Source organism: Carcharodon carcharias, chromosome 22 (genome assembly GCF_017639515.1).
Source record: "Carcharodon carcharias isolate sCarCar2 chromosome 22, sCarCar2.pri, whole genome shotgun sequence".
Taxonomy (NCBI): domain Eukaryota; kingdom Metazoa; phylum Chordata; class Chondrichthyes; order Lamniformes; family Lamnidae; genus Carcharodon; species Carcharodon carcharias.
In genome coordinates, this window is record NC_054488.1 from 45,168,194 (window position 1) to 45,312,372 (window position 144,179).

At 40.8% G+C, this 144,179-nt stretch overlaps 3 protein-coding genes across 13 annotated transcripts; 1 reads left to right on the plus strand and 2 right to left on the minus strand.

Annotated features, from left to right (window-relative positions):
- Positions 1 to 5,934: 5,934 nt before the first annotated feature.
- Positions 5,935 to 56,403, minus strand: LOC121293570 (cAMP-dependent protein kinase type I-alpha regulatory subunit). 2 transcript variants are annotated; one of them, XM_041216618.1, is made up of 10 exons: positions 56,316 to 56,403; positions 24,113 to 24,286; positions 23,172 to 23,263; positions 21,889 to 21,950; positions 19,350 to 19,396; positions 18,065 to 18,223; positions 14,838 to 14,898; positions 12,967 to 13,088; positions 10,690 to 10,771; positions 5,935 to 10,282 (listed from the first exon to the last, which is right to left on the minus strand). In XM_041216618.1, the coding sequence occupies exons 1-10, from the start codon at positions 56,328 to 56,330 to the stop codon at positions 10,110 to 10,112; spliced, it is 987 nt and encodes a 328-aa protein (XP_041072552.1). In that variant the 5' UTR covers positions 56,331 to 56,403; the 3' UTR covers positions 5,935 to 10,109. The 2 variants fall into 2 exon arrangements, with proteins under 2 accessions (XP_041072552.1, XP_041072551.1); XM_041216617.1 differs by lacking the exon at positions 56,316 to 56,403 and adding an exon at positions 43,254 to 43,820.
- Positions 56,404 to 65,194: 8,791 nt separating this feature from the next.
- On the plus strand, positions 65,195 to 105,161 carry cbx2 (chromobox homolog 2 (Drosophila Pc class)). 3 transcript variants are annotated; one of them, XM_041216616.1, is made up of 6 exons: positions 65,195 to 65,285; positions 65,387 to 65,430; positions 72,825 to 72,890; positions 73,239 to 73,308; positions 85,699 to 86,950; positions 104,241 to 105,161. In XM_041216616.1, the coding sequence occupies exons 1-6, from the start codon at positions 65,214 to 65,216 to the stop codon at positions 104,252 to 104,254; spliced, it is 1,518 nt and encodes a 505-aa protein (XP_041072550.1). In that variant the 5' UTR covers positions 65,195 to 65,213; the 3' UTR covers positions 104,255 to 105,161. The 3 variants fall into 3 exon arrangements, with proteins under 3 accessions (XP_041072550.1, XP_041072548.1, XP_041072549.1); XM_041216614.1 differs by lacking the exon at positions 104,241 to 105,161 and having other exon boundaries at positions 85,699 to 90,042; XM_041216615.1 differs by lacking the exons at positions 72,825 to 72,890; positions 104,241 to 105,161 and having other exon boundaries at positions 85,699 to 90,042.
- A 30,177-nt stretch (positions 105,162 to 135,338) lies between these two features.
- LOC121293587 (chromobox protein homolog 8-like) lies at positions 135,339 to 140,258 on the minus strand. Of its 8 annotated transcripts, none has more exons than XM_041216653.1 (5): positions 140,063 to 140,258; positions 139,853 to 139,896; positions 139,697 to 139,762; positions 139,514 to 139,580; positions 135,339 to 139,404 (listed from the first exon to the last, which is right to left on the minus strand). In XM_041216653.1, exons 1-5 carry the CDS (start codon positions 140,129 to 140,131, stop codon positions 138,502 to 138,504), a joined length of 1,149 nt encoding a protein of 382 aa, XP_041072587.1. In that variant the 5' UTR covers positions 140,132 to 140,258; the 3' UTR covers positions 135,339 to 138,501. The 8 variants fall into 8 exon arrangements, with proteins under 8 accessions (XP_041072587.1, XP_041072588.1, XP_041072589.1 ...); XM_041216654.1 differs by having other exon boundaries at positions 135,339 to 139,383; positions 140,063 to 140,257; XM_041216655.1 differs by lacking the exon at positions 139,697 to 139,762.
- Positions 140,259 to 144,179: the final 3,921 nt, after the last annotated feature.

Below are 144,179 nucleotides of genomic sequence, written 5' to 3' on the forward strand. Positions count from 1 at the left end.
TGTGGCCTTGCAAGTGTTGCGAACACCCAAAAACAAATTATTTCTTACCTTACAAATTCGAGTTCAAAATAAAATATCTTCAAACTCACATAATTCTCATTTGGGACACACAAATGAGGAATAAAATTGTACATGAAATCAGATAGGTGTTTCAATCAGCTCCACTGAAACAGTCAGATAATCACTGAAAGAGCCTTGATATAAGATTTCCAATTAGACCCTTTGATGGCTTTGAAAGCCAAATTATGAAACAGTGATCAGAAATGCTTTCAAAGCTGTTGATCAACAAAAGGCTTGATGACAACAATCAGCCTCACCAGGTTTCCTGGTACAATGTTTAAATCCATGAAAACAATCTACCGTCGAGAGCGAGGTTGAATTTTTCCACCCTTATGGGCTGGTGATCCAAATAATCAGCTGTCTCCACACAGCTATATCACAATTAATATACTCCTGCTATCTTTATGGACTTAGCAATTAACACTCAGACAGTCCACCCAGACAGCAACTACACACCATCACAATTCAGGATTCTGTGGACACTTTTTCACAGAGAGAACTTGGAAATGAGTTACGTTGTAGGTGTTTTTTTCAGCAAGACTTGTCCAAAAGGACCCAGCTTGCCCAAAGCATCTTACATCGAGTTGTAAATCTGTAAGCAAACAAAAGATAATTATAATGTGAGATGGAAGTTGATTCAGAGGCCTCATGGACAACTTGTTTGTCATGGCTGATTATTCAGAAAAATACATTGCAACTTGGTGTTGGAGGAGTATTTTCAAATCTCCATGGGTCCGAATCAAAGGCTTAGTTGAGCGGCAAAGGGATGTGTAGGGAGTAAACTGCTGTCACAGGGAATAGGACAGAGAGATTATGCTTTTAAATTGACTTTAGACAGCACACCATTTTTGTAGAAAAATGTAAATAAAAACTGTTCCAATTCTATGGAACAACTCTTGCTTGAGTGAGGTTTTAAATGCCCATCAACAAGAGTGACTCGGTAGCACCGCTAATGACCAAGCTGGCCAAGTCCTGAAAGGCAGACTGTGGCAGGTGGTGGAGGAACCAACAAGAGTGAAAGGCTTATTTGTACTTGACCTGTTGCAGAAGCATCTGTCCATGGCATTATCAGTAGGAGTGTCCACACACAGTCCTTGTGGAGGCAAAGTCCCATCTTCACATTGAGCATACCATCCATCATGTTGTGTGGCATTACCACCGTGCTAAATGGGATAGATGAGAACAGATTGAGCAACTCAAAATTGGGCATCCATGAGGTGCTGAGGGCTATCAGCAACAGCAGAATTGTACTCAATCTGTAACCTCAAGGCCTGGTATATCCCCCACTCTACTATTACCTTCAAGGTGGTGGATTAACCATGGTTCAATGAGTAGTTCAGGAAAGCATGCCAGAAACAGCAACAGACATACCTAAGGGTGAGGTGCCAATCTGGTGAGGCTACAACACAGGATTATATGCATGCCAAACAGCATAAACATCATGCAATAGACAGAGCTAAGCAATCCACAACCATTCGAACAGATCAAAGCTCTACAGTGCTGCCACATCCAGTCATAACTGGTGATGAACAATTAAACAGCTAACCAGCGGAGGCTCAACAAATATCTCCATCCTCAATGATGAAGGAGCGTCGTACATCAGTGCAAAATGCAAGGCTGTAGCATTTACAGCCATCTTCAATCAAGAAGTGCCAAGTAGATGATCCATCTCAGCCTCCTCCTGAGGTCCCCTCAGTCTTCAGCCGACATGATGCACCCCCTGTGACATCAAGAAATAGCTGAAGGAACTGGATACAGCAAAGGCTATACACATTATGGGTCCTGAAAACACCCCGGTAGTACTGATGACTTATGCTACAGAACTAGCCATGCCCCAACCAAAATGTTCCAATACAGCTACAACATGAGAACCTACTGACAAGTAGAAAATTGTCCCAGTATGTCATCCACAAAAAGCAGGACAAATCCAATCCAGCCAATCAATCCACCCCATCAATCTATTCTTGATCATCAGCAAAGTGATGGGAGATGTCATCAACCGTGCTATTAACTGGCATTTACACAGTAATAACCTGCTCACTGACAGTTAGTTTGGGCACCTCCAGAGTGACACAGTTCCTGACCTCATAACAGCCTTGGTCCAAACATGGACAAAAGATCTGAATTTCAGAGATGAGGCAAGTGACTGCCCTTGACATCAAGGTAGCATTTCACCAAATATGGCAACAAGGAGCCCTGGCAAAATTGTAATCAATGGAAATTGGGTGAATCTCTCCACTGGTTGGAGCCATACCAAGCTGTTTGGAGAAGTGCCTTTGTGCAATGTGGCCGTAGGCTTGCCATAATTATGTGATGTCTGATGTCATCCTTGGCGTATAAAAGCTTGAGAGCAGAAGCCATTTCATCCACCACTTGGAACATTGTGTCAGGAGTCTGCAGCTGAAATTGAGTGGATTTTGATAGCTATAAGAAACAGCAGAAAATAAATAAAACTTCAGTCTGCAACTTTGTACAGACATTGGCCACTGGCTTTGAATATTCCAGTACATTGTCCTATGGAGATGAAGGCAGATTTGAAAAGAAATTGGAAATTCTTCTAGTCGCAATGGCAAAGTTATGCGACCTCTGACATAATCCTTGGTGCATGAAGGCTTGAGAGCAGAAGCCATTTCATCCACCACTTGGGGGAACACTAGCACAAGGAAGATGGTTGTGGTTATTGGACGTCAATCATCTCAGCCTCAGGACACCGGTTGGGAGTTCCTCAGGGTAGTGGCCGAGGCCCAACCATCTCTAGCTGCTTGATCAACAACTTTTCCTCCATCATAAGGTCAGAAGTGGGGATATTCACTGATGATTTCAGTGCTGAGCATCATTTGCACTCCTCAGTTACTGAAGCAGTCCATTCCCACATGCAGCAAGACCTGGACAACATTCAGTCTTAAGTTTATAAGTAGCAAGTAACATTTGTACTACACAAGTGCCATCTCCAAGAAGATCTAACCATCTCCATTTGGCATTCTATGGCATTACCATCACAGAATTCTCCCACCATCAACATCCTGGAGGCTACCATTGACCAGAAACTTAATCGGACTAGCCATATAAATGCTGTGGCTACAATAGCAGGCCAGAGGCTGAGAATTCTGCAATAAGTAACTGCCCTCTTGATTTGCCAAAGCCTGTCCACCATCCACAAGGCACAATTCAGGAGTGTGATGGAATACTCTCCACCTGCCTGTACGAGTGCAACAACACACAAGGTCGACACCATCCAGGACAAAGCACTTGTTTGGCACCTCATCCACCATGCTAAATGTTCATTCCCTCCACCATTGATGCAGTGTGTACCATATACAATTTACACTGCAACAACACGCCAAGACCCTTTGATATCACCTTCCAAACCTGTGACATCTACCACCTAGGAGAAGGGCAGCAGACACATGGGGCAGAATTTCACCCCATGTCGGGCAGGCTCAGCAGGGGCAGTCGGGAAGCCAACTGCTGCCCGCGATCAGGGCCGGAAGACGATTTCACGCTGGCGGGCCAATTAAGGACCGTCCAGCATGAAACGCGAGCAGCAGCGCTTGGCGCCACATGTGCGGGTGGAGAGGGGGGGGGTGAGTACGAACGGTATCACGTGAGCAGGGACGTGTTATTAATTAAGTTTTTAAATTTTTACTTCAGTTTTATTTGCTTTAGGAAACCTCATCCCACCCATGGATGAGGTTTCCTAAAAAGTACAAAGGCAGCATGGTCTTTTCGCCTACCCGCCAACTGCTAGGCTCCCCAAACCACACACATTCCTGACTTGGAACTATATCATCATTCCTTCACTGTCATGTGTCAAAATCCTGGAACTCATTCTTAACACAGTAAGCATACCTACACCAGATGGGCTGCAGTGGTTAAAGGTGGCAGTTCACCACCATCTTCTCAAGGACAATTAGTGATCAGCAACAAACGCTGGCTTTGCCAGCAATACTCGCATCCCATGAAATACTTTTAAAAACTTGCATTACTTTATATTTTACCTATTGTAGAATAAAGAGCTTATGATTATGGTACATATATTTAGTGGGGATGGAGAAAAATAGTGACCTGGTGATCAATCTTAAGGTTGTTTTAAACAAAAGGATTCAGGATTCTTGGCTTTAACAAATAGAGGCGCATAATACAAAAGCAAGAACATTATGTAAACCTTTATTAATGCTTTTATTTCAGATTTCAAGCAAAATGCTCTTAGGAACTCAACTTGTGTCACCAAGCAGTAAATAAATGTAAAATGGCCAACCTATACTGTATGAAGTTTAAAAAGTAACTTAGCTGCTCTGTCACAAACACTATCACTATAATGAAACATAACCAATGTTCCACTCTGTCACACTCCGAAAAGTCAAAGTCATTTATAATCTTCAGGTGAAGTGGTGTCAGAGGACAGCAGATAACTTGGACCAGGTTCTGAAGAAATAGTTCAGTACCTATTTTAACACACTGCATTTCTATATATTTCTTTGAATTTATATTGTAGCTAAATAGAAAATATGACATTATTGAGTTGGTTGGAGCAAAAGAGCTTCACAGTACATAATTAATTAGGGGATTTACAGCACCAGCATTAGTGGGAGGGTAGCCATTACAATTATAACGCAACAGGTTTTACAAGTTTTCATTATTAAGTTAAAGAAAAATATAATGGAAATAAAGACAAAAGTGGGATAAAAACAAAAATACATATTATTGAATGTACACAGATCAAATACATTGGTGTTTTTGACTCTGCTCAATTTTCTACAATATAGCTAGCCCAAAGAATGAAATTTGCAAAAATCCAGGCTGGGTCATCTTGGTGTGTGCACACTATGTGAATGTATTGGGGCACTGGCTGAGAAACCGTTCTTTTCTTGGGATGTCCATTGCTGTGAAAATGTCGGGCATGACTTCCTTGAAGAGCATGATCGCTGGTCATTTGCCAGCTTTGATATTAAACCCAAGAATGGAGTGATGAGTCTGCAAGTCAAAGGCAGCAAAACTGTTTAAGGGAACAAATCCCACCTGATTTTATTCTCAGTACCACAGAATGCCCTTTAGCACTGTCACTATCAAGGTTTTATAGCTATCCAGGAAGCTCACTGCAATAATACAAAAAACGTCTAGCTAAATAGGGCTGTGCCAAAAATGGGTAGCATAAATCGATCCCTAAAGTGTAATGTCGACAGCAATGTGCAGATAAGGAATATTAGATATCAACTATCCAATTTTGTCCAGAATTTTGAAACATGGATTATCCCTGTGCAAGGATAATGCTCACCAAACAGCAGACAAATTAACTCCTCCCATTAGTTTCAACTTACAGTACATTAAATCCAAAGAAATCCTGTTGTAGCCTTGTGAGACAGGACTAAGGGTTACTCCAAACTTCCTGATTTTCTGACGTTAAACCATCTAGTATTGTGACCATGTAGGATCAACTCTGTTTGCAGCACTCAAGAAAAAAATACAATAGATTGGGCATGGCTCCATATCAGGTTTTGGCAAAATACATAAGAAATGCACATTAAGAGCCAAGTTAAAACAATGGTTGAAACCAGGTCACAGGATAGTTACAAACAAAAAAAAACCCACAAGTTAACACAAAGTCAAGTTAGCTAACAGGAAAAAGCAACAATGCCATCCAGGAGGGGAGTTTTATATTTGGCAAAACTAGATAGGTTTCTTATTCTATTATAGTAAGTTCATACAATACTCAACATTTACCTTGGGTAGGGCATGTTTTATGAAGACTTTTTAAGCATTAGCTTATCCAAGTAAAATGCAGAGATCTTACTGTAAAAATTTTATAACTAGCATGATTAGTGATTTAGTTATGCACCTGCTTCATCAGTTCAAAATGAATAAATAAGAAAACAGTTTTCTTTTTAAGAATTAACTTTTATTGCTTGACCTGTCATTAGGACACTCTATAACAAAAGGATTATTTTAGCACATACAGTAAATCCGATCTTATACAGTCATTGGGAACAATACAAAAAATGGTCCTTGGATAATCTACATATTATCACGCTGTATTCTCACTTTGCAAATTTTTTTGTAGGTAAGCTAGCTGAGGATGTCTAATCCCCATATAAGATAGCTAAGGCAAACTACATCAAACCGTGGTCGTTTGTACGTACAGTTCTGATTGCACACAATAGTTAAAGCTTCAACTGCATCAGATTATTCAATAAACTTATTATCAGCTGCTTTATAATAAAATCATTTAGGTAAATAAAAACCTTAAGAATGTGCAGCAAGCCAAAAACCAATCTGCTAGGTGCCAGGGTTGTCACAGTTGGGAGGTTTTTTTTAAATTTGAGAAAGGTTTCAAAATTACTGGAATACTGCGTTAATTTCGCCCTTACTGGTAATCTACGGTATTGGTAAACTCTATTCTGGAATGACCTTCACCTAATTTGACAGATTATCAAGATAACAGAAAAATTAAATATAAACAACCAGCTTTCACCTGTGCAAAATACTGGCATATCTAGAGAGGACACCTCCCATAAGCAGCTGCTGACTTAATTGTGTCCATGCCAGGAATATCAAATAAATTAAGCCAATACATCTCAACCTCACTCTCAACTCTTAATTTCCAAGGGAGTTTAAATTGATGAAACAGGAATAAGCTCTCATAGGGAGTAAATTCCAATTCAACATCAGGCATTAAAAGCTACTCAAGTCTAATTTAAGAAAAAGCTCAACAGATGCAATTCATTGCCACACCAGAAGAGTTGGGCATGACATTCTAAAATTGCCATACCATGATTACTCGAAGCATTACTCAGGTCTCAAACAGAAATCAAACTTTTAGTAATGCCTCAGCTGCTCAATAAAATGGAATATTGGCCAATGTCAACTTCTACTCAAGTGAAAGTCATCATGCCCTCAACACACAACTGGTCTTTCTCCATAGATTTTTGTGAAATCATTTTCTTCACCCTACACAGCATCTTAAGGGAAGTGCACTGCAAAACTGATAGTAACATGCAAGTTACATCTAATCATTCGCACTGTACACATCATACAGAGATAGCTGAAGTGATTTTGCAACTTTCCATCAGGTATCTCACTTATAGCAATATTAGCGCAGAATAAAACTGGTTTAATTCTCTATGGAAATACAATACTGGCAGGACAAAATCTACAATTAGCCCATGGCCAACCCAACTCTTCAAGCAATTTAGTTTTAGCTTGCTGTACAATCCAAGCAATTATTCTAGTCTAAGTCATTCTATATAGAATAATGGATATAATTTCATCTAATTACAGCTGTGTGGAATTTGTAAAATGTGTGTGAAATGAGTGCACATGTAATACAAAGCTGTGAAATACTGAAATGTCATTAAGACTCAGCAATGAGTTTGTTGCTTTCTTGAAAGCCTCAAAATAAAATTGAATGTCATGCCTTACTAAAAAGCTGCTGTGGTACATTTCAGAATGCCGATGCATCGGCTACTTCGGGACCAAACATCCAGTTTTTGGTTTCTGCCTTTTACTAGTGTGTCTGGGTGTACATTTGTGCAATATCAGCTGAGCTCTGGTGTATGCCAATAATGGAACAACAGCGCCAGCTACTGTGAGCTGCAAGGAAATGCAACTATGATTAAACACAAAATAACATGGGTACTAAAGCACTGCACCAACTTAAATGTCAGCCATTAATCTTCATTTAAATAGATACCACATTGCACCACCCCAGTCTAGCACAGGACAGTTATGAAATACCTAAACATGTCCAGTGCTATTAATAAAGAACCAGGAAGCAGTGGATAGTTTATAAACTGGGTCAGGACTGGAGAGGAATTAGGGATGCCATCGCCCAACCTTGTGCTGCCAGTGCTGGTCAAGTACAAGTGCACACAGTACCTGTACCAGTACCTGTGAGGATGGTACTGGTTTGTTGCTAAAAGGAATGTTTACATTCTTTGCCCTTGGAATGAAATTACATCTGGTTAATACATAAAGTTTCATTTTGCAACCCTTTCACTGGCTCTGTCTCAGCAACAAATTGAAAGTCAATGGTATAAATTAGGGAGGAAATCGACAGATTATCTAGTCTGTACTAACTAGTTCTCATGGTCACTAGCAGGGTTACTTTGCCACAACAGCTGTATAAAAGTCATTTGTTAAAATCAGGTAGCGGTGGCAATATATTACCCAAATCTAGAAAAGAATGTTCATATTTCTAACTTTTTCATGATGTGATTGCGACTGACTGAAGTTAATAATTCAAATTACATCTGCGTAGCAAATAGGAACAATTGAAATGAACAGTGTTTGCTGTCCTACTTCAAGAAAGGACAAAAACTTTCATAATATCACAAAAAAGGTCTGATCTGTAAAATCTATACTTTATTTCAGCAAAGTTAAAATAAGCCTTTCAAATTAATGTGTTATATTTCTTGCCTGGCAAAGAGCAGATCAATATATCTAGCTCTGTTAATCTGCCCTTACAGAATTCAACACTGTATATCCACTCATTTTAGGTTGCAGAAGTTTCTACAGCTTATTCCAGTATAACTCCACCACTGTCCAGCAGGAAGCACAGTTCAAGTGTAGCAAGATTATTTTAATTTCCCTGTTGCTGCAGATGGAATGACATACTACACCTTCGTGCAGTGCTCCATCACAACTGACAAAACACACCCAAGAAAATCAAACTCAAGCGACACACAGCTCAGAGATTGAGAGTGGTGACCTTCTGGCTACAAGTCAAATACACCCAAGGCTTTTGGCATTTAGCTTCTGTTATATTAGGAAAAGAGGCTAATGAAAAAGGGCTTCATTAATTCGCAGTTCACAAAAGTATGCTCTGATACAGGCTTAGAACCTGATATTGCAGAAATCTTACAATAACAGGCAAATGTACAAAATCTCTACCATTACCAAAGCCTGTGCCCATCAAAATAAAGTCTGAACATCAAAAGCATTTCTGGTTGCCAAAATATCAAGCTGACCTTTAAGCTAAACCCCATTAACCAAAGCATCACTGACTGAGTCATAATGATGCTGTAATTTTTTTGTGTTATTTGTATCCAAACAAACCAATTTGTATTGTACATAAATCGAAGGGTACACTAACCTTTCTCAAGCAAAGATTTGGCTGCCACAAGCACTACAATTATAAGCAGGTACGCTTTGATAACTGGGAGACTAAATACAAGTCAGAAATTGCTGACAAAAATTAAAATGGGATTTTATTTTATGGATTTTTTTTAAAATACTTCTGAATGTTAACTTCATGTGCAAATGGAGTGATATGAATAAATTTGGCAAAACCACACAGGCCAATAGGGTCCTCATTAAGCAATACCTAAAACTACATACAAGAAAACTCAACTTTAAATACTTTTCAAATTGCTTCCAAAAAAAGTTAAAATGTAACATTTATCTCAAAACTAAAATGTATGTGATGAAAAGTCCAACATCTCAATTTGGATGCTTTCCCCTCAATCTCTACAGAAATGATGTTTTTAGAGCGTGTTCGTATTTAAGCGTTTTCTGTCCTAGCCACATTAAAATAAACATATTCTGTAGTAATCCACATGTCGGTTTGAGGAGTCCCAAAAATAATTTTTAAGCTGTCCAGACTAAAACCCAAGATTTTCCATTAGTACACATCCATGGGATTCATGACTCACAAATGCACTACAACATAGCTTGAAACAGAGCAAGCTAAAGGGTTCAAAAATCCTCTGCTCATATAACCAAATTAAAGCTTAATTATCTGGGTATTAATCACACTATTTATTTAAAACAGCAAAGTTTTAATCTTTATAAACAAGAACCAATGGGATAAGTTCTACACACAAGCATCAAAGCAAAAAGAAAAAAATCTTAACTGAAGCTGCATTGACTGTGTAGAAAGCTGGTGCAGTGTGAGAAAGACGCAAAGCAAATGTGGCATTGAATGCTACAAAGGGAATGCTTTCTCTGATGGATAGGAAGCTGTGGGACTGGTGGTGGTCTTGCCACAGGAAGCGGCATTTTAGACAGAAATGAGGCAGTTCGCTCTGGCAGATGCTGCAGCGGAGAAGAGGATTTCAGACAGACAGCGATACAAAGCTGTTGTACTGCTGGATATTTCGTTTAAGTATGTCAGAACAGGGACCCAAGACACGTTCAAACCGAGGTCTGTCCAGTTTCACACACTTCAACGGACCACGTGCCACCACAGTCGCAGCACGTGGACGGTTCATCAGAAGAGCAATTTCACCTGAGAGAAGAAAAAAATTAATATTTCAAATCCATCTACAGTCCTGAAAAATTAAAACCTATGAAATACAAAATCAAGTCCCTGTGCTCAATGACCTAGTAGGTGCATTTACCATGTTTTAATATGACAGTAAGCTTAAGAGACAAATTACCAAGTTTGATTCAGATTGTTAGTCATCAGCCAATCTTAAACTGTAGTGAAATTACATCACTTCTGCACCCTACTGTTAATGACAGTAATCATATTTAGCAGCCAATATTCTCTCTTCTGAAGTCAATGCAATTGAGGGGCTTTTTTGTTAAAACAATCCATCAAATTACTTCCTAGGAACCTTTGTTTTTAACAACTTGATACATTAAACAATCACAGTATTAAACCAAAAGATTTCTAAAGTATGACAAACTCACCAAAATAATCTGATGGCCCCAATCTTCCAACTTCTACAAACTCTTCATTTTCTGACCTGCGCTGTAACACAGCTGCTGTACCCTATAACACAAATTTCAATATAAAGTACATTTGAAGCACTGTTACTAATGGTCCTGCATATTCCTATATTCCCAAATACTCAGCTTTGATTTTGTGAACTGGAAGGCAACAACCACTAGAAATATTGTTCAAAATATCTCTAGCAATATACTGTTGGTAATGGGAGTTACTTATGACAAGTGAAAATAATCAGATTCATGGATATATTTAGTTCTTAATAATACCAAGAGCAGTAAAGATTTCTATGCAGTGTAATCTTTTTATCAAAAAAAAAACACTGGCAGAAGGAATTTGGCAACTACAGAATCTAAAATTGGAAACTTGAGTGTTTTAAATTAGAAGTTCCGATCTTGTCTTGGGTACTGCTCCCCTCCACCAAATCTGCAGTCATCAGTGCCCTACTCAAAAAAACAACCCTTGAAAGCTCCATCCTTGTGAACTACCACCCCATCTCCAACCTCCCTTTCCTCTGCGAAGTCCTTGGGCATGTTGTTGTCTCCCAAATCTCTGCCAATTTCTTTTTCTGGAGCTCCATGTTTAAATCTCTCCAATCAGGTTTCTGCCCTGCCAGTGTCGAAATGGCTCTCATCAAAATAAGAAATGACATCCCATCTGTCTGTGACAAAAGTAAACTATTCATCATTTTTGACCTGTCTGTGGTTGTTGGCACAGTTGACTGCACTATTCACCTCCAATGCCTCTCCACCATCTAGCTGGGTGAACCTGCAACTAACCTGGTTCCATTTTTATCTATCCAGTATTATTCACCTACAATGGCTTCTCTTCATGCTCCTGCACTGTTAACTTTGGTATCCTCCAAAGATACATCCTTTGCCCCCTCCTTTTTCTCATGTACACACTGCCCCTCAGTGACATCATCTCAAAACACAATGCCAATTTTCCTACGTGGGCTTACTACATCCAGCTCTACCTCACCACCATCCCTCTCGATCTGACCCCATCTTTAAATTGCCAGATGACATGTCCCGACATCCAGAGAAACTTCCTCTAAATATCAGGAAGAAGCAACCCATGGGTCTTCAGTCCACACCACAAACTCCATTCCTAGCCATTGACTCCATCCCTCTCCTTGTCAGCTGTCTGAAGCTGAACCAACCTTGGTGGCATATCTGATCCTGAAATGAGGTTCTGAACACATATCTGCAATCATTAAAGCCGACCTCTAACATTACCTGAGGTAGGCTCATCACTTTCTGAAATCCTCATTCACAACTTACTACCTCTAGACTTGACTATTTCACTGCCTTCCTGGCCTGCTCCCATGTTCTATCCTATGTAAACTGGAGGTCATCCAAACTGCCCATGTCCCAATTTGCACTAAATCCTGTTTGCCCATCACCATGTAGTTCCATTATAAAATTATCAGTGTTTTCAAATCCATCCATGCCCACAACCTTCCTCGTCTCTGTAACCTCCTCCAGTATTGCAACCGTCAGGTATCTATGTTCCTCCAATTCTTTGAATCATGAAATTTTAATTATTTCAACTTCCTCTAGGTTTACTGACAGAATTTAGACAATCTGCACCAAAAACAAAATCAGCCGCAGGGAGGAAAATTTTTTTAAAACTCAGTCTTTGTAAAAGGAAGCAGAAATTGAGATGAGCAAAACTTACTATATTGAAGCTGAAAATTCACATGTTCAATATCAAAATTAAACAGTCATAGATGATCAAAAGAAAAAGAGCTCTGAAAAACTTGTATATGTCTGCTGAATTCTTAAAGGGACAGGTCTCTTCTAGATTTTTAATCAATTATTTTACTGAAGAATTACTTCCTGCCTTGTCAAAAATGCAAATAGCTACAAGAAACTACACCCCATGGTTGTTATGCAGCTACACCATTCCAAGTCTCACATCATCCTGACTTGGAAATACATCACTGTACCTTCATTATACCGGGTCAAAATCCTGGAACTTCTTACCTATTGGCACTGCAGTATACCTACACCACACAGACTTCAGTAATTCAAGGCGGTAGCTCACCCTTCTCAGGAGTAATTAGGGATGCACATTGCTGGCCCTGCCATTGATGCCCACATTCCATTAATGAATATAAAAACTTATAATTGTGTAGACATTTATGATGTACAGAAATAATCTAGCACAATAAATAGCTTGCTCATTCAATATTCCATCCTCAAATGGGTTATTTTCTATATCGTAAATATACTTACCTCTAAAATAATGAAAAATTCATCGCCTGGTTCCTCTTGCACCACAATCTTCTGTCCATCTTCAAACTGTACTGGCTCCAATGCATCAGCCACAGTCAAACGCTCCCATTTATCCAGAGATTCTAAAAGGAAGAACTTTCCTTTACATTTTGAACAGCATGAATTCAAAAGCTCTTTTCCCTCATAATAAACACACATATTTTACATTTTATATAATATGTAGGTCAATCATCTCAGTTCCCAGGGCATCACTGCAGGAGCTCTTCAGGGAAGGGCCCTAGGCCCAATCATCTACAGCTGTTCCATTAATGATGGAGGGAAGGTCATAAGGTCAGAAGTGGGGGTGTTCGCTGATCATTGCACAATGTTCAGCACCATTTGCGACTCCTCAGATGCTGAAACAGTCCATATCCAAATGCAGCAAGACCTGGACAATATCCAGGCTTGGTCTGACAAGTGGCAAGTAACATTCGGGCCTCACAAGTGCCAGACAATGACTATCTCCAACAAGGGAGAATCTAACCATCTCCCCTTGACATTCAATGGCATCATCTTCACTGAATCCCGCACTAACAACATCCTGGGGGTTAACAGAAACTGAACTGGACTAGCTATATAAATACCGTGCCTACAAGAGCAAGTCAGGGACTAGGAATCTTGCAGCAAATAACTCACGTCCTGACTCCCCAAAGCCTGTCCACCATCTACAAGGCACACATCAAGAGTGTGATGGAATACTCTCCGCTTGCCTGGATATGTGCAGCTCCAACAACACTCAAGAATCTTGACATCATCCAGGACAAAGCAGCCAACTTAATTGACACGCCTTGCACAAATATTCACTCCTCCACCACTGACAAACAGTGGCAGCAATGTGGGCCATCTACAAGATGCACTGCAGAAACTCACCAAGGCTCCTTAGACAGCACCTTCCAAACCCACAACCACTACCATCTACAAGGACAGCAGATAGATGGGAACACCACCTGGGAGTTCCCCTCCAACGCACTCACCGCCCTGACTTGGAAATGTATCACCAATTCCTCACTGTCACTCGGTCAAAAACCTGAAACTCCCTCCCTAACAACACTGTTGGTCTACTTACACCACAGGGGCTGCAGTGGTTCAAGATGGCAGCTCACCACCACCTTCTCAAGGGAAATTAGGGATGGGCTATAAATGCTGGCCTAGCCAGCAATGCCCACATCCCGTAAATGAATAAAAAAGATAAACTTTTTATAAAATTTGCATACAAAACTATTGGGCTGACATTACAGTCTCCACAATACAGCATAAATCCCAGTCTTGCTCAAGTTATTGCTCTGCCTGATTATTAGAATGTGGCTATACACCCTGGTATAGTTTACTAGTTCTCTGTCAGGGCTGTATGTAGTAATGCAGTATGCTCCATTTAGAGACAGAATGGTCTACAGTGTGGATAAAATAAAATTCAGTTGAGTGTCATGATAGAAGTAGCAGGACAAGTAATCTAGCAAGATGACATATTAAACCGAGTCCCTGGTTGTCTGTTAAGGTGGTTGGAAAATATCTTGGCACTTTTTTCAAACAGGAGTACTTAAGGGTATGCAAGCCAAGAATTCAATCGAAACAAATTAACTAATCATACGTCTCAGTCCTGTTTGTACGACACTGCTGTGTACAAATTGGTTGCCATATTTTGCCAGAATGCAAAAGTGGCTACACTTTAAAAGGCAATTTATTAGCTGTGAAGCACTTTGGGACTTCTTGACTATTTCAAAGGCACTGTGTAAATGCACCATCTTTCTTCAATCTGCTTTAAAATTCTGTGTGATGGTCAAGATTTTGTACATAAGAGGAAAAGATGACCAAAGAATACATTTTCTGCTTACCTAAAATGGAGACCTTACTGAGGAACTCTTCATACATCTTCCTCTTTCTCAATGTACTCCCCTAATAAAAGTAAACATTTTAATAATCCAACATTTTAACAGGGCTCTAAACTTTTCAGTGAGAATATTTAAAATTGCAATTCTTTAACAGAACTGGTATATGGGAAAGATACTTAGAGTATCTGCAGTTTAAAAGGCAGACACTTGCGTTTTACATGTACTAGGCAATCTTCCGTTGTGGTGTACACATGTAGCCAAGATCAAAGATAGTTTTCAGCTGAAGCAAGTTGACATGGCAGGTTGGGAGGTGGGGCCAGGGTGGGGGTGGCGCAGAGGGAAGAGTGATAATTTCACCACATTTTTATGCTATTTCATTCAAAATAATAAGTTGCAGCAATTTAGAAAGCTGAGAAAGTGTGTTAGTTGGGACAACAATCTTCTCTGCAGTCCAGGCTAAGCAGCTGAGAGATGCAAAATGGAGGCAGTGAGATGCCACCAATGGTGGAAAGGTAAAATCCTATTATAACAAGTTTACATTGGCATGTTTCATTATAAATGTGGCCACAAGAGTTTAATATATAAGTTGACATAAGTGTGAAATATGTCAAAGTTTTTAGACAGTAATTGCAAACACGTGCAAGTATACAATTCGGTCTTCAGCATTGAGAACAAAGAGAAGTAGCAAACAGATTAAAAAGATAAAAGGAGTCACATCCTGCTTTGCAGGGAGTGCAAGTGGAAACTACAGTTATGAACAAGTATTCTCTCCACTACAAGTGAGAACACAGATAATTTACAAGTGTACAGCATAGAAACTGGCTATTTGGCCCAAATGGTGTATGTTAGCATCTACGTTCTACACAAACCTCCTCCAAGCCTACCAACATATCTTTTTATTCCTTTGCCCCTCATGTATTCATCCAATTTCCCCTTAAATGCCTGTTATTTTCCTCAACTACTTCATGTGGCAGCACAGTCCATAATCTTACCTTTCTGGGTAAAGAAGCTTCTCCTGTACGCGCTATTGGATTTTTTTTTAGTGACTATCTTATAGTTATGACCTCTAGTTTTGGGCTATCCCACAAGTAAAAATATTTTCTCTACATCCACCCCATTAAAACCTTTCATTACCTTAAAAGGTCATTCCTCAGCTTTCACTTTTCTAGTGAAAAGAGCCCCAGTTTATTTAGTCTTTCCTGTTAAGCATATCCTCTCAGTTCTAGTATTACTACTGTGAATCACTTTTGCACCAATGCCTCTTTTCTTTTTATAATATGAACACTAGAACTGCGCACACTGCTCCAAGTGTGGCTTAGCCAAGGTTCAACACAAGTTCAACAAACTTTTCTGCTTTTCCGATCTATCCCCTTAAAATAAAACTCAAGGCTTGTTTTTTTTTTAAAACTTTTTTCAATGGCCATATTAACCCTCATTGTCACTTTTAATGATTTGTGCATCTGAATCCCTAGATTCTTTTGCTCATCTATTCCATCCATTAAATAACCAAGAACTATGTGGCTGTCATATTCTTGCTACCAAAATGCATTATCTAGTCAGTCAATTTCGATTGATTATTTTGTATTACACTTTATAAATCCTTAATTTCCTTGAAATAAAAGCAATAATTTCAGTTTGTTAGGACAGTTATTTAAAATCTTTTAGATCTGAAATAGCTTCAAAGAAATTAATTAGTAAATACTAACAATTGTATAATCATGGAAATTTATGGTACAGGAATCCATTCGGTCCCCTTGTGTCTGTGCAAGCTGAAAAACAGATATCCAGCCTAGTCCCATTTTCTAGCTCTTAGTCCATAGCCTTGTAGGTTATATTGTTTCAAGTGCATATCCAGGTACTTTTTAAAATGCGATGAGTGTTTCTGCCTCCACCATCTTTCAGGCAGAGTTCCAAACCCTCCCAATCCTCTGATTAGTTTGTAAAATAATTTAACCATTATAGTTAATCCTCTCCTTCAATATTTATCACAGTAAAAAGTTACTTTTTAAATCTTGAGGTGAATGTTATCCCGAATGTCAGTGGTTTGATTTTCCCTCCAACTCAGCCAAAGGAAGCCTTTATGTTCTTATTGACCAACCAGCTTAATACAGCTCTGCCTTCCCTATTTCGTGGCAGACAAGAATTTCTCTCCCTTCTCTTGCATGAAATCCAAAGGATAACAAACAACACCTATCTGAGGAGCAACTGGCCTGCTGGGAGATCTAATGGGCACAATCAATAGTGATTTGATATCAGTTAAATAAATCATCTGAAAATTGGTGTGAACTTAAAATCTTTTAAAGGGAAGATACATACAAGAAATACTTGCAAGGAAATGCGATGGTGGGTGAAGAGGAGGAGGTCAAGAGATGCAAGAGAGCACGAGAGACAGACGGCAGACATTACCGCTTGACAGAAACAACCATTTGAAACCTGAAAATTATAACTATTTCATAATGATTGTTCAGAATTTTAGAATAATGAAGCTTTTTGATAATGTGAATAGGAAATTACTATTTCCTCCAATTGGACTGTCATAAGATAAGGTATCAAGAAAGTAAAGAGTGCGAAGGGTTAGGAGACATATTTACACTGTCTGCCACAGGGAACAAGTTAATCAAAAACCACTGCATCTTTAAAGGGGAAGGTAGATTAGCATTTGAAGCAGAGGAAGATACAGGACTATGGAGAGACAGCAAATCATATGATTAATTTTGGATTGCTCTAGCCAAGAGCTAACACAGACACCATGCTGGATCAAAAACAATTACCTGGAAAAACTCAGCAGGTCTGGCAGCATCGGCGGAGAAGAAAAGAGTTGACATTTCGAGTCCTCATGACCCTTCGACAGTTCTGTCGAAGGGTCATGAGGACTCGAAACGTCAACTCTTTTCTTCTCTGCCGATGCTGCCAGACCTGCTGAGTTTTTCCAGGTAATTCTGTTTTTGTTTTGGATTTCCAGCATCCCCAGTTTTTTTGTTTTTATACCATGCTGGATCAAATGGTCTCTTTCTGTGCTGTAAACTTCGATGATTTTTCTTTTGGGATGAATGCATGCAAAGAGACTGCAGAAATATCTACAAATGCAGTATTTGTTTCAGTTTTGTTGCAATCAAACTCCAAGCATATGTTGACTAGAAAAGACAATGAAAAGGTAAAAGCAATTAAATTTAAAAATGTTAATTTACAGTAAGCCAGGTAGTATAATTTTATGTACTAATCAGTCTTACCATTAAGATTCTCCTATAGCTGTCTCGGTCAATACCCCACAATTTCACATTGGTCTTCGCTCGGACAGTTGCTGCTCTTGGGGTTCCATAAATCAGTGCAAGTTCTCCAAAGCTGCCACCCTCCCCAATGCTGGTCACCCATTCATTGTTAACGTAAACCTAAAACAAAAGGATTCAGCAAAAAAATAATCCGAATCAAAACAAGCTTCAAATGTCACTATCCACATAAGTTATGAAGTATGATGCAAACACCAAAAAACAAATGAAAGTTAGCCTGTTAAATTCTATCGGGCATACAGAAACATTTCAAAGCACTATCTGGCAATACCACCATTATTAATAATTCAGTTCATTTCATAATTTCTCTCACTAGTGGCAGAATTTATCATTTTGTTTAAATCTGAACATACAACTAGCTTGCTAAAAACTGAGCATGCATTTCTAAAAGCTGGAGTGGGAGGAAATAGCTTTTTTTTTTAAAGAAGCTGGAACTGGACTCTCTTAGATATCAGCATAGTACCAAGTCTATGACTAATACTGTAATCTCAGAAGCAAAACAGTTACCAAAGCAATGAAGATGCTACGTGTAATTAAAAAAAATTCCATAATGGCAACATACACAGCCTTACCACTTATACCATACTTGCAATCAACTGACAAGATTGACTAAGTACTTCTGGCAACTTCCCAGAGAATGGAGTCCTCACTTCTTCTGTAACTTGGGGGAGTCACTGTGCACATATCATGCTTCATTCTTCTCACACATTTCACTCAGCCAGAAACACAATGTCTATTTACCAACAGGAGTTTACGCACCGGTCTTTAAGGAAGGGAAAATGCGCTTTCAATCTTTCATGTTTATCTGACAGAATAACAGTTGATGCTTTTTCAGCAGTGCATTGGTGCTGGGATTGTACAGGATTTGTACATGGAGAGCACCAGCTCACAAATGCAGTGGAATTTTGACACAATGTAAGCAAACAGTCTACAGATTTCTGCACTTATACACCACCAGTCTGATATGGATTTACAGCTGGTGAGAAATTTGACACCAGATTTACTGCTATAAGAACATTCATTTTCCTTGTATATCACTATAAAGTCCATCTCCAAAATGAAGAAATCCACCTTGCACCAAATTTCATAAATAAGCAGAAAGCAAAATGACCCAATAAAGAAATGCAATTGATGTACCTCTGTATGCCCATTTTGAAACAGTACAATGCTAGATTTTTAAAAAAGCCCTACTGTATTATGCTAGTCACTGGGTAGCCTGCAAACTTACATCCATTTCTCCTTGATCAATGACATAGAAGTTGTCCCCTTCATCACCTATAGGGACAAAAATATACCATCAAAACCACTGCACAATATAACATCCCAAGTGGCAATTCAGAGCTATTCAAGTATTTTTAAAAAAATACTTCCTTTCCTCTCCCAAAGCAAGTTATCTATCCTCAACAATGCCCCCATCTCACTCCCCCTCCCCCCAACAACTAATCAAGTTTAAAGTACCCTAACTATTCCCCTCACGCAACAAAAGTTTGGGTTGCAGACTCCAGAGCTCCCCCAACAGCTCAAAGTAGACTTCTGGCTCTCAATCCACTTCATCCACTGAACAAGAAATTAGATCTCTTCTTTCTCTCCTCCACGGATACATTTTCCCTTTCAAGGCACCCACTGGCTTCCAACAGTATCAGTGAGATACAATACAGGAGACTATTCAGCCCATCATGCCCGTGCCAGCTCTTTGAAAGAAATTATCTAGTAGAGCTCCACCCCACCTCAGCTTGAAAATTTTCCCTCTGCAAGTACTTACCTGATTTCCTTTCGAAAATTATCATTGCATCTGCTTCCTCCACCCTTTCAGGCAGTGTATTCCAGAGTTTAACTCCTCATTGTGTAATTATTTTTTTTTTGGCAATTACCTTAAATCTGCATCCACTGATTACTGATGCTCCTGTCACTAGACACAGTTTCTTATTTACTTTACCAAGACTCTTCAAGATTTTGAACACCTCTATCAAACTTCCCTTTTACCTTCCCTGCTCGACAACCCCAGTTTCTCCAGTCTCTACACTTAACTGATGTCTTTCACCCCGGTACCATTCTAATATCTTCTACACCCTTTTTAAGCCTTTGTATCACTTCTGGCTATAGTTGCCCCTCACAAGCTACCTTACCTCAACTCATTACAGTAACCAATCTCCTCCCCAAGTGATTTCAATTCTCCTCCCCATAGCTGGCTGCTGCACACCTCAATTCCCCCTACTCCCAGGGGATCCAAGGCAAGTTGGATCCAAAATTGGCTCAGAGGAGGGAGTAAAGGGTAATGGACGATGGATGTTTAGTGGCTGGATGGCTGCTTCCAATGATATTCCACATGGCCCATTACTAGGCCCTTTTCTGTTTGTGGCATTTATCAATAATTTTGACTTAATTATGAAGTTTATCAATGATACAAAAACTGGCCATATGGTTGATAAAGAAGAAGAAAGCTGTGGATTGCAGGAAAATATCAATGGATTGGTCTGATGGGTGGAATAGTGGCAAATGGTGTTCAATCTGGAGAAGTGAGAGATGACACTTTTGGGGAAGACTCAAGACGAGGGAATATACAATAAGTTGCTGGATACTGAGAAGTGTAGAGGAACAGAGGGACCTTGGAGTGCACGGGCAGATTTCTGAAGGTGGCTGGACAGGTAGATAAGATGGTCAAGAATACATACAGGATATTTGCCTTCATTAGCCGAGGCACAGAATGTAAAAGAGCTGGGAGATTATGCTGGAACTGTATAAAACACTAGTTAGGCCACAGCTAGAATATTGCGTGCACTTCTGGTTACCACATAACAGGAAAGATGTGATTGTATTAGAGAGCGTACAGAGGAGATTTACAAGGATGCTGCCTGAACTGGTGAATGTTAGTTATGAGGAAAGCTTGTACAAGCTAGGGTTATCATCTTTGGAGCACAAGACTGAGGAGGGGGGGTCTAATTGAAGTGCATAAAATTAAAAGGGGTGTAGAAAAGAGTAGACAGGAAAGTCCTATAATCCTTGGGGTCCAAACCCTAAATCTATATCCCCTGGTTAACAGAAAGGAGGTTTGGGGGGATTTGAGGGGAAAATTCTTTCACCCAGAGAGTGGTGAGGATCTGGAACTTTCTACCTGAAAGGGTAGAAGCTCTCATGAAAGTTTAGTGGTTGGATATGCACTTGAAGTGCCATAACCTTTAAGGCTGTAGACCAAGAGCTGGAAAGTGGGATTAGGCTAGATGGCTACTTGTCAGCCAGCGTGGACACAAAAGGCCAAATGCCCTACTTACATCCTGTAAATTCCCATGTTTACATCTAGTTCATCCTTCCTGTTTATGACTATCAAGTGTATCAATGTAATTTTCCTTCAAACGCATCCCTGTATCTTTCCTCTTTCCCAATTTAATACTATTTCCATCCTACTTTCCTAGCTATACCTGAATGTTATTTTGAGCAAACATTCCAAGATAAACAGAGCAAACATAATTATGACGGAACCCAGTTAGACACAGAACTGGGAGCAAAACTGAGCTATTGTATCATTCTATATAACTTGGGAGAGACAAAAGCTTGGGATAAAGCTCGATAAATAGAATCCCTTGAACACAATGGATGACTTGGACAGAAATCTAAAAGTCATAACTGTCTTCATTTTGACTCTCTCCATATTTACATTTAGAACTACATGAAGTAGAGGAACAGACATAAAAGAGGAACTCTACTGTTAACAACCAATCTTAAATCTAGATATAATCTACTTTCCAGTTGTAAAGAGATAGGTTTTTTACCTTGCTGAATGACTCTTTCACCGGCAATGTAAGTGACTGGAAACATAGCATCAAAAATATCACTAAAAGAAATAAAAATTGAATAATGTCAAAAATTGCTCAACAATTATTTTAATAAACATAACTAAGGTAGAAGTAGATAGCAAGCAAAGATCCTTATATGAGTTGAAGATTAAGCTCTCTGTCAATATAAAACTCACCATGCTTTCATCCCAATGGTATCCATTCCCATCAGAACAATACAGCATACTAAGCTTTGGAGCAATGTTCACTCTAAGCTGCACAGCTGCATGGCTAGCAGCAGCCCAGAAAAGTGTGCAGGTCGCTCAATAGCCATCCCCTTAAGAGACTGTGTTTGTGCAGCCATGGAAAAATATTTAAAAGCAGCATGCACTTAAAAGAACAGTCTATGCAAAACAGAAAAAAATGGAACAACGCTTAGGAGTATCCAGAGAAACCAAATATCAGTACCTTCACATAACTTCTGTCCTAGAAACTAATTAATGGGATAGGAGAGGGAGAAGAAAATTTGTGAATTTCAAATCTGAAATTCTTGTCAACAAAAAAAATGTAGAAAATGAGAAACCTCGCCAAATATTCCATGCACAAAATGACTCAATATTGTGGCTCTTCAAAGGTCAAGGTAAACACAAATTGCTGGAGTAGCCTCAAGAAGAATCAACTTTTCCCTGATAGGTTTGGTGTAGGCTAGGGTATCAAAAGAATGAACACACATTCTGTGTCTCAAACTGTTTCTCTCATTGTTAAACTCAAAATTCTCTCACCACCCAAAGACTACCCTGAATTTAATAGAATCTTCTGTCATCGTCCCATGAACATCTCAAAACATTTTACAATTCAAGATTGCTTCTGAAGTTTTATGTAGGTGGACATGGAAATGATTTTATGTGCAGAAAAGTCCTATTAAACATCAATTAGATGAATGGCCAGCCAATCCGTGTTGTGATTTGGTTGAAAGAAGAATGTTGGCCAGACTGCCCATCCCTCTACAAACAGGGTTGTGAGATCTTGTACATCCATCCGAACAGAAAAAAGGGTGTTCAGTTTAACACCTCAGACATTACAACAGTCTGTACTACACTGAAGGGATAATTATGCATTGAGAACTAAATATGGAACTTGAACCCACAAATTTCTGATTCAGAAGTAAGTTTCACCAATCAAGTGAAGGTGACATGAATAAAAATGAATTCTCTAGCAAAGAAAACAGATTCAATCATCTTTGCAAACATTCAGAATCTCTTAAATCAGAAATGCCTCACCTTCTTTCATTGTCATCCAAATGTGAGAACAGCACATTCTTTTCAATGGCCTTAGCCAAGGCAGCCATAGTCTTGTAATCCTTAGGAATTACCTAAGTAGTTATAAAATAAATACATGCTGCTTTTAACAGGTAACGGATTAAAGGTGATAGCACTATTGGGTTGTTTCTGCTTTGGACACTTCGGGGAAATTGTGCTGGTTAGGTGATAGTTCAAGTTTCCAATAAAATGCATTGGCATAATCACAAATATAAAATCTTCAATCAACCTTGTGCAATCAGACAACAAAAGAGAACAATTGTTTGCTTATCTCTTTCCATTAAAAAGTGCTCTTGTTGTACTTAAGAGTGTTAAGCATTTTAAATTAGCACCAATCTCCTATTTGAGTGACCCGATTTAAAAAGCACTGAAAATGACATCAGAAAACTATAATGAACCATTCAATAGCGTCATTGGTTATACACTAGTTTGTTTCTTAGCAATTAAACACTTTTTGATACAATAAACTCAAAATATACATACCAGTGCCTGCATACCTAAAGAAAATGATCGTAATTTGAAAAGTCTTCTCCAGTCAGTGGAAGAAATCTCACAATTTTGACAGTGTGTGTGGGCAGTTTTGGTGTGCCTGATCAGGCAAGTTATATGTTAAACCAATGTAAAAATTTACAGGAAACACAAGTATTTTTTAGGCACAATTCGCTTACCATTAACGTCCTCCAATCTTTTATACCAATTGGCAGTGATATTACTAGTTGACACTCTACCCTTCGTCATACAATCAAATGTTACAGTTCAGAAGTAGCTTCACTGCATGACCAGTGTTGAACTAATAATTAGTAACAATGTACTGAAGAGGTGTCTACACGATACCACTGAATTATCTGTCAAAGAATTAATTATTCTGAACATCCTGTAGTCTTTATTGGATATGTTTCTACCTTTCTCACGTACGATGCAGCATCCTCCTCAGTGTAAACCTCAGCACTGATTGCCCCACGCCGTCGTCGCCCCTTCACTACCGGATTCATGGGTGGAGGTGGAGAGATTTCATCCTCACGCGAGTCAGATCGAGAACCTGATTTCTGCTGATTGTGCATCTGTTTGGCCTCCTCCTTTATTGAAAAAAAATAAAAAGAAACAAACGTTACTCTCACTTTCGGCTCAAGCATAATAGGTTGTATGGCCTCTCCCTGTGCTGTACTAATCTATGATTCTATAAGCAAGAGTATTCTTAACAAAACCATGGATTGTACTAAATTGTTGGCCAATCCTTTTTCGAATACAGCATGACAACCATAAACTCAATGAAAAGAAATCAGTTCCAAGGTATAGAGCCAAATATGAATAAGAATAACATGTACACCCTCAGTTATTCGAAGGAACTGTGAACTATGGCAGTTGTGCATATGAAAATACTGCAATATTTTCAGGATGTGCAATTCAGGATTCTTCCCAATATTTTGACTTATGTACTGTGCAAAAAAGTTCAATTCAATAGGCAGACCAATGTTTCCTGCAAATTAAGACTGGGTGCTATATGCAAAGGTACTTGGATAGCACATCACTCTGACCACACCCCTTGACCGCTCAACTGATAGTAAACACACAAACTACATAACTTGAGTTAAAGACTATAAATTAGGTTCAGTAAGTAGTAATATGGAGTTCAAGCTTATGCTTGTGCAGTTGAGCTTGCTAAGCCATGCGACTAAAGCATTGGCAGGCATTTCTGTCCAAGTTTAGGTAATTCCTGATTACAGAGCTGTCAATTTAAATCAGAACAAAGACACAATGCACAATACCAATCAATGAGTAGTGACACCTGGTGCCTGTTTCACTGACATGAAATACTAATGTTGATAAAAGATGCGTCTGATCCACTATACAATTACAGAACCTCATTATTATTATTTAAAACAGAACATGCTGGAAAAACTCAGCAGGTCTGACAGCATCTGTGGATAGAGAAAGAGTTCTGAAGAAGGGTCATACAGACTGAAAACATTAACTCTGTTTCTGCATTTTCTGTTTTTATTTCAGATTTCCAGCATCCGCAGTATTTTGCTTTCATCTACAGAAAACTCCTATGCAGGTTAATCTTATTCCCTAAATCAAAATCTTACAACCAGGCATCACAAGTTAACATTTGTGTTTGTTAATCCATAATTCAAAATTATACTTTCATACATCTTCTTAAGTAATATCTCAGTTTTTACAATCAGTGGCAAAGGAACAGTGCTTACTGCTGACCTCAAAGAGAATTGCCCACGAAGATTTAGTAGGCTTTAAAGCATAGGTTTCCCCTATTCCACGTGTTCCCAAACTGTGGGTCATGACTCCACTGGACAAGAAAGTAGGGACGCAAGCTCCCACTCCTCCAAGACAGTAATGATTAATGTGGAGACAAGTCTAAGCCCTAAAAGAACCACAACTTCCCCGCACGTCACGTGGCAAGAGTCTGGCTGATTATCATGAGATCTGAAGCCAGCTCCCAATTTGTGCCTTAACTTGGATCCAGCAGTATTCACTACATTGGGCCAGTGCTGCCTTTCCTGCAGCCCGCTCACCACCTCCATCCCACCCCCGTGCTCACTTCGTCTCATCCGGCACCCCTCTCCTGAGCCCTTGCTCACAGCGAGGATTTGGGGGAGGGGAGCGGCAAGTTGAGAGGGATGCTTGGCGAGCAGGACAGAAACAGCAAGTGACAGAGTCAAAGAGCAAAAGGGAGGTAGTGAGTTACGGGGTTGGCAAGAGGAATGCGGTGAGCAGCAGATTTGAGGAGCGAAAGGGAGGCAACAAGCAGCAGGGAGACGACGATTGGAAAGGTCAGCAAGCAGGAGGGAGGTGGCAAACTTTGATATCACGGAGAGAGCAGGGGAATTCTCTCTTGGTTACTGGGAATCAAACCAGGCAAAATTCAGAGCCCTCAAAACAGCATTTCAACTCCCCACCACCCACCCACCCAAATTTAAAAGCATTAAAATGGGGTCACAGTGGGACAAGGTTTAGGAAGCACTGCCTTATTCCAATGTAACTTTCAACCTGGTGCTATCAATAGGGGATCTGTGACTTCCAGCAACAGCCACATCATCAAACAGACCAAGTAGCCAGATTGAAGAATTCTCAGAGCACAAATGAGTAAATTAAAAGCGCACGTTACAAGCTGAGTATCCTTTTTCTGAAACCCATTTCATATTTCAGCTAATTTCGGTTTTCAGATACCGCATATAAAATTACATTACAATAGCCTAAGCCTAGACCAGCTATGGTTGAAAGTAAATAAAATGGCTAGAAAAGATGTATCACTGAATAATAAACACAGGGTGCCTGTAAGGAGTTTCTTTTTGACATGTTCACCACAAAATTTGCATGGTAAACAGTGCAGGGGCAAACAACTAGACCTCCAGCATTAAAGGTCAATGAGGTTCAAAAAAAGTGTGGTTTTTGGATGTGTTTAGTTTTTGGATTTACAGATAAAAAATATTTGACCTGTATAATTCTTTTATTAATCATTTTACAGAAAATAAAATAAAGACTGGGACACACACATGGGATTAAGATAGAAGCTGAAATATTAAACTTTTAAGACAAAATGATTTTACAAATCATGAAAACTTTAATCATGCACTGGAGGGAATGATAAAATTATTTTTTCCAGGGCTACAGAAATTGTTCTGTAGTAATTATAGTTTAGTACAATGTTAAAAAGTTATACCTTACTCAACAAGGTTTTAACATGTTCAATGGTTTTTACAGCTACAGTAGAGCTTAAAATGTTGAAGTGCAAATAGTCAAATAACTGCCTCTGTGTTGACTGCATCACAATGACTGCATCAGTAGACCATGCGGAAGAGCAACTTCCGGATTTCCACATAAGCAGATGCCAGAAGTTGCTGTCAGTTTTACACAGTAATGAGGGTGAGCACCAACTGTTTCACTGCAAATTCTGGGTCATTATATCTCGACTAGATAGGTGAAACCAATCAAATCACCGAAAACGCAGCAAAACAAATTTTTTCACTCCCCCCCTCACCTCACCAACTGAAAACTGCAATATTCAAAATAAGGTTTTTAATAAATAAAAAAAAATAAATTCACCCATTGAATGGTCTTTTTTGAATTTCATATCTACACTAAGTTTTCACCTGAAGGCTACAGCTTCTTCAGAAACCTTGGGCTTGAATATGACAACTCCATGAGCTGATCTTTAAAATTATTGGATTTTACAACACAGAAGTAGGCCACTCAGTCTGTCATGCATGTACTGGCTCTTTCAAAGAGTTGTCTAATTTAATCCAACACTTCAGCTTTTTCCCCATAACCCTGCAAATTAAAGTTCTTCAAGTTCATCTTCAATTGCTTTTGAAATATCCTATGGAACCTGCTTCCAACAACAGAAGTACTGTAGTGCATTCCAGATCTTAACAAGCATCTAAAAAAGATTCTCACTTTCCATCTGGTTCTTTTGCAGATTATTTTAATTCTGAGATCTCTGGTTACAGGCCCACTTGATAGAGGGAACAATTTCTCTCTCCTTTCTATACCAAAACCTTTCACTTTTGAATACCTCTATTAGATCTCCAATTAACTTCATCTGCTTGAAGGAGAACAATCTCAACTTCTCCAATCTCTCCACATAACTGAAGTCTCTCATCCTTAGCAAACATCTTCTATATCCTTTTCAAGTTGACATCCTTCCTAAAATGTAGTGCCCAAAATTGGATACAAAAATCCCACTGAAGCCTAGCCAGCGATTTTTACTGGTTTAACATGACTTATTTGTTTTTGTATTCAATGCCCCTATTTACAAAGCCCAAGTATCCTATCTTATCAACTTGTCCTGTCATCTTCAAAGATTTTTATCTGTACACAGTCAGGTCCCTCCAGTCTTGTAACCTTCAAAGTAGTACTATAGTACTATTTAAATTATTCTGCCCCTCCATGTTGTCCCTCCCAAAGTGCATCACTTCACACTTATCCACATTAAATTGCAACTGCCATGTGTCTTCCCATTTCCCCTGTGTCCTCCTGAAGTCTGCTACTATGCTGTTCACTATTTACCATGTTGTCCAATTTTGCATCGTCCATGAACTTTGAAATTGTACTCTTGCGTTATTTTTTTAGGAAAAGTTATGATTCTAATAACCCCTGGGATAATCCGCTTCATACTTCTCTCTATTCAGAAGAACATTCATTTACTGCTACCCTCTGGCTCCTATCCCTCAGCCCACTATGTACCCAAGTTACCACTGTCCTTTTAATACCATATGCTTGTTTCCCGAAGCAGGCTACTATGTAGCAGTTACCAGGCTTATCCTTCTTCCTAATAAACAGAGAACTAACATTTGCAATCCTCATGTCCTCTAGCAGCACTCCCATATTTAAGAAGGTTGGTCTAGTTAATTAAAGAAAAGCTAGAGAACAAATTTCAAATATTTCAAGTAGATAAAGTTAATGGGCATTAAGAGAGAAACAATCGTGCAAGTGAGAAAGGGATATAAGAATGAAGAAAATAATCTCATTCACTGTTTGAAATACTAACTATATGGTTTCTGAAGCTAATAGAAAGGCGAAACCTTTTCTCATTTAAAAGATAGACATTTGCTCACAATTAGAAAATGAAATCAAGGAAACGGAGAATTTTTGGAGAAAAATTAATATTCATAGAAACCTAAGAGCACGGAGTGGAGGGGGGAGAGAGGGGTGGGTGTGTGTGTGCGTGTGTGTGTGGTGGTGGTGACAGCCAACTGGCCCATTGTGTCTGTGTATCCTTTTTGGAAAATCCATTAGTTCCACTCCCCAGCTCTTTGCCGATATACCTGCAAAATTCTCCCTTTCAAATCAAATTGCTTAAAAAAATGACTGGATCCTGTTGCACCTAAAATTTTAGCCACAAATTCATAGCCTGCTCAGAACTGGTGTATAAATTCAGGAAATTCTTGAGACCTGGGACTTTTGAATGGGGCTGAGTGCTATGCTAATGAGTGGCAGATGGTTTCAGCAGAGATTGTACAGAATCAAGGTAAAAGATTGAGGGAATTCTGGTGTAACAATCTTTACTCCAAAAGTTGACAACACATTGTTTCAGTGCAAATTTTCAGGAAATTCCAGGCCAACATTCCCTTCAATTACAGATATCAAACAAACATTAAATGGTTTGGAATTCCCTATCATATGACAAAATGGACTTCTGTGAAAATGAATGCCAATCATTTTAATTAAGATTTGGATGGTATTTTCCCCAGATTTGAGATTGTTACATTGCACCAGTGCTTCCCAAACTTTCCCCCCCAACTGTGACACCATTCTGAGGCTTGAAAATTGCTGTGACCCCAGAGTGGCTTTGAGGGGTGGTGGTGGTGATGGTTGGGGGGTACAGAATGCAGCCAGCACAGCAGGGTGCTGGTGATGGGGGAGAAGAGAGGTGAAGTTGATATGACAGTAGGTGAGATTAGCTGAGAGAGAGCAAGTGTGAGAGGGAGGCTGAGAATTGGAGGCTGTTTGAACTATGGGGTTTTTAAATAACAAGCAGCTACCTTTTCACTGGATTTTTGGAACCGAAATCAGGTCTCAAAGATCAGTCAAATAAGCCACCTCCACTATTAAAATAATGCAAGGATTTAAAAGGACACTGGCAGCTTAGTCGGAGCTCCACGGCAACCATTGTTGCCTCGAGCTCACGACCCCAAAATTCCATGACGTAACCCCGTTGAGAAGCCCTGCATTACCCATATAGGAAAGAGCAAAAAAAGCTCTCAAACTTTGATGCAGGCTTCTCTATTGTTGAAACAGACATATCGTGACATATCACCTTTGTACAAGCCAAGCACACAAGAACACAAACTTCAGGTTACAGGATATTGTGAGACTTGTTTCTCCATTAGATAAAAGGCTGATTTCCCAATTAGGCTCAACATCATGGGTTAGTACAATGCAAACAAACATTCATAATGCTTTATGAAATCAATACTACTTGCGATTCTGTCTATTGCCAGATGGGAAATTCCAAAAAAAAAATGAAACAACTGTATAGTTTCTTCAAAATGTCTCAAAAACCCCAAAGTAAAGTCTTCCAAGAAGTTTGGAAGCTCACCAGTTCTAGTAGCCCAGTTAAAAGCCACCAACTATTTGTAACACTGAATTGCTGGAACTCTGTTGTCAGAAATGCAAAGTAATTTTTCCACTCTACTCTAAATACCCAACTCTTCAACTAAGCTTTTGGTCACCCCATCTAATCTCTTTTAGGCTGTTCTCCTGCCACCAATACTATAACACAGGCTCCAAACCAGTGATATATCCAAACATTCAGAAAGTGAACCCTGTGAAATAAGTTTTCATATTCTAAGCCAACAAAATGTATAGTGGATTATTATAAACAGTTGAAACATAGGAACATCAGGAGTACTTTTAACCCCTTGAGCTGTTCCACATTCAATGAGATCATGGCTGGTCTGTGGTCTCCCTTTGTCCCTTATTCCTTAGTCCCTTTCAGTAACAAAAATCAAGTCTCAGCTTTAAAATTAATTGATCTGGCATCAATTGCCTTTTGCGGAACAGAGTGCCACACCTTTGTGTAGCGAAGTGTTTCCTAATTTCACTCCTGAAAGGTCTGGCTCTAATTTTTTAGACAATGCCCCCTAGTCCCAGACTCCACAACCAGCAGAAATGATTTTTCTCTATCTACCCTCTGTTGCCCTTAATGTCTTGAAAGCTTTGATAAATCACCCTACAATTCCAGTTTTATAAGTTTGCATTCCCTGGTATTGTATAATCTCTCCTCTAAATTTATTGAGCGCTCAGTTTTACCTTCTAAAAATTGAGACATTTAATGTCAAGAATGCAATAATAATTCCAGAGGATTATCTATTGATTCAGTGCTGTCATACAAACTGAATTAGCTCACGCAAATTGCATGTTAAAAATAGAGGAACAGGAAAGTAATACATGCATGTTATAGAGGTAACCAATTTTTGGAAAGCAATTTACAGCCAAGCGACAAGTTATTAATTTAGTGCATATTTTAGCTTCAAAATATGCAACATTTTTTCAAATTTAAAATATTTCTCTGAACTATGAAAAGCAACACTTTTAAAAAAAACCCTTGTACCCAAGAGCAGAAATGTTAAATCTTTGTAATAAGAAAGAAGTCAGTTGGGGGATCGCCCTATCATTTTTCCCCACTGCTAGCCATCACTTCATGAGGTGTAGAACAGATCATCTTTGACTGCCTCTAACTGTACTGGTCAGGAAGAATGCTAGTCCTGATCACAGTGTGCAACTAAATTCATACTTAATACATACATTTATAAAGCACTTTACAAATCACAGTACAAAATAATTTACTTTTAATGGCAAGGAGTGTTACACGGAGCTCCTGTGCCTGTACTGGCTCTCAGTCATGAGATGAACCAACACTCAATTTGGTGAACTCTGCTTTCTTCAAATAGCATCATGGGATCTTTTACGTATGGACAGACTCTATTTGATAGCTCATCCTAATTCAACATCAGACTGGCTTGATGTGTATCAGTTCAGTAACCCAATATGCAGGTTATAAGCAGGCTTTCTGCAATTTACACCAGGCGAGCTGTCACAGAGGGGAAACTTTGGCCTGAGTGAGACAGTGAGTATATTTGGGAATTTGGTTCAAAGTGGGAATTTGGTGCATAAGGGGAAAGAGGTGCTTTACTTCTTGCAGTAAACCTTATCTAAAGTGTGCTGCGTGGGGAGTTCGGTGAAGGGTGGAGAGGAGATGCTTTTTTTTCCTTCTGCTCTTTTTCAGCCTCCAGTATTTGAATTCCACTTTGGTGCAGCAGGTGAACCAGTAACTGGTATTATTAGTTTTATCAGTATTGTAAGTAATCTATTTTATCAGTATTGCAAAGTTTACTGGCAGTGCCAAAACCTATTGGGAAGTGTAAGCTTTATTAATTATAATTAATTAATTAGCAATTAAGTAAAACATATTGGAGATGGCAGTGCAGGTGATGTGCTGTGATTGCAGGATGTAGAAGCTTCTGGATACCAATATGATCCAGGCCAAACACATCAGCAGCGTTTGAGGCTGCAGGAACTTCGGCTCAGATTTATTAAGCTGGAGGCCGAGCAGCAGACATTGCAGCATATCAGGGAGGGGAAAAGTTACCCGGATGGTTTATTCCAGGAGGCAGTCACACCCCTTAGGATGGAGCCTTTTGATTTGGTCAATGGTCAGGGACAGAAGGGTGTGACGGCGTGCAGCAGGCAAGGGGACCCAGAGGACAGGAGTGCAGAAGGCTTGAAACGGTCCAACAAGTTTGAGGATTTTTCAGCTTGTTTGGATGAGCTAACTGGCCATGGCACTGTGATACAGGAAATCATTCAAGCGAGCGGAGTTACAAGGAATGTAGTGGTAATAGGGGACAGTATAATTAGAGGGATTGACACCGTTCTCTGCAACAAAGGTTAAAGATAGTATCAAAATTTAAAAAGTATATAATTATGCAAAGATAGGCAGAAGGCCAGAAGGTTGGGCAGAATATAAAGAACAAAGGGTGGCTAAAAGATTAATAAGGAGGGAAAAATATGAAAGCAGATAGCAAGAGTTTTTATAATTTTTGTTTTAAATGAGTTAACAAAGTTAGTGTTTGTCTTACAGCAAGTGGGTCTGGAGAATTGATAATGGAAAACAAGGAAATGGCAGTTTTCACTATACAGCATACAAGTAACATCCCAGTAGCAGCTATAAAGCAGGAAATGAAAGGGATGGAGAAACTCAGGAAAATTAAAATCACCAGATAATTGTGGTACTGAGTAAATTGTTGGAGCTGAGGGCTGACAAGTGCCTAGGTCCTGATGGACTTCATCCTAGGATCTTAAAAAAGTGGTTAGTGAGATAGTTGATGCATTGGTTTTAATTCTCCGAAACTCCCTAGAGTCAGGAAAGGTTCCATTAGATTAGAAGATAGCAAATGTAACTCCATTATTCAAAAAGGGAGCTAGATGAAATAAGGAAACTGCAGGCCAGTTAACTTAACACCTGTTAAAAGGAAAATGTTAGAAGCTGTTATTAAAGTAGCTATACCAGGGTACGTTCAAGATAATCAGGCAAAGTCAACATGGTTTTGTGAAAGGGAAATCATGTTTAAATCAACTTTTTGGAGTTCTTTGAGGTAATAACGTATGTGTGGATAAAGGGGAACTAACTGGTGGATGTACTGTACTTAGATTTCCAGAAGCATTTGATAAAGTGCTATATCAAAGGTTATTGCGGAAAATAAAAGCTCATGGTTTGGGGATTACATATTGACAGGGATAGAAGATTGGCTGGTTAACAGGAAGCAGAGTAAGCATAAATGGGTCTTTTTCAGATTGACAAGATGTAACAAGTAGTATGCCACAGTGATCAGTGCTGGGACCTCAACCATCACAATTTATATAAATGACTTGGATGAAGGGATGGATGGGATGGTTGCCAAATTTGCTGATGACACAAAGATAAATAGGAAAGTAATTTATGGAGAGCACATAAGGAGGCTACAAAAAGATATAGATAGGTTAAGTGAGTGGACAAAGGTCTGGAAAATAAAGCATAATGTGGGAAAACGTGTTGGAAGCAGTTCTGAGAAGGTTTACCAGACTAATACCTGGAACGGGTGGGTTGTCTTATGAGGAAAAGTTCAACAGGGTAGCTTGTATCCGCTGAAGTTTAGAAGAGTAACAGATGACTTGACTGAAACATAACATCCTGAGAGGATTTTACAAGGTGGATGTTGAGAGGATGCTTCCTCTTGTGGGAGAATCTAGATCTAGGGGGTCACTGTTTAAAAATAAGAGGTTGCCCATCTAAAACAGAGGTGTGGTGAAATTTTTTGTCTCAGAGGATTGTGAGTCTTTAGGACTCTCGAAAAGGCAGTGGAAACAGAATCTTTGAATATTTTTAAGGCAGGCGTGGATGGATTCTTGTTAAGCAAGGGGGGATTGGTTATCGGGGGTAGGCAGGATGTAGATCTGAGGTTACTACCAGATCAGCCAAGATCTTATTAAATGGCAGAGCAGGTTCAAGGGGCCGAATGACATGGTCCTGCTTGTTGTTCATATGTACAGTATGAACTACAGGTATGGTAGCATAATGGTTAAGTTACTGGACTCATAATCCAAAGACTGACAAATGATCCAGAGACACAGGTTTAAATCCAACACGGCAGCTGGGGAATTTAATTCAGTTAATTAAATCAAGCTGGAATAAGAAGCTAGTATCAGTAAGGGTGACCATGTAACTGGCAGGCAGTTATAAAAAAAACACATCCAGTTCACTAATGCCCTTTAGGGAAGAAATCTGCCATTTCTTATCCAATCTGGCCTGTGACTCCAGACTAACAGCAATGTGGCTGATTCTTAACTGCCCTTTGTAATGGACTAGCAAGCTACTCAGTGGTACTAAACCACCAGAACAAAATACAAGAATAAAAATCAGAATGGCCAACCAGCATTAACCCAGGCACCAGAATCTGTCAAAATGAAGGCGCACTCAGTTGACCCTGCAATGTTCTCCTCACCAACAGCTGGGTACTTGTGCCAAAATTGGGAGAGCACTACCTACTGACCAAGATCTGAAGAATGCAGCTGCCAGATCGGGCAGGTTTGCAGCAAGTGGATAGAGTACCAATGATGGAAAGATTGACTTGCTTTCATCCGCACCAACCTGCTTGTCACAGACACAGCTGTCCATTACAGTATTCACAGGAGTGACCACCACACAGTCTTTGTGGAGACAGTCATTTCTTCATTGTGATGGCACCCTCCATCGTGCTGTGTGGCACTACCTAAATAGGATAGATTTAGAACAGATCTTGCAGCACAAAACTGGGTATCCATTAGGTACTATGGTCCAGCTGCAGCAACAACTTACATTTACACCACCTTCCACCACTGGCAAAACATGGTTGCAGCAACTTGCCAAGAGCTCTTCGACATCACCTCCTATACATGCGACCTCTACCACGTTGAAGGACAATGACAGCAGGCAGATAGGAACACCCCAAGTCAAAGACCAACAATTTGGAAACATAGTTTTTCTTCATTGTCGCTGAATGAAACTCCTGGAATTCCCTTCCTAAGCACATCATGGGAGTATCACCACCACACAGACTGCAAAAATTTAAGGTGATGGTTTCTCAAGGACAAATAGGGATGGGTAATAAATGCTGGCCTTGCCACTGAGCCCATATTCCATGAATGATTAAATAAAAAAAACAGGTGGCAGAGCAGCATCTATTAAGAATCTGGAACATCAAAGAATCACAGTGCAGAAGAGGCCCTTTGGCCCATCAAGTCTGCAACGACACGTGAGAAACACCTGGCCTACCTACCTAATCCCATTTGCCAGCACTTGGTCCATAGCCTTGAATGTTATGATGTGCCAAGTGCTCATCCAGGTACTTTTTAAAGGACGTGAGGCAACCCGCCTCCACCACCCTCCCAGGCAGTGCATTCCAGACCATCACCACCCTCTGGGTAAAAAGATTTTTCCTCACATCCCCCCTAAACCTCCTGCCCTTCACCTTGAATTTACGTCCCCTTGTGACTGACCCTTCAACTAAGGGGAACAGCTGCTCCCTATCCACCCTGTCCATGCCTGTCATAATCTTGTACACCTTGATTAGGTCACCCCTCAGTCTTCTCTGCTCCAACGAAAACAACCCAAGTCTATCCAACCTCTCTTCATAATTTAAATGTTTCATCTCTGGCTACATCCTGGTGAATTTCCTCTGCACCCCCTCCAGCGCAATCACATCCTTCCTATAATGTTTTCTTTTCTCATGTAGGAAAAGCTTAAGCCTACAGAGTTTAGGAAAAACTAATGCAGACAAGATTGAAGTTAATGGGTTTCACCAAATTCTTCCCACCAAGAATATTGTTACTCAATTATGGTTCCATCAAAAGAATTCAGATCATAGAAATTTACAGCAGGAGGCCATTCAGCCCATCACCCGTGTGACAGCCAAGAGGGCGATTCAAGCCTAATTTTAGTTGCAGCACATCAAGTGCATAGCCAAATCTTTTTAAATGCGATGAAGGTTTCTGCTTCTACCAGCCTTTCAAGCAGTGAGTTCAGGCCCCATCACCCTTTAGGTAGAAGTTCTCTCAACTCCACTCCAATCTTTCTATCAATTACTTTAAATTGTTATTGACCTCTCTGATAAGGGAAATAGGTCCTTCCTATCCACTCTATTTGGATCCCCTTAAACTTTTATATGCCTCAATTAAATATCCCCTCATCCTTTCAATTCCAAAGAAAACAACCCAGCCTCACAATCTTTCCTCATAACTAAAATTCTCCAGTCTGGGAACATCCTCATAAACCTTCTCTCTATCCTCACTACAGTAATCACATCCATTCTATAATGTAATGATCAGCCTGCGCACAGGGCTCTAGCTGTGGCCTAGTATTTTATACAGTTCTAGCATAACATGCTTATATTCTATGACTCAGCTAATAAAGGAAAATAGCCAGCTAATCTACTTGTCCTCAGGAATCTGAGTATGCACTCTAAGGACCCTATCTTCCTCTGCACTCTTCAATATCCTATCATTTAATGTGAATTCTCTTGCACTGTTTGCCTTCCCCAAATGTATTAACACTAACTTCACTTGAAGGCTTTACATTCAACACTTTTCTGCCAAGGACAAATAGGGATGGGTAATAAATGCTGGCCTTGCCACTGAGCCCATATTAATTTCACCGATATCTTCCTGCAATCTTTCTTCCCCACTATCAATTATACAGCCAATTTTTATATCATCTGCAAACTTCTTAATCATTCCCCAGCATTTAAATCTAAGTTATTGATATGAACCACAAAAAACAAATAACCCAATGCTGAGCTCTGCAAAACCCCACTGTAAATGGCCTTCCAGCCCAGTCACTGTGTCGTGCCACTGCACCGATTTTGGATCCAACTTGCCATTTCCCCTTGGATTCCATGACTTTTACTTTTCGACCGGCTTGCCAAGGCTTTGTTAAAAGCCTTACTAAAATCCATGTAGACTACATCAATTGCACTACCCTCATTGATCCTTCTTGTTACCTCCTCAAAAAGTTAGTCAGACAGAACTTTCCTTTAACAAATTCATGTTGACTGTCCTTGATCAAACTATGCCTGTTTAGGTGATGATTTATGCTGCCCCTCAAATTTTTCCAATACTTTTCTTATTACTGGGGTTTGGTTGACTGGCCTGTACTTACGCGATCTATCCCTTTCGCCCCTTTTAAACTGCACAACATTAGCAGTTCTCCAGCACCATGTCTATAACCAGAGAGGACTGGAAAATGATTGTTAGGGTCTCTGCTATTTCCTCCCTTGCTTAACAGTCTGGGATACAACTCATCTGCGCCTGGCAATAGTGTTCCTAAAATTTATGGAATATTGCCACAGGTAGCACTTTAGCTACATTTAAAGCCATCCACTTTTAAGTAGTAGTAAACAATCGGGACAAAGTTTCTACTCCTACATTCTACAGGACAAGCCTGCGGGTCTAACGACATTTAAAAGGACATGAACAACTAGCAAACAGCAAAGGGTGGTTCAGTCCAAGTGAATGCTGACACTTAGGATTAGTTTTCCAACTTGCATCATCATCTTTGCCTCACCCTGATCTAAATCAACACTGCTCACTCATTCATGAAGTTTTATGCAAGAATTTTTACATCAATTTACTTGGGCAACAATTTAAATTTAGCATAAATTTCTTTTACAGTGCAGCCAAACCATACTTTGATTTAGTGTGTTTTGCTGCAGCTCAGGCTCTCTCATCATACTTTTAATTTGTGTACAAGCCAAAAGTCAGCTCTCAAAAGGCAAGTATGCTCTTCCTAATGAATGAAAACTTGACCATGTGTTCAAAGTATCCAGGACAATAGGATCTCTGGGTGAACAATAAATCCTTTGCTAACATGACAAATAGCAGGAAGTAGCATAGGACATCACCATAAACTTCTGATTGCTGACGGCCAGTAAACAACACACTTCATACCTTTGCTTCAGGCTAAAATCAAAACTTCATACATAAGATTCAACTAAGGACAAAGGATGGATGTAGATAAATTATACAGCATTTCATTTACATTGTGCTCCAAGTCTAAAACTTAGCCGTTTTCTTAACGGAAGAAGATGATCCACAATAAGAAGTTGTGTGTCTGCGCAAGCAAATGACAGAATGGATATAACCAGTATAACCCTTCGGCCTTGGGTTCAGCAGTCACTCCTCCGTGACAGTTTCCTCTAAGTTGCCAACCAAATGTAAAGAAATACTGAGTTTCTTAATCATCTACAACTTTTTTCCCCTGATCCCTCAAAAAAATTGTGACAGGAACTGAAGTTTTTTTTTAAATTAAATTCCAAAAATCAATATTTCTTTGCTGGTATAAGCAAACAATCTGTAAAAGCTTCTCCTCATGACTCAATTCAAATTTTGAGAAATTAACTTTATTGCTTTTCCTACATGCCCTTTAGAGCTACAATGACCAAAGTTGGTCAAAATAATCTAAAGCAATTTCAGTAATATGTTACTGTGCCCATACCACTTCACTGTCTTCTTACTGATGCTGCTGGCTACATACTCAAATGGGAATCTGTAGTTTTCCCAATGATTTTGTTGAATAATTGAACAAAGTGTTTATTCCTTGAGAATATCCCAAAATTATACTTGATTTTAAATAATTTCAAAATTATTTTGTAATGTTAATTTTCTGTAAATGCATTCTCAGTGATAGCTAATTCTTTAGTAAATTTGAATTACTGTGTAAATAGTCAGCTTGTTTGCAGACAAAATGCTCTGACGTAACAGCAAATATACAATGACCCGTTAGAATTGGCACCAATTCTGTTAAGCGTATCAATAAACAAAACATTGCCATCAATACAGTCAACCCTCTTTTTTCCACCAAGTGGCATCTGGTACAAATTTAAAAAGGGTAATGATTAAGCAGTGGTAAATCTGCAAATGTAACTTCTAAGAGCATCTCTTCAGGCAATATATAACACTGCAAATTAATAACACGATCATAACACGATCATACAGATTACAAACCACATCAATTTTGTCATCTTGGTGAATTTGATAGTGACTGTCTAGATTAAAACCAAAAGTAAATGAAATGACAAATCTAAAACAAAAAAGTATTGCTGAAATACTAAATATTTCCCTACGAACTGAAATAAAGGTATCTTAAATACTGACCAGTCAAATTGTGTTTGCAAGAATTATTTACTACCGCTTTTCTAAATATATCTGAAATTATACTGGTCACTATATCAGCAAATCCTAACAGGCTTCAGAGGTTCAGTCACTTGGTTGTCTAAGATTTCATTCTTGCAGAAACATGTACAGTACGGATTATTACTGACCAAGCAAATTCTGAAGACAAAGGAGCCCACCTACTTTGATCAATTTTCCCTTCCCTAGTTTTAAGTAAGTAAAAACATTTTTTTGTTTTCCCAAGTGTACTAAGCTTTTGCCAACTACAGACATTCAACAAACACAATACTGGACAACTGGTGTATGCCATCTTTAAGAAAAAGTGTACCACTGCATTCCATATGATGAAAATACTTCCACAGTGCTGTTAGGTAACGAGTTTCAGGAGTTCAACCCAGCCACGATGAAAGAACAGTGACATATTTCCAAGTCAATATGGTGCGTGACTTAGAGCAGAACTTGCAGGTGGTGGTGTTCTCATAGGCCTACTGTGCTTGTCCTTCTTCTAGATGGTAGAGGTCACAGGTTTGGTAGGTACTGTTGAAGAAGCCTTGGTATCTTGCAGATCATACACACTACACCGGTGGCAGGAGGGGTGAAAGTTTAAGGTGGGGATGGGCTGTTTTGTTCTAAATAGTGTTGAGCTGAGTGTTTTTGGAGGTGCACTCACCTAGTGAAGCAGAGGGTATTCCATAATACTCCTGATTTGTGCCCTGTAGACAGTGGAAAGATTCCAGAGAATCAATGAAATATTGCACTCAAGGGCCTTTGGTCAACGAGGTATTGAATGTCAGGGCTGTTTATATAGCTTATGAATTGTAGAAGTATAGTCAAATCACTGTCGTGATTTAACAGGGTTTAAATGAAGTATAATAAATTGCAAAACAAAAATACCTGGAAAAACTCAGCAGGTCTGGCAGCATTTGCGGAGAGGAACACAGTTAATGTTTCAAGTCCGAATTACCTTCAACAGAACTAAGTAGAGATAGAAGAGAGGTGAAATATAAGATGGCTTAAGGGGGGGGTGGGACAAGTAGAGCTGGATAGAGGGCCAGTGACAGGTGGAGATAACCAAAAGATGTCACAGACAAAAGGACAAAGAGGTGTTGAAGGTACCGATATTATCTAAGGAATGTGCTAATTAAGGGTAGAAGGCAGGACAAGCAAGTTATAGATAGCCCTAGCTTGGCCTAAATAGCCAAGTGGTTATGGTACTGGGTTTATAACCCCAAGATCAAGAGTTCAAATATCACAATGGCAAACTATGAAACAATGTAACCTCATCTGAATACAGATGGAAATGGGTTTGTACTCGAAAGAGTTACAGATAGCCCTAGTGGGGGTGGGGTGAAGGAATCAAAAAAGGCTAAAAGGTAGAGATAAAACAATGGATGGAAATACATTTAAAAATAATGGAAATAGATGGGAAAAGAAAACTCTATATAAATTATTGGAAAAAAAGAGGGGGATTGGAAAGGGGGTGAGGATGGAGGAGAGTGTTCATGATCTAAAATTGTTGAACTCAATATTCAGTCCGGAAGGCTGTAAAGTGCCTAGTTGGAAGATGAGGTGCTGTTCCTCCAGTTTGCGGTGAGCTACACTGGAACAATGCAGCAGGCCAAGGACGGACATGTGGGCATGAGAGCAAGGTGGAGTGTTGAAATGGCAAGTGACAGGGAGGTCTGGGTCATGCTTGCAGACAGACCGAAGGTGTTCTGCAAAGCGGTCACCCAGTTTGTATTTGGTCTCTCCAATGTAGAGGAAACCGCAGTAGACTAAATTGAGGGAAGTGCAAGTGAAATGCTGCTTCACTCGAAAGGAGTGTTTGGGCCCTTGGACAGTGAGGAGACGGTAAGTAAAGGGGCAGGTGTTGCACCTTCTGTGTTTGCATGGGAAGGTGCCATGGGAGGGGGCTGACGTGTAGAGGGTGATGGAGGAGTGGACCAGGGTGTCCCGGAGGGAACGATCCCTGCGGAATGCCGCCGGGTGGGTGAAAGGAAGATGTGTTTGGTGGTGGCATCATGCTGGAGTTGGCGGAGAATGATCCTTTGAATGTGGAGGCTGGTGGGGTGATAAGTGAGGACAAGGGGGACCCTATCATGTTTCTGGGAGGGACAGTAAGGTGTGAGGGCGGATGCGTGGGAGATGGGCCAGACATGGTTGAGGGCCCTGTCAACCACCATGGGTGGAAAACCTCGGTTAAGGAAGAAGGAAGACATGTCAGAGGAACTGTTTTTGAAAGTGGCATCATCAGAACAAATGTGACGGAGACGAAGGAACTGAGAGAATGGGATGGAGTCCTTACAGGAAGCAGGGTGTGAGGAGCTGTAGCCGAGGTAGCTGTGGGAGTCTTTTGTCTGTGACATCTTTTAGTTATCTCCACCTATCACTGGCCCTCTATCCAGCTCTACTTGTGCCACACCACCTCCCCCCCTTAAACCATCTTATATTCCACCTCTCTTCTATTGTTCCTTGGTTCTGTTGAAGGGTCATTCGGACTCGAAACATTAACTGTGTTCCTCTCCGCAGATGCTGCCAGACCTGCTGAGTTTTTCCAAGTATTTTTGTTTTGGATTTCCAGCATCCACAGTTTTTTGCTTTTATCTTAGTGTATAATAAGTTGCAGTTATTCGTGTAATCTTTATTCAGTCTTAGTCAAAATTTCCTCCTATACCTTTGTTTCCTGCCCCACAACTTACCACTGGCGTTCCCAAGGATCTATTCATGTGCACTCGCCATATAATACCCGGTCTATGACCTGCTCTCATAGCCACAATGGTTATGTAGCTACAAGCAGCTCAGCTAAGGGACAAGTAGGAAGCCAAGGTTACAAACAATCTGGTGCAGCCTGGAACAATGGTCTGGGAGAGTGGAATTGATGGCATGGGTTTGTGGTGTGGCCAGTAAAAATGGTCTTCCCAACGTATAATCAAAGGAAATTTCAGCTCAAGAGATAGAGCTGTGTGTCATAGATATACAGAGAAGCCGCATGTCATGCCTTTGGATGATGTCAACAAAGGGAAGTATCTAAATCCGAAATAAAATGGGGTCATGAGTAGATCCTTGGAGGAACTCCAGAGGTACACTGTGGGAAGGCAGGAAGAGAAGTTACAGGAAAAAAAATTCTGATTATGACTGGATAGGTATGAGCTTCAATCAATGTTAAATCACAAGATTACAAAAAGTAGTTTAACTATACTTCTACAGCTCATGCGTTATTTAAACAGTCTTGACTTCAATGTCTCATTCACCAATGGCCCTTGAGTGCAATGTTCCATTGATAGGCAATGGATCACACTGAATGCATCATACTTTTGCACTTAGCTCCTGTAGATTGCAGGCGATTTTGGCTCCCAAAAATAGAAGCGGGGGGGGGGGGGGCAGACTTTTTTTTTAAAGTTTTCACCTTTTTGAACGTGCAAGATACTCACCTGCTCGAATTTTTCAGGAGGGCAGGCCTACAATGGTTGTGACAATCGATGGGCTCACTGATAATGATTTGGCGAGTGCCTACATCCTGTCTTACTTTTGCCTTTGTTCCTGCTCCGTTGAACAGGCCCAGCAATGTATGCACCGACGTAAACAAGACACTTTCCACCCCCCACCCCCCCCGCCCCCCGCCATGTCTGCATTAAAATTGCCGTGCCACGTTCTCCATCAATCACCGCACAACATGACTGTGATGCTACACAGGTTAAAATTGTCGTTTTACCCTCAACCCCAACATAAACAAGGCCTCTCAATCCCTCTCCCCCCCCCCCCTCCCCCTCCCCCTCCCCACCACCACCACCAACTCCCTCCCTCCCGGAGAAAATGAAGCCCACTGCCCTCCTAACTCACTTTCTCGAGTTTCTCGAAGTATTCCCTGAGGTAGGTGATGGGTTTCTCGGGCCTGGCGATGCAGAGCTGGACGATGCAGTCCTTGAGGACCTGCTGGATGTTGTGTTTGTGGACATACTGCTCACACTCTCGCAGGCTGCGCTCTTCTTCCCCGCTCCCCGCGGCCGCCATCTTAACCACCCAGTTAACGCTTCGAAAGCCTGAGAAGTGATAGACAAGCGAGTTCACTCGGCGCCCAGCGAGCGAGCCGGCCAGCCAGCCAGCCCTCGGCCACCTTCCCGAGCACAAACAGCAAAAAAAAAATTACACACGGCTCGGCCGAGGAGGTCAGGTGGTGGGAGGAGAGGAGGAGGAGGAGCAGGAGGAGAGGAGGAGGAGAAGAGAGGAGAGGAGGGGAGGGGGGGGGGGGGGTTGGTGGTGGTGGCGGCGACGCGCTCTTCCGCCGATCGCAGGTGCGGCGGCCGGGACCGTCTCGGCTGGAACAAGGTGGGGGGGGCCCTGCTTGAAGCGGCTGCAACAGGACGAGTTCCCTCAGTCACTGTTACCTCCACCGGAAGGCAGCCGCGCCGCTGACGTCAATCCGCCTCGCTCTGGGCAGTGGGTGGGTGTGGGTGGGGGTGGGGGGAGGGGCGGGAACCACAGGCTCTTGCAGCCGCTGGAAACGTTACACACAACTGCTGTTGCTGCTGCTGGCTGCATGCACATGGGCGCTACACTCGCTCCTACACACACCGATGCACGTACAGCACACACTGGAACACGAACTCCCCGCGTCTGCACACTAAACAGACACCCTCAACATGTATGCACGAAAATGCATGCTTCCACCACGTCAGCCACGCACGTATACGAATGCATGCAAAGATAGCAAGTGGAAATGAAGGTTACCAGCGAAACCTGCCCAAGCTGATCTTAAAGTGGAACTCCAGGATTGCCAGTGCCAGTATTACTGAAATTTACTGGGATTTGAACATTTTGAACTGCTTTTTCCTTAAAAGTTTCAGCTATTACTACACCACATACGTATTCAAACATAGGAACAAGGCTAGGCCATTCCATTTAGACCCTCTTGCACGCCAGTCAATGTCATCATGGTAGACATGCAACTGAACTCTGTATGCCCACCTTTACCCCATATTTATTAATACCTTTGGTTAACAAATAAAATCTATCAATCTCAGATTTAAAATTAACAACTGATGGAGCATCAATTGCCATTTGCAAGAGAAGGTTCAGCACTTCTACCATCTCGCGTAGAAATGTTTCCTGAGTTCACTCCTGAAAGGTCTGAATCTAATTCTAAGACCAAGTCCCCTGGCCCTAGACTCTATAACCAGCAGAAACAGATTCTCTACCTACCCCATGTTCTCTTTAATATCTTGAAAGCTTCACAAATCAATCAAATACCTTATTTTGTATAATCTCTCCTCGCAATTTAACCTTTGGAGTCCAGGTATCATTCTAGTAAACCTATGCTCCACTTCAAGGCCAATTTATCCTTCCTTAGCTGTGGTGCCCAGGACTGCTCATAGCACTCAATGCAGGCATGATCTAACCAGAGCTTTGTATAGTTCAGTATAACTTCAACTGCCTTAAGTGCCAGCATTCCAAAATATTCAGAAATTATGAATATTTTCTGTACCTGTTCATGAAATTTTAATGGTTTATGTGCATGGATCCACAAAAGTCTTTGGACTTCCACTGTTTCTCGCTTTTCACCATTTAGAAAGTACTCTTCTATCCTTTTCAGGTCAAAAGTGGATGACCTCATGCTTACCTGCTTGAAATTCATTTGCCATAGTTTCTCCCATTCACTTAATTGGTTACTACCTTTTTTGTAACATGACATTTCCTTCTACACTGCCTACAATATTGCCTATCTTTGTGTCATCAACAAACATGAATACGTGGCTTTCTAGCCCATCATCTAAGTTATTAAGGGCTATGGTGAAGAGCTGAAAGCCCAACACAGATCTTTGTGGGACACCACTAGTTACATCCTGCCGAGTAGAGGCCCAAACCATTATCCCTACACTCTGGCTGAACAGCAGGAAACTATTTCTTAACCAGGTCCCTTCAATTCCAGGAGCTTCAACTTTACCTAACAGTCTCTTCTGAATTGCCTTCTGGAATCAATATAAATAAAACTGATATTCATTTTCTATCCTATTTCCTTTAGTCACCTCTTCAAAAAGTACAGTTTTATCAGGCATAACCTACCCTTTTCAAATCTATGCTGATTCTCTCTGATCAGCTAAACATTTTCAAGGTGTTCACTCATTCTATGATAGACTCTAATAGTTTCCAGACAACATATGCTAGGCTAACTGGTCTATAATTCTTTGGTTTCCCTCTCTCACATTATCAGAATGACATGAGCAATTTTCCAATCTAAAGGAATGTTCATGAATTGAAAGAATATTTGAATATTATTGTTAGTTCTTTTAAAATCCTGGGATGGAAACTATCTGCTCCAGGGAATTTGCCATTCTTTTGTGCCTTTGACAAAAACTAATTATTCAGTATGTCAGCCATCACACTCTGACGACATCACTGCAGGAGTTCCTCAAGGTAGTGTCCCAGGCCGAACCATCTTTAGCTGCTTCATCAATGACCTTCCTTCCATCATAAAGTCACAAGTGGGGATGTTCGCTGATGAGTGCACAATGTTCAGTACCATTCACGACTCCTCAGATACTGAAGCAGTCAGCATTCATATGCAACAAAACTTGGACAACATTCAAGCTTGGGCTGATAAGTGGCAAGTAACATTTGCGTCACACAAATGCCAGGAAGTGACCATCTCCAACAAAAGAGAGTCTAACCATCTCCCCTTGACATTCAATGGCATCAATAATGGTGAATCCCCAATTATCAGGGGAAGCAGTGGCGTGGTGGTATTGTCACTGGACTGGTAACCCAGAGACCCAGGGTAATGCTCTGGGGACCCTGGTTCAAATTGGAATTCAATAAAAATCTGGAATTAAAATGATAACCATGAAACCACTGTCAATTGTCGTAAAAACCCACCTGGTTCACGAATGTCCTTTAGAGAAGGAAATCTGCCATCCTCACCTGGTCTGGCCTGCATGTGACTCCTGATCTGCAGTAATGTGGTTAACTCTTAAATGCCCTCTGAAATGGCCTAGCAAGCCACTGAGTTGCATCAATTCACTGAAAAGTCAATAAAAAGGAATGAAACCCAACAGACCACCCAGCATTGACCTAGGCATTGGAAACAACAATGGTAAACCCACCCCTGTCGAACCTGCCAAATCCTCCTTCCTAACATCTGGGGGCTAGTGCCAAAATTGGAACAGCGGTCTCACAGACTAATCAAGCAAGAGGCTGACATCGTCATACTCACAGAACCATACCTTACACATCATGTCCCGGACACCACCATCACCATCCCTAGCCCACCAGCAGGACAGACCCAGCAGAGATGGTGGCACAGTGGTATACAGTCGGGAGGGAGATGCCCTGGGAGTCCTCAACATCGACTCCGGCCCCCATGAAGTCTCATGGCATCAGGTCAAACATTGGGAAGGAAACCTCCTGCTGATTATCTTATATCGCCCCCTTCAACGTCAATCACCAAGAAAAATGCTGATCACAGACCGAGTTGGCCAAGACCTAAAGGACATAGCTGCTAGACTGGGTCAGCGGCAGGTAGTGAGGGAATCAACAAGAGGGAAAAACATACATGACCTCATCCTCACCAACTGGCCTGCTGCAGATTCATCTTGCCATGACAGTATCAGTAGGAGTGACCACAGCAAAGTCCTTATGAAGACAAAGTCCCGTCATCATATTGAGGATACCCTCCATTGTGTTGTATGGCACTTCCACCGTGCTAAATGGGACAGATTTCAAACAGATGTAGCGACTCAAGACTGGGCAATCATGAGGCGCAATGGGCCATCAGCAGCAGCAGAATTGTACTCAACCACAATCTGTAACCTCATGGCCCAGCATATTCCCCACTCCACCATTATCACCAAGCCAGGGGATCAACCCTGGTTCAATGAAGAGTGCAGGAAGGCAAGCCAGGAGCAGCACCAGCATACCTAAAAATGAGGTGTCAATCAGTGAAACTGATTGGAATATTTGCATGCCAAACAGCATAAGCAGCAAGTGATAAAGCTAAGAAACTCCACAACCAATGGCTCAGATCTAAGCTCTGCAGTCTGGCCACATCCAGTCTTGAATAGTGATGGAGAATTAAACACTGGAGGAGGAGGCTTCACAAATATCCCCATCCTCAATGATGGAGGAGCCCAACACATCAGTGCAAAAGATAAGGCTGAAGCATTCACAACAATCTTCAGCCAGAAGTGCCAAGTGGATGATCCATCTCAGCTTCCTCCAGAGGTCCCCAGCATCACAGAGGCCAGTCTTCAGCCAATTCGATTCACTCCACGTGAAATCAAGAAACACCTGAAGGCACTGGATACTGCAAAGACTATTGGTCCTGACAATATTCCGGCAGTAGTAAAGATGACTTGTGCTCCAGAACTTGCCACGCCCCTAGCCAAACTCTTCCAGTACAGCTACATCACTGGCATATACGCGGCAATGTGGAAAATTGCCCAGGTATGTCCTGTACACAAAAAGCTGGACAAATCCAAGCCGACCAATTACTGCCACATCAGTCTACTCTTGCTCATCAGTAAAGCGTGGAAGGGGTCATCAACAGTGCTGTCAGGCGGCACTTGCTTAACAATAACCTACTCAGTGACATTCAGTTTGGGTTCTCCCAGGGTCACTCAACGTCTTACCTCATTACTGCCTTGGTTCAAACATGGGCAAAAGAGCTGAACTCCAGAGGTGAGGTGAGAGTGATTGTCCTTGACATCATGGCAGCATTTGACCGAGTGTGGCATCAAGGAGCCCTAGTAAAACTGGAATCAATGGGAATCGGGGGAAAACTTTCCACTGGTTGGAGCCATACCTAGCACAAAGGAATATGGTTGTGGTTGTTGGAAGTAAATAATCTCAGTTCCAGGACATCGTTGCACGTCTTCCTCGGGGTAGAGTCTTCAGCCCAACCATCTTCAGCTGCTTCATCAGTGACCTTCCTTCCATCATAAGGTCAGAAGTGGGGATGATTGCACAATGTTCAGCACTATTCATGACTCCTCAGATACTGAATCAGTCCATGTTCAAATGCAACAAGACCTGGACAATATCCAGGCTTGGACTGACAAGTGGCAGGTAACATTTGCAACACCCCAGTACTAGGAGATGACCATCTCCAAGAACCTAGCCATCTCCCCTTGACATTCAATGGTATTACCAGCACTGAATCCCCCACTATCAACATCCTGGGGGTTACCATTGACCAGAAACTGAACTGGACTAGCCACATAAATACTGTGGCTACAAGACCAGGTCAGGGGCTAGGAATCCTGCAGCGAGTAACTCACCTCCTAACTCCCTAAAGCCTGTCCACCATCTACAAGGCACAAGTCAGGAGTGTAATGGAATACTCTCCACTTGCCTGGATGAGTGTAGCTTCAACAACACTCAAGAAGCTTGACACCATCCAGGAGAAAGCAGCCGCTTGATTATCAGCCCTCCACAAACATTCACTCCCTCACCACCAACGCTCAATGGCAGCAGTGCGTACCATCCACAAGATGCACTGCAGAAACTCACCAAGGCTCCTTAGGCAGAACCTTCCAAACCGACGAGCATTATCAGCTAGAAGGGCAAGGTCAGCAGATACATAGGAACACCACCACCTGGAAATTCCCTTCCAAGCTACTCACCATCCTGACTTGGAAATACATTGTCGTTCCTTCAATGTCACTGAGTCAAAATCCTGGAACTCCCTCCCTAACAGCACTTTGGGTGTACCTACATGACAGGGACTGCAGTGGTTCAAGAGGGCAGCTCACCACCACCTTCTCAAGGGCAATTAGGGATGGGTGACAAATGCTGGCCTAGCCAGCGACGTCCATATCCTGTGAAATAATTTTTTAAATGCTCAACACTTCCTTACTTTCATTGACAATACCACCATTTTCAGTTTTCAAAGGGTCCACATTGTTCCTAAACATCGTCTTTTTCCTTATATCGTTTTAAAGAAACATGTTTGTTTTGATACCCCTTGCAAGGTTCTTTTCAAACTTTTGATATATTTTAGTGTCGATTGTGCCACCCTTTATTATTTTTCATAGCTCTTCCATGCAACAGGGTCCTTTTTTTTGCATTTTTGTATGTTTTTCTTTTAGTTCTATGTTGTCTTTTACCTCTTCAGCCATTCATTTTTTGGGGCAAGTACAGCTCTTGTGCCTTAAGGATATGAACTGTTTCTGTATCATATTAAATTATTTTTGACTAAGTCCCACTGATCTTTTTATCATTAAACAGAATAGCCAGTATTCTGTAATCAGTTTCTGTCTCATGCCATCGAAGCCAACATTACTTAAATTTAGAATCTCAATAGCTGTTTCACGCTTTCCCCTCTCAAACACTATGTTGAATTCAATCATGTTATGACTGTAATGAGATAGATATTCACACACCGCTAGGCTTTTAACTATATCTGCTTCAGCACAGGTACATGTTACTGAATCAAATATGGCATGCCCCCTTGTTGGTCCTAGGACATATTGTTGCAGAAAACTATCCTCAACACACTTGAGAAATCCACTGCCTTTTTGACCTGCGCTAATCTGCTTATCACAATCAATATGAAAGTTAAAACTCTCCATTAAAATCATTCTGCCTTTACACTTGTTTGACTAATCTCTGCACTTATATAATCTACCATTTCCCAGCCGCTAGTGGGTGACCTATGCACAGCTCCCACAACTGTCTTAAATCAGTTTCTATTTCTTAATTCTGTAAATAATTCAAGCCACTTGCTTCTCCACCAGCTGCTCACTTTTTGTTATATCCTCTATTATTATTAAAGTGATTTCATTCCTAATCTTTAAGGCTGTTCCTGCCCTTCTATACTGAATTCCCAACTTTTATATCCAATGTATTCTATTTACAAAGACTCTGTGCAAGCAGATCAGATTTAATCCTTTTGTCCCGACCAAAGCCTTTACTCTCTCAGATCCAAATCCTTTCCCTGGAATGGCTACAATCTTTGCTCTGCAACTCCAAGGGTCACAGACTTAAGTGAGCTGACGCTGTACTGTTTTACCTCACCATCCCAGATATGGCTGGACGACATTGAGTGTTACTTCACTCTCCTCTGCTAAAGCTACCCACTATTCAAGACCATTTTGGTGAGCAAAAGTAATCCCTGACTTCCAAAAAGTGTCTCCACACCCTCACCTCCAACTAGAGCAGCAAATAAATTATGGACATCTGTAACATTACTTGCCTCCTCCTTTACTTCAAGCCACCTGCTTCTGAAACGCTCATCCATGCACTTGTCCCCTTCAAACTCCAATGTGCTCTTGGCTGGTTCCTATCCTTCACCCTCTGTAAATCTCAGGTCATCCAAAGTTTCTCACACCAAGTGTTGCTCACTTATCATCTTTGCCCTTGCTGACCAGCCTGCAATTTTAAATTCTGATCCTCATGTTTAAATCCCTCCATGGTTTTGCCCTCCCTATGTCTGGAATCTCTTGCAAACTCATAACCCCACTCCCAAACACTGTGTTTCTCTGATTCTTACACTCTTCAGTTGGTGGGCATTTGTTGCCTATGCCCCTCTGTCTCCCTGTCAACCTCTTCCTTTAAGATCCTCTGTAGAATCCACCTTTTGGAACACACTTAACATCCATTTATTCCTGACCACACAATTGTGAAGCACATTGGGATGTTTTTGGAGTATTGGTTACAGCTTGATAGGTTTGATGAAGTCTTCATAGTCTTTAGCAGGTTAACTGGAAGTCATTATTAACAACTAGAACTATTTACAAATATACAGCAAAGGGTACAAGCTAGGAGATGTCTCCAGACTTTGGTCTGCACGATGCTCTGTCCAACACCACACTGACCCTGGGTGTGTGTCATGTGCTGTCTTACATCACTGTGTGGGTGATACTGTTCTCAGTCCCACATTAACTCTATATATGCCAAACCTTTATATTACAATATGAATGCAAGTTGTTTTAATGAATTGCCTGTGGGTAGAGGAAGACTTCAGAAACTTATTACACAGAGTCACCTACTAGCAAGGACCTGCAACTGTATTGCTACAGGCAAATGTTTACAACATCTAATGTAACATAGAATTAAATTAATTCTAAATGTTTTACATTTTAATGTTAAAGGTTGACAAAAAGTGTGACCAAGGATCACGATAGTACGAAGTATATGCACACAGATGATTATTTCGTAATACATGGATATATTTTATATGTATTACATGTAAAAATGTATATAAGTATAGACACATGGAGATAAACAATACACAAAATACAAAGTACCAACACATGGGAGGGCTATTGTGATAATTCAGAATCATGCACACTTACTGCACACACACACACACATGCACACTCACACACACACACAAACATGGAGGGATTGGTCTGAGTAGCATATTATTGTGGTGCCATTTTATGTAAATATTGAAGAAGAAACTGATTCAATAAAAGCCAAAGATATTGTTATGACCCCAGCTATGAGGACACTGGATAAGCCTGACACTTGTTAGGATCTGGCTTGATAGACCATAATCTTTTAAAGAATGTAATGCGTGGAAGAACCAAGGGTAAGGAAATAAGCAGCAAGACTCCAAGATTAATTTGAAACACCAAAAGAATCTTTACTATACAAATTTGAACAAAACAAACACAAGCAATAATGACTAAATAGGTACAAGGAGCAAATAAGATAATGATTCTAAACAAGATGAGCTTCTACCTTAAACTCAATTCAACAGACTTAGCCCAGTTTAGCCTTTTTACTGTGGCTTTCACTCTGATAGGCTTTTAAACATACTCTGAGAGGCAGCTCCTTTACCTCTGGGTCTGGCTGCACACTTCACAGCTCAAGTCTATGGTATCTTCCTACCAATATGAGCTCCTGGTCCAAGTATAGGCATCCCTGATGGTTACACACCACAACCCACCAAATACACATAGACACTCCCTTGGTGTCTGTTCCGTAGCTGGATTTCTGCTCTCATTATAGAGCTACTTGGTCCTACCAATTCTCTAGAACTCCATATTTTCCTCTGTAAACATACATAACTGAGTTCTTTGGTTAAAAGCAACAGATTGGATGTCTGCAGCCTCCAGGTCATCTTTTCTTACACCTGCTTTGTTCCTAAAAAAAACCAAAACCCACTAGTTTTCCTTTTAGAGCAGAGCATAGCTCCACCTTCAGCAATTTTATCCATAGCAACCTCAAGGATTTCTTGCTTCTAAAAGCTTCTCAGCTATGTCAAAAGTTTACATGGTTTGTAAACACACACAGGCATACTAAACCAAAATGAAAGTAAGCAACCCCCAATTCACCTTAAACTGAAACCAAAAACTCTACATTCTTAATTCTTAATATAATCCACAATAGAGACAGGTATAATTACCCCCCTCCATCCCAACCCCTGCAAAAAAAATGAAAATGAGTCTGAAAGTAAGGTGTTTTCAGTCACTAACCAGATAATGTACCTTATCATGCTATCTCTTTTAATTCTTATCTTCACATATATGTTATGCACTAATATTCTCTTCATAGTACATTCAAATACAAACTTGTGGTACACAAATGAACTCTACAAAGTCAACGACCTCACAGAGAATCATTTGAACAGTCAATCTCTCTATATAATCCACTTTTAAACCCTTAATATAATCCTCAATAGAGACAGTTATAACAACACACATGTGCACACGTAGACGGGAAGAAGAGAGAGCGCATTGAGGTCAGCAATTGGAATACAGATTTGTGTACTTATGAAATCATTTACAGTTGATATTAGAGTAGTAGGCCCCCTCATTAAACACATAAAGAGAATATGGTAACATTGCAAAGAATTTTTCTTGAGTTTTAAACTAGACAGGGATCTTATAAATCATTAGTTGAATACATAAGAAAACAAACTAACAAGCAGGCAAATAAAAAAAACAAGCAACATCCTAAACACGTTTATCCCACCCAAAAGTCAGTATTTGTGGGGTAGCTGTGTTGCCATTCAGAATTTAATAAAAATGAAATATGGTGAAACCCATGGTCTGTTTGCTTCCCTTGATCCTTTCTAATGCCTTTTCAACTTCTTGTCTAAGTGGGTCTACAGCAATGAATGTAAGTGCTTTAGGATTTAGCAATCCTATGCTTTTCACAGTTCCATCTTTGCATTGATTACTGCTTGGGTTCCCAAATTCCCCCTAACAGAAGACCATACTGAGGAAACTATATTTAAATATTGACTTTAGTAGTGCATTCTCAAACTCTAGTTTATTTTGCCCAATGGGTTACTATGTAAGAAATATGTTATTGTTCCTGGGCCAACTAAAGGAGACGAGATATTCCACAGAGTACTCTGTTCTGGCTAAATTTTAAGGATTCAGTACCTTACATAACAGTACAAATTTCAAGGAAGCACTGGATGAAAAGAAATCAGCACAAAAAAACTTATAATGTCCATTAGTATAGGAAAGATTTCAACACAATGATTGAAAAGTGGGGGAACTTTATTTTTAAAATAAGCAATAAAAGAAAGAAAAATGAATGTTAAATGTATTAAACATAAGATCAACAGGAAAAGCTGATGTAATTGGAAGCTTAAGTGATTAAGCAAAAGGCACAAGCGAATGAAAACCAGGATGGAAGCTGAAAAGTAATACTTAAAGCTGGATAGTAAAAGAGATTAAAGGGTAAAATAATTCAAATGAATTCAGCAGATCAGGTTAGATTACTATAAAACAAATCACACCAGAGTATTAAAATCACAATCAGTGAAATTATAGCACAGGAGATGGTTATTCGTTCATTTGCATTTGTGTCTTATGAGCTCCTCAATTGGTGCTATTTATTATTTACTCAGACATGGGGTGGAATTTTATGGCCCCTGTCATGGTGGGGGCGTGGCTGTAAAAGGCAGCGAGCCATTCAAAAGCACAATGATTTCAGCGGGTCTGTAAAATCCCACAGGTGCAAAGTTCTGCCCCATGGCTTCCACTAATATGGAAGTTCAGCTGGCATAATCAGAAAACATATGATGCTGCTTATCCACATGGAAACAAAAGTACACTGCCACTATTCAGCAAGTGTTTGATCTCTTTCATTAGCTATATTCATCGGTAAGTAAACTCCCAACTGTTGCCTTGTTCACTTTTCAATGTTCAGAATAGTTCCTGAATTTCCCTGATTGTCCTACATCATGAACTGGTCTAGATTTTCTGATCAAAATCAATGTAGGGCCGAAACAACATTAGCAAAAATGTGGACCTGAAAAAAATGTTATTGAATGTCAGCTGACAGCAGCTGAGAATGTTCCTGCCATTCTAACAGGAGTTAAAATGGCTAGTAAAAGTGAGAAAATGGCAATTACAAAAATCAGAAATCCATTTATAAAGGAGTTCCTAATTTAGTTGTACGTAAACTGCAGCTGTTCATTACATACTCCCATTTCTACAGTCCCATTGCCAATCAACAATAGCTTCCTCTGTCAACTATGTAACAAAATCATAAACCTGTCCAAGAGGATTGAGTTTCCAATTTCTGAACATTCTGCCAAGTTGTCCAACTGATCTAGACAGACTTGGCCTTTTCTGCTGATTTGCTGCCATGCTTCCAGTCTTTGAATGGGACAGATTTTACTGAAGAAACAATGGTGGCTGAGCAACATGTGCCCTTATTAATGTGCAAATCAGCCAGCCAATTGCAGCAAGGAACAGATACCCCGTAAATTCTGAATCACCACAAATTCGGCTCTTCCATTAGCTTTTCAAAAATGGCATATTGTGCTTAACATCCCAATGTTTTTCATGAAATTGCTGCATTTGCATATTCATTATCCATTAAACTCGCCAGAGAGAGTTAAGTCAAGTATTTAAAGCGTAGGTATATTTTTAATTATGTGGTAGTTATTAATGACTTACAATCAACCCCTCTTGCCCAGAAAGTGAACAAAAATAAGTGTGAATGTTCATTATTTCAGGTGGTGAAGAATTTCAGGAGATTTTGAAAATGTCAAATTGAAAAAATCATTCTTACGTTTGCTTTTCATCATTTTTCTCCAATCTTTCTTTCTCTCTCTCTCTTTTATGTATAATATATATTCCTCTGCCGGATATGATATTGAATTTACCCATTTGAAATCACTCTCCTTTTCCATTCCTCCTCTGCTTAATTCTCAGGTCTTAAATCTCATTGGTTGAGCACATACACTGCCTGTCCTGTTGTTCATCAATGTCCCAGATGCCCTGTTACCCTTGCTGTGCCATTATCAGTTCACATTTCCAGCAACTTTGTAGGCAAAAGCTTTTTAAATGTAAATGTGCGCAAACAACTAACAGTGCATGCCATATGATGCCCTGCTATAGCAAAGTCTGGCCCTTTGAATGTTAATGGATTGTTCTACCAGAACGTTACTGCTTTATTATGCCTACCAGCATATGCAGGCCCCGTGCCCAAACTAACCTTCTTCACTGTTGGCACTCAAACATGTTTTTCAACAATTGCACTCTCTATTGCTGAGTTGTTGAACTTTACCAACATTTATGCCTATCAAGTGGCTAGTTAGTTGCTGGAGAAACATTGAAGAATCATTATTGCTGGTCCATCATGATACATTGCTTTCTCATTGGCAGTAAAATAAAACTTTACTCCTTACATAACAATACAAATTTCAGGGAAGCACTGGGTGAAAGGAAATCAGCACAAAAAGACTTGTAACACTGGGTGAAAGGAAATCAGCACAAAAAGACTTGTAACACCCATAGATATGGAAAAGATTTAATCACAATGATTGAAAAGTGGAAGATTTTTTTTTAAATTAGCCAGTTAGGAGCATGTTAGAAACCTGCATATACCTGCAATTTCATTAGCACTTCAGAAATTTTGGAGAACAACATGTTTTAGCATTAAGAGAATTGTTATGCTTCTAGATAGTATTTGTTTCACATATACACTCAAACATACCTGGAGAATCTCCATGTGGGTAGAATGTTTAATACAGCAGAGTTATAAGAAGGGGAGCAATGGAAATGGCAGCTCTTGTAGTGTGTGCCTGGAATGGGATTTTGAAAATTAGGATATCTGTTAAGATGACAAATCAGGAATGCCACTAAAATTAGTTCATTATTCAGTTATCTGTTACACTAAGCTAGGCCTTTTTTTTTTGCACTTACCCACCATTGTCACAAATTGCATTGATACATCTTGTTTTCCAATCCCACCAAATTCAATGGACTTTTGAACCGCTTGCCCACCTTGCAACAGGGCCATAAAATTCTGCCCATGATGATTAATTTGATCTAAGTCACAAATTTTATCTAAACTTGTTTGTGCTGCAATGGCATGATAGGGAGATATAAATATGTGTGGATTATATAATATGTGATGGATTTCAGTTTCTTAGTAAAATAATGTGAGATAGAGTTAAATTTCACAATGGAATTGGAAGGTGGTTTGAGTTACCATGAGCTTTTGTTGCTGAGAAGGTTCAAATCAAGCCTAAACTGAAGGGATGAAGTTTATTTCCGTTGGCTGTAAAGGTGTTATTTGGAATTAATTTGGATGGAAATAGATCTGAAATGCTAAATTGGTTTCAGAGCAAACGCTCAGTTTGTGACATCCTGCATTTCATGGACCTGATGTGACATAATTAAATCCATGCCTTTTTGAAATGTTTATTGGACATTAGAAATATTCAGTTCCTTGCTTTGGTGATCATTGGGTAGACTTCCTCTGGGAGCCAAGTGCAGTAAATCATCTTTTTATAAATGCAGTTACAATTCTGCTATACCTCATGCCTGGAGGAATTATTTTCCCTTTATCTGATTTATGCTGGGGCAACCAAGTGATAATAATGGCTAAAAAAGTTGTTAAAAGTAGCACACTCCTCAATAAGGATTGAGTCTACCTCTCACTATCTACAAGCAATCTACAAAACTTCTATCCACTTATTGATAGAATTATTTGCTGAAACAAAGCCTTTGGAGTTTCTTTAGCTCCAGAGGAGAAGTTGAATTCCTTCTACAATTGCTCCAAATCTTTTGTAACTTTCTGAGGCACCTGCCCTTTAGTTGTCTCTAACTGAACTTTATTCATATGTCACCTCATGCACAAGAATAATGAACCATTTGTAATGTGAAAACTTATCACTAATGAAAGGTTAATGGCACATAAAATAAATTCACCTTACAATACTGAGATGGCAGCTGAAAAAAACAACAGACTTATTCACAGGCACTTCTGAAGCAATTTACTATTGAATTGAATGCTTAGAAACAACTATTCATAGACTAAGGTTCACCGTAAGTGATATTCCTTCCTGTAGTGAATTAGCTCCATCTTTAGGCCTATTATTTTGCAATGTTCTTTTGATAAATTAATTTGTTACTGTTTTTATTCTTTTTATAAAAGATTACTCATACTTGTGACCTCCTGCTTTGCAACGATTCTTTATTTTCAATAATTTATGCTGAAATCTTTAATCACACCAATTATTTTTAAATAGTTTATATTTCAAGGCATGGACATTCAATGGTAGTTTTTTCTTATTTTCAATCAATTGTATTCAGTAAACGAATCTAAAGTTTAACACTGCTCTGCCCTTTCAATATAAGTAACCTTGTACCATTTGCAGTGGAGATTTCAAACACAATTAGAGATATCAACATTTATTGCTGGAAATGGTGTGTCACTACTTGTATATATTTATATTAAGGAATAGCTTACTGCTAAACCTGATAGAAATGTTACATTAGCACCATTTCAATGTACACGGAACTGAGAAAAGTATCATTGCTGGAGTATTCCGAAACTAAATATCATCCTACTTGAAAAGATGCGAGGAAACCCGATTATGGTAACATCTTATGCCTGTTCATATTAGTTCCATATGTGGGTGATCCAAAACCATTCATTCCATTTTATATTTCTGTACTAAACAAAGCAGACTATTTATCAACAGAGACCCAAGGTAAGTTGTTTTGTACCTTTACGAAGAGAGGCTGATGTGTTTGCAATTATTCAAAAAACACATCACAGTGAAATAGAACTCAGGTTTGGGAAGAATTATATAAATAGACAATAAGAAAATCCCAAAGTGTAGAAATCTGAAATTAATATGAAGCAATTACACAAAATGAATGAGTATTTGTTTCTTTGCAATTTTTTCCATCAATTATCCCACTCCCCACTTCTCTCCTGTGAGAATACAATGCTGTCAATTTTGATTTCCCTCCAGTAGGTCACCCAATGGCTACTATGCATCTGTGAGCGTTAACAGTGAATATCAGAAGGCAATTTGACCGCAATAGGGTGGATGGAGGAGATTAGTACAGCTGAACCTGATATTGTCACTCAATGTCCAAATTAATGCACTTATAGCTGCAAGAGATTGAGAGTGGAGAATTTGGCTGATTTTATCCTCCCTAACATAGGGACATTGAAGTCAATAGTAGCACCCATCTACAGTGATCAATTAGCTAGTGCAGACTAATGTGAGAACCTGGGACACTCCAAATCTATATGGCTTAGTTACTCACTGGAAAAGCACTGAACCACTGTGAGAGATTGTGAACATGTCACAGATTTTGAGTCCGTGCTAAATATTTTCTCAAATACAACTTCACTGTCACTGTGGTAGTGGGCCTGCAGCTCATCACCTCCACTAATCTGCGGATGTTCAGACTGCAGGAGATAGAGAGCTTCTCCCAAGTAACCAACCATTCATCCCACCGCTTTGTCCAAGAGACATCTGTCTCTTCAAGTTGGGACTGGAGTCTAGAACCTGCATAGCATCAATCTGAACTTTCACCAAAGCTGCAACATGCAAACATAGACTAGTGTTGTCAGACTCCAGTTGCATCATCCCCAGTGGTTAGACTGCAGAGTGCTGATGCCATGTGTAATGATGCCACCAGAGACTCAAAGTGGATTCCTCCACATTCTCACCCATTGTCCTGACAATCCTTGGCAGGCCTTCCAACATGTCACATTACTGTTTGTGTGAGGCCAGCAGTTTTCTTTTCATGGCTGGGTCCAGGAAGTCCTCATCTCTATGTCCTTCTCCTGGGAGAGAACTTGATGATGTCCCTTTCATCAGTAACTGCAGTGGCTCACTACTGCCTGGCATTTCACCATGTGCAGACCCATCTAGCTCACTATCTAACTCATAAAGAATGCCAGTATCTGAGCTGGTGACTAGGGGGGATGAAGCAAGTGATGGTGCATCCATAGGAGGATTCTCCTCCTCTTGCTGTGCAGGAGCCTAGAAGAGAAAAGGGACAAGAGCTAAGTTGTCAGATGCAAGTGGAATATTTGTAGCTGATAATTGAATATAGAGCTTGAAGCTGTGAAGCTGCAGCACATTTTCTGAGGTGGATAAAAGGTTTCAAGTAATATGCTCTGATATGTTCCTGATGTTGCTGGCTCAGTCTAGGCCATAAAACTCCGCAGTGTCCTACTCTGCATGGGTGAGGACAATAGTGATGGCAACTCCTCCACCATCGTGTTCCTCTCTGCAGCACTAGTAAGCAAATGTTGAGAAGGTAATAAGAGATGTTTAAAACTTGTGGGCATGGTGCATGTGCTGAAGGATAGAGAAGAAGCAAGATGGAATGAGAATGGGGAGGTAATGAAGGAAGAGGGAAGAGTGTGTTTGAGGGAGGACCACTGGAAGTAATTGGTGCATGTGCAAGTGGTAGGATGTGAAAAGAGAACAGTGATGGTGTGTGGTTTGAAGGGAGCTAAGGAAAAGGTGGGGCATTTGGAATGATAAAGATAGGCATTACAGTATGCCATTGTGATTGTATGCTGAAGGATGGAATTGTTAAGAGTGATGGGGGAGAGGGGTGACAGGAGCATTATTAGGTACTGTTGAGAAAGGTGCAAAGGTGAAGAGCTGTACTCATCCTTGTTGCCCTTAATAGATCAATGAACCCCTTTCTGCAGTGAACTCAGGCCCTGAGGAAGATGCTGGGGCATTGACTCTTTCAGCCATCTATATTCATGCCAGCTTCATTGTGATCTTGGGAACTTTTTTCTGGCTTCTGGGAAATAATTACTCCTTCATTGGTTCATTTCCTCCACTAGAACCTCCAAGCATACAGCAGAAAAGAGACAAAATCCTTCGACTCATCTCTGAAAGCAACATGTATTCAAAGAATTGTCCGATTAAAAATCCAAGCAAGGAAGACAGCCTTGCTTTAAGAGATGCATCACCACTTTAAGTAGGCCTTGGAACTCACATTGGAAATTGTGTACATCATGTGGGCGGGAAACTCATATTAAAATGTGACTCAGAAATAAAAGTTTCCTGTGCATCATATTGAAAATATCATGGAGGCTTGCTGCTCAGCTGAGTCATGGTCCAAGTTAAAATCATGGTTTAATGTTCTCAAATGTAAGATGCTGTCTGGTATTTGGGTTTCTGAGACCAATTTGAAGCACATTGTGCAATATGATATTGTATAAGAACAAATTCTGTAATATGATACTCTATAAGAACAAACTCTGCTTTACCCACTGCCAAAGTAAATCCGGACACGAACATTTAGATCATAGTTTGTTTATATAAAGAATGCTATCATTATCAGCTAGCAGATCTAGTTAGATGAGACAGTGAGACATGATTGTGTTACATGTGCTACATGTCTTGAATGCCCATATTCTACTAATGGCAACAATGATTATTACACCATATTTTTCACGGGAATGAAAAAAGCATTTGATTGCCTGTGGTTTTAATTAGTCAATAACCTTCTGTATCAGACAGATTGTAACATTCATTATTACTATTATTGGCATTTATATATGTTGCCACAATATAGCATCAAAACATTCTTGGTAATCTGAAAAACTTCCCTATAAATATAACCCAGAATAACATTTAAATCAAAAATCTGAAATGGAATTTTAAAAATGCCTGTGATCTCAGATAAGCCAAGGCTCAGTAGTCCAATATTGTTAAAAACAAAAAGCCTGATATTCATCTTCTAATTAAAGATTGGAGAAAAGCTTATGTGTAAATATATTTAACAAAGTAGGAATGTAGGAATGAACTTGAAAGAACAGTTTCTACAGTTTCTAAGAGATTTTGTTAGTGGCAATGAAAATCTAACAGCCAATCATGGCATTTCTATAATACAAAAATGTTTCTCATGCAGCTAATGTTTCAATTAACAGGTATAAATATGTTAAAGTATATTAACCCAGCTATGACATATTCATTTTAGGCTGAAATTACCATTGATAAGAGGCTGATTAACAGCAAAGCCTGGCGAATGTTGTTAATTTCTGTACTGGAGAAACTCAAGCATATTTAAAACAATGGCGGACAGCCTCCAAGTTTGCTAAGGAGACATCAAGCTTGGCAATATGTCACTGACAAAGTGCACTTGATCTCAAGCACTCAGAGGACTGCACTCATTTAAAAAGTACATAAAGGTAATAAGTGAGCATTACTGTAAGCACAACTGCCAGTAATTTCCACATGGTTTTCCTGATTCCACATTCGGTTTACACTGGAGTTTCCACCAGTCTTCCACCAAAGTTACAGTGAGGAAATATATATGTACATAGATTAAAGTGAAGAAAGCCAGCAGTTATTAAAAATGCACTAGAAAATAATATCTAAGGCACTGTATGAAATGAAGAGTTGAATCATGCAGATACAGCTGATGTCATGATGGGAAAGATTACAGTTACGATTTTCCATGGGACAATTTTTCTAAATTCTGGCTGCTCTTACATTTAAAGGTGAAACTCATACATGTAAGGGGGAAGCACAGCATGGAAGGGATTAGCTCCCATTATATTAAACTTAATTCCTATTACTGATTTATTCAAGAGAGAGAGTTTGAAAGACATTGTGACTAGGGAGAATAGAGGAGAGTGTAGAACTACTGCCTTCTACCATATTAACATATGATAGATCAACATTTCCATGGAGCTAGTCCACAAGCACATATTGATACAAAAAATGACTTTACATATTCCAAATTAATGCACATAGCATAAGAACACAAGAAATAGACCAAGAGTAAGGTATTTGGCTCTTCGAGTCTGCTCTGCTATCAATACAATCATGGCTGATCCCTACCTCACTTCCACCATTCCACATTATCCCCATCCCTTAATTCCCTTAGTATCCAAAATCTATTGATCTCTGTCTTGAATATGTTCAATGACTGAGAATCCATAGCCTTATAATGTACCATCTACATTCTTCACAGAACAAGGAGAAAGCAGTGGAATGTCAGTCACACCCAATCAGCACCACATACCTTCGCATCAATCATTACCACCCTCACTTAAACCAAGCATCTGCGCAGATACATATACTATAGGAAAAGTACATAGTATTAAGAACAAGGAATTATTGAGGGAGACATCTACCCAAAGTCAACAACAGTTAGCAAAGATAATGGTTGTTCAGAACCACCTGGTACACAGCAAGGTTTTTATGAGAAACAGATCCAGCCATTTATTTTCAAACATGTTATTGCAGGAGCAGCACTTACCTCTGTACTTAACATTGAAAGGTGTCTAGTTAGTGGGAGGAGTCTAGCTACCTGGTATGCCTTGCAATCTGCCATATGAGTCATGTCATGCAACACTGGCTTATCGTCAATGCAATCTGCTAATGTGCATGTTGCATAATTACTGCCACCTGTATTGAAGACTTCACTTGCACAAACTACAGAAGTCTTTCTCATTATCATGAACGTTCTCACTGCTGCCCCTGGATCTTTAGGATCTAAATTCCCAAGATGCAATTATGGCCTTCTTCGATTTGCTTGGGGAACAACAATAGACAACCAAAACAGAAAGATTCCCAAACCTCGAATCCCCATATTTATATGCAAACACAGATTAGTGAGGAGAGCCCCTCCAGCAATGGCAGTGTGGAACAAAGTAGTTGAGGTCAGTTGCAACTTTTATCAGCAACAATTCTGTGCAAAAATGACTACTAAAAGAATAACCTGCAGCAACCAAAGCAATGGAAAGACCTGGTGCCATTGCCAGTCCATCAGGGTTACAACAATAGGAATCTGAATTTCCATAGTATCTGTTGACATAAAAAAAAACAACACAAATAGTTGTAACCAAAATTGCTGACCCAGGAAGGGAGACACCAGAAGGGGAAACCAAAAGCTTGGTTGAAGGAATGGGCTTGAAGAGGCTTTCAAAGGATGGGAAATGGAAATGTTTAGTGAGGGATTTCTATACAGTATGGGCACAGTAGCTAAAGGGTCTACTACCAAGGATGGTGAGATACGCAGAACACCAGAGTTTGAGGAATAGGGCATTAAGGATGAGATGCAATCCATTTATAGAGAAGGATAGAAATTTTGAATTTAATGCGACGACAAAAGTAGGATCAGTGAGAAAGGCCAGGGTGGAGGCGGTTCATTGGCAAGTGTGATTTATTGTGAGAGAGAATATGTGCAGTAGCGATTTAGGCAAATAGAAATTAATGAAGGATGAGAGAACAGTAAGGAGAACATTGGAGAGATCAAGTTTGGATGTGTCAAAGGTATAAGAATTTCAATGGCAGAAAGTTTGAGGAGATGGCAGGCCATCTTGGAGGAGTGAAAGGAAGCAATCTTGCTTCATGTATCGTCCAAAAGACAACATCTGTAACAATGCAGCATTCCCTCAGTATTGCACAAGTGTTACAAAGACTACAGATACAACCAGCAATTCTTAACTAAATAAACACTTTAATTTATTTTGCCTTCTGTCATTATATAATTGTGCAGAAAATAGAGTCATTGTCAAAAGCGAAACAAATTTACAAAATATCTGATTCTTGAATGTCCCCTTTTGATTCCCGAAAGGCACCTGTGGCATTCATGTTGAAGACAGTTGCAACATTCACTATCCATAACGAATGTCCGATGACTGTCACCGCAAATCGGTGTGGACTAGGTGGCACACCTCGGTGAGACTCCCTTGGTCGGGAAATTGAACGACATTTTTGAAGACTTTAAATTTTTTTGGATCCTTTATGATGTGTGAACAAAATAAACTTACGACCAACTTTACCAATGAATATAGCCAATGAAAGGGATCGACCACCTGCTACAAAGTGGCAGCGCAATGTCAGAATTTCTTTGTTCTGAATGTGCTTGCTACCAATATAACCTTTTCATGATTTTATGTTGAGTAAACTTCTACGATAGCAACTAAGCATGTGCAACAACGATATTATTTAACCTTGGTGACTGAGAAACATCTTACCGTAGTTAGTATGAAGCTAAAAACTGCTTACTGTATTTTTAAGGGAAAAAAACACTGACTCAAACTTTATTTTCAAAACCCAAAATTTTAAAACGATTGAGACAAGTTGCATACATATTCAAAGAACATAATAAATTAATGAATAAATTTGATTTTAAATGAAGCAAACTGTTGGTCTTCTTTGAAATTGAGAGAGATTTGACGGGCTGTCATTGTTAAGGGATGTTTTTGTTCGTTTGGCTAAGTTAAATAAGTTAAATAAGTCTCTGGAAAAACACACATATTAAAACACTTGACTGTGTTTTATATCCAAGGCACTGAAGAACGGCTTGTCCCTGTCTTTAAAGCGATCCTAACTATTTGTTTTGGAAGTTGTGCTATAGTGTTTAGTGTTTTTATCCTTTGTCTGCTTGCTTTTGATTGATCGCAGAGCTTGCAGCACCGAGAGGGTTAATCCGATGACTCGACTCCTAACGTTCTCTATTCACTTGGCAACCGCTGACCCGTGCCTAGCAACGGTCAGACTAGGCGAAAGCCAATTGGTCAGTTGATGATGTGGGTGACGTCACTGCACCGAGGCCGGAGTGACGGGGGGAGCACAAAGTGGAGCGAAGCGGCGCGGGGATGGAGGAGCTGAGCGCTGTGGGAGAGCAAGTTTTCGCAGCGGAATGCATTCTAAGGAAAAGACTGAGAAAGGTCGGGGAAAAATGCAGTTTGTAAATCAGGCTTGCGATATTGCACAGGGTTTCATTCGTGGTGATGTGGGGAGACTGATTTATTGTTGTTTATTTTTGCAGGGGAAGCTGGAGTACTTGGTGAAGTGGAGAGGATGGTCTTCCAAGTGAGTGGCATCAGGTTTAACAATACAACAACAGCAGCAGCGTGCTCCCAACTCCAGCAACGAGCTGGCCTAAGAGCTTCCTCCTTTGTTTCCCCCCTTTTCCCCTGCATCTTATTTCTTCTCATCACTTCCATTTAAAAATAAACATGCTGTGTTCTGTTTTCCTATACTTTGTTTTAGAACCCTATAATTATACCTTTATTTGTTCTCCTTCCACCTTTTGATCTTTAATTGTTGATTTATGTTATCTATTGTTTAATATATCTGGAATCTTTATAAATGAGCTACTTTCCTCCAATAATTTCTACTCTTGCTATATCTTGCTCAGGTATTTAAAACTTCGTTTTGTAACTTTTTAAATTTGTTTTTCTGCTTAAATTCTGACTTGTTTTCACTTTTTGTTAATTGGTAATATCTTTATATGTATAGATGCTTTATTATTTTATAACATTTCCCTTATTTTTGTTTACCTCTCCAAGCGTGTTTTCTTTAAACACTGCAAGGCTTTTGTGTCTTTACAAAGACGTTTGTGATTGTGTGATTTTCACAAAATGAAGTCAATAATTGTGTTAGATTACAAAATTTAGGGATTGTGAGTTTACTGTTTCTGAATTTTCATTATTGACCAAATTAGGTTTTTTTTGCTTTTTTAACATATAATATTAATCGTGTTTTGTTGCATCTTAATAGCTTCATATTTACCTTTAGTTACTGTAATTGTTATAATGTAATTTTCTAAAATGCATTGTGATTGTGCACACCTCCTTTGGGTGTCATAATTACTTTTTTTTAAAAAAAGGCACAGTAGATAGTATGCTAATCTGCTTTTGTTTTGATATAATCAGGTGGGTTCACACTAACAAGCTGTTCCACAGTTTACTTGCTCTCCATCTGTGCATCCTCCCCCTTACAAAAGTGCTTTGGTTTTTCTATATTAAACCAAGTGTGAATCATGATATGATCCTTATTCTGTTCTTATTGAGCTACTGGAGTTGAGTTCTTGAGTTGTAATAGAAAGAATACAATATATTTGGCCTGAGCTTTTGCAAACAGTAACAGATTTGGTTTGCTATCCTTTTTGCTTGATGTTTGTGGGAGTGAGGCTGGGGGACTCAAAGAAGTAAAATCAAGTCAGATGAGACAAAAATGGAGTTGGAATTGGCATTGAAGGCACAGAAGCCCAGATTTTTTTGCGACTGAGTTCACGAGAGTGCTTTTTAACCACCTAACCCAAGCAGAATAATAATAGCTTTGCTAGTGCAAACCATTGTATTTATGTTGCAGTGTTGAGAGGGTAAAACTTTCAGTTTTAAGATGCAACAGACATGGAGTCCTGGCTGAAACATTCCACTTGCCAACTAACCTGGGGCTACTTTCTACAAGCCACTTAACAATCTGCAAGAAACATTATCCCCTCATCTCCAATTCCTTGTAGTATATTTCTCTGCTCTTTTTCTAGCTGTGCATAATCCTCTGTGGCCTTTTGCATTCCTTTCCCGCTCAAATAATCATTTTAAATCTAAACCATTAAAGGCACTTTATTTCTGTTAGGCTTAGTTGCTTCTGCTTAACAAATCAGTAGTATTTTTTTTGTGAATGAAAAGTCACTTAAAACCCTACATTGTGGAAAGTTTTTCTAAGGTATTTGCTGTGGGGCTGTTTCTTTCTTTTGAAGCTGAGTGATTTTACAGTACAACTATTTAAAAGCCAATAAACCTATAATTAAATGTCACATTTGCAATACATTCTATTACTTTTTAGTCATCTTGAGGTAGGAACCGGTTGACAAGATTCTAATGGACCTTTAACTTGTTTAGCCTTGTATAAAAATGCAACATAATCTATTCTTTCCTCTCCTCTTCCCCAACCAAATTCAGAATATTTTAGGACTACTTTATTGTGAAAGGAACTTGAAGAAACAAATCACAAAAGTGGTCCATAACTGCAATTTTGAAACAACTTTCATTGACCATGCATTGCAATTTTAAAAAGAGCCACTTTACCATGGCTTTCCAAATATATATATATTTGTTACAGGGGAAGGGTGAAAATTAGTTTCTTACACTCCTCAATTATAATACCCTTAATAGCATGGGTGTGATGCATTAACATACTGATATTTAGATACTATTTACAAGTGTTTTATGCTTTTAACGGAGCATTGTAATTTTACTTCAAAACTGCCCCTGTGTCTGGGAGATCTATGCCACTTGTATATGTCAGTTAAACCACAGCTCAGAACTTCCTTCGTTCAGGCTGTGCATGTGGTTGCTATTGTGTTTGGTTTGGCTGTTGTAGAATTATAGGGAACTGAAGGCAGATTGATACATTTAGACTTGATTGTGAGGACTCCCTGCCAAATTGGTGCCTGATAAGTCAAGAGATATTTAAGTTTACAGACCAGTCTGCATTAGTCCTGTCATGGGAAAGTCTACCATACACTTCAGGTTATGACCAATATGGAATTTCTTAATCTTCTAGAGAAGCACTAAAATTTTTGAGAAAAATAGTGAAAGAATTGTTAGGCACTCTTAATTTTTAAAATAGAAACTGTACACCAATTGGTCTGGATGAGCACTACCACATGGCATCAGTTGGCCAGGATGTAGCGCAGAAAAATGCCAATTGTGTGGGTTCCTGTAAAAGTTGAGGTTGTTCTAGGGGCCTACCAACTTGCCTCGCCCCTTTGTGATTTCATGGCATAAACTATGATTAGCAACCCATGGACCACGAGGACCCCAAATGGAAGGAGAGAGAGAGACAGAGAGAGAGAGATCACTTGGGTGTTTTAATCCACAAGCTTATTGTGGGAGGTTGTGACTTAAGCCAAGTTCTTCAATTTTTGCAGGAATAAGTGTACTAGGCTGTTGACCATTGTGTTCTTTGCCCTTACTATTGAAAGATATAAAGGCACATCAAAATGGGGTTATATTTATAAGGATGAGGTTATTCGTAACCTGAAATCAAATGAACTTGCCCCACAGAAGGGGATCAATAGGTCAAATGCACCTTTGGAATTCTGAGAGTCTGATTGCCCTAACCTTTTCCTGTAAAATTTAACAATTTTCCTTTCCTTAGTTAAATTCTCTACTGTATGAGGGTAGGATCTCCTAGCCATTGATCGCTTCCACCTTTCTCTGCTCTAAAAGCAAAATGCTGCAGATGCTGGAAAACTGAAATAAAAACAGAAAATGCTGGAGATACTCAGCAGGTCTGTAAGCATCTGTGAGGAGAGAAACACAGTAAACGTTTCAGTCGTGTTCATTCATCAGAACCACGTTATGAATGGTCATGACCTAAAACGTTAACTCTGGCCGGGATTTTACGATCCCATCCATGGCGGGAACTGTCGCAAGCGGGATGGAAAAGTCGATGGGCCAGCCAAATGTCCGTTGACTTCTGGCAGGAGGGCGGGACTGAAAACCTCAGCCTCTGTTTCTTTCTCCACAAATGCTGCCAGATCTGCTGAGCGTTTCCAGCATCTTGTTTTTATTTCACCTTTCTACATTCACCAGTTTCACTACTTTCAGGACCAAGTGCTATTCTATGAACCAATATAAGCCAGCTCCATGGACATTGGTTTGAAAAAGCCAATCCATGGTTTGAAAAAGCATCATAAGTTTGTGCACAATGTTGTCCTCTATATGAGTGGACACCACAGTAAGTCTGCATGGATTCCCAGATATGGGAAAGTGTAATAGAGGGCAGTGCAGAATATTGGCCCCTTGTGGAGACAACTGAACATCACCATGAAAAGGTACTACGGCCTACATAAATTCCACTGCTTTTAGGTAAATAAGAGTCAGAACAACAGACTTATACACACTTTTTTTGGGTTTGCGTGCACTACTGAATTTTCAGAGGAGTTTATTTTGGATGAGAAATTAAACAGAGGATCTGTCTGCTTGTAGACATGCATGCAAAAAGATCCCACACCATTATTTGAAAAAGAACAGTAGAATTCTCCCAGTATTTCATCCCTTAACCAGTACCTTCAAAACAAATCGACTGTGCTATTTATAAGACCTCGTGTGTGCAAAATGAGGTGTGTTTGTCAACAGTGACGACACTGCAGAAGTAATTGATTGACTGCGAAGTGCTTTGGGAAATGAAAAGTGCTACAAACAACTTTTCAATGATAAACTTCCATGTGGCACGATACATTTGTATGCTTGTGATTCTCCTCACAGCTAGTTCCGACATTGCTTGTGCCATCAGAGGAAAATTGATAGGCAGCTCACCTCAGCCTGTTCTCTTGTGCCTATTTGGGAATAATTTGAGTACTGAGACCTGGGAAAGTAAACTGCACAGTGTGATATATTAAAAAAAATAAACGTGAGAGTAGAGAAATATGAGTGCATCTACATTTTTTAAAAAGTTATCATTTTTCTTTATATTTTTTACCTTTTTATTCTTCCTTCCATTTTCTTTTCTTGTTTCTTTGCTCTAGTTGTTCTTCATTTTTTTTGGTTCTAGCTTCCTTATTTTCTAATCTATTGCTCTGGCATGCTTGTTTCTGCTTCCTAACTCTGTTACACTGAGCCTTCGTTTCAGCTTGAATCTGCTGATTTTTTTCTTACCCAGACTGGTGCAGTGCTGAAGGTTACTTTGTTGCATGCTCCTGAAGCCTCCTTCTTCACCTTTCATTCCATTCCAGCAAAACAGGAAAGAAAAATAAATATTTCCCCCACACACTAAACAGTCACCTCATCAGGCCTGTCTGGCTTACCGCATCTCTAAATAGTTGCTGGTATTGCTCTGCAGGAAAAACCTGAGGTTTCAGTTGGGCAATTGTAATGGATGCAAAGAATGACCCCAAGGTCCTAGTGCCTGCAGAACTGGCAGCAGCCTAATGTGCATTCTATTTTTATCTAAAGACATTTTAAAGTGATTTGTAAATAAGTGCTTTCTGAGTAAACCTGTATTCATAATTCATAGACTTATCATTACAATATAAATAGTAAATCACATTGAGGCATCTTTATTTTCCAGTTGCATCTGTGTCCGTTATTGTTGGTTAATCTTTAATTTTTCATATTCATAGCATTCTACATTTTCCAGTTTTGTTCTGATCTTGCATTCTTTTTGCAACAGAAGGAAAGAAAGTCTTGCATTTATATCACATCCTTTACAACCTCAGGGTGTCCCAAAGCATTTTGCTGCCACTGTAGTACTTCTGAAGTGTCTTTGCTTATAAAATAGCATATAGCATATAGTTTGAAATAGCATATAGGTTACCAGTCTAAGAAATGAATGTCATTCAGTGTGAAGTGTGTGTTTCTTTTAAAGTTAGTCTAGTTAAAATCTGCATTATTTGTACATTTATATTGGGTTTTTTTTGCCAAAATTTGTAAATAAGCAAATATCCAGAAGATCCCAATATTAAACTTTCAGTTAAGCCTGTAAGTCTGACTACTGATGTTCACAACCTCCTTATCATGCTTGATCCCAAGTTAAGCCTTTGGTTCCAGAATCTCTACATTGTGAAGATTGCTTCCTTGCACCTTCTGTCATATCATCTGTCTTCACATCCATGTGATGCTGAAACCATCATTCGTTCCTTTGTCACTTCCAGACTTGACAGTTCCATGCCTTCCTAAACGACCTTCATTTCACCCAAAACTGGTGTGCATATCATATAACCCCCACTGTCTTGCTTACTCATTGCCCATCCTTACTGATATACATTGGCTTCCAGTTCTACAATTCCACATTTAAGGTGATCACCCTTGTTCTTGAATCATTCCATGGCTTTGTCCCATCCCATCTAAAACCTCAAGTACTACAGCCCCCACAGGGGTCTCTATTTTTCAGCTTTGAGTTTAATCCCCTACTCTTTGTCCCACCATTGGTGGTTGTGCCTTTAGCTCTCATGTCCTAGATGCTGGCATTCTCTCCCTAAAGCCCTCAGCCTCTCCACTTCTCCATAAAAGCTCAACTTAAAACCAAGCTCTTTGAACAATCTTTTAGTTTCCCTACATAATCTCTTTCTGTTTGGTTGAGCAGTCATTTTTTTCTCCTTTATGTGAAGTGCCAGGTGATGTTTTCATATGCTAAAGGCACTACATAAGGCACACTGTCCAGCTAGAGGAACAAGGGCAGCAGTGTATGGGAATGCCACCACCACCATGCCATGTACCATTTTGACTTGGATATGTGTTGCCGTTTCTTCATTGTGATTGGGTAAAGTCCCAACAACACTGTGGGAGTATCTTCACCACATGGACTGCAGCCATTCAAAATGTTTCACCAGCACCTTTCAGAAGTTTTAGGGATGGATAATAAATGCTGACATTGCTCACATCCAAAGATTTTTTTTAAATTGTAAATTGTGATTGCATTAGTTTCCATTCCGATTCTTTCATTGCTGCCTTAATATTTTCACTTTGTGTTGGTCCTAATGACTAATATGGGCTGACACAAGTGGTGAGCAACATAAATGTAAGGAATATTCTACTGCATCACACATTTTTACCACAAAATTGCTGCTTGTGATATTCAGGTACAAAAGCTTAAACACATTGATACAACGTTCTTCTGGTTGCTTTTTTAACAAGTGCGTTAAACTTTTAAATGGACTTATTGCTTAATTGATACACTGGATAGAGGAATGTCCTACAAACTCATTAAACACTTGTACACTAATATTAAAAACTGTAAGTTTATTATGTCGCATTTAGAATGACAAACCATTAAAAATTCATTAACACCTGTTAATGCCGTGTGTGAAAATTATGCTTTGGTTAATTTTCAATAATATCTTTCTTGTGCATACAAGCCTTAGTTGGCCTTGATGTACTGGTTAAGTTTTAATTAACAAAACTGAGTTTACAGTAGAATGTTAGTTTGTTGGACCTGTTGTCAGTGGCCCATGTAAAAGCTGTAGCACTTTGCTCAATGTAATTCTTCAGTTTCAGAATTAGACATCAAACTGTGTCAATTCAATAATAAAACAAATGAAACATGTATGCCTAAAAATAATTCAATATAATAACAAATGTAACAAGGAATGTTTAAAAGAAGAATAGTGTGATGTGGATTTAGCAAAGCTTTATAGGTTTGGGTTTGGTCAAGTTTGATTTAGTTCAAAAGTGTATTCATCAGGTTTTCCATTAACACAGAAAGTGATCTTACGTTTCCATCTCAGGGAGATTTAATTGGCTAAATTGATCTAGTTGGTTGACAAGTCAGATTTTTGATATTTTCAGTGCAGGCTGAAGTAAAAGTGTACTGCACTTAATACATACACAGGTAACTGGCAGAAATATCAGTAAATCTGTAATTGATTTTACAGAATTAGTGAGGATTAGTTCAGCATCTCAATAGAATAAATTACAACATCTACATTTTGCTTTACCTTGTTACTGAGATATTATGTTGTGTTTCTCTGATAGACATAATAGCTGGGAGCCAGAAGAAAATATTCTCGATCCACGGCTCCTGTTAGCTTTTCAAAGGAGGTAAGAATATTTGAATACCACATGGTTTTTTTTCTTCTTCTCCCTCCTTTAGTCTGTTTACTTGTTCTATACCCCAGAAAAAAGGGTGAACAGGTCACCTGTACCTTCTGCCAATCCTGATGTTGACTTTGAAACACAAAAGCTCAACTCCCCTTCCAATTTTTGATTTATTTCCATTTTCCTCTGCTTAGTCTCCCCGCTCCTCGATTGATGCTGCTCAGGTTGGAATTTCTTTGCACCTTTTTCCTTTTATTGTGCATTTGAGCAACATGCTTGAGTTATTAACAGCCAAGTGGATATTTGGTTCTATTGGGAGTGACGATGGAAACATTTTTTTTGTTGTTGCAGCCAACAAGAGAGAGAACTGCAGAATCGAAAACGAGGCAAGAGGCCCAGGGGCAGGCCACGAAAACATGTGGTATGATTGATTTTTCTTTTGTTGTTTTATGTCAGGCTAATGGTCAAAAGTGTACTTTTTTTTCAATTGCTCCAGTGCTTAAATTAGTTCAAGTCAAATTAGTATTACAAGAAAACCATTTCTGGATTACCTCAGAGGGTCAGTGTTATAAATTCAAATAGCAACCTGTTTTAATAAAGTTAATTTGTACAGTTAATTTAATCAGTTAGTCAGGTAAGTAATGTGTAACAGCAACCAGTACCAATTTTACACCCTGTCCTGATTTGTAAAGAGCATTATAAATATTTAATGACAATTTCCCCAGAGTTTTATTCTCAGATAACTAGAACCTCTTACTTTTGGTTGCATGTTAGTTTGGGTAGCAGTCAGCCACGTCTCTTTGGGCTTCAATTGAATCATTTCATGTGGAAAATAACAATGACTCATTTATCTAAAAAGCAAGTTCTCTTGCTTCGCAGACAATATAAGTCCATTTGTGTCCCTTTCTAATGGATGAGTTAAAAACTCTTTGATGATCAGATATTACTTTATTATTGTATAATGTACATTTAAAGAACAAGTCCATTGTGATTGCTTGATCAGCTATAACAAACCCCATGATGTGTTTGAAAGTACTCATGTTGACTTATTTCCATTATTTTGGCAGTGAAATGGGCAGACACATTGCAGAGAAATGTGAAGTGATGCATTTTGGGAGGAATAATAAAGAGAGACCATATAACTCAATTCTTAACATGGTGCAGGAACCAGGAGAACTGGGGTTTCACATACAGAAATGTTTGAGGGTAGCAGGATAAGTTTAAAAATCTTTATTAAAAGCAGCTGATGGGGGCCTTGGCTTTATAAATAGAGGCATAGAGTACCAAAGCAAGGAAGCTTTTGTAAATTACTGGTTAGGCATCAAATGGAGTGCTGTATCCAATTCTGGGCACTGCACTTTGGAAAAGATGTCAAGGCCCTGGAGAATTTGCAGAAGAAATTTACCAGGACTGTAGATTATTAATGAAACTTCATCCACTGGCGGGATGAAGTTTCACTACCGTTTTGTAAAAATTTAATAAATTTTATGAGTTTGTTATCAACATGTCCCTTCTCATGTGACATTGTCACATGAGGGGGACATGTTAGTGATTTTAAAATGTCTCTATTTTTTGACTTTACTTACCATTCACTAAACTCCCTGAGACAGGACTTTGCCTCAGGGAGCAGTGTGCTGTTTCTCATGCATGCGCGAAAAAGTGCACTTTGACAGTTGAGGATCCTCCACCCCCCGAAACAGGAAGCGCATAGCCTTAAAAGGCCCGCCCACTCAAAATGGCGGCGGGCCCCGTTTCGGCAGCAGGGTTCAGCTGCCCGCTGAGCCGGTGGGGCCCGCCCACCAGCCAAGGGCTAAATTCTGCCCAGAATCACCCTGAAATGCAAAGATAACCCGCAGGTTCTTTACTGCAAACCATCTTCATAAACTCCTCTCCCCGTCTTGTCTTCTCCACCTTGCCCCCCCCAAAAAGCATGAGGAACTTTTGGACTTCTTCTTCACTAGGATTGAGGCCATCCAATCAGCTGCCCCTGCTCCTTCCCTACCTTCCTGTAGCCCATCGGTCCAAACTTCTCAAAGGTTCCCTCCGCCCTAGCCTTGAATTCACATCTTTCTCTAGTTTCTCTTCCACCTCCTCTCGTTTTTTTCATGAGACTCTCTTCCTGCTCCTCAACCATGTTCCCAATAGACTGCTGACCACCCCACTTCCCTTCCTGACTCCTGTATTGGCTAAATATTGTTAATGATTATCTTTCATTTACTTTATTCCTCCTCATCAAATCTGCTGTTATCGACCCTTCTAAAAAAAAACCTCAACACCCCCGTCCTTGCAAACAACTGTCCCATCTCCAACCTCACTCTTCCAGTCCTTGAATATACTCTCACCTCCTAAATCTGCATCCATCTGTCCTGGGACTTCATTTTTGAAACCATCCAATCAGATTTCTATCTCTGTGAAAGTACTGAAAATGGTTCTTATCATAGTCACATAGAATGCCATTTGTGACTGTGATAAACAAATTTCTCCTCGTCCTGCCTGCAGCCTTTGATATGGTTGACAGCACCATCCTCCTCAGTAAAACCTTCCCTGTATCATCCAGCAGGGGGCAACTGCAGCCGCCTGATTCCATTCTTACCTATCCCTTCATAGCCACAGTATCACTTCCAGTGGCTTCTCTCCCCACATGTTGGGATCTTCCTTGAGCCCTCTCCTGTTTTACATCTACATGCTGCCCCTCAGCAACTTCATCCAGAAACAGTATCTGGCTTCACGTGTACACTGACGACACCCAGTCTATCTCACCACCGCCTTGCTTGACCCCTGCCTTGTCTCTAAATCAGATTGCTTGTCCAATATCTGGTACTGAATCAACAGAAATTTCTTCAACTAAATATAGGGACAACTGAAGCTCTTGTTTACAGTCCCTGCCACAAACTCCATTTCCAAGCCACCTACTCCATCCATCTCCTTGTCAACTGTCAGATGCTGACCTAAACTGTTCACAACCTTTGTGTCATATTTGACCCTGAGATGAGATTCTGGCCACACATCCACATCATCACTAAGACAATCTGGCTCCAGCTCTGTAACATCACCTGACTCCGCACCTACTTCTGTTCAGCTGTTGCTGAAATCCTGATACCAGCCTTTGTTATCTCTAGAATTGATCATTCCAAGCACTCCTGACTGGCTCCCCACTTTCTACCCTCCATAAGCCTGAGGTCATCCAGAAATCTGCTGCTGTGTCCTAACTCTCACCATCCAGTTCATTCCATCACCCCTGTGCTCTCTGATTTATATTGGCTCCCAATTAAGCAATGCCTTGATTTTAAAAATTCTCAGCCTTGTTTTCAAATCCCTCCATGGCCTTGTCCCTCCATATCTCAGTATTCTTCAGCCCTACAACCCTCAGGGATATCTGCACTTCTGACCTCTTGGGCAATCCTGATTTTAATTGCTGACTGTTGGTGGCCATGCCTCCAGCTGCCAAGTTCTAGAATTCCATCTCTAAACCTCTCCATCGCTCTTCCTTCCTTTAAGGCACTCTTTAGAATCCACTTCTTTGACCAAACTTTTGGTTTTTTGCCCTAATATCTCGTCTATATGGTTTGGTATCAAATAACACTTCTCTGAAGTGTCTTGGGTTGATTAACTATGGAAAGGTGCTATTTGATTGCAAATTGTCACCAAAGGTGTGGTGTAATAGGAATTTTGGATTTACTACAAATCTAGGCAGTGTGCACTACAAATCCTGGAACTCCCTCCCCAGCAGCGCTGGGGTGTACCTATACCACATGGACTGCAGTGGTTCAAGAAGGCAGTTCACCGCCACCTTCTCAAGGGCAATTAGGGATGGGCATTAAATGCTGGCCCAGCCAGCGAAGCCCACATCCCATGCATGAATGAATGAACAAAAAACTCAGACCTCTTGCCTCCTTCATCTAAAATAAGCCTAATTGAAACCTTGACTTGCTGCTTTCAAGTTGAAGAGTTACTGCTTTGTTTACTAAGTGAAATGCAATCTGTTTCCAGTATCAGCTTTGTGAAAATAGTCTGCATAGGAAAGTGTTGTGTCAACTAATCTAGACTGGCAGGCCCATTTCAATACGAAGGAAATGCTGCATTAGCAAAGCTGACATCCCTCAGCTGAAAAGCCCCTGTTCTGGTGGTTCAGTGCAGTTTAAAGATCCTGTTTCACTATTTTTTTTTTTAAAAAAAAAGAAACAAGCAGAATGTTCTCCAGGGTCCTGGTCAAGATCTGTCCCTCAAGCAAAAACATTCCTTTTAACAACGGATCAATATGACTTTGGACTCACTCTTGTTTTGTGAGGAGGTTGGTTTAAAATGGCTGCTGATTTTATCTACATAACAGCTGCTGCACTTCGCAAAGTAATTTACTGCAGAAAGCGCTTTGCAGTCTTTCAATATGAAAAGTGCTTGCCTAAATGAAAGTGTTAGAATTATTAATTACAGTGGTGTTTTAAGAGGCTGTCAAATGTTTGTTCATTAGAAATGCTAAGATATGCGGATCAAAATATGACTTCCCTTTTTACAAAACTGATGGTTGCTTTGCTAAAAGAAGCAACCCCAGAATGGTCCCAACTGTTGAATGAAGAAAGGCAAAGAGTTAAAAGCAAAAAACTGCGGGTGCTGGAAATCCAACACAAAAATAAAAATACCTGGAAAAACTCAGCAGGTCTGGCAGCATCTGCGGAGAGGAACACAGTTAACGTTTCGAATCCGTATGACTGTTCGACAGAACTAAGTAAAAATAGAAAAGAGGTGAAATATAAGCTGGTTTAAGGGGGGTGGGGGTAGAGGGCCAGTGATAGGTGGAGATAGACAAAAGGACAAAGAGGTGTTGAAGGTGGTGATATTATCTAAGGAATGTGCTAATTAAGGGTAGAAAGCAGGACAAGCAAGGTACAGATAGCCCTAGTGGAGGTGGGGTGAAGGGAAGGGATCGAAATAGGCTAAAAGGTAGAGATAAAAAAATGGATGGAAATACATTTAAAAATAATGGAAATAAGTGGGAAAAGAAAAATCTATATAAATTATTGGAAAAAAAGGGGGGGATCAGAAAGGGGGTGGGGATGGAGGAGGGAGTTCATGATCTAAAATTGTTGAACTTAATATTCAGTCTAGAAGGCTGTAAAGTGCCTAGTCGGAAGATGAGGTGCTGTTCCTCCAGTTTGCGTTGAGCTTCACTGGAACATTGCAGCAGGTCAAGAGATGTAAAAGGCAAAGAGTTGCATTGCTGCAGGGATGTTTGAAAAGTATTGCTAGGTCCTCATGGGAGTGTTGCAAATGTTTCTTTACCCCCTGCATGATTCAGGAAAATGCAGTTCTTGTTGTGCATACGGTGAGTATCTGAATTTTGAAGATTGCCTGCAAAATTCTTTTCTTTTCAGTGGTTAAAATACTTGAAAGACAAAGTTGGACACAGGGGCCTGAATTTTCACTACAACGGAGAGCCTCTCAGTTGCAGCGAAAATGGTAGACCCGCCCAGTATAAGGAAGTCCCACCCTGGAACATGGCACCTACCATTTTTGTTGGGTCGGGGGGGGTGGTGTTTTGGGAATGGGGCCTGGTTGAGGTTTGCACATGGGTGTTTTGTGGAGGCAGCTGCCTGCACTCAAGTCAGATTTTGGCATCACAAATTTCTGAAACGCAATGTGCGCAAATAGACCTGGTAGGAGCAGGTCTGAACTTTGCTTATTTCTTTGCATAGCCAGGAGTATCTCTTTGGAGAGGTGCAGGTGCCCCTGTGGAATTAGCTTCAAACATTTTTTTAACTGCCTCAGAATGGGCAACAACTCTATTAAAGCTCTAGGGGGCCAGGTCGGCTGAACTCATGGCGCAGTTATTTTTGACCTTACTGACTTGTGTGCCCAGGTGCCAGGAAGAACTTTGTATTTGAGAAGCGTGCATTGCACTTCATGTGAAGGAAGATACGTGATGAGCATGGCAGCTTCGCACGTAGACGCCATACATAGAAGACACTCATGAGCAGCTGGAGGCCAGAGGGGAAGCAGAAGGTCAGGAGAAAGAACAGCGCCATGTGCACCAGGGAGGAGGAGGAGAGTGGGATAGCTAGGTGGGAAGGGTGTGCCAGACCTAGGACATCACAGCTCAATATGACGGAGAAACAATGTCCAAGACGACTGAGGTTAAGCCATGAGGTGGTGACAGACGTATGTCACCTGGTCCAGAAACAACTCACGCCACACTCTATTGACTCCCCATGACCTGCCAGTGGCTATAAAGGTAACCGTCGTTCTCAATTTTTACGCATCAGGCTCTTTCCAGGGCTCAGCACAAGATCCCTCTGCTACATCTCAGTCAGCAGCTGCATTAAGGCTGTAACTAATGCCCTGTTGCTCATGTGGGGAATCACATTAATTTCCCTTTAGATTTGGTCTCTAAGATGTGAAGATCCATGGCCAATGCCCAATTAGCAGGCTTCCCTCAGGTACAGGATTTTAGTGATTGCACCAATGTTGCCAGAAAGGCTCCAACTCATAACTTGTCATCTTCATCAACTGAAAGTCCTTCCACCCAATCAGTGTAGAGGTGGTCTGTGACCACAACAGGATCTTGCTTCATGTGTATGTAAGGTTCCCTGGCAGTTGCCACGACTCCTTCGTTTAGGGAGTTCCCAACCCCCTCTGCTATTCCTGCTGGGATCCAAAGTGGCTTCAAGGGGGAAAGGCCTAGCCCTTGAGAACCTAGCTAATGACCTCCTTTAGGACCCCTCAAACTGAGGCAGAGCATAGCTACAATAGAAGCCATCTCATCACAAGGAGTACATTCGAGTAAGCCTTTGACATTTTAAAGATGCACTTCAGGTGTCTCAATTGCCCGGGTGGAGCCCTGTAACATGCCCCAGCAAGGGTATCAAGGATAGTAGTGGCGTGCTGCATGATGCACCACATGGTGAAGCAGAGGGGCATACAAATCGATGATAACAATGCCATGGGCAGAGCTTCAACCTCTGAGGAGTTGGTGGATGAGGAATATGAGGAGGAGGAACCCGTTATCCATTCTGACAATTTCCAAGCATGGGAAAATGAGGAGGCCACCAATGGCAGATCAGCTGGGAGGCGTGGCCATAAAGCCAGGGCTGACTCTGTGCAGGAGGGGATCTTCACCAGACACGTCCTTGTGCAAAATACATTCCCATTAGGTCCTCCAATCTCACAAATGCAATCAGCCAGTCCCTGGAGAGCAACTTCCAAGTAAATAACCACTTATGTTGATGCCGCAATTACTCAAGAGAATGCCCATCCCCACAAGGGAGGCAGTCAACATCAGTGAGTTTGACTGTTACAATAAAATGCTGAAACCCTCATCATCATAAACCATGGGCCTCGACATATTACAAACACACATGATAAGAAGTCTCTCACAACTTGGCCCACTCACATGTACACCAGTGCCTGTAAAAGGTGCCAAAGCCTTCACCTTATCCATAATCAAACAATGTCCACAATGCTGAGAGTCTTACAATCCCATCAGCATGTAGATGGTGTAATGTGCCAGCAAACAAGCAGATAAGGTGTATTGTGCAGGATGAACTTACAACTGTGCAACAACAGCACTTTGAAAAACTTGCACATCACCCATTCCAGCCAATGGTCCAGTTTCTGAGGCAGGCGCCATATGCAACATTCCAGGCTTCCATAAACTTCTGCTTCCCTCACAAAGCACATCCTCTGCCACCTGGAAGGCAAATGCTGCCAAAGTAATGGGGACAGCAATGGAGCAATATTCCCTGGAGCATACATGATGTGTCGAGTTGGGATGCCTGAACCTAGGTCAGTGCGTGACACTGCTGTACGAATGAGTGACTTGCACCCAACACGCATGCTTGAAATGCACCTGCTGCCCAGCATCTGTTCATTGATCATTGTCTATCCAAACTTAACTTTAAGAGAGGTTCAGGAAGGAAGGAGCATCTCAGTGCTTGAGCTTTTGAACTCTGGATTCTTATGTGATAAACCAGAGAAGGAGGAAGCCCTCCAAAGCCTCACATATATGGTCAGACCTTTGCTCCCGATGACTTCACCACAAGATGGACCTCAGCATGCCGTCTTCATTATTACTGGTAAGAACTCCCTTCGTAATGTTACCATTCCTTTGGAGTTCTGTAGTGTACAAACACACAGCAAGACATCTACAAGTATATATAAATATATTCAAGAAGTGCTCAGATGTGGTTTATGTAAATATGAGAAGTGAACCCATTAGTGCTGTAGGCAAACTGGTGCCCTGTGTTCACGCACACTCCTGTGAAGCAGCCCCTCCCCCACTTTTTCCCTCGGAGGAGGTGGGGGCAGGCTGCTGCTTACTTCTCGGCCTAAGGGGCAATGAAGAGCGTGGTGGACGGCCTTAATAAGCAAGCACCTGTTGGGGACCTCCTTCAGATTGCGGCCTCTGCATCGGCAGCCATGGTCACTGGCACATGTGGAGCAGACAAGGGCTCTGGCAGAGAGACTGGTGAGGTGGAAGAAGATAAGCAGGCTGATGAGCTCTCGGTATCTTCACCCTCCTCAGTGACCTGCGTTGGCCTTCAGGTAGGATTGGCAACAACTGCTGAACCAACAGTGTGACGGACCTGTTCAGGGTAGGCAGCTCCTCATGTATTCCATGCATGTCAGTGCCCATTCTCTGAGTGGACTGAGGGAGACTTGCACCCTTTCCTGGCTAAGATGCTGCTCTTGCATCCACTCCAAGTGTTGCTGCATATGTGTCTTCACGAGATTGGCCAATTTCTCATGGTGAGAGTTCATGCACCTGGGTCTTGGAAACAATGTAGAGCTCACGACTGTGATGGACTCATCCATTCACAGTCCAAGAGCTCCCATTGCCTCAAGAAATTCCGCCAGATGTCCACACACCTGCTGCTGATTATCCAAATACTGTGCCTCAAAATCTGAATCCTGAGGCTCCACATTCTTGCCCAGTGGGCAATTAAGTAAGACTCTGTACATTTTGGATACCTCCTCCTGCACGCTGGGGCGGTGACTTCCACCCTTTGCCACTGACTCTACACGTGCTACATCCCTCCGATGTGCTTGTATCTGAGTTAGCGGAGTGTATAAGATGGCCTCCTAAGACATCTCTCCCTCCTCTTGATTCCTGAGGGATCTGAGACACAAAAGGAGTTATTTAGGTATAGCCCTTCTCATCGTGAAAACACACCATTGCCTTTATCCATGTTCGCTCTGCCCGTGTGATGCAACTTCATCCTCGCACTGCCTCTTACGCCACATCCTCTGGTGTTCTGTGACCTCCTGACATCATGACCTCCACCTTGTTCCAAGGTGATTTCAACACTGCCTATATCACCTGCTACCGGCGATTCACCATCACCAACAGACAGCTGTCCAGGGACCCTGGCAATCTCCATGGCCATCTGTTTAACCAAGCGAATTGTTCTCAGCCAGGCTGAGCCACTCCCAGTCCGGGCCAGCTCTTTAGCGTCCTTCACCCTTTTCGATTGAAATGACCTGATTTCTTGTTAGCCTGATATATAGTGCATGCAATAATATTCCTCTTCACTGTGTCTGTGCATCACAGTGCTCATCCAACACGTGTTCTGTGCACACTTACATGAGCAGCTTACACAAAAGCCTCAGTGCTGAAGCAGAGATATGTGCCAGGTCTCTCACCTTAGCTGCAGCATGCAGATATGACCCTTCTCTTGGAGCTCTGTGTGGATGAATGAAATTACTCACCCTGCCAGAACATAGCAGGTCATTAAACCTTTTTCCTGCGCTGAATTTATGAGCGCTGATGCTCCCCTGCTGCACTCACCGCAGCTTCAATTGGAGTCCAACCCATCTTGGCTGTCGCCAGCCAGCAGGGTACAGGACTCGTCTCTTCTCCTCTTTGGAACCTCTTCCACAAAAACTTGAAGATCCTGTTCAGAAAAGTGTGGAGCATCTATACTCATCCCTTCCCCTGTGTGTTCTATTGTGTGATATTCTATCAATAAAAATGTAAGATGAAAAGGATCGTGAGCCATTCAGATTACAATGCTCTCATTCGTTTTTGTGTGCTTACATGTACTAACCATTTTCACCATATGATTACTGTTAAGGTGTGAAGAAAATGGCTCTGCGCAAATTCTTGGTGCTATGTATGTTGTGGCTGTGACTCCGAGGTAGCATGTTGTGTTCGCAACCACTGACAGCCCCACTGGTTTACTCCCTCTTAGCCACACTGATGTGCCATGACCAGTGTGCAGATGTGAGGGAGCCCGTCAAGGCTCAACTGTGTGGGTGCATCATGATTGATGGGTGACAAAAGGGCAAGAGGATGGGTTAATGACCAAGGCACTGTTCATTATTCATCCACTGAGTCTTAGCAGCTAAGTATATGACTACAGAATATCTGTACCAGGTAGTGATGGCAAGGTGATGCCATCTCCATGGCTGTGTCTTGTGAATCCACTGCATGGTTTAGGTGCTTTAAGTGCTTCAGTACAGTACACGTGAATAGGCAGCAACGATTACATTTTTCTTTCCTAGGGAAAGCCCATGATGGGCCATCTGTCCCAGGGTCAGCTACCAGTTGGGCAACATTTACAGAACTCCCACTCAACTGACAAGCCAATGGTGTCACCTCCAAGGCGCATGGGACTTCACTATGGATGACCAGCCTCTCAAATGATGGAGTCAGGGCGGACGACCCCTGGGAGTAGTGAGAAATTAGAGGTGGGCCCCATGTGGGTTGGGGAACTTTTTAGCTGCGCCCAAGTTCCTCAACCCGCGCCAGGCCACCTCTGACCTCTCATTACCTCCAGGGGTCACCCGCCCCCACTCCTAATATAGCCTGCCCGTCCCCTCAGACAAAGAAGCTGACGTTCGGTCACGTATTTTTAGAAGTTTGGTTTGCGGAGCTGGGAATTCTCATGACTCTACACAACCAACCTGCGGACAAAATTCAGGCCAAGGTTTCTTGGGAACTCTTGCTGGTGGATTGGACTTCCAATTATCCTGATAATATTGCCCCACAGAGACATACCTGCATCATAGCACAAGTTGAAAACGATATTGGGAAGTCCTTTATACAAATATCTATTTGTGAGATAGATTTGCCAGTCCGGATATACTCTGCATGATAGAGAAAACTCAAAATAGAGTAAAGTAAGTTAAACTCTTTAAAACAGTTAACGTTTCCGGTCCGTATGGCCATGAAGAGTCATATAGACTCGAAACATTAACTCTGTTTTTCTCTCCACAGATGCTGTTTAGACCTGTTGAGTTTTTCCAGCATTTTCTGCTTTTGTTTCAGATTTCCAGCATCTGCAATATTTTGCTTTTATCATTAGACTACTTCAATCAGTCTAGAACAGAGGAACTCAAAGAAAAAGTTGAGAGGAAGAAACACAGAAAAGGAGATGGCAATGGGCGTTATTTATTGTAGCTATGGCAAACGGATCATGACCGCAGTACCCCTAGCTATTTCTAATTTATTTTTCATGTATAAAAGTAACAAATTGCTATATCCAGATTCTGCTAACACCAAGTAATGTTAGCTACTTCCAAACGTTCTATGTTTTAAAAAAAATAGCTGGAACAGTGAAGGAAATGTCAAAATTATTGGATTTCAGGAATGTGACAGCAAGAATTTAAAGCCTGGTCATTCTGTCAGAAACCCTATTGCATTGTATTACTACAGAGCTTGAGTTAACACAGCTGGTACCTTGAGGGAATCAGCGACATCTAGTGCATAATCTGGATGACTGATTGCATTAGCTGCTTGGTTTTTACTAGAAAATTGAATCCTTTTGTGAATAAGACTACACGTTAAAGTTCTGTCCCTCGACCTCCAAAGAATGATGGAAAAGAGACAGATAAGTATTCACTCGGTTTGGTACTTTTTGCTTTGTTGTACTTCATTGTAGTCATGATCCTTTGATTCTTAATTGGGAATGTTCAGTTGTTGAGTTAGAAAGCCAAAAGTGCTTGTAGGATAAAGTGATTTGGGGAAAAGAGTTTTAAAATGAGTTTCTTTTTACATTTTAAGTGTTTGCTCTCCCTGCTACCAGCACCATGCATCGTCTTCCAGCTGAGTAACTTAGACAGGAAACCTGCTTATTCACTTCTGCAAATTCCTCTCTCTAACTAATTAATAATATAGGTATTCCTAGACAGCAATCTTGGGCGACTTGATATTTTTTCCTCTTTGCCTGACAACCCAGACAAAATGAGCTGGTGCTGTAAGTTGTAGTCACAGACCATTTTTTCTTTTACAGCTTTATGGCATAATACATTGTAAACAGATAGACATGAAAAGGGATTTTAGCTGTTGGTTAACTGACTACCCAGTAGATGGGCTGACTACCCACAGTTTGGAAAGAGGGACGGTCCTGTTTGAAGACCCGGCCTTGTTAACCTACTGGTGAGCTGCACACCTCAAATGGGCATCTTGCCGGTGCTGAGCCAGTGCAATGCCCTGGCTGCCAGTCCAGAATTGTCTTCACCATAAATTGATTCTGAAAATAAGACAGATCTATAGATAGATTACATTTGCTCTTGCAGCAAGCGGCCCTTTAAAGATGCACAACAAAAAAGCTGGAAATGTTCAACAGGTCAGACACCATCAGCAAAAAGACCAAACCAGTTGCTGCTTCAGTTATGAATCCTTTATCAGAACGTTCTGGGCTTTCATGAAGAGCCCAATTTGCCTGTACTTTCCAAAGATGCAGTCTGATGTTCTGAGTGTTTGCAGTATTTTCTACTTTTGTTTCAGATTTCCAGCGCCTGTAATTTCCATTTTTTTTAGTTTGTTGTAGAATTTTCCAGGGACAGACTTAGTTTTTGTTCTCTTTGTTTTGCTTAGGAACAAGAAACTCCTCTTTCATCAAAATCAAGCAGTTCTTCTGAAGAGGATGAGGATGATGATGACGAAGAGGAAGAGGAGGAGGAAAGTGATGATCAGACCCAGACTACATCCAGGAGCAATGAACGGCGGGAAGAATCGGATCACATCCCTCAAAAACGGATCCAGACTGACATTGGCCAAACTAAAACAGATCTGAAAGACACTGGCAAAAAGAAACGCACCAGCAAAGTAATTTGCAGCGAACTTCGAAAGAACATTAAAGTGAAACCAGGAAAAGCTTTAAAAACATCTGGAAATGATACAAGTGGTGACTCTGGAACAGATGAATCGTCAAAAGAGAAGCTGGAAAAACCAGAGGGATCTTTGAGTGAAAATAATGTGGGCTCAGAAAAGAGCACTTTGGAATCTTTGAACGTATCTGGTGGGATGTTAAATTCAGGCATTTTCAATTCATCAAAATCCAATAACCCCAGGTCAGCCTTGCAAACAGCAAATCGTACAGGATCAGGCCAGCACGCATCCAGCTTACATCCTGCCAGTCCAATGCCGCTGAATAAATCTGCCTCTGAAATGCAGCCTGGGAATACAACAGTGCTAAATCCACAAGGAATGAATGAGAAAAATAAGGTAGGATTAATTAAGAATCCTGGAAATGCTAAAAACTCGGTAGAGTTGTGCAAATCGGACTGCGACTCAAAGGGTTTGAATATTACTGGACCAATAAAAACCAATTCCAGCGTTTGTAGTTCAACTAATTCAGGATCAAATTCCCAGAGTGTGAACAGTCAAAGCCCTGGTGTTCTTGGCCGTAATTTACCAGCACCAAATTCTCAGAACACTACTAATTCAGGATTAAATTCACATGCCTTAAATCTGCAGAGTACCAACAAGATAGGACTGAGTTCAAAAAGTGTAACTAGTCCATCGGGTTTGACTTCAAAGAATATCAACAATAATTTGTCATTTGTGATTTCCAGGAGTGTTGGGACTCCAGGACCAAATTCGACTGAACTGAACTCTCACGTTGTTTCTAATAAAGTATTAAATTCACAGACTGTCAATAGCCAGGCGTTGTGTGAGAGCAGCGGAAAAGATGGTGTTGAGAAGGAGAATCAGATAAAAGTAGATAAGGAGACAACAAATACTTCAATCCATCATTCTGACAACCAAACCAGAGACAGTGACAAAAAGGATGTTTCATCTGAGATATCCAAACAGAGCAGCAACATGCCAACAGAACTGAGCACAGGTGAGGAGACGATGAGTTCAGACTCTGATCATGACTCATCATTTTCGAGCATGATTCCAAACCCATCCATTTCCGTTCAGACAAACCAAGACTGGAAACCCACCCGCAGTTTGATCGAACATGTGTTTGTCACTGATGTAACTGCCAACTTGGTCACAGTGACAGTGAAGGAGAGCCCAACTAGTGTGGGCTTTTTCAACATCCGACATTATTAGAGTTATTAGTTGAAAAACAAACTCTAGTAACCGGATGTTAATTTTCCATGGAAATCAGTTTTGATCTTAGCCTTTATGACCTTTTTTATTTTGTACTTTACAGCTATAAGCACCATTCACAATGATGCACAGATTACAGTTTCTTCCACTTCGAACAAAGAGTGCATTAAATAGAAAGTAGCCCCTTTGACTTGGCTCTTTTTGTCAGATTTATTCTGCCAATCAGCAGTCCAACTCGTAAAAGCTTTCTTTTGTATGTAGGATGTATTATGTAAACTGAGTCTGATCTGAGTACCTGCAAAATAATATCTGTTTTTGACTGTCCGTTTTTATAAAATGAAAGTAAAAGAATGAAAAACATGAACAAATAAATAATTTGCATTGATGCCAGGAGCAGTAAAAGCCTGGCGAGATCAGCCATGATGAAGGGTTATGTTTTAGTGGTATATTCTAGGTGTTTAGTCAGTGCATGAAACTCTAAGTTTAGAAGGAAACGTGACCAGGGCGATATAGTATAACTTGTTGCTGAAACAATTTGATTTTGATTTATATTTGTTAGGAAGTGTAAGAAAGTTACTACCCAGACTCAAGTGTACATGCCCTTATCAGCAGAGAAAGGGAGAAAGGACCCAATATTGACCAAGCTGTGGAAATTCAGGGTAGTTGAACGTTGACACCTAAGCAGAAATTCACGCCATCACTAATTGTTTGTTTCAGTTGAGATGATTAAAATTAATGTTCCGCAGGGTCAATATATGGGAAGTGAACAAATTAATGCTACTGGATAATATAGATGGGCAGTTTTACTCTGATCCTTGTACAATGGAAGCTCCTTGAAACACTTCCAAGGTGGCAAAAATATGTTGTTCAATAATTTGATCAGGAAAACGCTACAAAAGGTACGTATGTTTTTCTTTTGGTTAATGGAGCCCATTACACTGTCTAATAGGCATGATTTAATCCATGCTGATATTCTGTTATAGGAACAGAATGATCTTGAGGCCACCAGCATATGAAATGACGAGATGTAATTTCGAGCTCATTTCGTTGAGCAGCATATTTTAGGAACTAGGTTATAGGATGGAATAAAATACTAGCCTTTAATCTTTTGGGCACACGTTTAATCCCTCCTCTTTTCAAATTTCTCACAATCCTGTTTGAAATCTTCAGGTTTTTAAACCCTAGCCAATCTTTACTTCCTGTTTATGTCCCCTTCCTTTTTTATTCTTTTCAAGACTGGTGGTATCCCACACTCTTAGATTTGGTTATTTAGCTGTTGCTCAGCATGTAGCACCCTCACCTCTGAGACAGAACTTTATGGGTTCAAGTTTCACTCCTGAAGCCAGGATGACACTCGCAGTGTGGGACTGTCTCAGGTGCTGTCTTTCAAATGAACCATTTAAAAAAAAACCACAAGAACCTGCGTGCCTTGTGGGAGCTGATTAATGCAGCTGGCTAGATGGCTAGAGTGTGCTGCAGAATCACACCAATGGCACAGGTTCAGTCCTCATACTGGCACAATCGTTTATGGCAGCCTGCCTCCTCTTGCGAAGTGGTGCCTCTCAAGGTATACATAAACCATTCTCTCTCTAATGGGGAAAGACGGTTGTGGTCCTTTGTGGACTATGGCTAATTACCTAGGTGTTGGATTCACCGTGGAATCTCAATTAAACTACCAGCTTGAGATTTGGCCACCAGGGCTTGAACCCATGACTCTGGTGATACAGAGTACACCTGAGCAGATGTACTCAAGCCTTTGAGCTTGTTAGAACCATAGAAGAGTTACAGCGCAGAAAGAGGCCATTCAGCCCATCGTATCTGTGTCGGCCAGAAAAAGATGAAAAAGCAACTAGCCACTCATTTTAATCCCACTTTCCAGCACCTGGGTCCGTAGCCTCACAGGTTACAGTTGTTACTTATTCTGCCATTCAGTTAGATTATGGTTTATCTATATCACTTGATCCCCTTGCCTAATCTGTCAATCTCAGTCTTAAAAGTTTCAATTGATCCAACATCCACAGCCTTTTGGAGGAGAAAATTTCACATTTCCATGAAAAGTGCTTTCTGACTTCACTCCTGAACGGTCTCACTCTAATGTTAATTGTGCCCCTTGTTCTCGATTCTTCCACCAAAGGAAATGGCTTTTCTGTATTTACTCTGTGGAATCCTATTATTATAAATACCTCACAATTAGATCACCTAAATGCAAGGGCATACAGCCCAAAATTATGCAACATATCTTCATAATTTAACTATTTAAAGGTCCATCTACAATGTGGCGATTCTACACTATTGTCTCCATGCATTCCAGCCCACCCTTCCACCAATATCATGTGCCCAGAACTGAATGCAATATTTTTGATGGGGTCTGGCCAAGTCTCTACAGCTGAAGCATAAGTTTCTCCCCTTTGTTTTCCAATCCTCTTGAGATGAAAACTAACATTTCCATTAGTCTTTTTGATTATTATTTGTAGCTGCATGAGCCAAGTTCATAACCGAATTAACAACCTTGCTGGTGGTTTAAAAGTTATGAAATGTCGTTTTAAAATTAAATAGCTCACTGTCTAATAGATAAATGCCCAAATGGATAAGGCGTTTGGTGATGTTGAAACCATACGTGAGCAAGGAATTAATCTCTACAGGTTGGGGGTGGGAAGGAGAAAAATAAGGGTTAAGAAACTAACTTTTTTATTATTATTATTAATAATGTCTTGAATAGCTGTAGATTTAACCTTTAGGCTAACTCTCAGCAGTAGGTTCAGCATTAACTTAATTTTTATAAAATTAAAATGTGTATCGAAGTGCTACTGTGAAGTTGTTTTTGTACTCGAGTTTTTTCTCAAAGGAACAGAAAGTTGATAAATAAAATTTTAAAAATTCAAACCTCAATGAAGTCATTATTTTGTACGACTATAATACTTGTGAAAAATCCACTTTTTCTCCCCCTCGCCATACCTTACAGGAATCATTGAGTTGCAATTCAGCTCCCACTGCTTTAAAGAACAGGACTGTTTGAGCTGCCTTACTCCACAGGTGTTACCCATGCTGTTCTTAAATTAGCAGGGTGCAGTTTTTACTGGAGTCCCAGCATCCAGCAGCCCATTCATGTGTGTGTTTAGCTTATGTGATTGTAACCGCACGCCCTCTCAAAAGGTACTAAGCATTTCTAGAGTGAGTAAGCCCTCTGTTCATAAACCTGCAATTATTACGAAATGAAACTGTTTTCAACTTACTTGAGCATTTATTTTTTAATTTACCTAAAAATATAAGTAAAAGTAATGGGGAGAAAAATACTCAATCCACCTGAAACATTAGCCATTGTCTGCTACAAATGCTTTCAAAAACCTTCCCCCTTCCTCTAGAACCAGAAGCTTCTACTGAAACATTGAGTTCTAAATCTTGTTACGATGCACTAATCAAGAGTTGTAATTTTCACCCTTTCCTTTATGAAACTATCATACTTTGAGACCTTAACCAATGTTACGAGGTAGCAAGGCTGAGAATGAATAAATAGCAAACATGAGGTGAATAACTGCCCTTAAAATAAACCATAGGATTTAATTTTTCCATCACCTTACATAACTTAAATTCCCAAAAACTCATTTGCTAAAGATGCTGTTTAGAATCAGTTTCATTTTTGTGGTGCTACATGACACAAGGCTACAGAATTTTTATGAGGTGCTTTGGTGTTGAGCTTGGAGATTGTCGTGAAATTTATGGAGGTAGTTTCAACTCGAGGTGCAAAATAGGGTAAGAATTTGTTGGCGCTTAGTTTTGGGTGCAAAAGTGGTGATGATACCTAAACCAGGAGGCCCAAGGTCAGCATGAAATTGGGCTTCTGGCTTCATTAAAAATGACTGGGTGAGTTCCTCCACAGTCAACTCCACCATTTGAAGAACATGTACATTAAACTGCCCGCCCAGCAGCGGCCCAATCATCGGAGGAGTCAACTGGATCAAAAGGGGAGGGTGCAGTGATCGGGATACTGTGGACACTACCACTGTCCCTCCTAGTTTATCCTTTTTAAACATTTTTTGAAGTTCTTTTGTTGGTGGCTTCAATGGTCACTAAAATCCAGAGTAGAGCAGGGCCAGCAGCATTGAGCTTCCCACAGGGGGCCTAAAACAGGAGTTTGGTCCCTTATTTATGTGAATGAAAGAGAACAATAATTTGTATTTAATGTAGTAAAATGTCCCAAGGCACTTCACAGGAGTGTAATCTATCCCACTGTGAATCTTGAGTTACAACTTCCCCCACTAAATTTGATAATCTCCAAGCTCAGCACCAAAGCAAATCATATAAATTCTCTGTGGCCTGGTGTCCCAGGGAAACACAAATGAAAAACCTTATCCAAAATACACCATCAGCTTGGGCATTTTAGCAATGTAAATTGTGTAAAATGGTGAAAAAATTGCACTTGACATTGAGCCACAGGAGGAGAGATTAGGGCAGTTCACCAGAAGTTTTAGGGAGTGTCTTAAAGGAGGAGAGCAGGGTTGAGAGGTGCAGGGAAGAAATGTCAGTGCTTCGGGGCAAAGCAGCCAATGATATGGTCAACCTTAGTTGAGCAATTAAAATTGGGGATGCTAAGAGGCCAGAATTAGAGGAGGGCTGAAATAATAACAGAAACTGCTGGAAATAGCAAGTCAGGCAACATCTGTGGAGAGAGGAACTGTTACCATTTCAAGTCAATGATCTTTCATGAGAACTCAGGTGGAGTCAGATGAGTCAGCACCTGACTGTGCCCTATGCTTTAGCTCTTCTGCTGCTGAAACTTTCATCTATGTCTCTGTTACCTCTGGACTTGACCATTCCAATGTCCTCCTGGGCATCCACCCATATACTACCCTCTGTAAGCTTGAGGTTATTCAAAACTCCATTGCTCATGTCCTAACACGCAAAGTCCCATTCACCTAATCACCCTGTAGGTTGCAGACTCCCAGTTTAGCAATGCCTCCTTTTTAAAATTCTTTACCTTGTTATCAACCCTTTTATGGCCTCGTCCCTCCCCACTGCTGCAACGCCCTCTAGCAATAGAACCCTCTGAGGTATGTGCATTCTAATTTTGGTCTCCATATCTCCAACTTTAATAGCTCACCTTGCCATTAGCTGCCACGACTGTAACCTATGGGATTTCCTCCCTTAAACCCCTTACCTCTCCATCTCACTTTCCCTTTAAATCCTTCCAATTTGATCAAGCTTTTGGCCATTTGATCTAATATCTCCTTATCTTGCTCTGTGTCAAATTTTGTTATTATAACCTTCCTGTGAGGCACCATTTCATCGCATTAAAGGCTCTAAATAAATACAGGTTCTTTTGATGTTACAGAGTTGGAAGTAGACAGTGTTCGTGATGATACAGGTACATGATCAGAAGCTCATCTCGGGGACAACTATGGCACCGATGTTGCAAACACCCTGGTTCAGCCAGGGAAAGGGGTGGAGTTAGTGGTTAGGAAATGTAGTTGTGGTGGGGGCCAAAACAATGGCTTCAATTTTCCCACTATTTTGTTGGAGTAGATTTCTACTCTTCCTATAGAAGATGTCGGTCTGACAACATAAAGGCAATGGAGGGAGGTAGTGGTGAGGCAAAACTGGGTGTTGCCAACGTGTGTTTGGAAGCTAATGTGTTTTTGGATGATGTTGCTGAGGGGTGGCATGTAGATGAGAAATAGAAGCGGGGCCAAAGATAGATCCAACTTAATGGTGCAGACTGGAAAGAGAAACCAATACAATTGATTCATGGTTACTAGATAGGTAAAAATGGAACCAGGTGAGTGCAGTTCTACCCAGCTGGATGACAGTGGTGAGGTATTGGAGGAAGATGGTGTGGTCAACTACATAAAATGCTGCAGACAGATCGAAAAGGACAAGAAGGGATGGTCAACCGTGGCCACAATCGCACAATGTCATGATAAGAGTTGTTTTAGTACTTTGGCGGGATGGAAACCTGATTTAGAGGGATTCAAATATAGAGGCCGGAATCTTCCAGCCTCTCCGTGGTGGGGCTGATGAGACATTGAAATCTCCATTCACATCAGCGGGACTGGAAGATCCCACCAGCCTGAGGGGTTGGAAAATTCCAGCTGAAGTTCTGGAAAAGATGTCCGTTGCTTTGGGAGGGAACAACACATTCAAGGACTTTGGAGAGGAAAAGGAGGATGCGAATGGGACAGTAATTTGCCAGAACAGGGAGTTGTTTTGAGGACAAAAACAAAAATACCTGGGAAAAACTCAGCAGGTCTGGCAGCATTTGCGGAGAGGAACACAGTTAACATTTCGAATCCGAATGACCCTTCAACAGAACTAAGTAAAAATAGAAAAGAGGTGAAATATAAACTGGTTTAAGGGGGGGGGTGGGACAAATAGAGCTGGATAGAGGACCAATGATAGGTGGAGATAACCAAAAGATGTCACAGACAAAAGGACAAAGAGGTGTTGAAGGTGGTGATATTATCTAAGGAATGTGCTAATTAAGGGTAGAAAGCAGGACAAGCAAGGTACAGATAGCCCTAGTGGGGGTGGGGTGAGGTGAAGGAATCAAAAAAGGCTAAAAAGTAGAGATAAAACAATGGATGGAAATATATTTAAAAATAATGGAAGTAGGTGGGAAAAGAAAAATCTGTATAAATTATTGGAAAAAAAGAGAGGGAATTGGAAAGGGGGTGGGGATGGAGGAGAGAGTTCATGATCTAAAATTGTTGAACTCAATATTCAGTCCGGAAGGCTGTAAAGTGCCTAGTCGGAAGATGAGGTGCTGTTCCTCCAGTTTGCGTTGAGCTTCACTGGAACAATGCAGCAAGCCAAGGATGGACATGTGGGCATGAGAGCAGGGTGGCGTATTGAAATGCCAAGTGACAGGGAGGTCTGGGTAATGCTTGCGGACAGACTGAAGATGTTCTGCAAAGCGGTCACCCAGTCTGCGTTTGGTCTCTCCAATGTAGAGGAAACCGCATTGGGAGCAACGAATGCAGTGGACTAAATTGAGGGAAGTGTAAGTGAGATGCTGCTTCATTTGAAAGGAGCGTTTGGGCCCTTGGACGGTGAGGAGAGGGGAAGTGAAGGGGCAGGTGTTGCACCTTCTGTGGTTGCATGGGAAGGTGCCGTGGGAAGGGGTTGAGGTGTAGGGGTGATGGAGGAGTGGACCAGGGTGTCCCGGAGGGAACGATCCCCGTGAAATGCCGCTGGGTGGGCGAGGGAAGATGTGTTTGGTGGTGGCATCATGCTGGAGTTGGCGGAAATGGCGGAGGATGATCCTTTGAATGCAGAGTCTGGTGGGGTGATAAGTGAGGACAAGGGGGGACCCTATCATGTTTCTGGGAGGGAGAAGAAGGTGTGTGGGCGGATGCGCGGGAGATGGGCCGGACACAGTTAAGGGGCCTGTCAACCACCGTGGGTGGAAAACCTCGGTTAAGGAAGAAGGAGGACATGTCAGAGGAACTGTTTTTGAAAGTGGCATCATCAGAACAGATGTGACGGAGATGAAGGAACTGAGAGAATGGGATGGAGTCCTTACAGGAAGCGGGGTGTGAGGAGCTGTAGTCAAGGTAGCTGTGGGAGTCGGTAGACTTTTAATGGATATTGGTGGACAGTCTATCACCAGAAATTGAGACAGAGAGGTCAAGGAAGGGAAAGGAAGTGTCAGAGATGGACCATGTGAAAATGATGGAGAGGTGGAAATTGGAAGCAAAATTAATAAATTTTTATAGGTCCAGACGAGAGCATGAAGCAGCACCGAAGCAATCATCAATGTACCGGAGAAAGAGTTGTGGTAGGGGGCCAGAATAGGACTGGAACAAAGAATGTTCCACATACCCCATAAAGAGACAGGCATAGCTGGGGCCCATGCGGGTACCCATAGCCACACCTTTTATTTGGAGGAAGTGAGAGGAGTTGTTTTGAGGAGAGGGGTGATGATGACCGCTACAGAGGAGAGATAATTGTTAACAATATCAGCGGAATGTGGGAATAAGGAAGGAAGTTGGGTGGTCAACAGTTTAGGGTACAGGGAGCAGGAAGTGGGTCTTGAGGACAAGATGAACTCAGAAAGGGCAAGACGGGAAATAGGAGAGAGACTAGAGAATGATGAGTGTCCCGGGATAGGGCAGAGGGCAACCTTTGAGGAAGTTTAGCCTGATGGTCACGGGAAAGCAGCAGAGGCAGCTGAATGGATGATCTCATTCTAAGTAATAGGGAGATCCGTTAGCATCTTGCACTTCTTGTTGGAGGAGAGAGTGGGGAAGGCAGGGAGAAGGGTTTATGAAGCTGGTTTGTAGTAGAGAAAAGAAGCAGAGGATTATTTTTGCACTCCAGAGAGATTCTGGAATAGTGAACAGTTTTAACAGAACAGGACAAGAAAGTCTTTTAAGTGATCCAGCCAGATTTAGTGATAAATGGCTAAACCAGCTGTCCACCAAATACATTCAAGTCTGTGTCCATTGGGCTTAAAGGAGCAAAGATGAGAGACGACTGGAGAAATGACCAGGGTGAGAGGAACAAATGGTTTTGATGGAGTCTATGGGGAGTAATTGTGTGGTTGAGCAGATAGATAGCTACAGAAATGTCAGTGAATGGAGGGCCAAAGCCTAGACAGTTGGGATTTTGGGAGTGCAGTTGTTAGTGAATTGGGAGAGAGATTTTACAGCACTGGACACAGAAGAAAGAAGGGACCTCATGCTTATTTCTTTAGCAATTCCTTTAAGGATCAATGGTTAAATACTTAATGCGTATGCAGCACATACACTATCCGTTTGTACCTCAAAATTGTAATTAGGATCCTAAGTTTGTAACAGGACCCACACTTGCATATCACAAAATGCCTCTCGCTTAAAACAGGCGAGGCAATTAAACTTGGCCCTGGTGAGTCTGATCCGGATGATGGTAAGTCAAGGGCCTAATAATTGAAGGCCTGAAGATGGGAATAATCTTTCTGATATTGTACTAATATGAAGTGTTTCTCATGAGCAACAAATCTATAATGGGAAGTTAGGGAGCCTTGTGGAAGCCACTGGCTGGGATTTTCCATTCCCACAGTGGCAGGGTTAATGGTGGGTGGGTGGGCGAGTTGGGGAACAATGTGGCAGGAGCTGAAAAATGACTTCCCGCCAGCGTGAAATGACAAGGGGAATGTGCACTCCCACCCATCATGGCAGGTCATCATTCCCGCCAGAGGTCGGCATTAATGGGTGCAGATGAACCCAACCAGAATTGACCCCACTGTCCAATTATCTGTGCCACCAGCAGGATATCATGCTGGTCCAGAAAACGTCCAGACCAATGTAGAGTAGACATGTTGGGACTCACCTGGAAGAAGGCCTGAGGCAGGAAGATGGAGACCTCCAGCGACTATGGACCCTGGAACACCAAGTGCAGCAGTTGGTGGGTGGAGCATTAACTGTGTGGATCTTCTTACTGCAGGTGGATGGCTCCATTAGGTACTGCTGGACGGCAATGGTCTGTGCTGGGGGTAGGGGTGGAATTTGACAGGAAAGAGAGGAATGAAGAGGTGAGGTGGGTGTAGAGGCCTGGTGGGAGGTTGGGTGTGGTAGGGGATTCAGAGATATGCTGCGCGGTCAAGGAATGGATGAGCTGGTATGGAGTGGGATGGTGGGAATGGAGTGCCAGCAGGGGGGTGTGCAGGTATGAACGGGCATGGGAGGGTGTGAAAGTGTGAACAGACATGGGGAGGGTGTGCAGGTATGAATGGGCATGGGGAGGGTGTGCAGGTGTGAATGGGCATGGGGAGGGTGTGCAGGTGTGAACAGACATGGGGAGGGTGTGCAAGTGTGAACATGCAAGGAGGGTATGCAGGTGTGAACAGGCATGGGGGGTGTGCAGGTGTGAACAGGCAAGGGGATGTGCAGGTGTGAACAGGCAAGGAGGGTATGCAGGTGTGAACAGGCATGGGGGGTGTGCAGGTGTGAACAGGCAAGGGGATGTGCAGGTGTGAACAGGCAAGGGGGGTGCGCCGGTGTGAACAGGCTTGGGGGGCATTGGGGAAGAGGGGTAAGGCGTTCAGAGGGAGGGGTCTGTAATGAATGAATACTGGGGGGGGGGGGCGCATACTGAAGAAATTGTTGAAAGGAAGGGATGGTGAGTGTTAAATGGGGCAGTGAGAACCGGTAGGGTGGGGGGGTGAGGGTCCTGAGCTGACAGGTGAAGGGCAGTCATAGAAGTAAAGTCGGATTCTGGGGATAGGCAGGATGGGGGGAGCATGTCTATTGTCATGGAGATGGGCTCTCGGGAAGGTAGGAGTTGTGGACATTCACCTGCACAGGACAGGGGCTGGTCAGGGAGGGTTGTAGGGTGACTATGGGGAGGTTAAAGGTCACACGGGGGTGGGGGGTGTGGGTCACAGGGGGGAGGATGGAAGGCATTGGACTCAACTTGAAAAGTCACACGCTATGGCAGCTTGCAACTATCCAAAGCCTTGAGGTGGAGATCTCGAGATGCTGCGTGGGGGTTAGGTCTTCAGGGATGGGCTGAGCGGCAGGTCAGCTCAACTGGACAATCGAAGGAGAGCCCCAGTATGTAGTACTGACAATGCTAAGGCTTTTCAACTAATGAGCAGTGATGAGCAAAGGTTCAGTGTGCATGGGAGGCTTCTTGCCCATGGTTCACAAGGTTCCTGGCAAAGATCCTTGCCTCCCTGCACACACATGATACCGGGCAACATACACTCAGCCTGGCATGTCCCCTTCAAGATGTTGGGTGGTGGGGGGAAGGGTGTGCACAGACTTAAGGACCACAAACCATAATTAAACGAAATCTGACCTCATTAAAGTGCAAGTGTAGTCAATTTACACAAGTGTAAGAACATTAACAATCACAGTGCACCCATGCACCCACATGTGAAATCATAATATCTTTATCTTGCGTTCCCTATCACTTCTTGAAGGTGCTCCCCTGACATCCACAGCAGGGGTGGAGGTAGCCTGCTGACCAGCTTGCCCCATTGTCTTGGATGACGTTGGCAGGCGTCCTCTGGTGCCCTGAGGCCTGGAGGGTCCCAGCTAACTCTGGCTATCCTGCTGTGGGGCAGCTGCTCCCTCTGTGGTCACAGAGGATGAAGCAGAAGGGGTCACACACAAGGAGAATTCCTAAGGGCCTACCACCCTCAGAGAGTCCTAAGTGGAGGTCCCAACAGCTGCTCCTCCTCCCTTTGCGTTAAAGGGGGCCAATGCTTGACTCAAGGGGATGGGGAACCTGGAGGGAGGTCAAGGTGCCCTCGCTCCCTCTTGTGTAGCCACAGCAAGATCTCACCCATGGCTACAGTAATGGGGTGCAGGTCTGCGCCCATTTCCAATAGAAACTTGTCATTCTGCTGGACAAGGTTCTCCATGGCGTTCGCCATCCTCCCCATGGAGACCTCCATGTGTGTACAGGTCAGCAGCACTTCATCAGCCAGCAGGCGGATGGACTCCTCTGCTTCACATGTCACCCTGTTGAGGGCCCCCACCACCTTGCCCTGATGTTCCCCTGCCTATCACCGCATTTCCAACAGCTCATGCAGGGTCCATCCTAGGGGCTCAACATCTGACTCAGGCTTCGCAGATGCCTCTTCCCCAGCAGTCCTCCAATGCCGGTGAGCGAGGCTGACCCTGCCTCCTCCTGCTGCGGACATGTGTCCGAGCGGTGACCACCAGAATATGAGACCTTGCCCGAACTAGATCGAGTGCCCACCAAGGTCTGTGCCTCTAGGCTGGTGGAGGCGCACATTCTTCCTCCTCCCCAATGTCCTTGGTTCCCTGTGGGCTGTGGGTTCCCTGCTGGCACCTGTAAGTGAGAGAGGAGAGAGAGCGAGTGACTGCATGAGCTGCCTCCAATATGGAGGAACGCATGGCCCTCAGGTATCTATGTGACTGCATTCTGCATGGATCCTTATTGGTGGAGGCCACCTGCAAACCTCTCCATCCGCACAGGCTCGGTCTGTTCCTCCCTTGCCAGCTCGGCTACCCGCTCCTCAAGCTCAGTTCTTCAGGTCAGGCCCACCCCCTCCTGTCTTCACTTTCTCTCTCCAGTTGTGCCTTAACCTTTCCTGCACAAAGAGAGAAGATGGAGTTGATCGCAAGTGGGTTTCATGTATCTTCCTCATGCTTCCAAATAACCCACTTGATCGTGTGCCATGAGATTGATGCACTGCAGGTTGTCCACAAGGGTTCTAGGGCAGCACCCTCCAGACCAGTGAGCCCATGGAGATAGAAGGATAAAGCTCACAGAGGCATGTCATTAGCAGTGTTTGCTGATGCCCTCAATGCCTAATCCCCCTCCCCATCTGCCTTCCCCACACGGCATCTGAGCTCTCTGTGTGAAAAGGTCAGGGGCCCACACCTGCAGAATAGATGGACTGCAGTGAGGCCATGGGGCATCACCTTATCACATTGAGTAGCTCTTTTATGTATGGGCTGCACGGATGGTGTCCTTGCCACTGAAGCCCATGTCCCCTCTACCATTCAGTGAGGTGAGTGTGAGCAATTGAGGGTTTACTTAACCTGATGAGGTCATCCATCGATTTCCGGTACCGCAGGGCAGACCTCCTGTGGAGGCCGTGGGTACTGACCACCCTGGCGACTTCCTCCAATGCAGTATTGGTCACACAGCTCGGCCTCCTCCTTCCATCCTTGGGGTAGAGGACGCCCCTCCTGGCCTCCATTGCATTGAGTAGCACATGGAGGGAAGGGTCACTGAACTTGGAGGCCGGAGCTCTCTGGGATCGCTGGGCCATCTCCTCCTTCGGTGGTGGGCACGCGACAAAGAAGTTGGTGTCAGGGCACCTTTTAAATATGGCATGTCATCCAGCCTACCCTGCTGTGCAATATGTCAGGAAACCTCTGACTGCATAATTAATTAGGCCAGCATCATGTGACTCAGCACGAATTCCCACCGGCCTCCACAGCGGGAAACTCTCCCGCTTCCCAGATCCACCACAGGACTGGGGCCCGGAATGGAAAATCCAAGCCGATGTCTTTTTGGATGATGTTGCCGATACAGTAACAATATGGAGAGGAATAGATATAGAAACAAAAGCTCCTGCATATTGGTAAATAATACATCAGAGGCAGATCGTCAAGTCCTTGCTGAGATATGGTTCCATAGGTGCTAGTGTCCTTTGGTATCTTGCCCAAGTGCTCTTTCTTAATTTGCAAATCTTGATAAGGAGTGTCAGCATCAAGAGCATCACAACCAAGCCTGATTCTCAGTTAACCTTACATCCACACAGACACATTTCCAGCATGTATCAATTTGCATCTGTCAGTTGGTCTAAAGCCACTTGTAGCAACCCTAAAACCACTCTGCAAAGATTAGCTAAAGGAATAGGCTGGTAATTAAATCTATGACTTTCTGGTCTGTTTGGCACAGTTACATGCTGAGCTTGCCAAATGAGTTGGTTTTATTTTCAATCTTTACCAGGTAATTGTTATTCTTCATTCTATCTGATACACAATATTTCCTGTTTACATAGAGTTCGTGTCCAAAAATGCTCACAACTAACCTACCTACGCAATGTTGACGGGCCCCCATTCATATTATGTTTGTTTTGCCCACAGACTGAGGTTACAGTTCTTGGCCTTTTGACACCCTGAAAGGAATGCGGAATTTCTGCCTTCTATAAAACTAATATTTTTAGTTCTTTAAATCTATACTCATGTTTAGACAGCTGTAAACCAATGATTTTATTAAGCAATGTATAGGAAAGAATCTTTTTTAAATGTGTGTGTGTGTGTGTGTATTGCATTTCATGGTTTCAGGATGTCCCAATTCACTTTACAACCAAATTAAGTATTTTTGACATTTGGTCACTTGTAATGTAGGAGATAAGGCAGCCAATTTGCACATAACAAGGCCCCATGAACAATGGCGCACATGATCATATAATCTGTTTTTAGTTATGCTGGTTTAGGGGTAAACATTGAACAAGACATTGGGGGAACGCCCAAACTCACTAGTGCCATAGAATTTTTTTACATCCACATCAGAAGGCAAGCAGAGCTTTGGTTTAACATCTCAACCAGAAATGGCATCTCCAATGATGCAGCACTCCCCTCACTACTGCAATATCCTTTACTATGTGCTAAAGTGTCTGGAGTAGGACTCGAGCCCCATGCAAGGTGCCACCACTGAACCAAGGTTGACAACTAAAGCTGGGAGCAAGCCATCAGAGGGACATGCCAGCACTTCATCAATTCATGAAACAGCCTCCCTATGAAAGATAGTGGTTGAGATCGGAGCCTAGCAAAATAGTTAATTCTCTACATTTGGATGTTGATTCTTGGACACTCTTAGCTGGAGTTTGAACAGTATCATATGCCTATAAAATTGGTCTTTATATATCCTGATCAACTTGCCACAAGGTGCACCTGAGCATAGCAGGAAAGGATATGTCTCTGGCAAGGACTGCATTTCTTTGCCAACTGCTTGATGTATGTTTTAGGAAATGAATGGAGTTCAATGTGGGGAATTGTAAGTGGATCCACAAGTATATTGGAATACTTTCTAAACTGTGGTGGGACAAAGGGATTTTGTCATATCAAAGTTTATTGTGTAGTACTCTTCAATACCAAGGGAAGAGTCATACCTTTGCTGCAAACTAGTTGCTAGTCAAAATGCAAACTATGGCAAAGCTATGGGATGGTTTCTTTTAAGTAATGTATCAAAGACACATCTTCTTTGATATGCCCAGAAAACATTTTCATGGCCAGTAAATGCAGGTCCTGGTTTTAGAAGAGGTTTGCATGTAATGTGTGAGGCACACCTGCCTTTCTTGTCCCCTTAAGGATTGCTCTTTCTCTTTCATTATAATTCCTTTGAGGGTTCTGATCTTGCCTATTTTGGTTGCTACAAGTGAAATAGCAGCTGAAAACATGACAGTTCTAAGAAATGCAAATGAAAATACAGATCTTGTATTGCAGAGAATCAGGCCGACACAGCAACAAAATAAGCAAATAGGAAAACTAGATCAAACAGTACAATAATCGAAAATAACTAAGAGAAAACTGCTACCTGTGTGTCAGGAGCCCACTCGAATGGACCAGGCCAACTACAAGCTTCTGTGTCTATTTCAAAGGGGCAAGCAGTGCTACCAGTGAGAAAGCTCCATAATCATGCATGGGGCCAAGTTAAATAAAATTTCAATGGCTAATAAATCCCTGCTGGTTACCGATGCAGTTTTGAAAATTGTAACATTTGTTTTTGCCACCAAATGTGGCTTACTGCAAATCAGTCATGTCTTACTTTGCAACTCACACTCAACTAAATCTGAGCTTATAATAAGTAGTTCATTAGACAATTATTGAGTAGCCTAGCAATTATGTTATGTGATATTAATGTACCAGCACTTAATACATTTATATGAAATTAATTTGCCTGTTTGTTTAATGATGGTGTTAGCTTGATTATTTTACTCTCTTTTAAATGGGTTAACACCTCCTTTACAATAGTGTTCATATGTTAAAAATGTACACTGTAATTTCTAGGTTATCAATTCTTAGAAGAAATAAAAGGTCTAGTGCTTTAGACTTAGAACAATGTGAAGTTACCCTACCCTTTGAGAAATGTTTCTATATTCTTAAATAATGCTAGATTCCTTTGAGAACTACTTCAGCAGCCCTGATAATGTGCACTGGGAGAAATACACATTAATAAATCCTGCAGATCTACATTTTTGACAAGTTCTTTGCTTTTAGGTAACATCTTCAAGACCAGATTTGTACGATCCTCACTATCATTTCATTGAGATTAAATGAGCACAATGAAAGCTGGATATAGAAGTTTTAATTGAAGAACTGCGGTTTATTTTTCCAAGCCTATGGTTCAGTAACAGGAACATAAATAGGTCGTTCAACTATTGAACCAGCCATGTCAATTTGTTAGCCACATTGGCTCTGTCTTTTTAATCCCAATTCCGTGCCCCATGTTCAATTATTAATCCCCTGGTGTCACTGTGGTGAGGCACATAGAGCGCATTGAACAGAACCAGGACAACATCTTTGCTTGAAAGCTACAGTGCTGTATGTTCTAAACAACCGATACCTTAGAGTGATCTGAATTCTGTAATTTAATTGAGGATTTAGATGAATGATATTGACTGCTTAAACCTGATTTTATGGTTTGACATTCATTTAGCTAGCCGTATCATATTTCTATGTTTTAATTATTTCAGAAATTCATTTTTCAAAATACAAACTGGGATTTATATTGAATTTTAATGTCTTTCTTACTAAGCAATATTACAATGCACTTATAAATAGTAAAGGTCTTTGATTTTTCATGCCATCATGTTGCCTTACTTAGTTTTAACACGCAAACCAATTTACAAGTTCCTTTAGTATTCCCAGATTGGGTTCAAAAATAGATTGCTGTTTATATCAGAAATATTAAATCAACAAAGAACTCAGGATACAGATTTTAGGGCAATCTGCAGATAGCTAACATTTGTCTATTGGTGCAAGCATTGAAGAAATGGAGGGGCTTTATTCTGATGTCAAGAGCACTAAATGTTTGCATGCTCAAGTGTAACAGGAGAGTGAAAATACGCACTTATTCAGCAATGTTGCTATAAATGGGCATCTAGTTTTTCAATGAAAAGGTGGGTTTTGCAATCACATATCGCACTACAGCCTGAAAGCCAGAAATAAACACGGTTTTAGAATATTTGTCACAATCCATAAGAGTGCCTGTGCTTTAAATTGGTGCACAGAATTTGTAAAGGTATCTTGGAGCAATACTCACCTTACAGATTCTTGTTCACAGCACATTGTTAGAGTGATGAGTTATACATACGCAAATACCAAAATACGATTTCTCATTGTATTTTACTAGAGTATACTCTAGTTAGTCTCACGGTAAAATATCAATCTTCAAAGTAACTTCTGATTTGCTTACTCGTCATTTTGATGCAAGCATAACATTTCCTCAAATAGTTTGTACATTACATACTCAGACAATTGAATATTGTTAGCCTGCCAGCTAAAGTAGAAGTGGTCCACTGGGAAAAGTGCTTTCAGTGTTCCTTCACCCCACTTCCGCTTACCCATTCCATGCCATTGCTTTTAACAACATTTCTTTTCTTTTTGAAGGAAGTCTTAATTGAAGAGCTTTCCAGTTGAACTCAGAAGATAGCTGTCTCAATCAAGCAGAAGTGAAACAACCTGTCTGCTAACACCACACAGGATGTCCATTACTCGCCAATGTAAAAACTGATGCATGATTATAGAGTTGATCTGTGAGAATTTGCATTCCTGCCAGACACCAGCTGAGTGCACCTGCTTCATTTCCATTTGATTGAAATGTCTAAGTTCTGTGCTGTGCAGGTGGAAATGATTACAAGACAAAAACAAATGTTAAAATATGAAAACAAAGCTTTTACTCATTGGTCTCACTGGGTGTTTCTCAGAAGAAATCCAGCATCTGGTGGTGGTTCCAATTTTTAACATGGCCACACTCTTGACTACCTGTCACTGCTCTGGAGCAAAACTGCTGTTACCTTGACTTAGGCATTGTCAGTTCTTCCTGAGGTGATCCTTGGAATCTTAATCATAGAGAAGGGAAAAAAAAGGCACAACCTATTAGGAAGAGGAAAACTCGAGAAATGTTCAAGAAGATGGATATTTATGACAGAAACTATAGTTGTGGATTGGTGTTACTTTCCATCTGGTGTCAGAACAAGTAGGGTGAGATCGAAATCTGATACTTAAGTTATACTGGCATTTTCACTTTGCTATCGATGAAAATTAGTTTTGATGTTAATCAAAGAGGCGCTAGAAAAGCAACCTTATATGTGGCTCCCTAGTGAACTGGCTTCTTCTCCAATTTATTCAGTTTTAACTCTGTGCTTTCAGTATTATATGTCTCTCCATTTTTCCTGCCCTTTCTCTCTTTTCAAGCCTGTCAACCATGTCTCCTGAATTCTTTCTTTCTCATTTCTATTTGTGAATTTGTGAAGGGTGATGCATTTTTTAAACACTTGCACTGTAGTGAATCTAAATTTGAATTGATGTACTCCAAGTCTGGAAAATCTGTCAAATATTTTCAGAACACTGATGCCAATACAAACCTTTAACTGTACATAAATATTTATAAAGAATCTAGCTATTCTGGTATAATAGTTTGAAAATTACATAAATTAACCTACAGCGAGCTGTTCATACAATGACATTTTACATGTAAGCCTCATATATAATGCAGGAAGACATTGAGGAGTTCAGATCACAACATAATTGTGTCAATGGCATCTGAATCCCAAGAAATGTTAAAGTCTTAAAACAACTTATACATTTTTAATATTCCCTAATTGCACTATTAATAGATATATAACTGAGTTCTACTGGTCCTATTAGCATTAAGAACAAAGCATATTGGCTTGCAATTTTAGTGACCTTTTATCAGTTAATAAGGAATAAACAGTATTCTAACTAGAGAACATTTGGTAATATTAATATATTTGCTGAAATCATCTAGTATACTGTTAACGTTGCATTATTAAATAAAGCATTTAAAATTTGTTAATTTTAAGAATCTGTTTTTAGTTCTTAAAGATCTTGGGATGGATTTGAACCTCATTGTCCCTGTTTCCTGGGCAAAAAAGGTGCCCACTTTGGGGGTGGGGATGTGGGGGTGTCAAACTCCCATACTCAATTCTGACAAGATCCAAATTCTACATCCATGCCTTATTTCTGAATCAATTTATCGTAATACATTTCTGTCAAATTTATAGCCTGCAGAAAACGGTCTTGATTGTATTGTTATACGTTTAAACTGCCAAATTATAAAAGACTTATAATTGCAAGAATTGAAACTGGGCTCCCATCTATAATAGGTATAATCTGCTTCATTTACATCGAAAAAGTACTGGACTGGTCATCATGGAGCACACAGTTAGTTGAATCTTTCACTTTATTTAGAAATTAACTATTAACCATTAACAGCATCTTAAAATCTCTCTCTTGGCCAAGCTTTTGGATGTCTGCCCTTACATTTTCTTGTGGCTTAGTGTCAAATTGAGCATTATGTTATTTTACTACGTTAAAGATGCTATACAAATACTAGTTTTGTTGTATTTCTAGTGACAAGGAACATTTTATTGTGTTTTATTCTGGGACATGGACTCCTGTACAAATTAATCAGCTCTTTAGTCCCTTATCACAGAACATAATAAAACTTGGCATACTGACCATACACTGTTAGTGTCTAAAGAAGACAGTTAAATGTGAAGTGAAAGAATAGCAAGTAAAAGGCTGAGCAGATAGTTTGTTTACATCACATGACCAAAAATAACAAATAAAAATAGTGTTAAACTGAGGTAAAAATAAAGAAATTCAGTGCCAAATATATATTACAAAGCAGATGGACTCATCCTCCAAAATGCATGTGTCAATGGGGAGAGACTCATCATGTTGGTCAATAACTACAATAATTAGCAATCCTGCTAAATTAGCTTCTGTTGTTCACCACTGAGAAGCACAAAGCAATAACACCTTTGAAAAGATTGACTATTACATTGCCCGTCCATCTTTGCCTTTTCTAATTACTAAGGCTCTCCTCAGTTACAAACATTCAGCTTCTTGTTTGGGGATAATTGCATTTGATTCACACTGAAGCAAAGTAATGAAAACGAAATGGAAAAGCTGATTGAAAAACTGGGAGTATTCAAGAAACCACCACCCTTGTTACCATTGGCAACATCAGTAGTGTAAAAGCTTATATCTGCCATGTGATGGAGTATTTTAGCCATTATGTCAACCTGCCAGCAAAACCCATTTCAATTACATGAGGACACAAATTTAAAGAACGACAACAAAAAAGGAAAGTTGGAACAAGATATTTTATACAAACTGTTGTTGCACATGAATTCTTTTTAAATAGCTTTAGATATTTTCTTATTAGAAGAGCATTTTTATTTATTCAGTGAACGCAAATTCCCAAAGCCAAGCGTTAGCCTCAGCATTTGCTGAGTTTAAGGTGATTAGTCCACCACTTGGTCTGTAGAAGGGACACTCCTCGTTATGTGCAGCATTGTTTGTGTCTTTCCACAAGTGCATGAGGGGTTTACAATGAGGCCCCAGAGGTGGATGTTGGCTGCACAAAGGCCCTGGCCTGCCCTGAACCTGTTTAGCAAGGACCACTATCGCCGCAGTAGTTCAAAGCCTGCCATTCGACAGATGGGGTTTATGACAAGGGTGACTTCCCACATTTCCCATTCTTTGATCCAAAGCACATTTGCTGGTCGATCTTGCTCAGCAAGGTTCTCCATATGGGGCACCGAAATGGAAGGCAGGAGATAGATGGATTGAATAGGTCATCATGGAGTGGTGAGTGAGGCGCAACACAGATGGTTTCAATCAGCTTATGCATTTTCATCAGTTGGTTTGAATGTGTGGGTGAGTGATGTTTGTGAGGACGGGAAACCAGGGAAGGAGTGTTGAGTGGAGAGTTCCAGTTATGAATCACATTGTTGTGTTCAACTGAGTTTCAACAAGATCTGTGTGTGATGATCTTGCCAGACAGGTGCACAATACTCTGCTGGGGCGTATGATAGGGCAAGTGCCAGAGTGTTGTGGCAGCTGCGCCCAATGTAGATCCAGCAAGTTTGGTTAGTACGTTGTTTCTGGTTTTGATTTTGGGTGCTGCTTTCTTCTGCACTCTGGACCAGATCCTACATATAGTTTTAGAGGAATTCAATGTAAGTCATGATGGGCTGCAGTAGCCCATCAATATTGTAACATCTTCATTAAGGATCTGGTCCAGAGTGCAGAAGGATGGAGCTTGGGTGGCACAACAGATGTCATTAGTATAGATGAACTTGAGGGACATGGTTGTTGACGGGTTATTTGTATATGCATTGAACAGTGTTGGGACTTCACTGAGCATTGTGGTGATCTGTTGGCCTGTCTTCTCCATGCACTTCTCCCTTGCCCAAGATGGACCCTGAATCATCTGTCATGAAGTAGTGTTTCAACAACTGTCCCGACCCAGGTTGGAAGCACACTGGACAGCTTTGGGAGCGGATCAGTGTGCCAGAGCAGTATTAAAGAGGGGAATATGATCTGATGATTAATGTAGAGAACTTGCCCAGTGGATACATGATGGGCCTGTTTCTGTGCTGTAACCTTCATTTTCACATGTATAACAGAGTGTGTGGCCCTACTGAAACTCATTTGTTTAACCTGGGTGAGCTGCTGGGACTTGTGGCACCATTAAGGCAGCCCACCTGACTTTTGGTCCACCGACATCGTTGGCAACAACTCTAATTGGTGGGAGAAGAACAGGAGGACTGCAATCATCAGGTGGGTGGGGTCACTGGCTCCGCAGGCAGGTATTAAAAATAAACAAAATTGCCCTTTGATGGTGATCACTCTTTGGATCTCAACAGCCACTGAAAAATCCTGATCAAAGCAACCCACTCCACTCCTTGCAACTCACTCCACTCCTTGCAACCCACTCCACTCCTTGCAACCCGCTCCACTCCTTGCAACCCGCTCCACTCCTTGCAACCCACTCCACTCCTTGCAACTCACTCCACTCCTTGCAACCCACTCCACTCCTTGCAACCCGCTCCACTCCTTGCAACCCGCTCCACTCCTTGCAACCCGCTCCACTCCTTGCAACCCGCTCCACTCCTTGCAACCCGCTCCACTCCTTGCAACCCGCTCCACTCCTTGCAACCCACTCCACTCCTTGCAACCCGCTCCACTCCTTGCAACCCGCTCCACTCCTTGCAACCCGCTCCACTCCTTGCAACCCGCTCCACTCCTTGCAACCCGCTCCACTCCTTGCAACCCACTCCACTCCTTGCAACCCGCTCCACTCCTTGCAACCCACTCCACTCCTTGCAACCCGCTCCACTCCTTGCAACCCGCTCCACTCCTTGCAACCCGCTCCACTCCTTGCACCCCACTCCACTCCTTGCAACCCGCTCCACTCCTTGCAACTCGCTCCACTCCTTGCAACTTGCTCCACTCCTTGCAACTCACTCCACTCCTTGCAACCCACTCCACTCCTTGCAACCCGCTCCACTCCTTGCAACCCGCTCCACTCCTTGCAACCCGCTCCACTCCTTGCAACCCGCTCCACTCCTTGCAACTCACTCTACTCCTTGCAACCCACTCCGCTCCTTGCAACCCAGTTCGGGAGAGCAACCCGAAGCAGACGTTAGGCCTCCCGTTTACATGGTTAATGGACCTAACACAGACACATGAAAAATGGCCTGACCAAAATCAGGTGGGTGGTCTTTCGGACATCCTTGTACCACAGAAAACGGGCATAGCAGCAACAAACACAACTTGTATTTGTAAAGCACTCTTAACATACTAAAACCTCCAAGGCATCTCACAGAAGCGTTAACAAATACTAAGCTACATCAGAGGAAATCAGGACAGAGGTCCAAATGTTTGGTCAAAGGGCTTAAAGGAGGAAAGACAGGTAGAGAGGGGGAGAGGTTTAGGGAGGGAATCCCAGAGATTAGGGTTTGGCAGCTGAAGGCTTGGCCACCAATGGTGGAGAGATTAAAAATGAGCATACATAATGAGTCAAAATTGAAAGAGCGCAGACATCTTGGCAGGTTACAGGGCTTGAGGAGGTTACAGAAATACTTAGGACAAGGCCATGGAGGGAATTGAAAATGAGGATGGGAGTTTTAAAATCTAGGCATTGCTTAACTGGGAGCTAGTATAGGCCAACGAACACAGTGCTGATACATGTATGGGATGGTGTGAATCAGGACACGGACAGCAGAGTTTTGGATGGCCTCAGGTTTACAGAGGGAGGCCGGCTAGGAATGCATTGGAATACTGAGGTAACAAACAAATGGATGAGACTTTCAGCAGCACATGAGCAGAAGCAGGGACAAAGCCAGGCAATGTTAACAGAGGTTTCCTACCCATGGTGGTTGACAGGGCCCTCAACCGTGTCCGGCCCAACTCCCATGCATCCACCCTCACACCTTCCTCTCCGCTCCCAGAACCATGATAGGGTCCCCCTTTGTCCTCACTTTTCACCCCACCAGCCTCTGCATTTAAAGGACTATCCTCCACCATTTCCGCCAACTCCAGCATGATGCCACCACCAAACACATCTTCTCTTCACCCCCCCACTGCTGGCATTCCGTAGGGACCGTTCCCTCCGGGACACCCTGATCCACTTCTCCATCACCCCCAACACCTCAACCCCTTCCCACTGCACCTTCCCATGCAATCTTAGAAGGTGCAACATCTGCCCCTTTACTTCCCCCCTCCTCAACACCCAAGGGCCCAAACACTCCTTTCAGGTGAAGCAGTGCTTCACTTGCACTTCCCTCAATTTGGTCTACTACATTCGCTGTTCCCAATGCAGTCTCCTCTACATTGGAGAGACCAAATGCAGACTGGGTGACCGCTTTGCGGAACACCTTCGGTCTGTCCACAAGCATGACCAGGTCTTCCTGTCGCTTGTCATTTCAACACACCACCCTGCTCTCATGCCCACATGTCCATGCTTGGCCTGCTGCATTGTTCCAGTGAAGCTCAACACAAACTGGAGGAACAGCACCTCATCTTCCGACTAGGCACTTTACAGCCTTCTAGACTTAACATTGAGTTCAACAGCTTCAGATCATGAACTCTCTCCTCCATCCTCACCCCTTTTTGATCCCCTTTTTTCAAATATTTATTTTTAAATTTTTATACATATTTTTCCCACCTATTTCTATTATTATTATTTTTAAAATTTATTTCCATTCATTGTTTTATCCCCACCTTTTAGCCTATTTCAATCTTTTCTCCCATACCGTCCCATCTTCCCACCCCACCCCCACTAGGGCCATCTATCACTTGCTCATTCCGCTTTCTACTCTGAATGTCACCATTAGCCCCTCCATTACCCAGTATCACCACCATCAACACCCCTTTGACCTTATGTTCATGACATCTTTTGCAATATCTCCTTTGCCTGCACTTATCCCTGGCCTTATATCCAGCTTCACCTGTCCCAGCCCCCTTAAACAGTATATATTTCACCACATTTTTACTTCTCTTTAGTTCTGAAGAAGAGTCATAAGGACTCGAAATATTAATTCTGTCTTTCTCTCCACAGGTGCTGTCAGACCTGCTGAATTTTTCCAGCAATTCTTGTTTTTGTTTCAGATTTCCAGCAAGTGCAGTATTTTGATTTTATCTTAATGTTATGGTGGTGATCCAATTCCCACCACAATCAATGTCCAAAGCCATGTGAGCGAACCAGTTGAGGATGGCCTAGGTCATGTTACAGCCACCACGTACAACTTTAAAAAGATGCTTCCAGGCTTTTAATCATCTATCAGATTATGATTGGAGCATATTTAAGCCTAACCTTCCACGTACGTACTAAAGGAACAGGAACTGCTGCAGCTGTACCATTAACAACCAATCTCAATTTCAACAAGCCTTTCTTTGCTTCCAAAAGCCAGCAGGCTGCGATTTGAGAATATGTTTCCTCAGTAAATTTGTCTCCAGCAGCACCTTTTGTTTTGTCATCTAGAACACACACAAAATACTCACATTTTTCACGAGCTGAACTGTACAACACATGGAGGAGAACTTCAATCCAAAGAGTATAATATGATTGGTGAGCAATCTGTATTTTAATCCTAAACAAGCCAGTAGATCTTGCTCAGCATTGGACAAGAAAGGGGTTATAATATTATTGTGTTATCAGACCTTATCTTAGCACCATGAGGTAACCAATTTATTTTAAAGATTCAGAAATCATTTTTGAATTTAGTAACTTTTTTTTTACTCATTCATGGGATGTGGGTTCCGTTGGCTGGGCCAGCATTTTTTGCCCATCCATAGCTGCCCTCGAGAAGAAGGTGGTGAGCTGCCTTCTTGAAATGCTGCAGTCCATGGGGTGTAGGTACACCCACAGTGCTGTGAGAAAAGGAGATCCAGGATTTTGACCCAGCAACAGTGAAGGAACGGCGATATATTTCCAAACCAGGATGGTAAGTGATTTGCAAGGGAACTTGCAGGTGTCGTGTTTCCATTTATCTGCTGCCCTTGTCCTTCTAGATGGTAGTGGTCATGGGTTTGGAAGGTGCTATCAAAGGAGCCTTGATGAATTCCTGCAATGCATCTTGTAGATGGTACACACTGCTGCTTCTGTGCATCTGCAGTGGAGGGAGTAAATGTTTGTGGTGCCAATCAAGTGGGCTGCTTTGTCCTGGATGGTGTCAAGCTTCTTGAGTGTTGTGGGAGCTGCACTCACCCAGGCAAGTTGGGAGTATTCCATCTCATGATTCCTAGCCTGTGACTCGCTCTTGTAGTCACAGTATTTATATGGCTAGTCCAGTTCATTTTCTGGCCAATGATAACCCCCAGGATGTTGATAGTGGGGATTCAGTGATGGTAATGCCATTGAACATCAAGGGGTGATGGTTGGATTCTCTCTTGTTGGAGATGGTCATTGCCTGGCACTTGTGTGGCGCGAATGTTACTTGTCACTTGTCAGCCCAAGCCTGGATATTGTCCAGGTCTTGCTGCATTTGGACATGGACTGCTTCACTACCTGAGGAGTTGTGAATGGAGCTGAACATTACACAATCATCAGCAAACATCCCCACTTCTGACCTTATGATGAAACGAAGGTCGTTGCTGAAGCAGCTGAAGACACTACCCTGAGGGACTCGCATGATGTCCTGGAGCTGAGATGACTGACCTCCATCAACCACAAACATCTTCCTTTGTGCTAGGTATGACTCCAACCAGCAGAGAGTTTTCCCTCTGCTTCCCATTGACTCCAGTTTTGCCAAGGTCCTTGATGCCACAGTTGGTCAAATGCTGCCTTGATGCCAAAGGCAGTCACTCTCACCTCACCCTGGGAGTTCAGCTCTTTTGTCCATGTTTGAACCAAGGCTGCAATGCAGTCAGGAGCTGAGTGGCCCTGGCAGAACCCAAACTGGGGGTCAGTGAGCAGGTTATTGCTAAGCAAGTGCCACTTGATAGCACTGTTAATGACCCCTTCCATTACTTTACTGATGATCGAGAGTAGACTGATGGGTGGTAATTGGCCGGGTTGGATTTGTCCTGCTTTTTGTGTACAGGGCATACTGGGGCAATTTTCCACATTGCTGGGTAGTTGCCAGTGTTGTAGCTGTACTGGAACAGCTTGGTTAGGGGCGTGGCAAGTTCTGGAGCACAAGTCTTCAGTATTATTGCCGGAATATTGTCAGAGCCCATAGCCTTTGCAGTATCCACTGCTTTCAGCCATTTCTTGATATCACGTAGAGTGAATCAAATTGGTTGAAGACTGGCATCTGTGATGCTGGGGACCTCCGGAGGAGGCAGAGATGGATCATCCATTCGGCACTACTGGATGAAGGTTGTTGCAAAGGTTTCAGCCTTATCTTTAGCGCTGATGTGCTGGGCTCCTCCATCATTGTGAATATGGATATTTGTGGACCCTCCTCCTCTAGTGAATTGTTTAATTGTCCACCACCATTCACGACTGGATGTGGAAGGATTGCAGAGCTAAGATCTGATCCGTTGGTTGTGGGATCGCTTACCTCTGTCTGTCACTTGCTTCTTATGCTGTTTGGCACGCAAGTAGTCCTGTGTTATAACATCACCAGGCTAACACCTCCTTTTTAGATGTGCCTGGTACAGGTCCTGGCGTGCCTCCTTACACTCTTCATTGAACTAAGGTTGATCTTCTGACTTGATGGTAATGGTGGAGTTGGGGATATGCCTGCCCATGAGGCTACAGATTTTGTTGAATACAACTCTGCTGCTGCTGATGTCCCACAGTGCCTCATGGATGCCCAGTCTTGAGTTGCTAGATCTGTTCAAAATCTATCCCATTTAGCACGGTGGTAGTGCCACACAATGGAGGGTATCCATTGTGTCACTCCTACCAATACTGTCATGGACAGATGTATCTGTGGCTGTCAGGCAACTTTGTATTAAAGATGATTTTATCAAAACAGTCATCAGATACCCTCCATGTATTCAGTACTTAAATAGTTACATTGGTGGCAGACTCTAAAATGTATTTTCTAAGTACAGCTTGTCTTGAAAAGTAAAAATTGAATACCCCAAGAATGAATCTGAAACAATGTTTACTCTTTTACATTCAATAAACAATTTCTGATGTGATCTAGTGAGCCACACAATATTGAAATACCAATGGTTTCGGGATAAAACATTCTCACAGCAAAAATAGATCGAATTTCCATTAATGTAACAATATGAGCAATAAAAAATTAACAACAACCTTGCTTAATTTTTGAAAAAGGAAAACATACATCCCTGTGTGAGCAGGTGTGGAATTTATATTTTTTCCATTCAGTGATGGGGGAGGTCTGGAGCAGAGAAGAAGATTGATCTTGATTGAATCTTGAGAAAGCCACTTAAGCAGAATTCAATGATTAAGGTCAATTCTTGTATAATGTGTATTTTGCACCGGAACAAACTCTCACACATATCAGAATACAACAACAGGAAATGTCAAAGTGTAACATTATTTTTATCAATTTGTCTTTGTTAATATATAAGCTATGTAGAAAGCAAGGATAAAGAGACTTATGGTTTAAAAATATGCATACATGTATAAACATGTTTTAAGTTAGAGCTTAACTACTGTATTTAAAAAGGGTTGAACCTTTAAGCTAACTCAGTAACATAACAGCCAGGTGCTTGAATCGTGTCAGGAGATAAGTTCAAATCACTTAATGAATACTCTATATTCTATACTGAACTATTAAACATCATTACATGGAGGAAAGCTACTGTCCAGCACCTTTTGCCTGATTCATGTGTGCACCCAGACCATAGAAAAAGTGTGTGAAGGCAACGAGCTTGCGTGAGAAGAAGGGGAACAAGCAGTTTTTAAAAAGTGAACCAAAACCATAAAAATCTGCCGTATAAGGCACATCTTCAGAAACAGTTTATATATAAAATTCTTAAACACAGGTGAGCAACTTATAAATATAAAATAAACAAGAAAATGTAAGATCTAGGTTTTGCAGTAAATTATGATTTTCTTCAGTGGCTCTTCTATTCATAGATTTTGTTTAATGAAATGATCATAAGGATAGGAAATGAAATGTGAATGAATGTGATTCTTAATCAAATGTTTACAGTCCCAAAGATCTCTGATCTTTAGATTGCTTATATATTACAAAAAAACCTTTCTCTCCTGCTATACTACTGACAATGATAGTACACATCTCCAATTTTCATCCTGCATTGAAATGATTGTAGAACTGAAAGTTAAATAAACAATTACACCATTGGTAAAGATTCTGCATTCTGAAACTGCTATTAGAATGAAGCATCTCATTTATCATTTGTCTGACATGTCTTTAAAGGAGGAACAAAATGTGTCAGGTAAGAACATTCTTAATAAAAACAAATCACTATTTTTGCTTTGTCCTTATGTTGTGCAGTTACACATAGCAAATCATTATCTGATTTAGCCACTGTTTTCACACTGAATGCTTTTGCATAAGGGCACTGAGTCAGCATTCAGTAACTCAATACATTTATCATTCTAAAAGGCGGAACAAAATTTGTGTAGACTCCAAATTTAGAAACAAAAAGATAGAAGAACAGTTTATTTTTAATCAGTGCTCTGTACAGTTCAGTGTAGCACATCAGTTATTGCACTATATTTTTGATTAAACAATAGACTTATTCATACAGTAGAATGCCTTAAAAAATGTGGTACAATGCACAACACAAAGGCAAAAAAGGCGTACATGTGGAATCTTTATGGAGTCTACATTACTGCAAAATATAACTAGCACAGTAAGTTATATTAGAGAAGATGACAAGAGTATTCTCTTCCTACTCGTACATAAATAGATATCTGCTCTAGTCACTTTCCATAAAATATTAACTCAAAATTTTAAAAAAGGAAACACATGTGCATTGTTTAATTTAAGCGGACATGTTGGTTTTATCCTGCTTTAAAATCGAATGTGAATCGTACTACAATAGAACAGTCACAAAGGTCCATTCTAATTTCCTACAATAGTCAACACAATAGATAATTGTGATTCTTCGAAAAGGTATAAATACAGTAGGTGCTTTTGCAGGTGCAAGATGGTGGAAGACTTTTTAAATAGAAAGCATTCCTTACTCATGCAATTCTGCAGTATTTTAACCATCTTTAGTACTGCTATAGATTACAGTGCAACTTTTTACCTTAACATTGAATACTGTGTTGTACATTAACTGGCTAAAATGAAAACAGCAATAAAAGTACAGATATGCAGTATTCTGATTTAATATTGCATTAGCTAATAAAACAAAAAAATGTAATTATTAGGATGCGCTTAAAAAAGCTAACATTAAGATATAATGGCTAGAACTATTTAACTCCTATGATATGAATAAACCAGATATTATTAATACTTTTACAAGTGTAAAATATTATCTATTCATATCTGATGTCTGCATGCACTTCCTGATTGCACAATTCAACTTCCTGTTGTAATGTTTTTGTCACATGTTTTGAGTCAACATTTTCACATTATAAATTTCTATATCCGTCCTTAGTTATCATAGGGTTACATTGAATATATGGCACAGAAACAGGCCACTCAGCCCAACCAGTCCATGCCAGTGTTTATGCTCACTCGATCTTCCTCCTATCTTTCTCATCTGAATCTATCATTGTCACTATCTACTCCATTCTCCCTCAAAAACTGATTGTGTGCTTGATTATGTAAACGTGCCAATGTCATTGCAAAATCCAGTCACTAAATTCACATAAAATCACTCAAAACACTTTCTGAAAATTATCACTGCTATGTTTTTCCCAGTTGATGAAATTTCTAGTGTCCAAAGTAAAGGTTTAAATAACACTTAAAAATGTATATTTCCAAACAATAGGATTAAATTCATCTATTAAGTTGTCCTGTGTTTGGCTTGAGGCCTTTAAATTTCTACTTGAAGGCCTCAGCCTTTCCCAAATCCAGGACTTGGATTTGATAATATTTTTCAGAGCTGTGACTCTTAATTAAATTTGAATTGTATAGTCTAAGCATGTAGTGTACTTAATATCCCAAGATGCATTCATACCATACAGCTGTGGAATATTTTGCTTCGATCAGTTCTTGTTCAAAAAATTTTTTTTAAATGTTTAAAGAAAATATAGAAGATAAACTTCAAAAATCATTGTTTGGGTTGAATATATATTGTTCTTTTTGACCTGAGAGTCTTGATGTGTGTTTGTGTTTCGGGAAGTGAGCTATTGCTCACACACCCGTAGCTTTTTCTATGCTCTTCAAACTTTATAGTTCTTAAGTTCAGAGACTGTCTTTTCTCTTTACAAAAAAAATTGAGTTTAAATCAAAGAACTATGAATTATTTCACCTGATCATCACCTTTATGTCGACAGGTGGAACATTACAACCGCTAACAGTGATCAGACAGAGAGACACGTGCAGTGTTATTACCCATTTAATTGTTCTTTTTCAATTAGAGTTGAATGATTTACATTTTAAAATCTATCACTTATTGACATCTGGTAATCAGAATGCTCACATTGTTAATAAAAACAAAACAAAGAAACCGCAAAACTAATGACTTACCATGAGCAAAGCCATGGGAGCTCTACTAGTATTAAAATTAAATTCTTGTGACTTAGGGACAGGAGTTTACCACATGGCTACTTCTGCATGCTCCACTATTCAATATGATCATGGCTGATCTTCTGCCTCAACTCCACTTTCCTGTCCACTATTCATATCCCCTAATTCCCAGAGACACCAACAATCTGTCTATCTTGGTCTTAAATATGCTCAGCGATGAAGGGCATTGGTGGAACCACATCTGAAGTACTGTGTACATATTGCTCTCCCTATTTAAGGAAAGATGTAAATGCTTTAGAAGCAGTTCAGAGAATGTTTACTAGAGTAATACCAGGAATGGGCAGGTCATCTTATGAGGAAAGGCTGGACAGGCTAGGCTTGTATCCACTGGAGTTTAGAAGAGTAAGAGGTGACTTGATTGAAACATATAAGAACCTAAGGGAACTTGACAGGCTGAATGTTGAGAGGATGTTTCAACTTGTGGAAGAATGTACAACTTGGGGTCACTGTTTAAAAATAAGGGGTCACCCATTTAGCACAGTGGTGAGGAAAATTTTTTCTCTCAAATGGTTGTGAGACTTTGGAATGCTGTTCCTCAAAAGGTGGTTGAGGCAGAGTCATTGAATTCCATTAAGGCAGAGGTAGATAGATTCTTGATAAGCAAGGGGTTAAAAGGTTATCGGGGTAGGCAGGAAGATGAGGTTAAAATCAGATCAGCCATGATATTATTGAATGGCGGAGCAGGCTTGAGGGGCCGAGTGGCCTACTCCTGCTCCTAGTTCATATGTTCGTATGATGAAACATCAACAACCCTCTGGGATAGAAAATTCCAAAGACTCATAACCCTCTGTGAGAAGAAATTTCTCTTCACCTCAGTTCTAAATGATCAACCCGAACTCGATTAATCTTTTTGTGTTGCCCCTTAGAAATCCAAGTATATTACATCTACTGGTTCTCCTTCATCTACTTTACTAGTTACATCTTCAAAATAACTTTGCTAAACACAACTTTGCTTTTGTGAAACCATATTTACTTTGTCTGATTATAGTATGATTTTCTAAGTGTTTTGTTAAGGCTTCCTTAATAATAAATTCTAGTATTTTCCCAATAACTGATGTCTGGCTAATTGTTCTATAGTTCTCTATTTTTTCCCTCCCTCTTCTCTTGATTGGTAGTTTAACATTTGCCAAACTTCCAATCCATTGGGCATGATCTGGAATCTAAGGAATTTTGGAAAATTGTAACCAATTCATCCATTATCTCTATAGCCACCATTTTTTAGAACCCTAGGATATAGGCCATCAGGTTCTAGGGATTTATTGGATTATGGTCCTATAAATTTCTCTAACACAGTTTCTCTGCTAATATTAATTACCTTAATATGCTCAATCTTACTAGCCCCATGGTTACCCTCTATTTCAGTATGTAATTTGTGTCATCTGCTGTGAAGGCAGACATAAAATATTTGTTCAATGTCTGTGGCATTTCTGCATTCCCGTGATATGTTCTCCTGTCTCTACCTTGAAGAGAACAATGTTTCTTTTAGTTTCTCTTCTTTTTATAAACTTGCAAAACTTTTACAATCTGTTTTTATATTCCTGGCTAGATGACTGTCATATTATATATTTTTCCCTTTTTAATCAACTTTTTGGTCATCCTTTGCTGGTTTTATAAAATACTTCCAATCCTTGGGCGTACTAATATTTTTTGCAGTATTTTAAGCCCCCTTTTAAATCTAATACAATCCTTAACTTCCCTTGTAAGCCACAGATGGGTCTCCCTAGTTGGGTTTTTGTATGGACTGTACATTTGTTGAATGTTTTGAATTGTTTCTTTAAGTGTTCCCCACTGTTTATTTACCACCATGCCTCAAAGAGGATGTTAATATTGCTTATCCTTTCTTTTGTCATTTGCCAGTTCAACCAACCAAATTCAACTTGTACCACATTGGCAGTCTTGCTGCTCATTCTTTTTTAATTCACCATTTATTCTCTGACTCAAGTCCTTTGATATCTTGCCTCCCTCTTTCTTAAACTGTACCAACCATTTACAATTTTTCCGGTAGTTGCTTTTGCTATCCTGGCCTATTCTCACACAACCCTCCCAGTCCCCCATGTAATGTTTTCTTCGAAAATCTTTGTTGACTTATTGCCCTGGCAGTCATGACATGTTCCTACTTATCTTGGGATGTTTCTCTACTTTAAAAACGCAATATGGATGCAAATTATTCCCCTTCCACGCCAACGTCCTAAACTTTCCTCAATCCTATTTAATTGTTTTTCCCGCAGACTGCTTTGGTAAGCAGGGCTGTCCCTCATGGCCCTAGCCTTCCACCCTACCATCAAACATTTTACAGCTGTACCAGCTTTTTAAATGTTCTCCCCATTGAACATGCTTCCAGCTCCATTGCCTTCTACTTTCTTTGGTTCCAGCAACTATTCAAATGCTTTTCTCACACACAGCCTCCACCACCCTCTCATGCCTCAACCAACACTGGCCTTCCACTCCCTTAGAGCCCATGTACATCACTGGAGCCAATTGTTCAAGAGATCCATTCCACATTCTTGTTTCTTCAGGAGTCATTACACAATATTTAGCCATGGAATGTGCATTGTCAAAAATAAAGTGTCAGCTGAGTCAATTGATAGTTCAAGCAATGAGATAATAGAATGCCAAAGACAAACAGGGTCAATTTTGTTATTCATTCCACAAATTTTATCAACTATGAGCCATGCTGCTAAATGCAATTGAACATTGTACTTTAGTGAGGTTAGGAAAAACAACATGGCACAGAGTTGAATTGCATGAAAGAGACACTGGTCTAGTAATTTGGCCATGCATCATCTGTTTTATGAGCACTAAATGGTGTCATAATCCTCAAACATGACGGGTAGAAATTGCATGCTCAATTCAAGATCTTTACAGAACTTTGTCTCTGGGTGGGATATCCGGTAGAGGCGTATACAGTAAAGGCCTCAGTAAAGGTGGTGCCAAAAGGCACTGGAAAGTCCTCCAAGATAATATCCAGGGAATCACTAAACCCGCCATTCGCTGCCTCGCTCTACATGGAGGCGTTAAATGCATCTCCAGCCTCATCTGTGAGGAACTTGCAGGGTTCTTAAGGTCTTCTTGGAAAATATCTTCCCAGACTCTGTCACCTACACCAAACATGCTAAACACAAGACTGTTACCACCATGGATGTGGTCTATGCCCTGAAACGTAAGAGGCGAACTCTCCATAGGTTCGGTGGTTGAGAACTGTTAACAAAACATCTCAATTCAGGCCAGAATTGTGCTGTCAATTGGAAAAAGCCAAATAAACAGAAGCAATCTCGATTCATGAAACAGGTGGTAAATCCCAATCAATTCCCCTTCTTCGTTATCCTTATTTTTGGTTACCCACTTTCCAGTCCTCTTTAACTAGTTACCTGAGGAACACTGTTGGCATTGACGTGACCAAATTTTCCATTATGGTTTGCTGGCGAGCTGTCCATTCGCATCTACCACTCATTGGCTTTAATTGACCAGACAGTCCAATATTGCATACACCTCTGGCCTCCTCACTCAGGCACATGAAAAATGGCTCTGGAAAATGGGTGCAGCCAAATTTATAGGCCACTGCCTCTCAGTTACTATGGAATTTGTTTGATAGTGTCTGTGCAGATGTCTGAAACCTGAAATCCCAAGTGGAAGCATAGAGATCAAGACTGGAAGGAAATAGGAATAAAAATGGACAATGAAGAAATAAATAATTAAAGCCAAAATCACTGACTAATTATAACATATGCATGAACCAATGGTAAATTTACATACTGATTCTTCCAAATGTTGGTCTATAATCTCAGAATGTACACAAATTTAAAAGTTTTAAAAAGATAGAGACCTCTACAGATGTAGCACCTTTCATATCCTCAAAATATTCCAAAGCACTTCAAAAGCCAATGAAGTGCAGTTCTATCAATCAAACTTGCAGTTATACTTATTCCATGTGTTCTTTCAGATATTTAGGCATCATACATCAATACGCGATCATAAATAAACTCATGCAGACCTACATTAAGAAGAAAAGCTGTGAAGGGGCCATTAATCAACTCTAAATTATTCATTGTTGAGATCAATATTCAAAGTTGCACAAGCTGTTCCTACCTCTCTTCTGCCTCAGCATCTTCTACTTCATAGAAACATAGGAAATAGGAGCAGGAGTAGGCCATTCGGCCCTTCGAGCCTGCTCCGCCATTCATCATGATCATGGCTGATCATCCAACTCAATAGCCTGCTCCCGCTTTCTCCCCATGTCCTTTGATCCCTTTTGCCCCCAGAACTATATCTAACTCCTTCTTGAAAACATACAATGCTTTGGCCTCAATTACTTTCTGTGGTAGCGAATTCCACAGGCTCACCACTCTCTGGGTGTAGAAATTTCTCCTCATCTCAGTGCTAAATGGTCTACTCCATATCCTCAGACTGTGACCCTAGTTCTGGACTCTCCCACCATCGGGAACATCCTTCCTGCATCTACCCTGTCTAGTCCTGTTAGAATTTTATAGGTTTCTATGAGATCCCCCCTCATTCTTCTGAACACCAGTGAATATAATCTTAACCGGCTCAATCTCTCCTCATATGTCAGTCCCACCATCCCAGGAATCAGTCTGGTAAACCTTCGCTGCACTCCCTCTATAGAAAGAAGATCCTTCCTCAGATAAGTAGACCAAAACTGCACACAATATTCCAGGTGTGGTCTCACCAAAGCCCTGCATAATTGGAGCAAGACATCCCAGCTCCTGTACTCGAATCCTCTCGCTATGAAGGCAAACAAAACATTTGCCTTCTTTACTGCCTGCTGCACCTGCACGGTTACCTTCAGCGACTGGTGCACAAGGACACCCAGGTCTCGTTGCACATTCCCCCCTCTCAATTTATAGCCATTCAGATAATAATCTGCTTTCCTGTTTTTGCTTCCAAAGTGGATAACCTCACATTTATCCACATTATACTGCATCTACCATGCATTTGCCCACTCACTCAGCTTATCCAAATCACACTGAAGCATTTCTGTATCCTCCACACAGCTCACCCTCCCACCCAGCTTTGTGTCATCTGCAAATTTGGAGATATTACAATTAGCTTCCTCATCTAAATCATTAATATATAATGTGAATAGCTGGGGTCCCAGCATCAATCCCTGTGATACCCCTCTAGTCGTTGCTTGCCATTTGGAAAAAGACCCATTTATTCCTACTCTTTGTTTCCTGTCTGCCAACCAGTTTTCTATCCATCTCAATACACTAGCCCCAATCTCATGAGCTTTAATTTTACACACTAATCTCTTATGTGGGACTTTGTCGAAAACCTTCTGAAAGTCCAGATAAACCACATCTACTGGCTCTCCCTCATCAACTCTACTGGTTATGTTCTTGAAAAATTCCAATATGTTTGTCAAGCATGATTTCCCTTTCGTAAATCCATGCTGACTCTGTCCGATTCTGCCATTGTTTTCCAAGAGTTCAGCTATTAAACCTTTTACATTGGACTTTAGAATTTTCCCCATTACCGACGTCAGGCTGACTGGTCTATATTTGCCTGTTTTCTCTCTACTTCCCTTTTTAAATAGTGGGGTTACATTAGCTACCCTACAATCTGTAGAAACTGTTCCAGAGTCTATAGAACCTCGGAAGAAGACCACCAATGCATCTATCAACTTGCTCTCTGAGAATAACAACCAAATTACCATTCCAAGTCATAGAATGCTCCATTAACTAGCTACTATAAGTACTATGCTGTGTTTAATCAATGGCTTGCTTGCCTTGTGAACATGACACCTGATTCTCCCTTCTCTGATCCCACAAAAGATGTATCTATCTCCAATATTTTCTTTTTTCTAAGGAGAATTAGTTCAGTTTTTTACTAGCTCCCGATCTTTTCACAAATTTTAATGATCCCCTGAATTAAAAATGTAAGATTGAGTTTGCAGCGAGCAATTTTGTTAAAAGAATTTCATTAACAAGGTTGATTTTAAATTAGCCAAGCATGATGTACCTAATACATTGCTCCCCCCCCCCCAACCCCCACCCTATTCTCACTCAGCTATATGGTCAGAAGTGATACAAAATTTGGCATGAGGAAGCCCATACATGTACTTGGTGTACATGTTTCACTTGTTGTTATGTATACATCTCTGATGGCATCAAAAAGGTTTAGGGGTGAGATCTGATGGTTGTGACATGGAATTGCTAATTCTTTATCATAAGATGCCACTTAAACTACCCCAATAGTCAGACTTGCGGTAGATGTAACGTTATAAAGTTGTTGATTTATCTTGCACACTGAACAGCTCTCCAGTGTTCTTTCAACATTTAACACTTAGAATTCCAGTTAATTAATCTGGAATTGAAAGCTAGTCTCAGTAATGGTGACCATGACAACTATCATCGATTGATGTAAAATCCCATCTGGTTCACCAATGTCCTTTAGAGAAAGAAATCCGCCATCCTTACCAGGTCTGACCTACGTGTGAATCCAGACCCACAGCAGTGTGATTGACGCCTAACTGCCCTCTAAAATGGCCTAACAAGCCATTCAGTTCAAGGGCAAATACAGACAGGCAACAAATGCTGGCCTTGCCAGCGACACCCACATCCTATGAAAAAATAATGAAAAAAAAACTTCTTAACATTGCACCTTTATAATGTAGTTGTCTGCTGGTAGAATCTATAGCAGGATTAAAAGTAACCAAACGATTAGCTTGAATTTAATTATTAGAATATAATGTTACTTCATGATGTCATAGTGTTTTTATAACATTTAGATGCCAGGAATGGCATGAAACCTGTTTCACAAATGCATTAATGATATAAAAGTGGTGACCTGCCCTCTTTAATTACCCAGTAAAATAAGTACAACACTGGTATCTGAAAGACAACACCCAACACTAAACAAAAGCTACACACTGTGGATGCTGGAAATGTGAATTAAAAAGAGAATGCTGGAAATACTCAACATGTCAAGATTGTCTGTGCAGAGAGAGATAGAGTTAAAGGGCAGAATTTAATGCCCTCCCCCTTGGTGGGTTTGGTGGCAAGGGGCATCCAATCAAGCAGGAGAGTGGCAGGTGGGAACCCTGTCTCCTTCCTGCTTCCACACTGATTAAGTTCATGGTGGGAAGGCCAACAGATGGCCCTCTCACCCCGCTGCCTGAAAAGTCATTAAGTGGGCAATTAATGCCCACTTGAGAGTGTCATCCTGCCACCACTGGTATCAATCCAATGGCAGGCAAGGAGCTGACCATGCAAAGAGTACGACAAGCAAACCTGTGCTGGGCTGCTTCTGGGCTCCCAGGGTGTCCTTCATTCAAAGGCACTCAGCACTTGATCAAGGGAGCTGGCACTGCAACTGGGGTGGGGGAATCCCACTGAGAGTCACACCCTGTCCTTGCTGCTGACTCCCGATACCTGTGGCCCAGGATCCAGTGCTGATACTAGGCCCTGGGTGGGTGCCATAGCAAAAGTAGCCACCACCTCACCGGTGGTACTGTCATACTCGCTGCCAGCCTCTGATTGGCCAGCAGCTTCCATCCCTGGGATCCTTGATCCCAGGAAAGGCCCACTGCTGTCCAGCTAAGTGCTGGAATGGCAATCAATTCACCGGGTTTTTCCTAAAAGAGGTGATGTGGGGCTCTGACTAAGAACCTGTCACCTCTAATAAATCCAGCTCAAAGTTACAGGTTAAAGGTTAGAAGATTTTAAGCAAGTGAAAGAGGGGAGGCTAGAAAAAGAACAAAAATGATAGGGTGAAAGACAGGAGAGATTAAATGACAAGAGTAGTTAGTACAGAGCCAAAGGGAATGGTAATAGGACTACTAAAGAAACAAAAGAAGTCTCTCGAGGTGGTATGAATGGCAGAAAGACGACCAGCTGCCATACAAAAGCAAAAACAAGAGAAAAATGGGGGTCAAATCAAAACCTACAAAGAAAAAGGAAACAAAATGGGAAACAGAGCATGACCTGAAATTGTTAAACTCAGTGTTGACTCCAGAAGACTGTTAAGTGCCTAACTGTAAGATGAAGTGCTGTCCTTTGGCCTACATTGACCCAAACCTATCTTAGCCCAACCTAAAACTGAGGCCTAAATTCAGGTGAGCATCAGAAGGAAGATTTCCGTACTTCTAATCAATTTCATGCATGGTCAATCTGATGCATCTTTTCCCTTTCCTCGAATTTGATTTTCACCAATTGTTTCTACATTCCTTTGCAATTCCATCAAACCTCTGACATGTCATTGATTTGACTTTCTAAACATTATTTTCTAATCCTTGCTTACATTGTAAATTTTTAATCTTTTTCTCCCAACCTGTAGCTTAAGACTGGGCAGATGTTTAACTGGATATTGGGTAACTGACCCCTGGCATAAGGCTAATCCCATAAAAAACACAATCATGACAATATTTTTTCCTTATTGTTTGGACTAATATGCTCACATGGGACCATGAAAAAAAAATCACACTATGAGGCCACTGTTGGTAAGACCAATATTTATTTGCCCATCCCTAGTTGCCCTGAGTCTGGGCATATGTTTAACTGGATAGTTGAGTAACTGACCCCTGACATAAGGCTAATGCATCTTGACACACTAAAGTTCAAACTCAGTCACTTTGTAGTTGTTACATTATTTAAAATGTGTCATGTGAAACTATGCTAAAATTAATGAAAACCTTATTTTGTGATCATAATGTTAGCTCAGTAGACTTTTATTTAAGTATATTCAAGGTTATATTTGAATCCTATTCAGAATTTTTAACTGAAATGTTATAAATAATGAAGAAAAATGCCAAATTGACAAAACTGAAATGTTTGGTCCTATTTGTAATTGGAAGTTAAAATGTGGCTAAACATTGATTATACACATAGTTTTATGATAGTTATTTGCTAGTTAGTGGTTATGCTCGTAGACTGGTAATCCAGAGACCTGGACTAATAATGTAGGGGTTCAAATCATACATGACAATCTGGTAACTTAAATTCAAGATTTTGGGAATAAAACACTGGTATTAATAATGGGGGGAGTGGTGGTGTAGTGGTATTGTCACTGGGCTAGTATTCTTAAGACAAAGGGCAATGCACTAGGAACCCAGGTTCAAATCCTACCATGGCAAATAGTTAAATTTGAATCAATAAAACTCTGATGTTGACCACAAAATCATTGCTGATTGTCATAAAAACCCATCTGGTTCACTAATGTCCTTCAGGGAAGGAAATCTACTGCCCTGAACAAGGGCAGTTAGGGATGGGCAATAAATGCTGCCCACATCCCATAAACCAATAAAAAAAAAAGTGACGATAAAGCTTGCTTTTCTTATCAGGTTTGTTCTATAGCTGACTCTGGTACCACCCCTTCCTAGTTAGCTCTTCAATCTTAACAAAGAATACCACCTTCACCATAGGGACTGCAGAACCTTCAAGAAGGCGGCCCACCACCAATTATCAGGGCAACTAGGAATGGGCAAATAAATACTGATCTTATCAACAGTGGCCTCGTAGCGAGATTTTTTTCTCATGGTCCCATTAGTCCGAACAGTAAGAAAAAATATTGTCGTGATTGTGTTTTTTATGGGTTTTATTTCCCACGTTTTACATTTAAAATGTTGACTGGGGCGGACGTTCCCACAAGGCCTTCGCTTCATTCATTCGTTCTTTTCACCACTCGACTAAGAATCACCCAATGATTTGTGCTTTGTAGGGTTCCATTCAAGCAGAAACCTGCAACCCTGGAATGCGTGAAGAATTATAATTCAGACGGAATTGTACACCCCCCCCCAAAAAAAAAGCCCAGTAAAGGCTTATTTCGCGGTGTTCCAACCGAAACAGGGGGTGCTGTTTATAGCAAAGCTCATGTCTTCAGGTAGCTGCGTTCTCGTAGCCACAAGTGGAAGCCCATAAATATATATATATATATATATATAACGGTTCCTGGGTGAAACAATAAAAGATGGCATTCAGTCTTCAATTGAAGCTGAAGGACCATTGGAAGTGAAAGCTAATTGAATCCTGAGAGGAAAAGCTAATTCCTGCATTCCTTGCTGACTGAATAATCAGGTCTCTAAACACTATGAATGACTGCACAATGCAAACTAAAAGTGGCTGGGACAAAAATAAATCGGTATGTGCTTAAGGCCTCTCTCCTAAACCGCTGACGCTGTGATCGTTCATAAATATCCACTCCAGTCTAGGCAATAAATTTGGGGATAAGTCGAGAACTACTAAATATTTGACTGCAATGCCAGGAATGTTCAGCGCACTAATTGTGAGTAACCCGTCTGCCTGCCACTCTCGAATGTTGTTCTAGCAATAGGCGAACAGGCATTATGGAATGCAGACCAAGTACATGGGAAATCGAATCGTGTTTTCTGTTAGTTAAAAATGGAACAAGACTCCGTAAACATTCTCGTTCTGATGTAATGTGTCATATTCCTTAACGCAATATATCGGTGTCCGCAGTTCCCAGGACGTTCAAAATCTCGACTATTTTTTATTCGCCTTCTTTCCCTTTCATCTACAATAGGACTTCACCCGCTTTTTTTGTTGAGACAATGATAGAAAAGCGAGGTTGTGGGGAAGAATAGCGTAAATGTATATGCAGAATTTAACAAGTGAATTGCTTCATGCACTTTGTTAAAAACTGCTTGCTCAGTTCCGCACACCTGTCTCGAAGCTGGTGAATTAATAATGTAGTTGGCCAACCTGGGACACGAGGCAGGCAAGTGGCTGGCGATCTGTATGAACAATTATTATCTTATTCGTGCACGTAGGCCCGAGGCTTCGTTCCTTGATATGTAAAATTGCATCACCAGGTAAAGCTCAGTAAAAAATAAACTGTGCAGCAATGAGAGGTGCCTTCGTGAAAACTCAGTGCAGATTGCTTTGAAGATTGCTGCGAAAGGAGCCTTCATTAGTCCAAGAGTGCAAAAACCATTCGTGGGGAATTTCTATTTCAATTACATTCTGTATTTTCCTTTAGAAGATGGTGAGATGTAGCTTCGAAAGGAACAGTTGCGCCTTCCAACAGGTTGGACTTTGTTTTATATATGATGACTAAAGGCGAAGATTGTTTTTGGTTTCACTTTGACTCGCTTATTGGTGGGACATTGACACGAATGAAGGTTCACTCTGGGGCCCTAGCGGTAATCAGCAATCATTGAAAGTCACCATTTGAATGTTCGCATCTTTCTCTAGCATCGCTTTAAAATGGCAGTTTCACTGGTTGTTTATATACGCTTGCAGGACTGAAATGCAATGGCCTTGATTTTTTTACTTGACCTACTGACGCACAGTCGGAAACTTCGGTTTCACTTGTGCAATAAACAGAGGCCTTTCTGTTGCTTTTTTTAAACGCCTGAACCAGAATGTCTTTCAGAACTTGAACAACGTTCCTGTTTTAAAATATAGTTTCTTTCCATTAATCACAATGACACTGAAGCTATACTTCATGAACATACGTTTGCAGAAACACGTTTTCATGAATATTTACTGTGCAGATAGATGTGCAAAATTGTTACAAAGACAGTACACTTTTGTTAGTCCATAACAGGCACATTAAAAGTTACATTAAAGAAAGATCTGGATTTATATATGGCCTTTCACAACCTCAAGACGTCCCAATGTGCTTTAAACCACCAAAGTGGTTGTTTTAAGTGTAGTCACTGTTGCAGGAAACTTGGCAGCCAATTTGCACACAGCAAGCTCCCACAAACACCAAAGTGAAAATGATCTGATAAACTTTTTAATGATGTTGTTTGAGGAATAAATATTGACTAGGACATCAAAAAGAACTCCCTACTCCTCTTGGAAATAGTGCCATAGAATATTTTGCCCCACCTGAGAGCTTACTAACAGCTGAAATGAAACTCCACACTTGTAAAATTAATGTTCAATACTCGAGCGATAGTTTGACAATAAGTAAGATTTATCATGCTATTAAATGGGTACTTACACTGGATTGGACAAGCATTAATCAAACTATTTATAGCAAGTTTAGTTCATATCTATGGGAGGAGCACAGCAACTTCACATCATTCAATGAATTTGAATGGTGAACTGTTATGGCACAGAGGATGGTAAATTCTGAGCTACTCAAATCCCAGAGGGAAACTTCAAGCAGCTGCCACAACTGTCTTGCAATTTGTATTTTATTTTGAGATGCATGCCTTGAATTCAGTAGTAATAAGTCCACCAAGTCTTAGAGGTTTTTTTTTTTACAAAACTAAATTAAACATATATTAATAGAATAAAAGCTTTTAATCACATTATATGTCTACAAATTACTATTACTATAATAACTCAAAAATCCCCTAACTAATCTGACTCCCAGTTACACCTCCATTAAGGCAATGGTGAAAGCAAATAAATTTCAACAGACCCAGGCAAAGCGCACAGTACCCTGAACAGTGAGTGATATTCACAGTGAGTTTTCTTAGCTTCAGTTCCTGTAGACAACAACTTGATGCATAGAGGCTGGAGGCTTTTCACACTTGTGTTAGATCTTAGAATGCCTTCTCCCTTACACATAATCTCATCTCCTTTTTGCATGTTTCTCCCTTTTTAATGTAAATTCCATTGTTCCAGTATATCTTTGCAACTTTACTTTTCTTATAATATAAATCTTTCATTGTACTCATACTATCAGTAACCTTTGGGAAAAATAAACATAACATTTGGCTTAACTTCTTATGGCAAGGTGTAACATCTTACCATCTCCTTGAAATTCAAACTAACTTTTTTTTATCTAAAAATGCAAATATTCCTCACACTTCACATTCTAAAACTTCAGCCATGTTTACATATTTAGCACTTCAACCCTAGCTTCCTTTTTGGTAACTCAAAAGCTCCAGACCAGCTGCCTCCAATTCAATTAAATCTACTACACACAGACATCCACACAGAGAAACTAATCCAAACCTCACTATTAACCCACTTTTACAATAAATCACAATATTATGAAAACTATTATATTTTAATGACAGTAAACAGACAGCCACACACCATTTAGCACAACTTTTGGAGGAGCAGGGCATTTTGGGCAGCAACATCTGGATTTCCACATTTAACTGTGCATGTGCATCATTGCATAGTGCTGTCTAATGTGAGCATTGTTTGCCTCAGTTTTACTTCTACCACAAAATCTGACCAATTGTAGAATATAATTTCAGCAAAGGGGTGATGAGGGAGTTGAATTGCTAGAACTAGCCAAAAGGCGATGCTGGTGATGTGTAATTTTTTTAAGATGAGATAAAGTGTTAGTCATTTGGAAAAACCCTGAGGTAATAGTAACTTTTTAAAAAGCCTGTTGTGTGTATCTAATGGAAGAATCCCCTTCATTAAAAACATGAAAAATATCAATATGGGATAAACATCCATTCTTAGATTCTCTAGAGTTTATAACCTCCTTCATGTTTCCATTCAATTTGAAATCAAGGCACCATTGTTAATTCAGTCCAATGTTCATCTTGTTCCTGATTCTACTCAAGAAACCTGAATTAGATACAAGGATATTCAATAGTTTCCACTCCAAGCTGATGATGCATTTAACTAAATTGATGTGGCCAATTCAACAATCTGATGTTTGATTCTTGGAACTAATCATTATTCAAACGTAAGTGAAAACTGAATCTACCTGTTCTTATTTAATTCATCTCAGATATTACTACTGCTGACAAGCTATCTCTAAATCAGACATAAGCATCTAAAATCTAGATTTGTGATTCTGGTTGTATCAGACAGAATATAAAGAAAAAGCATGTTTAAAAAAGCAAAGAATGACTAAAAAATCAATAAGGAAGGAAAAATTAAACTACAAGAGAAAGCTGGCAAGACAGATAATAAGTGTTTCAATAGATATTTAAAAAGAGTTAACAAAGTGAATATCAGTCCTATAGAAAGTGAGTCTAGGGAATTAATAATGGAAAATAAGGAGATGGCAGATGAATTGAGCCAATATTTTGCATCAATCCTCACAATAGAGGATACAAGTAACATCCCAGAAATAGCTGTAAATCAATAATTGGAAGGGAGGGAGGAACTCAAGAAAATTACAATCACTAGGGAAATGGTACTGAGCAAATTGTTGGAACTGCATGTGGACAAGCCCCTGCGTCCTGATGGATTTCATCCTAGGGTCTTAAAAGAAGTGGCTAGTGAAATATTTGATGCGTTGGTTTTAATTTTCCAAAATTCACTAGATCCTGGGAAGATTCCATTAGATTGGAAAATAGTGAATGTAACTCCTTTATGCAGAAAGGGAGGGAGACAGAAAGCAGGAAACTATGGGCCAATTAGTTTAACATCTGTCATAGAGATAATGTTAGAAGCTATTATTAAAGACATTATAGCAGGGCACGAAGATAAATTCAAGGCACAGTCAACATGGTTTTGTGAAAGGGGAATCACGTTTAACCAATTTACTGGAGCTCTTTGAAAAAGTAACGTGCTGTGGAAAAAGGCGAACAAGTGGGTGTACTGTACTTAAATTTTCAGAAGGCATTTGATAAGGTGCCACATCAAAGGTTACTGTGGAAAATAAAGCTTATGGTGCATGGGGTTAACATATTGGCATGGATAAAAGATTGATTAGCTAACAGGAAACAGAGGGTAGGCAAAATGGGTCATTTTCTGGTTGGCAGGATGTGACGAGTGGTGTGCCATGGGGATCAGTACTGGGGCTTCAATTCTTTACAATTTATGTAAATTATTTGGATGAAGGGATGGATGGGATGGTTGCCAAATTTGCTGATGACACAAATATAGGTAGGAAAGTTAAGGTGCAAAGAGGACATAAAGAGGCTACAAAAGGATATAGATAGGTTATGTGAGTGGGCGAAAATCTGGCAAATGGAGTATTATGTGGGAAAATGTGAGGTTGTCCATTTTGGCAGGATGAATAAAAACTAAGCATAAAATCTAAATGGTGAGAAATTGCAGCACTCTGAGATGCAGTGGGATCTGGGTGTCCTAGTGGATGAATCACAAAAGGTTAATATGCTGGTGAAGCAAGCAATTAGCAAAGCTAATAGAATGTCATTGTTTATTGCAAGGAGAATTGATTGCAACAGGTTGTACAGGACACTGGTGAGACCACATCTGGAGTACTGTGTACAGTATTGCTCTCCTTATTTAAGGAAAGATGTAAATATGTTGGAAGCAGTTCAGAGAAAGTTTACTAGATTAATAGCTGGAATAAGTGGATTACCTTATGAGGAAAGGTTGGACAGGCTAGTCTTGTATCCGCTGGAGTTTAGAAGAGTAAGAGGTGACTTGATTGAAACCTAAGATCCTAAAGGGACGTGACAAGGTGAATGTGGAAAGGTGTTTCCTCTTGTGGGAGAATTTAGAACTCAGGGCCACTGTTTAAAAACAAGGAGTCACCCATTTAAGACAGAGATGAGGATTTTTTTCTCTCAGAGGGTTGTGAGACTTTGGAATTCTCTTCTTCAAAAGGTGATTGAGGAAGAATCTTTCTATCTCTTTAAAGTGGACGTAGATCGATTCATGATAAGCAAGGGGGTGAAAGGTTATCGAGGTAGGTAGGAATGTGAGTTGAGATTAAAATCAGATCAGCCATGATCTGATTGAATGGCGGAGCAGGCTCGATGGGCCGAATGGCCGTATCCTGCTCCTAATTCGTACGTTCGTATTATTATTCGTATGTTCTTCCTTTTTTTCGTTGCTCCATTCACCATTCCCATTTGAAATCAAGTCTAGACATTTGAATATGGTGCTCAGTTACCATGGTACTTCCTCCTCTAAGATCTGTTCTGGAATGTAACTAGGCGGATGGCGCGCAGATTTCCTCTCTGACTTTTGATGTACCAGCACATTAAATGAATTTGAATGGTTTCAACTCAACCTTAGTACAATGATCTGCAGCACGTAAAAAATCAGATTATAATGCAAATAACCGCGTTCTGAGATGTTCGAAGAATGTCGGTTCTGGTGTGGGGTGTGTCCAGGACCGTGGCACGGCCAGCATCTTTCTGTGGGTTACAGTATATCATTGGGAGGGGACAGGAGGCTGAACTGGTAGTGATTAACGCTTGACCTGGATACCAAGAGGGGGATACCAAGACGGGGAAAGTATCATTTTTTGCTGGCGTCGATACCTTTCATCTTGGTAAGGAGATAGTTTACCACAAATGTATAAATGTAAGTATATTTTTAAAAATGACAAATTGCACCATTTGTGCTTTTCTTTTGTCATTCATCAAGCCTGGTTTCACATTGGAGAACATTTCAATGAAGCAGCACATATAAAATATGACAGTTCGGCTTCTTGGCAATGTGCTTAGCTAGACAGCATTCGAAAATATGTCACCTTTCTGGGAAAATTGCCAACACTAGAAATATTACCCGAATTCCCACAATTAACAAGTGTTGTTAAAGAGATGGAACATTTCGAGTACGTCTAGGTTACTTCTATTTCAATATGATGGAAAATGTTAATCACAGTCCACGGGCATGAGTTAAAAAGTGAAACTGATAGGCCATTTCTATTTTGGAAATCTTTGTTTTCATCTTCGTCCAGTCACTGGGCCATATGTTTGCCGCTCTATTGCCTTTGGCTTTTATAGTCATACCAGCCTTTGGCTTATTTTAGAGCGACCTCCCCAACAATTGGAATACCACATAAGCTAACTCTATCTCTGTGTGCATGCCTTACTCGGGAGAGAGGTTTAGTAAAGATTTTCGTAATAACGTATATTCAAAAGAGACCATTGTACATTTTAATTCCATAGAGACCTTCAAATGGCCCAAAAGCGTATTCAAACAAAGCTTCATTAATGCTATTGAAATAAGACTACTGTACTTTTCAAAGGTCGCCGAATCGGCTGTGTCAAAAACACCTAAATGGGGACAGTTTTCGAATCGGTGGCATTATCACAGTATTTGAGTGAGGAGAGAGGTTGCATCAATTTTCATTCGGGTAAGCAACTTTTCAGTGGAAGGCGAAGTTGATTGTTGAGTTCTACCGGTTGGACGTGGACAGACCGTGTTTCTCTGCCTCTTTTCCAGAATTTATTTTCCTCTTCCAGTCGGAAGAAAACGCCCCTTATTTTCATTTAGTGTAATGCGGAAATTTGTGTATTCCTTGCCGATCGCAACGCAAATGAACACGGAGGATATGTGATAATGTCTTTGTTTGGGGCAGTAGGGTACATGGTCACTTGCAAAAGACCACAAACCAATTTATGCAAACTTAACACACGTAAAAGTCCTCTGAATGCAATGTTAGTATTTATTACTGTGAAGTTCCAACTGTGAATTTTATAGGTTAGAAATGCTTGGCGGTGAAACTAGACGTCAATGATGACATCCGCAAATAATTCTTTCCTAAGTCCTATTATGATAAGGCATATGGACTTCATCTATGAGTTTTTACAAGGGTGTATGCTACTTCAATGAAGAAGGGTTCACTGCTCCCAGGCAAACGTTAATCTGTCCCAATAAAGCCTGGTATGGATCTGCATTGGATAATGTTACCGCTACACACATCAATGGAATGTATTTATAATCTGGCTCTCGCAGTATATTTCATTTCCTTTAAATGCATGCTTCCATGGAGCATGACAGGAGTCCAAATGTTATAAACATTTTAAAACATTATTTCGTTTTAATCACCATTATTCGCAAAGTACATTTATAGTCAAATATCGAAACAACAGATATAGTTAAGTGCAATGTATTAAACACTGTCCATTATGTAGAATACATAAAATAGTTTATAGTTATATCCCCTCCATACATTCTTTTTCAAATCTAAACAAAATTGTTAGACATCTGAATAAACTTTACAGAAAATAATTACATTTCACAAACAACCTTAGTAGATGGATAAGATGGTGGGGTGGGATAGGTGGGAGGGTATGAAGTTTAATTCTGACCAATTTAATTTTTCTGATATGGTCAATCATTTTCCCAAGTGCCAACAGTCCTAATAAACTTTAAATGCAATTTACAGGTGGCATGTTAATGTCTGTTTCACTTCGTAGGGCGACCCTAATAAGTTCCACTGGAACCTTTATGGCAACAGTTCCTTGAAAACGTGATGTATATTGTACAAGTTCTGCAAATCAACATCTGACAATACTGAGTATCCCAGTGACACGGCCTGTACACTCTCATATACATTACATTCAGCAACAGGCACGGCCTCTTCAAGTTTTAATAGTCAAAACATTCAAAGTGCAATAGATCAGTTTAGCACGTGATCTAATGTACTCCTTTCAAATGTAACGCGTCCTTTGAATTCCATTAGTATGTAAGTGCACCAAGGGATTTTAGTTTACACATCTTTCAGATTTGTGTATTGTCTTCCTTTGCTCATTCTCCATTGTTAGAAAAACGCAGACGGTAAATATTCATTCATAAACATCAACCACTTTGAATAATAAAACCGCCCCTCATTAAAGTCGTGTCATTAGTCATAATTACGGGTCCATTCCCATAATTAGAATTAACACATTTCCTTTGGTAAATCATTTTGGCAAATGTGTGCATCTTATCAATCGTAATTGTCTCAGCTGTGCCTGATCGTCAGCAGTCACTAAAGATAAACCTTCTTACATATGGCAGTCATATGTAGTGTCAACTACATGAAGGCTGTGTATTAGAAGTCCAAATACTTCGAAGTAAAGCTCCTGAATTCATAGAGAATGGCCTTAAAGCACGAACACCAGTTTATGAATGTATCTGTCATCTAAATAATCGAGCATTGACGTCCTAACCCTATGTTAAAGATTATTCCAAGCTATGTGGTCCAGAATGGTAGCATATTTGGATTATGTAAAGGTGGAATACCCTTCACGTCCGCGTTTCTCCTAAACGACCCCATTATAAAAGTGACTGGATCAACCTCGTAGAAAAGCTTGTGTCACGAAGCTCGGTCGCGAAGTTAAGTTTATGGTCGAAAAAAGAACAGAAGTTTTAATTAAAAGTTACATTCTGACAACACGACTGCTCTTTTCTTTCCTCTCCGTGTTAGATTCACTCAACAGCTGGGAGTTCAGGCTCCCTGTTGGCCCACAAAACTAAACCATTAAAACAAAGCTGTGTGCGGTACATAGGCTAGATCATTGTTGCAAGCAAATCTCCAATTGGAAACGTGCTGCTGTCATTCTCCCACATACTGAAGTACACCTGTACCTGGGAGCAAGTTTAGCAAAATCGAATTCCTGATTGAATGGTTTCAGGAGTAGTTTAAGTGCAATTTATTTTCTAACATCGGGAGACAAGGAACCAATAGTACGTTTTCATTTGGTGGAAAACGTTGTTGGCAAATAGTGTAGTTTTCTTGCTAATAGAACACCCTGCAGATGTCAGGCAATATGCCTCAACCTTTGCAAACCATCATTCATAACGTGGTGATAGGGCTATAAATAAGAGGATGAAGTATTATGACAACCGTTTTTTTTCCTAAAGAATTCATCTAAATGTTATTTCCCCTTTCTCAGTCTGACTTAGTTACTTAAAATAAACTAATGATCTCACCACTTAATGGTTTACAATGAATTCACAGCAACGTTATTCTGAAGAGGTATTATCCCTGCTTTCAATGGTAAAGTCAAATAGATTATTACAATAGATTTGCCCCTTAACCTATCCAAAAAAAAAAGACTGCCCAGTCAATCTGCAATTTGAATGTTCTTGCACAGATATGCACATTCATTGGTTATTTACCTAACCAAGACTGCCTATACCTCTCCCCATATAAAAAAAAGCCTGGCACCAATCCTTGGATGTACTGTAAGGCATTTGACTTGGCTATGTTCATCTTATATACATGTGGTGTATACCAAAGAGTTGTCCCACAGAAAGAGACTTTGATGCAAAAGAGTGGGGGAGGCAATACAGGGGGAGCAATTACCTTCGAAAGTAGTCAAAAGTTTAAACAGACAAGGGAGTTGGGTGAAACCAGTTCTAAGCATTATTGTTATCCTCTCAGCATATCTCAAAGTCCTTGTATCATGGGAGGAATCCCTGTGTGCACATGGATAAATAACTTATATATAGCTATGTAAGTCGACATTTAGAACAGGAAACACGAAATACAGCACCTCGCTCAGTACAACTATTTTGTTTATATTTTACAGAAATAATGGAAAGTGCAATTGGCATTGTATACTCAAAACACACATTGCATTTAGATTTTTTTAAAAAGAAAAACATGTTGTAATCGTAAAGGAAGCAAGAGTCCGGCCACTGAAAACAAAAGTCAAACTTAATAATTGTAATCAGTTCTGAAGCTATTTACTGATGAATTGTTATAACTTGGGCCATGATCTATGTCGTATGCCGGGACAAAGCATCCTCTAAGTCCGATTATATCTACAAATGAAATTAAGCAAATTAACAATGCTACCATCATATACATGGGTGGGCACGTTGACTGGCAGTTTGGTGAGGCGGGCAATTCGACACCAGCCTCCTCCTCAATCTTTATCTGGGTAAAAGCAAACCTGAAAACGCTGACTGTTTTGGCCTTAACCCCTTTATGTGTTTAATACAGTTTTACCTAACTGCACCTGAAATACATCCCACAGCACAGGCCTAAGTAAACGGGCACTTCATTTTTGAGCATGACGGACAGCTGGTATTAGATTAAGATTTATCTGCTCCCAGGAAACTATATACAAACCCAGAACAAAAAAAAAGAAACATTTCTCCAGCAACAACTCGAGTGTTGTTGTGACTGACAGGTGCTAGTAACGATCAACGCGCTCCCACCAGGATTGTCAAACAAGTTTATTTCTTTTTTTAAACTTTCTCTTTGAAGAATCCTTCATCTGTGCTGCTTTCTTTAATGGTTACGGTCAGAAAGTTTGACGTGACGTCCGTGACCACCACTTTCTCCAGATTATTTAGTGATGGGCTCCAGGACTCCTCTGGCTCCGAGAGAAACCGGGAGACTGGGTGTTTGGCCAGCAAAGGGGACTTTGAAACAGGCCTGTCACTGGCCACACACACACTGTTCCTGGGCACCGCGCCCTCCAAAACGTGCTTACTTTTAAGTGCAGAGGTGTCTATCCCTGGTTCACTCTTGGAAGTGGCGCTTTCCATGCCCGGCTTAGTCCGAAGGGTATGCGAGTCTGCACCGTATTTATTTTCCCCGTAGCCCAGTGGGGTGCGATTTAGCTGCGTTCTGGGAGCGGCGTGACCTGGCACAGCGCTGCCCAGCTTCGCTTCCTGCCTCCCAGTCAAGTGGATTAGTTCGCTCTCCACCTTGTCCTCCAGCTCATCACTCCCTGAATCAAGCTCCTCGGATTTCCTACGTTTAAAATGGGGGTATGTCGGTGTCCTTCCTTCCACCTCCTCCGGTGTGCTCCTTTTGAGGGAGCCTGCACGTACAGCTGGGCCATCCTTGTAGTCCATTTTGTTGGGTTTCGGCCCCTTCTTCCTGTGCTTGAGAGAACCGCTTTTCTGGTGGGCCCTGGGGAGCTCCTCGACTCGAGCACTCCTTTCTTTGGAAGTCTCTCCCCGGGCAAGGCTGCTATGCTGCAGAGCGCCCGCGGGGTCTCTCCGGAGTCCTTCCCTGGACCTGGTGGAAGAGAAGCCGGATTCTTGACCAGACCTGCCCGGGTAAGACATCCTCAGTCCCCTCGCTACATCACTCCGGAAGGCATATGTCTTTGCTTTCGCCTGCCGAAGAAAAGAACATAACTACTATTTTTTTTTTAAATCGTTGAAGGGAAGGGAAATACGTATTAATAGAGTTACAGACAAAAACCCCCCAAATCAACCACATTTTGAGGCATTAAAGAGCATTTACCTTCAGTAAAAACGTTTTAGGTTTAGGTCCACGTTTTTTTGGCCCGTACATTTCCCTTTCTCGTTCCCTGGAAGAGAAAACATGGATATTGTGGCTTTCACTGGCGTTTAAAGGAATCTTTTGAAATAATTGCAGAACCAGTTATAGAGATCTTTTATTTTAATGTCGCTCAAAGGCCTTCACCTCTCGTCAAAGGCTGATATCAGACGGGCGTCCAGGATATTTTCTTCTGGCTCCCACGTACTGTACCTTAAAAGGCGATTTAAAAGATAAATAACGATACAGCTCAATGCAATGGGCGCTTCTGCGAGTTGTAAGCACTGCAATGCTGATACTTACTTCGGAGACCAGCCCTTCCATTTCACCAGGTACTCGACTCGACCCTAGGAAGGAGAAGGGAGGGAGGAAAGAGAGGGAAGGAGGGAGGGGGGGGGGGAGGGAGATGGGGAAGAAAACACAACAAACCTGTCATAAAACATCGCTTAAAAAGCTGCCTGGGTTGGAAATGGCAGAGAGCAGAGTTGATCTGCGGAGGGACGGCTCACATACTTTCCTGATGCGTCGCTTGAGGAGAGATTCGGCCGCGAAAACCCTCTCCCCCACGGCCGAGAGCTCCATGATGTTCACTCGCTGGCTCCCCGAACGCAGCAGTGAAAGCACTTGAGCTTCCCTTCAGCTGGAGCCTCACTGCCAACCCATAATACTCCCACTGGCTGACGTCGTGACCAGTCTCCTCTGCCACTTGGTAACAACCTCCCCTTCCCTTCCCTTCGCCTAGCAACAGCACGGGTTGCTAGGCGAAGGAGGAGTCGGGAGAGCGCTGGGGGCTGGGGGGGTGGGGGGTGGAGTCAGCGCAATGCTGACGACTGGGACGTTGCGTCGGGAGCTGATTGGCGGATCAGCGCACGGGGGGGCGGGGTCTGCTCATGAGGAAGTGATGTGCTGTGGAGGAGCTGAATGGCCAGCCAGGATCCATTTTGTTGGAGCTGTCATTGAACTGGCAGTGCAGTTTGGCAAATGGAAATGTATTAGCAAACGCCCTCCGTCATTAAAGTTGCCAGCAATATCAATGTTAATGTTAAAGCTCTGGAACAATTTGATGATATTCGACATTATTACAACATAGCTTCGTCAACACTCCCATCCATGATCATGTTATTATGGTAGAATATTTTGCACTTCTCTTATCGATATAATCTACACAAAATATTAGATATTGCTGCTTCAAATAGCCATCTTTGTAATAGTACAGTATTCATTATAAACGCATATAATCTAAATTAACGAGCCAGTGTAGTCCGCATATGTGATAAAAACATTACCGAGAAAGGGCACTATTGGCATGTCAGTCAGTGCACCATAAAACGTGTCGATACGATATACATTTTAGTGTTTGTATTATACTGCCTTTCTAATATTTCTAACCTCCCGTAGATAATATTCCTGTACAATGCATTGCAAAATAGCGGTCTCCTCATTGTGCAGTCAGGTTAAAACATTCACAATGACAATGTGACTAATTAATTACCACATCCATGACAATTTGCAGTATCAGCAGATCTATCAGTAAACAAAGCCGTGAAAAGCAGGCTCGCGTAAAGAGGAATCTATTTCTGTAAAATACGATGCATGCATTTCATTAATATCTGGCAACTTCTGGTTGGTGTATGCAAAATTACACGTGGAAGCGGTTAATATCATCATAATTCAAATCAGAAATATTCCTGTAGCAAGAGCAATCTAATATGTAGAATACTGGTTCTGAATGAATTGTAAGTGGAAAATAAAGTATTATATAAACGTTGCATTCATTTCTATTAATTTATGTCATCAACATTCGAAGTAACAATTTGTCCATTTTTTGATTTCGCTTGTCCAGTCATTTATTTTGCAACTGAATCTGAATTAAAACACCACAGGGAATTTTTTATGTACATACTTGAAATTATCTTCCACAACAAAATTGTAACATGTGTCTCTGTGATTAGATGAAATGAAGGAATGGACGCACAATATTGGGCAACATTCTATTTTACTGTTTCAAAAATTCTGTGATGCCGGAGTAAATTGAAATTGATTTGATGTATTGATATTACCCTCGGATAAGATTCTGCCTTACTTCAGGAACCTTTATCTGAGTTATCAACTATAACACGAATGTTCTAGTATAAACTTTCATGTGTGGTAATAGATGGCGCTATGGGTGAATGAAGACAAGCGCTTAAAACCACAGAGGCCTCTGGTGCCGAAGATACAGTTAGTGCTGCTGCTACCTGAGGAAAAGACATGTTAGCTTTAAACTTTGAGTGATTCAGTTATCACACTAGACACTAGTAGTGTAACAAAGGGCGTTGGAAAAATAATCAGTTGAACCCTTAGAACATGTAAACGAAGGTTTCAAAAGGTTGAATCAGATACCTTAAAGTATGTTTAAACAAGTGCATACTCGAATTTACTTATAGAACATTCTTCTCTGAAGTATTGTTACCACCTGCCGTTATTATAGAACAGCCCTGTTACGGTTATCCAGCATAATCACTCACAAATCGGTTTCGCTCTTCAAGAGTTTGGAGAATTATATGGACCATCAATAATAACATTGCATGCAGTTGACTGTTAGAGCTTAGAGCAAGTTATTATTAGGCTAGAAATTTATTACCGTCCACAATAATCTGAAAGTAGATATTTACTACCTTTTGTAAATTTAAAGCGACCATATAGTTTGGCAGCATGCACATGTTTGAATGACGCTGCGGGGTGTAATACATCTCTAAGGGTGGTTATCCAGGAACAAATTGGACATAGGTTTGTAACAATCAAATACATAATAATCCTGGTACACTTGTGCGTACCATTCTTTGGACTCTCTGCGTGTTGCAACATGTTATTTCCGGACATGTTTTGTCCAATGCGACCTTCCTCACAACTAAAATGCACATTGCAGTTAATGTCATGCTGCAATGCTATTGCTGTTGGGCGTGGCAACATAAAGCTTGTGAATGTGATGTCGTGATCAAATCTAGACTTTCGTCCTTTTTCCACTCAACACCTTGAATAAACATGTACTGAATGGTGAATATGTAGATTATATGGTGCTGCTGATTTAGTTCATTTAATTCTGAATAATCGCGCCAGGCTTCCAAATTAAGCAAATAGACAATTCACTCGGGTAACTTTCCCATGCTTATTCTGTAGTTGCAGTTGTATGAGTCTTTGCATCCTTTAAACATCAGATTCTGGAATAATGTTTGGAATTAGAGATATTGTGCCGACCTTTGAAGCTATGGATCTTCTTATGTGTTGGGTTGATCTGTTAGAAATTCTTTCGGAAACAATAAATAAATTAAACTCTGAACATGATACGGGGTAGTTATTTTCAGAAAATGTCTGGGTTCCCCTGGGCGTCTGTTAATAATAGGGTTTAAAACAGGCTGATTAGTCGTTCCTGATGCTGAAATACCCATCCCCCAATTCTCTATAAATAGGAGAGCGTAAGACTATCTGTTAGGAAGTAAGTAGGGACTGACAAATTACCTGACTCCGTTTTCAGCTATGAAATGCAGGATGCCTTTCCTACGCAGCAGCTAAAGCTCCTGGCTAAGTTGCAAAACTCATTACATTAACACTGAAATCATCAATATCAATCGTATCTCCATCCATCCATACTGCTTGTGAAGAGGTGTTTTTAGATCAGTAGATCAACTTGGCTGTTGGATTGCTAACACATGTGGAACTTTCATGCAGTAACAGATGGAGCGTTTAGGTTACAAGTCTGGGCGCTGATCCTCTTTGGAGCCTCGTGTATGGCATCATCGGCATATTTTGAGATCCTTTACGGTTGAAAAGTTGCTCATTTCTTATGAGGGCATTCAATTTTGGAAAGGGTGAAGAAGATCAAGATTAGAGTTTAGTTGAATGTTCATGAATGGAGTTTTCCTACACTTCAGTCACTATCCTTTAGAACTCTAAATCTGATGTGGCCGTTTTAAAAACATTCAGCTTTCTCAGTACGTCATAAATGTAGAAGCTAGAAGAGAATTCACTATCAACTTTTGCAGAGGGCAGATTCTTCTCTGTGACCCCAGATTATGTTGTCAGTTTTGTTTTTGAAACAGTTCATTGTGCTGATGGCATCTATGTAGAATCCATGGTTAAGGATGAGCTGGTTCTTATAGTCCTGCAATGAAGATGCATATCATCAAGACTAGAATTAGGTTTAGTAAAGTTGTTATGTTTTCTTAAGGAAACATAGCGTGACAAAGACTAGATTAACTCAGATCAGGAGTTAATGGGAGCATTGCATGCAACTAAAGTAAGATTATCTTTGTGATTGTAAAATAGTTGTGGTTTATCATGTTAGCAGTTATTTGTCTATCTCTTACCATTTGCATGATTCAAATTCATGTAAATATGCGACTAGATTGAAATGGCAATGCTTTATGCAGCATGCTGAACATAATGGAAATGCAGGCTCCTATCATCAACATTGCCATGATTTTCACTAATACTTGGAGAAGATGACAAGCTGAACTTGTACAGCAGTTTTTTCTCAGATGATAGAGGCTCACAGGACTATGACTATAGTCCTCACAAGGACAACTCTATTTTAACTCGATTTTCTTCACAGTGATGAATATTTTGAATTAGAAACTTTAAGTTACACCTG

Excerpts from the sequence above, each read along its gene's own strand:
- LOC121293570 (XM_041216617.1), bottom strand. The coding sequence starts at position 43,424 with ATGGCGGCCGCGGGGAGCGGGGAAGAAGAGCGCAGCCTGCGAGAGTGT. Across the intron at positions 24,287-43,253 it reads ACTTCGAGAAACTCGAGAAA|GAGGAGGCCAAACAGATGCA; the intron begins GTGAGTTAGGAG and ends TTTTCAATAAAG. Across the intron at positions 10,772-12,966 it reads AATTTTTCATTATTTTAGAG|GGTACAGCAGCTGTGTTACA; the intron begins GTAAGTATATTT and ends TTTGTGTTATAG.
- cbx2 (XM_041216614.1), top strand. The coding sequence starts at position 65,214 with ATGGAGGAGCTGAGCGCTGTGGGAGAGCAAGTTTTCGCAGCGGAATGC. Across the intron at positions 65,431-72,824 it reads TGGAGAGGATGGTCTTCCAA|ACATAATAGCTGGGAGCCAG; the intron begins GTGAGTGGCATC and ends TTTCTCTGATAG. Across the intron at positions 72,891-73,238 it reads CTGTTAGCTTTTCAAAGGAG|CCAACAAGAGAGAGAACTGC; the intron begins GTAAGAATATTT and ends TTGTTGTTGCAG.
- LOC121293587 (XM_041216653.1), bottom strand. The coding sequence starts at position 140,131 with ATGGAGCTCTCGGCCGTGGGGGAGAGGGTTTTCGCGGCCGAATCTCTC. Across the intron at positions 139,581-139,696 it reads ATATCAGCCTTTGACGAGAG|GGAACGAGAAAGGGAAATGT; the intron begins GTGAAGGCCTTT and ends TTTCTCTTCCAG. Across the intron at positions 139,405-139,513 it reads CTAAAACGTTTTTACTGAAG|TTATGTTCTTTTCTTCGGCA; the intron begins GTAAATGCTCTT and ends AAAAAATAGTAG.